The 131,461-nt window shown below is 61.8% G+C and overlaps 12 protein-coding genes and 1 long non-coding RNA gene across 21 annotated transcripts in view; 10 read left to right on the forward strand and 3 right to left on the reverse strand.

Annotated features, from left to right (window-relative positions):
- The first annotated feature begins 6,433 nt into the window (after positions 1-6,433).
- CADM3 (cell adhesion molecule 3) lies at positions 6,434-26,752 on the forward strand. 5 transcript variants are annotated; one of them, XM_048288544.1, is made up of 11 exons: positions 6,434-6,604; positions 17,959-18,099; positions 18,238-18,390; positions 18,536-18,673; positions 18,858-19,028; positions 19,734-19,824; positions 20,208-20,377; positions 21,726-21,848; positions 22,550-22,675; positions 23,056-23,118; positions 23,417-26,752. In XM_048288544.1, the coding sequence occupies exons 1-11, from the start codon at positions 6,529-6,531 to the stop codon at positions 23,533-23,535; spliced, it is 1,371 nt and encodes a 456-aa protein (XP_048144501.1). In that variant the 5' UTR covers positions 6,434-6,528; the 3' UTR covers positions 23,536-26,752. The 5 variants fall into 5 exon arrangements, with proteins under 5 accessions (XP_048144501.1, XP_048144503.1, XP_048144502.1 ...); XM_048288546.1 differs by having other exon boundaries at positions 23,056-23,111; positions 23,417-23,528; XM_048288545.1 differs by lacking the exon at positions 23,056-23,118 and having other exon boundaries at positions 6,435-6,604.
- A 908-nt stretch (positions 26,753-27,660) lies between these two features.
- On the forward strand, positions 27,661-29,853 carry ACKR1 (atypical chemokine receptor 1 (Duffy blood group)). The gene is made up of 2 exons (XM_048288409.1): positions 27,661-28,113; positions 28,921-29,853. Exons 1-2 carry the CDS (start codon positions 28,093-28,095, stop codon positions 29,851-29,853), a joined length of 954 nt encoding a protein of 317 aa, XP_048144366.1. The 5' UTR covers positions 27,661-28,092.
- Positions 29,854-31,570: 1,717 nt separating this feature from the next.
- Positions 31,571-32,515, forward strand: LOC125318137 (serum amyloid P-component-like). The gene is made up of 2 exons (XM_048288609.1): positions 31,571-31,681; positions 31,896-32,515. The coding sequence occupies exons 1-2, from the start codon at positions 31,618-31,620 to the stop codon at positions 32,513-32,515; spliced, it is 684 nt and encodes a 227-aa protein (XP_048144566.1). The 5' UTR covers positions 31,571-31,617.
- A 464-nt stretch (positions 32,516-32,979) lies between these two features.
- Positions 32,980-34,815, forward strand: LOC125318131 (mucosal pentraxin-like). Its single transcript, XM_048288601.1, has 4 exons — positions 32,980-33,062; positions 33,574-33,664; positions 33,806-33,975; positions 34,137-34,815. The coding sequence occupies exons 1-4, from the start codon at positions 32,999-33,001 to the stop codon at positions 34,730-34,732; spliced, it is 921 nt and encodes a 306-aa protein (XP_048144558.1). The 5' UTR covers positions 32,980-32,998; the 3' UTR covers positions 34,733-34,815.
- Positions 34,816-37,243: 2,428 nt separating this feature from the next.
- On the forward strand, positions 37,244-38,844 carry DUSP23 (dual specificity phosphatase 23). 2 transcript variants are annotated; one of them, XM_048288614.1, is made up of 3 exons: positions 37,244-37,719; positions 38,441-38,622; positions 38,724-38,844. In XM_048288614.1, the coding sequence occupies exons 1-3, from the start codon at positions 37,408-37,410 to the stop codon at positions 38,749-38,751; spliced, it is 522 nt and encodes a 173-aa protein (XP_048144571.1). In that variant the 5' UTR covers positions 37,244-37,407; the 3' UTR covers positions 38,752-38,844. The 2 variants fall into 2 exon arrangements, with proteins under 2 accessions (XP_048144571.1, XP_048144572.1); XM_048288615.1 differs by having other exon boundaries at positions 37,245-37,719; positions 38,441-38,844.
- A 2,319-nt stretch (positions 38,845-41,163) lies between these two features.
- On the forward strand, positions 41,164-52,331 carry IGSF9 (immunoglobulin superfamily member 9). Its single transcript, XM_048288443.1, has 20 exons — positions 41,164-41,488; positions 41,882-42,073; positions 45,521-45,673; positions 45,802-45,953; positions 46,121-46,238; positions 46,366-46,507; positions 46,632-46,777; positions 46,884-47,026; positions 47,102-47,242; positions 47,320-47,436; positions 47,852-48,002; positions 48,116-48,239; positions 48,313-48,488; positions 48,580-48,830; positions 48,912-48,996; positions 49,359-49,529; positions 49,706-49,751; positions 50,131-51,318; positions 51,807-51,952; positions 52,055-52,331. The coding sequence occupies exons 1-20, from the start codon at positions 41,437-41,439 to the stop codon at positions 52,246-52,248; spliced, it is 3,888 nt and encodes a 1,295-aa protein (XP_048144400.1). The 5' UTR covers positions 41,164-41,436; the 3' UTR covers positions 52,249-52,331.
- Positions 52,332-56,239: 3,908 nt separating this feature from the next.
- TAGLN2 (transgelin 2) lies at positions 56,240-59,379 on the forward strand. The gene is made up of 5 exons (XM_048288611.1): positions 56,240-56,346; positions 58,241-58,449; positions 58,521-58,695; positions 58,777-58,879; positions 58,958-59,379. The coding sequence occupies exons 2-5, from the start codon at positions 58,258-58,260 to the stop codon at positions 59,097-59,099; spliced, it is 612 nt and encodes a 203-aa protein (XP_048144568.1). The 5' UTR covers positions 56,240-56,346; positions 58,241-58,257; the 3' UTR covers positions 59,100-59,379.
- Positions 59,380-59,928: 549 nt separating this feature from the next.
- LOC125318094 (cilia- and flagella-associated protein 45-like) lies at positions 59,929-64,658 on the forward strand. Of its 3 annotated transcripts, XM_048288517.1 has the most exons (11): positions 59,929-60,200; positions 60,432-60,559; positions 60,889-61,030; positions 61,388-61,561; positions 61,710-61,888; positions 62,022-62,151; positions 62,374-62,520; positions 62,828-62,941; positions 63,159-63,352; positions 63,505-63,729; positions 63,891-64,658. In XM_048288517.1, exons 1-11 carry the CDS (start codon positions 60,090-60,092, stop codon positions 63,967-63,969), a joined length of 1,623 nt encoding a protein of 540 aa, XP_048144474.1. In that variant the 5' UTR covers positions 59,929-60,089; the 3' UTR covers positions 63,970-64,658. The 3 variants fall into 3 exon arrangements, with proteins under 3 accessions (XP_048144474.1, XP_048144472.1, XP_048144473.1); XM_048288515.1 differs by having other exon boundaries at positions 59,929-60,559; XM_048288516.1 differs by lacking the exon at positions 61,388-61,561 and having other exon boundaries at positions 59,929-60,559.
- Positions 64,659-73,676: 9,018 nt separating this feature from the next.
- Positions 73,677-79,914, reverse strand: LOC125318053 (cilia- and flagella-associated protein 45-like). The gene is made up of 14 exons (XM_048288410.1): positions 79,876-79,914; positions 79,002-79,119; positions 78,887-78,904; positions 77,645-77,958; positions 77,362-77,489; positions 76,913-77,054; positions 76,385-76,555; positions 76,058-76,236; positions 75,796-75,925; positions 75,427-75,573; positions 75,041-75,154; positions 74,630-74,823; positions 74,253-74,477; positions 73,677-74,091 (listed from the first exon to the last, which is right to left on the reverse strand). The coding sequence occupies exons 1-14, from the start codon at positions 79,912-79,914 to the stop codon at positions 74,013-74,015; spliced, it is 1,998 nt and encodes a 665-aa protein (XP_048144367.1). The 3' UTR covers positions 73,677-74,012.
- Positions 79,915-80,911: 997 nt separating this feature from the next.
- LOC125318095 (Fc receptor-like protein 3) lies at positions 80,912-91,630 on the forward strand. Of its 2 annotated transcripts, none has more exons than XM_048288518.1 (11): positions 80,912-81,003; positions 81,592-81,612; positions 81,701-81,931; positions 88,901-89,164; positions 89,280-89,558; positions 89,905-90,174; positions 90,301-90,603; positions 90,683-90,769; positions 91,175-91,196; positions 91,285-91,364; positions 91,447-91,630. In XM_048288518.1, exons 1-11 carry the CDS (start codon positions 80,973-80,975, stop codon positions 91,560-91,562), a joined length of 1,704 nt encoding a protein of 567 aa, XP_048144475.1. In that variant the 5' UTR covers positions 80,912-80,972; the 3' UTR covers positions 91,563-91,630. The 2 variants fall into 2 exon arrangements, with proteins under 2 accessions (XP_048144475.1, XP_048144476.1); XM_048288519.1 differs by having other exon boundaries at positions 90,683-90,729; positions 91,447-91,535.
- A 4,651-nt stretch (positions 91,631-96,281) lies between these two features.
- Positions 96,282-107,419, forward strand: LOC125318054 (Fc receptor-like protein 4). Its single transcript, XM_048288411.1, has 10 exons — positions 96,282-96,346; positions 96,950-96,970; positions 97,059-97,289; positions 104,264-104,527; positions 104,643-105,536; positions 105,660-105,962; positions 106,042-106,128; positions 106,534-106,555; positions 106,643-106,722; positions 106,805-107,419. Exons 1-10 carry the CDS (start codon positions 96,316-96,318, stop codon positions 106,918-106,920), a joined length of 2,049 nt encoding a protein of 682 aa, XP_048144368.1. The 5' UTR covers positions 96,282-96,315; the 3' UTR covers positions 106,921-107,419.
- Positions 107,420-128,758: 21,339 nt separating this feature from the next.
- LOC125318055 (Fc receptor-like A) overlaps positions 128,759-131,461 on the reverse strand; it is a 2,796-nt gene continuing 93 nt past the window's right edge. Inside the window, exons 1-6 of the mRNA XM_048288413.1 lie at positions 131,278-131,461; positions 130,827-131,097; positions 130,553-130,672; positions 130,022-130,040; positions 129,865-129,944; positions 128,759-129,780 (exon numbers count right to left, since the gene is read on the reverse strand). The exon at positions 131,278-131,461 is cut by the window's right edge and continues 93 nt beyond it. Of these exons, the coding sequence (XP_048144370.1) occupies positions 129,693-129,780; positions 129,865-129,944; positions 130,022-130,040; positions 130,553-130,672; positions 130,827-131,097; positions 131,278-131,461 (762 nt within the window). The 3' untranslated portion in view covers positions 128,759-129,692. The remainder of the gene's footprint in view (positions 129,781-129,864; positions 129,945-130,021; positions 130,041-130,552; positions 130,673-130,826; positions 131,098-131,277) is intronic.
- Positions 131,061-131,461, reverse strand: part of LOC125318168 — an 873-nt gene continuing 472 nt past the window's right edge. Inside the window, exons 2-3 of the long non-coding RNA XR_007200287.1 lie at positions 131,278-131,362; positions 131,061-131,097 (exon numbers count right to left, since the gene is read on the reverse strand). This is a non-coding gene — a long non-coding RNA (uncharacterized LOC125318168). The remainder of the gene's footprint in view (positions 131,098-131,277; positions 131,363-131,461) is intronic.

The following is a 131,461-nucleotide window of genomic DNA, read 5'->3' on the forward strand; positions in this document are numbered from 1 at the left end:
GCAGTGCAGGATTTGAAAAATATGAAAGTTAAAACCCAAGGCATCAGGATAATCAATAAAACCCCACATAAATCTCTTCCCCCCCCCCCCCAGCTCTTTGTTCAAGGTCTCCCACACCGCTGTTCCCAGCAGCTGGGGACTGTTTGAGCACCAGCTCTGCCTCCTAAACCAGGCTGGGACCCCTCTCACCCCCTGACATCCCATCCCTGTGTCCCACAAGGGTTGGTTTGGGAAAGCACCGATCTGCTGGTGGATAAAGAGCTTCACCCTCGGGTGCTTCCCTCAGGCCATGGGGTGATTGTCCCAACCCTGGGAGGTTTAAATGCCACCTAATTGTGGCACTTGGGGACACGGGTCAGTGGTGGCCTTGGCAGCACTGGGGTGGATTTGATGACCTTAGAGGGCTTTTCCAAACTCAGGGATTCCAGGATTGCTCTGAAAGCTCCTCAGCACTTGGGTTTGAGGGTCCCTCAGCCCATGTCCCCCTGCACAGGGACACTGGGATGGCCCCGGGAGCAGCAGCCACACCGGGAACCTGGCTGGGCTCTGTCCTCTCCCTGCCCCTGATCCTCACACCTCAGGATGGAGCCGCCTGGATTCTCCCTGAAAATTGTCCTCATCGAAGGACTTTTAACCTCTAAACACAGCGACAGGAAGGGAACGAGAACAAAACCTTGCTGGCAGCTGGGGAGGCTCAGCCCGGTGTCCCTGCGGGGTCTCTCCGTCCTTCAGCCTCCATCCAGCAGCAATTCCCGCTCCCAGAGCCCCTCCTGTAGCTCCACGGGCTCTTCCCTGGCTGCCAACCCCTGGCAAGGCGCCAGCCCCTCCATCCCCCCGGGATCTCCTGCTCCATCCCCACCCCCTGCCCACCTCACTGCTCCCCCAGCCCCACCAGCTGCTCCAGATGTTCCTCCTGGAGCCCCTGCAGCACATCGTGGCTCCAGATCTTCCCTGGGTGCCTTTAAATGCTCTCCATGGCAGAGCCGAGGATTTCACTCATTTAGCTGCTCCCTTTAATTTCCTTTTAACCAGCTTCCTCTTTTTATGTCATTTCAAGACGTTTGCAAATTCCTGCTGCTGCTGCAGCCGACTTTTCTTGGCTCCTTCCCCTCCCAAGGATGTTGGATTTGAGTACATTAGACTCAGTGTATAAATATAAAAAAAAAAAAAAAAGGCATCTCTTTGATAGTGAAATATTGATCCAGGCCCTGTTTATTACTTGGAATAAATCAAAAGTTACTTCTCCCTGTAAGGACTTTCCCCGGCTGCCTCACCAGTTGTCATTTACAGTGTTTAAAACTCATTTTCTGCCCCCATAGAAGCTTCTCCAGCCTCGAATTTTGCCCAGTTGTTCAAGGCATTTTCCCCGGAACAACAAAAAATCTCATTTTTGGAGCTGAGGATGGCAAACCTGGACCTATAAAACATTGATGTTTCATGGATTAAACCAGTTTAACCAAGAATTTCACTTAGGACAAACTCAGGGAATAACCAGGAGTTCCTGGGCCTGGAGTTACCTCTAAACAAGATTCTGAATTGTGCTCTGAAGTGTGAGAGTTACCAAGGAGAAAGTTCTGCTGCATTTATCTCTTTTTTTTTCCTGTTAATTTTCCTGCCAGCTTTTCAAAGCCCATTTTCTGTTGGCCTGGGTTGTTTTTTTTTTTTTTCTCAGTTTGTTTGTAGCTATTTCCATGCTCTGTTTTGACATCACATGTGCTCCTATCAAATCCACCACTAATTGGGATGGATTTCACTCCTTCGCTCAAACAAGATGCTCCAGGATCAATTCCTGCCTTATTTGCAGCATTTTTTACACCAAATCTCTGCAAACCCGGTGCTCATTTTGGGGTGGGACCACACGGGAGGCTCTTGGAGCCATGGAAGTTCTGCGGTTTTTGTCCCATCAGGGAAAACTCTGCCTGACCCTCACAGGGAGAATTTCCAGCCAGGATTTGGAGTCAGCTCCAAGCTGCGAGCCAGGAGCTGACAAATGTCACCGAGCCTGCCCAGAGTGGATTAGAAATGTCCATTTGGATCTTGGCCGTCAGCCCCGACACCGCTCCCAGCTCCCGCTGAACGTGGATGGACTCGGGGAAAAGTTCCTTTGGGAATTTGAAATTTACCTGAGTGGGTTCAGCTGCCTCAGGGAGTTGCTCCAATGGTCAGGACTTTCTTCCAAGCCCCAGGGGTTCTCTGCCACTGGATGCTGCTCCTCCAGGCTCCGGAGCTGTTCCTGGAGTGGGATTTTTTGTTGAGGCACTTGGGTGCCATGGCTGAGTAAGCCCTTAATGCTCTTAGAAATTCAGCAGTCAAAGGAGATAAAGGTTATCTGATACTCCAGTGACCTCCAAGCCCTCGCTGGTCACTGTGTCTGCGAGCAGCACCATCCATCGCTGGTTCCTCAGTGCCACGTTCGGCCTCCTTAAAGCATCACCCTAAAGCACCAGCACCCCCTCCCACCACGCTGTCCCCTGCCCCGGGGCTGGCTGCTTTGAGGACAATCGTTGGCTGCAGCCAGGTTATTCCTGTACCCGCACAAGGCACCGCAGTGCTGAGTGTGAGGTCTGGGAGTCACAGAAATAAACGTGCTGGGAAGCTGAGAGGGAGGTGAGGGAGGCAGGGAGGGAGGTGAGGAGGGTTTGTCGTTTGTTGAATTTGGGGCTCTGCACTCCCCCCTGCCCCTGCCAGCTCTGTGCTGCCAGCCAGGAGTGAAGCCTGCAGGGTGGAAATGGGTTCAAGGGAGATGAAAACCCCAAAATGAGAGCCCCGCTCGGGGAGGAATCCCCAAGCACAAGCATCAGGTTCTGGCTCCTGACTCACAGCAACGTGACTCAGGAGGAGCGACCAAACCTCAACAGAAGTAAAATCAAGGACAAGATATTTCTGTACAGAATAATTCTGTCAAATCAGCCTGGCTGCAAGTTCAGGAGTTCGATAAGAGCCTGCACTGGTCTGGAACCAGCTCCACAAGCAGCCAGGCATGGTGCAGAGTGGACTTGAGAGGAAAGGAGGCACAAGAGTGGAGTAAACACCAAAACATCTCGCTGGCAGCTCCAGTGAGCTGTGGAGAGCAGCCAAAAGCCCAGATGGAATCGCACCCCCTGCCCCCCAGGGCTGTGGGAAGTTCAGGCTCCCCTGCTCAGATGAGAGGGATCAAAATGCCACGAGGCTGCAGCAATGAGGTGACAACAACGATGGGAATTGGGGACAGGAATCGCCCCCACGCCAGCACTGTGGGACACAGCTCGGAGCAGCTCACGTCCCACACACTCCTCGGAGCAAGGAGAGGAGCAGGGAGAAGCGGGGAGGCCGCTCTTGGCTCGGTTTTAGGTGGAATCTGGGAATTAAAGTCGCTGGGTGCTGCTGAAGAGCAGCCCCTGCTCAGCTCAGCGCGGAGCGGGGAATCCGCAACCGAGGAGTGACACCAGACAGGAGCAAACACTCCAACCCAGCGTGGGGCTAATGAAGGGCTTTCTGAAGAGCAAAATCAGCCAAGGTATCAAAACAAACAGGGCTGAGCGTGTCAGAGAGGCAGCGGGAACACACGAGGCCCTCGGAGCGCCAGAGGTTAAAGGAAGCGATTCTGGGTGCCGAGGATCTCACAGGGATGCTGGAAGCCTCTGTTCCTTCCGTCTGCCACAGCTTCCCTGGAGATTTCTGTGCCTTTGCAGAGCCTCCAGGGAGATGCCATCCATGCCTGGGGTGGCAGCAAACATGGTTGTTTAAAGGGGAATATGTTATGGAGCCCGATTGATGACTTGGAAGGATTCGTTCCATCTTCCAGCCTCAACTCCAGAGACAGCAGCCACTGGAGGGACTGCAAAGGGAAGGCAGGAGCTCGTGGCCCGATCCTAAAAATCAGGAGATGGGTGGCAAGACAACAGATAATTAAATTCAGATCATCAGAGAGGAAATTCTCTGGACCTGTGACCAAAGAATGGTCAAACAAATGCAGTTTTTGAGATCCGGGGGAGTGGGGGAGATCCGGGGGAAGATCACACCTAGCGTTGCCCAGGGATTTTGGGAAGTGTTTTAGCTCCACTTTCCAGCTGGGCTCGGGTGGAAAACTAACCCCAGGGTGGTTAATCCTTCCCCTGTGGCATTAATGTCAGCTGCAGCCAGCACAGCGGGCTGGGACGCTGTCACAGGTGCCCAGAGCTGGCAGCTGTCATACCAATGGTGGCAGGAGGCCACTGAGACTTGGTGGCTTCTGCCCAGGGGTGCTGTCCCTCCATGAAAACACAGCCAGGTGTGTCCCCACAGCGGGCACAGCCCTTCCCACCTGGCCGAGGGACGCCCCAGACGCGTGTGGGAGGCTCTGGAGCGCTGGGACAGCGCAGTTCCAGGGAGCTCCCAGAGAGCAGAGAGGTGACACGGCCGGGACTCCAGCTGTCACACCACGGGAGAACCAGGGACACTGAGGCCAGCGGAGGCTCGGGAAATGGGAGCTGAGGAGCTCCATCCTCCCCGGGCACGGGAGAGCGGATCCGTGCAGGGCAGCTCCCGTTACCGGGGGCTCCGGGACGCCTCGGCAGAGCGGCTGCGTGACACCGGCTCCCCCGGCTCGTTACCGCTCGCTGCCAGATGCTCCGGGGCTGAATCACAGCGATTTGTTGTGGCGAGCGTCGCCTCGGCACCTGCTGCACGCTGAACACCTCCTCTCCCTCCTCTTCCTCCTCTCCCTCTGCCTCCACTGCCCTGCCCGAGTGATGGGGAGTGGGTGCTGCACCCACAGGGGTCGGGGACGGCCGCCCGCGGGCTCCTGCAGGAGACAGGGAAAGGGTTAAAAGCCCTGCCTGGAGCCCCCGAGGTGTGGTAGGGACAGGGGACAGGCTGGGGGGGCTCAGAGCTCAGGCACAGCCCGCAGGGACGCGACTCCCACGCACTCTCCTCCAGCACAGACAGCCCAGGGCGGGTGGGGGACCACAGAAAGCCCCAAATCCCCCCTTTCCCAGAGGAATCTTCCCCCCCCAGTGCTGCGTGCGGTGCCAGGAGCCACCCACACCCGCCCAGGCCTGACCCAGCCCGGCCCGCAGCCCACGGGACCCTCTCCAGCCTCCGTGCCCTACTCGTGCCCCAAGGAGCCGAGCCTGGATTCCCTCTGCTGCTCGGGGGACACCTCACGCTGCTCTCACATCCCGATGCTTCCCGAGCCCTTCTCCTACGGGACCAGGAGCGAAAACCTGGGAAGAGCCTCGCGCGGCCTCAGCTGGCCCGTTCTGCCCCCAGATTTGCCCCACGGCGCCGTGGACAGCGGCACCGTCACCTCCAGGGCCACGTCCAGACAGCCGGGATGGAGCTGGAGGCAGCGCAGGGATCGGCTGTGACCGGCACCAAGCTGTTCCTCCCACGGGCGCTTCCCACGGGAATTGTGACTAAGGGAGCCGTCCCCGTCGCGCAGCTCTGGTGCAGGAGCCTCGGAGCAGCTCCTCCGAAACGCACGTGAGGGGCTGGTGCTGACGCCGGGAAGGGCTGCACATGAGCTCTCCGGCAAAAGGGGTTAATTCCCCTCTGGGAACGAGCTGGGAATGCTTCCCCAGAGCCCTGAAATCCTCCAGAGCTGGAAATGCCTGGGCTGGCAAGAGCCAGAGCTCGGGGGAATCATCTGATGGATGACAGCATGGATGGGTGAGGGTGGATAAAGGAGTTGCCTGGGAGATGCCAGGGGACAGCCAGTACTGGACATTGACTTTTAGGGACTGGGACAGAACAGGCTCCACCCCAAGTGTGATCCAGCTGCAAGGACCAGTCGGGGGTCTGGGTGGTACAAGCTGCAGGAACTGGGACGGGCTGGGCCACGCTGGTGAGCACAGGTGACAGCCCAGCACAGGTGACATCCCAGCACGGGTGACATCCCAGTGAGAGTGACACCCCAGCACGGGAGGCACCCCAGCATCTCTGCTCCGGCCCCTCTCACCCTGCCAAGGGGACCGCGCTCCATCCACCCAGCCGGGCGCTGCCTGGGGGCGGCCCCGCGGAGTGACCCGGCCCGGGGACGCCGCGACCCGAGAGGGGACCCGACCTGGCGGAGTCCTGCGGGGCCGGACGATGCCTCAGACCGGCGACACCCCCTTCCATGGCGGGACTGCCCAGCCGGTGATCCACTCTGAGGACGACACCCTGAGGCATCGCCGTTCCGCTCGGACCGGGCTCACTCAGTGAGGGGGCGGGATGGGGACCGAGGGGGGACCGAGGGGGGACCGAGGGGACCCCCGTCCCCCCCCGCCGCCGCCGCCCCGCGCGCACCTGCCTCCCGCCGGGAGCCGCGCATGCGGCGCGCACCACCGCGTCTCAGGGCGCGGGGGGGGCCGGCGGCCGGAGCGGGCGTGTTTACACGGGGGCCGAGGGGGGCGGCATCGGCGCGGCCCCCCCGCCCCCCCCCCGGCACGAATGGTCTCTTCCTCGCGCTCTATTTAATCCCCGCCGCTGCCGCACCGCCGGCTCCGGAGCGGAGAGAGCAGCGCCCGCCGCCCGCGCTGCGGCTCGGTCGCGCCGGCCCCGCGGGCTCCCGCCGCCACCGCCGCTACCATGCAGCCCCCAACCCTCGGCATCCTACTGCTCATCGCCTGCTTCGGCAGCGCCCGGGGAAACCTCTCCCGCGACGGTGAGTGGCGGCACCGCGAGCGGGCTAACCTCTCCCCCGTCCTCGCCGCTATGGCCGGGGATGCGGGGAACCGAGCGACAGGTGCAGGGGGCGGCGGCGCGAACGGGGCCGTTATGTGGGTCAGGAAGGTGCCGCCCGCCCCGCCCCGCCCCGCCCGGCCCTCGGGGCCCGCCCTGCCGCCGGCTGCGGGTGCGGCTCCCGCGGTCCCGGGCGGCCGGCGGGGCTCAAGGTCACGGCGGCGCCGGTGCTGCCCGTCGTGTCCCGCCATGGCCGCGGACCGCCCGGGGCGGGGCCGGGGCCGGGGCGGCGGAAGGTTCCAGACAGGCCCCGGCGGGCGGCGGCGGCGGCGCGCGGCCCCTCCCGGCGCTGCCCGCGGAGCGGGGGGGGGGGGCGGATGGAGAGTCCCCGGTGCGGCGGAGCCGCCCCGCCGCGAGGGTGCCGGGGCTCGGTGGTGACACGCGGAGGGGGGGACAGACAGCGCTGAGGGGCGGATGGAGCCCCCCGGGAGCGGCGGTGACATCCCCGCCGTGGCTGGGGCGGGTCCCCGGTCCCTCCGGTGGGAGCCGCCTCCCCGAGATGGGCGGGGGGCTCGGCAGCGGCGGCCGCTCCCCGTCCCGCCGGGATGCTGCCGGGATGTGCGGGGCATCCAGAGCCGCGGGGCGCGGCGGAGCCCCGGCTCGCCAGACAAAGGGGGTTCACCGCCGGCGACAGTCGCGGAGCGGATGTGATTTTGGTCGAGGCTCGCCGGTGGCAGCGCCGTGTCCCCCGTCGCTGTGGGGCTGCGGGTCCCTGCGGGTGGTCGGCGGTGGCTCGGACCCGCCATCCCTGCCTGGCTGCTGGCGGCTGCGTTTGCCGTGTCGGGAGTCGTCTGTCGTGACAGAATCGGTGCTGCTGCGTGTTTGGGTGCGGAGGTGCAGCAGCTGGCTAGGGGCTGGGCTGGACCCGCTGTGTTGTGGTCTGGGGGGGCTGACGGTGGGTCCGGTCTCCATCCACATCCCTGCGGCCCATCAGGAGCAGGGAGGCGATTCTGGAACGGGATCGGGGGTCCCGAGGGCTGTGCAGGTGGGAGCGTGGCACGGTGGGGACAAGGGCTGAGCCCGCAGCCCCCACAGCTCCCCCGCACCCATCTCTGTTGCTGTCACAGGCTCTGGGGGCTGGTGGCTGTGTTCCCATCCACAAATCCCGGGATTTGTTCTGGTTTTGGCCACGGTCCTCCCACGGGCACCCGAAAGAGTCACTTTGGTGTGGGTGACGCTCAGCCCCACAGCGTGGGGACATCCTGGCAGCCCCATGTGGGGATTCTCAGCCTGTGGGGCTGGGGGTGGCTGAGCATCCCGGGGAGCGCTCCCAGGAGGGGCGGTGGCCGTGACTCGGAGCTGTCCTGGGACAGGACACAGCCCAGATGATGACACTGCAAGATTTCCTCCTGGGCTGGCCTCTGCTGTGGCCCAGCCCTGGCCACCAGTGCCAGGCTCCCCACAGTCCAGCACAGCTGGACAAACAGACCCCTAAAAAACCTTTGAGAGCAGAGGACACGGATGGCTGGGAGATGCTTGGAAATAAGTTGTTGTTGTGTCTTCGTGGTTGATGCCTCATCCTGGAGCCCCTGAACCATCCCAGCGTAGCTCAGGGGACATCCCTTCCCTGGCACCTGTCCTGGGGTGGGGTGGAGTCTCCTCCTTGGAGAACATTCCTCCACCGCCACAAGCATGGCAGGGTCTGGAGGAACCCCTGGAAGCCACCCAGGCACTGGGAGCACTGGTCCTGCACAAGAGGGCCCTGTCTGAGCTCTTGGCTGGCGTTGTGCTGCTGTCGGCACATTCGGCTGTTTGGGCTGGTGCGTGGTTGTCCTTGTGTGAGGATCATTCTCTCTCTGCAGGGTTATTCCACTCGGGAGTTGTGTAACCCTTTTGTTTGGACAATGCCCTGGGAGGCCACCACGGGCCAAAACCAGATGACTTGGGGCTGTTTTTTCCCACTGGGGCACTGGAGGTGTCCTCAGCCCGGCGAGATCAGGGCTTTGCAGAGAGGCAGGTTCAGGATGCTGTCCCTTGTCCTGCGAGGTGGCTTCATCTCTCTGGAGCTGCTGGAGGTGTCTGCTTGGCCAGGCCACGCAGAGAAGCTCCCTCTGTCCTGGGGAGATGCCCTGTGCTTCCTGCTGCTGTCCTGGCTGGCAGCAGCCTCCCAGGCTGCCCTGCCTGTGTGGGATGGGGTCTGGTCAGGCTGGGAGAGGGGCTGGGCTCCCACAGGGCTTCTGCCATCCCCAGCCTCCGAGCAGGTGACATCTGCAGGTCCTGCTCCCTCTGCACTGGAATGTGGGAGGTTGGAGCAGGGAGAGCCCAGGGGCACAGTGGGGTGGTGGGAGCTCGGCGTTGTCTGGAGCAACAGAATCCTTTGATTGCTGCTTTCCGCGGTGCTTTTCCCCACGGAATGTGAGCAAGAGCCCCTTTCCCAGTGCCATTAGGGCTCACCATATGCTCCCGGTGCCTGTGCCAGCACCAGCCCTTGGCTCCCGAGCCGAGGAAAGCAGTGACAGCCCTGGTGAGGCACGAAAGGGAGGGAGGGCGACCTCTCTGCATCACTCACTACCTGCTTGGCCTGATTTCGGATGACTCGGATCAGCTGCCTGGGGGAAACGAGCTGTTCCAGGGCCGGGATCAGCACTCAGCCGGAGGAGAGGGGAGGGAGCAGAGCATCCCTGTGCAGGCAGCTGGCTGGAGAGCATGGAATCCACTGCTCAGCTGGCACAATGCGTTAGGCTCAACAGGCAAGGCTGGATTTTAGGACAAAGCCTGGGATCAGGCACTGCAGAGGTGCCTGCTGCATGCCCAGACAGTGAGGGATGTGCTGGCACCACTGCCGGGGACAGGAATTCTGCCGCTGTCCTGACAATGCCGTGGGTTTTGGCATGGCCTGTGCTGTCTACTGGGAGCGTGGTGGCCTGGCCTGCGGGCGGGAGGAGAAATCCCAACGGAATGGGGCGATGCTGCCGGAGTATGAGCTGAGCATCCCGAGGTGTGGGTACCCGTCCTCCTCTGGATGGAGAAGCGCCCTGTTCGCCCAGGATTCCCTGCCTGGGAGGTCTCCTGCCTGCGAGACGCTGCCTCTTCTCCCTCTGCCTGACGTTCCCGCCTCTCCAGGGGTGTTGGAATCGCCGGAGGAACCGGAGGCGGCTACATCTGGGGAGTCACCCTGGCGCTGGCACGGCGGCCGCGCAGCCAGATGGAGGGAGCTACAGCAGAGCTGCTCCTGTTTGTTTTCCCTGCGTTGGTTCCTAACCTCGTTTTACCCCAATCCAGGGTGTCTCGTGCCCGTCCAGATCCCTGCAGGAGAAGAGCGGTGGGAGGGAGGGAGTGGGGCAGGATGTGGGCACGCATCCAAGGCGGTTTTGGTGGTGGTGCCAGCTTGGAGTTTGGTGGGCTCTGCTTGTGTTGCTGGGCTTGTTGTCCTGGGCACGGCTGTGCCAGTGTCTGGCCTGGCACGCCCTGCCCAGCCTGGTGTCCACCTGAGCTGCTCTCCAGGCTGCTTTTCCAGCCCTAGTGATGCCTCAGCCTTGCAGGTCCCCCAGTGCTGGTTGTGCACAGATTGAGCAGAGTCCTTGTTGCTTTGGCTCTTCGGTGGCTCCACGGGCCCTGGAAGGTGCTGCCAGTGCTGTAACACCCCCACAGTCAGATGCATCTGCTCCTCCTCCTCCTCCCAGTTACTGGGTCAGCTCAGCTTGAACCATCTGGTCCAGTTCTGGCCCCTCTGCTCCTGGCCGGGCACCGGCAGCTGAGAGCAGCAGAGCCTTCATTGCGTGGCGACGGTGGGGTGGGAATGACCTCTCTGGTGCCCCGGCTCCTCACCCACCTGTGGGGGTGAGATTCTCCATCCCCCTCCCAGAGAGCTCCTCTTCCACCCGGGGCTGTCCTGGGGGGAGGATGAGGAGCCAGGCGGAGTCAGAGGCAGGAATGCTCCGTGCTGCGTTTGGGCAGCCCCGGTGCCAACAGCACCAACCCAGACAAGCCAAAGGCAGCCGGTGACAGCGGAGGGAGGCGGGGAAGCCAAGGCTGCGAGCAGGGCTGGGCAGGAACGTGTTTAACCATTCCAGTCACCTGCCCAGCGTCACGCTCCGCCTGCGCCGGGATGCGGCCGAGGGCGCAGGGACCGCGGGCAGGTGTTGGATGCTGCGGCTCCCGCGGAGGCTCTGCGGTGTCTGGACGTGCTGGAGGGTAGCAGGGCTGGTGCAGACCCGGCAGCAGCAGCGTTTGCCGGGAGTTTGGCCGGGGAGCAGCAGAGCTGAGAGCTCCCAGTGTCCCTGCAGCATCCCGGGAGCTGCCCCGTCCTCGGGTGATGCTCCAGGCGCTGCTTCAGCTGCAGATGCTTTTGCTCGCCTACAACACCTCAAACGGCGTTTGCTGGCAAGCTCGGCTTTTCCAGACTGCTGCTTTCAGGCTGTGATTTCCGGGGAAATGAGTTCTGATGCTGCTGGTCCGAGTGGCCACTGGCAGGACCACAGCAGGTCCCTGGGCCAGGTGCTGCTCAGAGGACAGGACCTGCTGGGACCCCTACACACCCCAGGGAGCTGTTTCCAGGGCTGGGATGCACTTTGGGGTGTCTGCGCTGGTGTCCAGGGCTGCAGCTCCTAGTTCTCCCTCCTGCTGCAATCAGGATCCTGCTCTGCTGCTCCCAGTCATGGGGAGATGGATCCAGGAGTGCTCCTGAGGTGCTCCAGCCTGGGCTGCTGCTGCTCTGAGCTTCTCTGAACACCTTCACCCTCGTGGCACTCCTGGAAGCTCCATTTTGCTTCTCCAAGTCTCACCAACTTTGGGTTCTGGCTTTTTTTTTTTGTCTCCCTGTGGTTTTGGGGACTCCAAAAGGGCCAGAACACTCTGCAGCAGCAGAGGTGACATGCTAGGACGCAGCTGATGCTGAGCACATTCCTGGGCATCCATTGGGATGTGGGAAGTCTCCACTGTACCAGGACCTGTGGGAATGGCTGGAGCTGGGCCAGGGTAGGTTTGGGTTGGAGATCAGGGAAAGGTTCTTCCCCCAGAGGGTGCTGGGCACTGCCCAGGCTCCCCAGGGAATTGTCACATTCCCGAGGCTGCCAGAGCTCCAGGAGCATTTGGACAACACTCCCAGGGATGCCCAGAGTGGCATCATTGGGATGTCTGTGCAGGGCCGGGAGTTGGACTCTGTGATCCCTGTGGGTCCCTTCCCACTCCGGCCATTCCCTGATTCTATTTGTGGGAGGTTGGGAGGAGGCGTTGGCTGTGCTGTCCCCCAGGAGAGCAGCAGAGCTGCCACGGCTTCCCCATTGCTCAGTTCTGTTATAAATATCCTCTTACAGCACCCGGGGTGTTTAATCCTGGGGCACTGGTGAGTGACAATTCCTCAGGACACGGCTCTGCTGCCAGCGTCGAGGTGGCTGCAGAGCCACCAAACCCCGTGCCAGGGCATCCAACTGGGCTGAGACACCTCGCTGGGCAGGGAGATCCTTAAAACAGAACTGTCAAAGCACAGAGCTCGTTCCCTTGGCAACAGTCATGTTGGAGATTGGCCTTAGGGTAGGAGCTAAAAAACCCACTCAAAAAATGGAGTTTCAGCTGTTGGCTGTCACACTGGGGGAGGGCGCTGGCACAGGGGTCACCCTGCCCTGTGCCCCAGGGTCTACGGGGAATTCTCTCCTTTTCAGGGTCCCCAGGGAGCTGTGACACCGGCAAAGGCTGTCAAGGTGCTTGGGGGATTTGGGGTGGCCCAGAACTGGGGGGGTTTTCCCTCTGCTCTGCTCCCTCCCAGCACTCTGGGTGTGACCAGCCAGCTCTGGGCTCTCCTGCTGCAGCTTGGTGGGGGTGGCAGGAGACCCTCTGAGCCGTGGGATGGCCTTGGAAGGAGGTGATCCTGGTGTCCTGGGATTTCCCGAGGATGCCACTGCCTTTTCCTGAGCGAAGGCGGCACCAGCCTGGTGTGAATGTGGAAATGGGGCCAAGCGGAGCCATCCGAGGGGTTCCCCAGCTCCCTGATCCCATCCCAGCTCTCCTCTGGCCCTGCAGGGGCTGTTTGGGGGGCCCAGGGGGCGTGTGGGGTTTAGGGAGAAGGAAGAGGAGAGGAGAAGCTGCTTCCCAGCCCTGCACAGTGAGGATGGAGCTGGAGTCACACCGGGAAGGTCGGCTCTGAGAGCATCCAGCCAGGGCTGGGGGAGGAGGAGGAGGAGGAGAGGAGCATCCCATGGTCCCAGAGCACTTGGAATCATCCTCTCTGGAGCTGATTGATGCTGATTGCTGGCTGTGTCTCAGCTGTTGAACCCTGGTCAGGTGTCACCAGCGGCTCTTGGTTGTCCCCCGGGCAGGTCTGGCAGGAGGTGACAGTGTCCCTCTGGTCACAGATGCAGCCTCAGAGGTGCCCAAGGTCATGCCAGTGCCCCTTGGACCAGCACCCTGCCCCTGGGGGCTGCTGGGGACCATCCCAAGGCCTTGGGACACCCCAGGGTTCAGAGAGGGAGGTGATGAGGAGCTGCATCTTCTTGCTGTCCCTCAGGGAATGCTCATTTACAGAGAAATCCTGTGGAATTTGGTGTTTGGGGTGAGCGGGTTTCATGTGGGAAGCTGTGAAGGCCCTGGAGCCGCCACTTCCCTCACAAGCAGTGAGATCCCAATCCAGTGGCATCCAGGCGTCCCTCGTGGCTGCGGGGTCCATCCAGGCTGTCCCCAAGAGGCAGATCCAGGCAGGGAGCAGATGGAGGCCAGGCTGGAGCGAAAGGTGGAGGTGGGAGGGATCCAGGTGAGGGCTCCACGTGGGAACACCCCTGTGTGGTGTCACCTGGCTCTGGGTACAGCCAGGACGAAGGAGCTGCGGGGTCCAGGGAGTTCCTGTTGGACATTGGGATCCCCCGTTAACCTCTGGATCTCACACCCCGCAGGGAGCCCTGGAGCAGTGACTGGTCCCACATCCCTGTCCCTGGCACAGCCGAGCTGGGAGCACACTCAGGGCTCTGTTTCCCACATTTAGGGAATGTTTGCATTCCCCTGACAGTCCCTGTCCCCCTGGGATCGAACCCTTCCCCCTGGGGGAGGGACAGCTCGGAGGGAGCGGCTGTGGGGGCTGCCAGAAGGCGCTTCAGGCACCTGTGGAATTCCTGGATGGATTTATCCCTGTGAGGAAAACAGGAGCACCCTGGATTCCACAGCTACCCAGAGCAGAGCCAGGTGACACCACACGGGGATGTCCCCATGTGGAGCCTTCTCCTGGATCAGCCTGGATCCCTCCCACCTCCACCTTTCGCTCCAGCCTGGCCTCCATCTGCTCCCTGCCCGGATCTGCCTCTTGGGGACAGCCTGGATGGACCTTGGATGTCACTGGATTGGGAAAGGAGCCGGCCCTGGACTTGCAGGAGGCTCCTGGAGGGATGGGATGTCTCCTGTCACTGTCACAGCACCGGTGACGCCGCATCCGAGGTGGAACGCAGCAGATGCACCCAAACGGGAGCAGGTTTCCCTCTCCTGGGAAATCTGCAGCGGTTCAGCTGCCTGGAATTCGGGCTCTGGGTATTCCAGACTGTGGATTCACACCCTGCTAAAATCAGCCTGTGCAAGGGATGTGCACAGCAGATGTCTGAGCCTTCCCCATCCACGAGTTCAAAATTCCCGCCCTGCCAGGATTCCCGCACGGATCCCCCGAAGGGAAAGGTGCCCCGGGGCTGGGAACGGAGCTGGGGAGGGAATGGCTGGAACACAAAGTCCTTGGAGAGGAGAAGAAGGCGCCTTGGAAAACATCTGTGCCCACGGGGATGAATTGGATCTTTGTGATGCCGAACCCAGAGTAAACAGGGAAGAAGGAGGGAAATGAGAAGGGGTTTTTTGAGAAAGAAAGAGAGAAATGAGAAGGGTTTTTTTTGGGAAAGAAGGAGGGAAATGAGAAGCATTTTTGGGAAAGAAGGAGGGAAACGAGAAGGGGTTTTTTGGGAAAGAAGGAGGGAAACGAGAAGCATTTTTGGGACACGGCTGCGAGCTGAAGGCGTTGGAGGGCTCGGAGCAGTGGGTGGTTTTCCCTGGGGTTATTTCTGCCACGGAGATGTTTTCACAGCCTGGCAAAGAGCTGGGATGGGGTGGACATTCCCTGGAGAGGATCCTGCAGCTCCAGCCTCGCTCGCACGGCTGCTGGGCTCTTCCCAGGCCTCTCTCCCTGCTTGCCTGCTCCAGGTGAAGCTGCTCCAGGCAGGCAGCACTGTGGCTGCGTTGCAGAATTCCTGGGATGCAGAAGATCAATTTTTTCCTTGTTGGGAGCATCCTGGGTCTGGAGGCCCAGAGCTGCAGAGCTTTGGGGACAGTCCTTGCTGGATGGGGACACTCATGCCGGGCTCCAGGAGCAGCAGAGGTGTCCACATCATCATTTTTCCACATCATTTTTCCACATCATTTTCCCACATCATTTTCCCCCTCATAAATATGAATGCAGCCCCTCTGCAAAAGTGCACGGCTCTAATTAATGAAATATTGATTTTTCTGGAGCGCGGCGCTTCCCCGGCTCCGCTGCACCAACGGGGAGCACAAACAAACACGGGCAGCGGCTCTGGGCCCCACACGGGCCTTGGCACAGCTTTCCTGGGGTGGTTTTGGGGAGCCCAAGGCTGCTCTGCCTGTCCCTGGAGCTGGATCTGAGCCCTCCTGTGCCAGGTCTGGCCCCTCTGGATGGTTCCAGGGTGTCCCCAGCCTGCCAGGAGCCCTCACTGCTGGCTTGGCCCTCTCTTAGGGGATGATAACAGAGGCTTGAAGGGTCCCTGCAGCCCCCAGGCCGTGCTTTGGCCGTGGCAGTGGCACAGAGGGAGGCGAGGGGACAGTGCCAGCCCTGGCGGGTGGCAGCAGCCCTGCGCTGGCAGCACTCGCTGGCACGGGGCAGCGTGGATGCTCCTGGAGTGTCCAGCACCTGTCCCAGGCTCTCTGTGCCAGGACAGCCCGGAGCTTGGCTGGAGCTGGGTTTCCAGAGGGGTGGCACCCCTGGAGGGGACAGTCCCTGCTCTGAGTACCCCTGGGTCTTCTAGGACACCCCTGGCTGTGCCAGGGTTGGATTTAGTTGGGATATTGGGAAGGAATTCCTCCCTGTGAGGGTGGTGAGGCCCTGGCACAGGGTGCCCAGGGAAGCTGTGGCTGCCCCTGGATCCCTGGCAGTGTCCAAGGCCAGGCTGGACATTGGGGCTTGGAGCAGCCTGGGACAGTGGGAGGTGTCCCTGCCCATGGCAGGGCTGGCACTGATGTCCTTTTCCAGCCCAAACCGTTCTGGAATTCTGTGGTTCCACGATGCCTTAGTGAGCCTCCATCCCCAGCCCGAGCAGCCGTGGCTGTAGAGAGACCCCGTGGGAGGAGGGGGAGACCTCCGGGGTGGGTCCTGCTGCTCCGGGGGTGCTGAGCCCCCTCCTCTCCCGGCTCTGCCCCTATTCTGTCACTTCCAGCTGCGGGGATTTGATGAAATCCCGGCCCTTCCCATCTGTTCCGGCGGGCACGGAGCCCCCCTGGGGATCTGGGTCGTGCCAGGGGCTGTGCCCCCCACCCAGGACAGCCGGACACGGCCCTGGCACAGCCTGGGATCGGGGGGGATGGGGGGTCGGAGTCCTAGCGCGGGGTCCCGCGGACGAGAGGAGGGGAATGTCCCCTCTGGGGTGTCCCCGTGGTGTCCCCCAGGGTGGCGGTGGCATCCTTGATGCGTTTAACCTCGTCCCACGCTAATTCCTTAACGAGGCCAGGCTCGGGGCAGGGTGGTAATTGCGTTAATTGTGTGGGTGTCGGACCCTTGTCCTCAGCTGTGTCCGAGCTGCAGTTTGGACAGGAGCGGCTTGGAGCGTTCTAATCCCCTAATTACGGTGTGGCAGGACAAAGGCTCGTTAACTAAATTAAAACAAGCCGAGGGATGGATTCCCAGGGCGGATTCCCAGGGCGGAGCAGAGCTGTGGCGTCGCTGCAAGGATGTGACAGGGTGACAGTGCCCTGGCACTGGTGGGGTCCTGCTCAGCTCCCACCGTGCCAGGGTCTGGAGAGAGCAGGGAATGAGTCAGGGAAGAGCAAAGAGCAGGAAAAACTTGGCCAGTGAAGACGGGGAGGTTCGTGGGGATGAAGGGTCTTTACACTGGGAATGGTTTTAATCCAGTTTGATGTTTCTCTGGAAATCCTGGGACTCAGGGAATCCCAGAATGGTTTGGATTGAAGGGATCCTAAAGGATCCATTCCCACCCCTGCCATGGCAGGGACACCTCCCACTGTCCCAGGCTGCTCCAAGCCCCAATGTCCAGCCTGGCCTTGGACACTGCCAGGGATCCAGGGGCAGCCACAGCTTCCCTGGGCACCCTGTGCCAGGGCCTGCCCACCCTCCCAGGGAGGAATTCCTTCCTAAAAAATTCCTTCCTCGGGTGCTTCCAGCCCAGCCTTTCCTGGAGTTTAACAGGAAAGCCCAGCCTCGTCCTGCCCTCCTCCAAAACCTTCCTGTGACAGCTTCGGGGAGCTCGTGATGGGAGCAAAAGGATGAATTTCCCTTCACCTTGTACACGGAAAATTAGGAAATTCAGGTGCTTCCAGCGCTCTCCGTGTTCCTCTCTCTCCACTGGCCGGGCCCGGGGGTTGTGCCGTGTTCTCCTTGTCCCTCTGCAGCTCCGCTCCTTGGCACGGCAGCTTCCCAAAAATAGCTGTCCTTGGGCCGGTGGGGGCTATCTGATCCTCGAGCTGCTCTTCCCTGCCCTTGGGCTGCTCCGCTGCTCCAGGAGCCCGAGGGAAGGGGAAGGACGAGGAGGAGCTGAGGGAACAGCCTGGGGAGGGACGCGGAGCGAGCCCTTCCCCTTAGGGATGACACCGGGAGCGGGGCACTGACACCCCGCAGGTGGCACTGCATGGCCTGGGGGTGCCTTTGCCGGGATGGAGGTGGCGAATGGAGCGTCCCAGTGCCAGGAGTGCCTGGCACGGAGCCCCCGGGGCGTGGGCCCGGCTCGCTGGCACTGCCAGGGCTGTGGGGTAGGGCTCGGTGCCTCCCTGGGTGTCTCCAGCCGGGGCCAGGCTCTGCTGCTGCTCCTGGATCCCCCTGCTCTGCCGGGATTTTCTCGTGTCAGGATCCTCCGGCAGCCCTGGGGCCGTGCCAGTGTCCCCGTGAGCTGCCGTGGGGACAGCGGTGTCCCCTGTCCCCGTGGGCGCTGCAGGAGGGGCGGCAGCGCCGATCCCAGCCTGATTCCCTGCTGGGGAACGGGACCACAGGGAGAACACCCATGTCCCTGCAGAGGCACGGGGGGACGCACACAGCTGTGCTCAGGTGGCTTTTGGGGACACCGCTGCTCCTGGGCTGCTCGGGGACGCTCTGCAGGGAGGTGACACCCCCCAATTGTCCCTCTCCGTGCGCAGAGAGCCAGCCCACGACGTCGGACGAGACTGTGGTGGCCGGGGGCACGGTGGTGCTCAAGTGCCAGGTGGAGGACCCCGATGACTCCTCGCTGCAGTGGTCCAACCCTGCCCAGCAGACCCTGTACTTCGGGGAAAAACGAGGTAAAACCCCGCAGCCGGAGCGCTGAGGGGACAGCGGGGAGCTGCTCACGGGGTGACATCCCCTCCCGCTGCCACCCCTGGCAGAGCAGCGCAGGGGGGTGGGTGGTGGCACCGAGCCCGTTGTCCTTTTTCCCTCAGCCCTGCGGGATAACAGGATCCAGCTGGAGAGATCCACCCCCAACGAGCTGACCATCAGCATCAGCGACGTGGTGCTGGCCGATGAGGGCGAGTACACCTGCTCCATCTTCACCATGCCCGTGAGGACGGCCAAGGCCCTGGTCACTGTGCTGGGTAGGACACGGGGGCAGTCCCCCTGCTCCCCATCCCCTCCCGGATCCCGTTACCTCACCCTCGCTGTGTTCCCTGTGTGTCTCACACTCTGCAGTGCTCACCCAGCTCACAGATTTGTGGGTTTTGCCTCCTCCTCCTCCTGCAGGAATCCCCCAGAAGCCCCAAATCTTCGGCCACGAGCAGCCCATCGATGAGGAGAAGGTGGCCCGGCTCATCTGCCGCTCGTCCGGCAGCAAACCCGCGGCAAAGCTGCGCTGGAGGAAGGGCAACAGGGAGATCAAGGGTGGGTGGCCTTGTCCTGGGGGTTGGCACCGCTGGAGGACACCGTGGGGGGACTGCAGGGTGCCCTGGACCACACTGGCATCCCGTGGGACGGGGACAGCGTGTCCCCTGCGCAGTGTGCCGTCACCTCGTGCCTCTGCTGGGGTCCCGTGTCCCTGAGCTCTGACTGTCCCCTGTCCCCACAGACTCGGGCACCGAGGTGGTGGAGGACCCCAACGGCAAGACCTTCACGGTGACCAGCAGGGTGGAGTTCCGTGTCACCAAGGAAGACAACGAGGTGGAGATCACCTGCACCGTGGACCACGAATCCCTGCAGAACTCGGAGAGGTCGACCACGCAGAGGCTGCAGGTCCACTGTACGTGGGGGGGACATTTTGGGGGGGATGGGGGTTCAGGAGACCCCACACAGGTGGCCTGGTGTGACCATCGTGGTCCTGTCACACACAGGGCAAGGTGACACTGCCCCTGCACGGTGACACTTCCCTCAGCTTCCTGCTCCTGTCCTTGTGTCCTGCTTGTCCCCATGTCCCACACCCTTGTCCCTGCTCCCTGCCTGCGCCACCTCTCTCGTCCTGTCCCTGTTCCCCTTTCCCTGCCTGTTCCCTGCGGTGGTGACAGGGTGAGGGACATGGGAGCACCCCCTGAGTGCTGTCCCCACCCCTGGGTGCTGTCACCCTACAGCCCTGCATGCCCAGAACCAGCCCAGGGGTGGGATTTGGGGTGCCAGGGGCAAGTTTTAGGGTGCTGGGGCAGGATTTGAGGTGCCAGGGTGGGACCTGGAGTGCCAGGGACAGGATTTGGAGCGCTAGGGCAGAGATTTTGTGGTGCTAGGGGCAGAGATTTTATGGTGCCAGGGGCAGGATTTGGGGTGCCAGGGGCAGGATTTTGTGGTGCCAGGGGCAGGGATTTTGTGGTGCCAGGGGCAGGATTTTGTGGTGCCAGGGGCAGAGATTTTGTGGTGCCAGGGGCAGGATTCGGGGTTCCAGGGGCAGGATTTGGGGTTCCAGGGCAGGATTTGGGGTACCAGGTGCTCACCCCGCTGTTCCTCTCCCCTTCTCCAGACAAGCCGACAGCGAAGATCGAGCCGCACCCGCAGTACCCGCGGGAGGGGGAGAAGCTGCAGCTGCAGTGCGACGGGCAGGGCAACCCCATGTAAGGCCTTCCTCACCTCCCTCCTCCTCCTCAGGGCCCGGCCAACCTCCCCTCCCGCTGCCGGGCTCCCAAATCCCACAGCGAGCCCCGCCCGGAGCTGGGCAGATGCTGTGGGGTGGGTTTGGGGTCGGGTATTCCGTGGAGAGCAGTCAGAGCTTCCAGTCCCCTCCTGGAGCAGCAGATCCGTCCTGGCTTGTCCCTAAATGGGACGTTGTCCCCTCTGCCTCCCAGGAGATCCTGGGGTGCCCATCCCGGGGTGCTGACCCCCATCCCGGTGGCCTGACCCCCATCCCGAGGTGCCTGACCCCGATCCCGGTGTCCTGACCCCGATCCCAGTGTCCTGACCCCCATCCCGGTGTCCTGACCCCCGTGCCGTCCCTCAGCCCACAGGAATTCCTCTGGGAGAAGGAGGGCAGCGACGCGCCCCTGCAGCTCAGCTCCGACAGCGTCCTCATCTTCCCCTTCCTCAACAAGAGTGACAGTGGCACCTACGTGTGCACGGCCACCAGCTCCATGGGCAGCGTGGTGGCCAAGTACAACCTGGACGTCAGCGGTGAGTGCGGCGTGGCCGGAGTGGCCGGAGCGTCCTGGTGAAGGGGTCACTGCATCCCCTGTGCCCGGAAAGTGTCACCGTGTCACCGCTGGCTCCCATCCTTGGGTGGGTGGGGGCAGCTCCTGCCGTTCCCCGCATGGTGCTGTCCTCTGGGCCGCCCTGGCTCTGCTCTGCTTGTCCCCGTGTCCCTGTGCCATGTGTCACACGTGGGGCAGGGCTGTGTGTGTGTCCCTGTGTCCCCACGTCCCTTGTGTCACACGTAGGACAGGGCTGTGTGTGTGTCCCTGTGTCCCCATGCCCCGTGTGTCACACGTAGGACAGGGCTGTGTGTGTGTCCCTGTGTCCCCATGCCCCTTGTGTCACATGTGGGGCAGGGCTGTGTGTGTGTGTCCCCATGTCCCTTGTGTCACACGTGGGGCAGGGCTGTGTGTGTTTGTCCCTGTGTCCTCATGTCCCCGTGTGTCACATGTGGGGCAGGGCTGTGTGTGCTGTGTGGTGCTGCCCGTGCCCACCCTCAGCTGCCACCCCAGCTCCCGGTGCCCTCCCCAGCCCTTTCCCACGCTCTGTGATCCCGTTTCCCTGTGATTTTCCCTGGATTTAGGCTGGTCCTGCTCTCCTCCCACCCTCCCTCCATCTCTCCCTCCCAGCCCTGTCCCGGCTCCTTTCCCTCCCTCCTGGGCACTCAGTGCCCTTCCCCTGCAGTGCATGGCAGCGGTGGCACCTCAGGTGCTTTGTCCCCTGTGTCCCCTCCCTGAGCCTGCTCCTGCAGTCACCCCCGTGTCACCCCTTGTGTGTCCCCCCCGTTCCCCGTGTGGTGTCCTGTGAGCACCCAGAGCTCTCTGCACCCACCCAGGAGCTCACCCCAGGTGCTGGCCATGAGAGGTGGCACCCACTGTCCCTCACCCGCCTGGTGTCACCGCCACTGTCACAGCACACGAGCTCCATGTCCAGGCTTGGTTCCCTGTGTGGAATCCCCACTTTTGTCCCTAAAGCCACTCACGTCTCAGGCACCGAGAGCCACCTCTGTGCCCAGCTGAGCCCTCCAGCCTGCCCACCTTGGTGCCACCCTGCCCAGCACCGTGGTCCCCAAGGGTGTGCGCAGGAGCGTGCAGGTGGCACCTCGTGGTGGGTGACACTTCCCCAGGGTCCCTCAGGGGTCACCAGGGTCTGGCAGGACAGGACATGGGGGAAGATGGTCACGGTGTCCCAAAGGCTGGTGGCAGGAGCAGAGCAGCAGGACCCGTGGGGTCACGGACGGCCCTGCCGAGGGTCCCCCCTCTGGGCTCTGTCACCTCGCTGGCCCCTCCCGGCGTTGATTGGTGTCCTGTGTTTTTGTTGTCCTCCCCAGATGTTCCCCAGCTCCCCACCCCACACGTTCACTCCACTCCAGCCCCTCCGCCGGGCCCTTCCCAGCCCATCTCTCATGCTTCCATGGCCTCCGCTCCATCCTTCACTCCAGCTCCCATCCAAGGTACCGTAAGCTCCTTTTCTGTCTCTTTGCGGACCCGCTGCTCCCCAGCCTGGCCCGAGGAGCTCCACAGGAGGACGGTGGCCCAGGCCTGGCCTGGGGACAGCCCTGCTGGGTGCCCAGCCCGGCTCCGGTCCCTCGGCGTGCGTGGATTTTGGCGTTTCCCAGGAGGAGGCCCTGGCTGTTCCCGGAGGGTCGTGGCAGCAGCAGCTCCCCGAGCTGCCCCTTGTCCTGTGTGTCCGTGTCACGTGTTGTCCCTCTGTCCTGCTGCCTCCCCTGTGTGTCCCTCACCTTGTCCTGTCCCGATGTGGCTCTGTGTCCCCCCCCCCGAGCTGATGGGGCACAGCGGGAGGAGGATCTGTCGCTGTGCCCCAGGGCTGACGCAGGATCCCAGCACGGATCCTGGACTTGGGACCAGCTTTGGGCTCCTGCTGTCCTTGGGGTGCCATCACCTCTCGGGGTGCCAGCCTGCATGTCACCTTCCACCCAAGCCTGCTCGTCCTCCCTTTTTGAGGTCAAAATCCCACTGTGGAGGATGGGATTTCCCCTTTGCTTCCCCCGCTGCCTTCCTCGTTCTCGCTGCTAGGATCCGGAGCAGGATGGAGCTGCTGGCCCAGGATGGAGCCCCCGGGGGGAGCAGCAGCCTCTGCCCCACCCTGCAGGGTCTCAGCCCCTTCTCTCTTTTCTCCCCCCTGCCTGGGCAGACGCCAGCCCGGTGCCCTCGACCTCCAGCACGTACCACGCGATGATCGGCGGCGTGGTGGCTGTCATCGTCTTCCTGCTGCTCAGCCTGCTCATCGTGCTGGGACATTACCTGATCAGGCACAAAGGTACGGCCTGGGGGCTGCAGTGGGGGCACGGGGAGCCCCTCGGGGGTCCCGGGGCCGTGTCCCCGCAGCGAGGGGGCAGTGGGGGGTGGAGGGAGGCAGCTCCTGGTCCTGCAGCCCTTCCCGAGTCCTGAGAGGAACCAGCGGAGCCTCCCTGGGTCTGGGGGACCTGCCCGGCGTGGGAATGTCAGGAATGTCCCAGTGAGTGGCAGCGCTAGGGGGAGGCAGCTCCCACCCCGTTCTCCACCCCTGCTCCGCACCCATTGTCCCGGGATCATCCCTGTCCCCATCTCCCCGACACCTCCTCCCTCTTCCTGTTGCTCCCTGTGCCTTCCTCCTCCTCCTCCTCCTTTCCCTCCACCTGCCCTTTTCATGCCCGGCAGGTTTGTGCCCAAGCCCTGGGGACACGGTGCCACCCCGCCATCGGCCACCCCCTGAGGTGATGTGTGAGTAGAGCCCCCCACCCTGCTCCGGGGGCAGCTGGGACCCCCTGCTTTGCCAGGAGGGCTGGGTGGGAGGGCAGGAGCCTGACGGGCAGTGGTCACTCCACAAGTGGACACTGCTACAAATGCCTGGAGCACCCCCAGGGAGTCTCCATCCCATCCCATCCCATCCTATCCCAGTGACTTTTCCATTGCAGCCAAGCCCAACGGAGCCCTCCAGGCAGCCCAACCTCCCCCGGTTTGTGTGGGAGGGGGCGCTGGCAGAGCCCCCCGTGACCCCCAGCCCTGTCCCCACCTCCAGGCACGTACCTGACCCACGAGGCCAAGGGCTCGGATGATGCTCCGGACGCCGACACCGCCATCATCAACGCCGAGGGCGGCCAGGCCGGCGGCGACGACAAGAAGGAATATTTCATCTAAAGGGGTCAGAAAGAGAGAGAGAGCGAGAGAGCGAAAAATGGAGCCAAGAGAACCCCGATGGCAACAGCAACCAGACCACAAACCCCACAAAACCCAACAGATTTTCTCTGGCGCCCGGCACGGGCGGACGGACGGACAGAGGGATGGCGGGACAGAGAGCAGGGAGAGCCACCGGCCACGAGGCGCTGCTGACGCCTCTTGAACTTGTACAAATCGTTCACTCCGACAGCGAGAGCCCCGGCCCCGTTTGCTTGCTTGCACCTCCATCCCCACGCCCCGAACCCACAGACCAACCCGTGAGTGAGCGACATCTTCCTTCTTCCTTTGGACCTTTTCGCTTTGGTTTTGTGGCTGCTCTTTGCTTCGGGCCCTTGGTTGGGGTGTTGGGCTGGGGTCGATGTAGCTCTTCCCTTTGTTTCTCTCCGTTTTGGTTTCTTTGACATCCAAGGATAAAATCAGCTCCGGGCTCCCTGGGGCAAGCTTGGGACCCTGGGTGTCCCCGTTGTCCCCTCCCCAGCCCCGGGGGGGTGACTCCAGCTGGGAGCTGAGCGAGACCCTGCCCCGGTTTTATCCTTGGTGGTTCTTGTGGAGCAGTGTCCATGCGGGAGCAGAGCTGTCCTCGTGCAGTCAGTGTGTGAAAGGGGGTGACAGTCCAGGGTGGGACCCCCGGAGACACCGGGAGCCCCCACAGCTCCCCGGGCCCACCCCAGCGGGAGGGGGGGAGGGCTGAGGTTTATTTTGGGGGGGGGTGGGGGCAAATCCAGAGGAAAAGGCCCCGAATTTTTTTTTCCCCTAAATTCTCGGATTGGAAATGCCGATTTGAACCATCTATTGAGATGTTCAGTGCAGGGGTGTGACCCCTGGGGCTGGGGCTGCTTCCCTGGGACCCCCAGAGCAGGGCTGGGGCTCTGCCAGGGTCTCTCTGCCTCCCTTCCCTCCTTAGCCCCTTCCCAGGGCAGGGACGAGCTTGGAAAGGGCTGATTTTCTTCTTGGCTCCGAGAGCCCAAACCAACAGCGGCCAAAACAACCGGATTTGGGGTCTGGGGACTTCGGGGGTCCCCACAGAGGCTCGGGGGGGGGGGGGGGGGGGGGGGCTCATCCTTCCTCCTTGCCCTTCCTCCTGCCTCTTTCACCATCACTTCCAAGACAAAACCAAACACCTTTCCCAACCTCTCCAGCACAGCCCCAGCCCGGCCCCCCCAGTCATGCACCCCCGGGATGGGGCTGCTCCCCCCAGCATCGTTGGGACACCCTGCACCCTTGGGATGAGGTTTCCCAGGATCCCACATCCCGGTCTGGACACCGGGGGCTTGCAGGAGCCACCCTTGGGCTGGGCACCGCATGGATTTGGGGTTGTCTGGAGGAGGGGAGCCCTTTGGGAGGGGGTGATCTCACCTGGGAGGTCACCCCATGGATTTGGGGGTGCTCTGGGGGACGAGGGGGCCCTTCAGGAAGGAGTGAAAGTCCTCGGGGCGGGATGGGAAACCTCAGCTGGGAGGTTGAGGGAGAACGGGGCTGCAAATGTCACCCCACCCAAACCCTGCCAGCACCGGGTCACCTGTGGGGGACTGAGTGGGGCTGGAGGGGGCTGAGGTGAGGCAGGGGAGGCCCAGCTCGGTGACAGGCACAGGTGGGAGTGAGGGCTGGGTGCGACACTGGGGACGCTGCGGATGTGACCAGGCTCGGCCGCGCGTCAGGAGCGGCGGTGGCACTGGGAGGGAGCAGCACACGGAGCCTCTGAGGGTCCCTTTGCTGGGCACAACCATTTTTGGGGTGTTTTTCCTCCCTTCCCACCTCTTGGAGTGGGGGACGTGGGCCTGGAGCCCCCAGGGCAGCTCCGAGCTGGGGTTGGGGGATGAACCCTGGGGCTGCCGACGCCGTCACCGAGGTCCCCATGACCGAGTCCTTCCTGCAGATAAAAACACCCGGGCGTTGTTCTCAGTACAATTCCATCTCCTCGGGGGCCGCAGGGATCCCAGGCAGAGCCCCAGCGCTGGGAACTGGGAGGGGAGAGGGGTAAGGGGTCCCTGGGGCAGGGAGGTGACAGGGACAGGGAGGGTTTTCCCTCTTGGAATTCAGTTTCTCGTCGCTTCCACTGCTCCAGAGCTGCTCCAGGGGCCGGGGAGAACAGCCTGGATTTGGTGGTTTTGAGGTGCCACAGTGTTTTTGGTGTTTTTGAGGTGTGGGGTGTGGCTGGGCAGCTCGGGGAGCAGCGGTCACGGGGAGCTGTGGCAGTGGAGGACAGGCCCGGTGTCACCTGGGGGGGCCTGGGGACCTGCAGAGGTGACAGAGAGAGGCCGAGCCACGGCCCTGGCTGTGACAGGGGGCTGAGAGGGATCGGAGAATCCACCTGAGGCCTCTTCTGCCAGCGAGAGCCAAAGGGTTTGGTGGAGGTGGGAGCAGTGGAGGGGGTTTGTGTCACACCTGGGGGTGACAGGAGCACCAGGTGCCACCAGTGTGAGCGGGGAGAGGCTGTGGGGTGATGGGGACCCTCCCGACTTGGGAGGACTCCAGGTGGAAGCTGTGACTGGGACGCTCCACGTCATGATGGAGAAGCCACCTGGCGAGAGGCAGGGGTGGGGTGCGGTGGCAAAGACCCTTTTGGGGTCACCGTGTGGAGTCCTGCGGGTGACGGTCACCCCGTGTCACAGGTGGGCGGAGGAGCGGGTGCTGGGTGGCTTGGGGGCATCCAGGTGATGTGGAGGGTGACAGGGTGGGGTCTGGCCCCTGTCCTTGTCCCCTCGGGGGTTGGTGACACCGTGTTGTAGCTCCAGGAGGTGCCACGGGTGGTGTGACAGCGGAGCGGGGCCGGGGCGTGACACCGAGAGCGACACGGGGGGCGGGGGGAGGTGACAGCGGCGGTGTCACCGTGTCTGGGAGAGCCCGGGGCACCACCCCGTCCTGGGGGGGGTCCTCGGTGGTGGCCCCACGCCCACCCAGCACGGGGTTGGGCCGGGAGGATCCCGGGAGGATCCGGGACCCCCTGGGAGGCCGCGGCCGCTTCCCGGCCGGCACTGAACTCTCAATAGACACGAAAGCCATATTTTGGGGAGCTCTGGAGAGGCCGGGGGGCAGAGGCTGGGCTGTGTTGTTGTGCTGTGTTTTTGTCTGTACATAAAGGGAGCCAACGACCGTCGATGTGACTTTATAACCTTTCTAATATCCTGTGCTAATCTCGGAAAATAATCCTATAAATATATCTGGATTACACACGTTACCCGCCTGGCTCTCTGCCTCTGGGGCTGGGGGGTCAGGGGGAGCTGGGGGGGGGGGGGGGGTGGGTCAGGGGACAGGCTGAGATCAGCCCCCCTCAAACCTCTCCTGAGCCCCCAAACTGCAGCTGCCTTCGACTGCCCTCCCTCCCACACCCCAAACCTCCCACCCGGCCCCCAGACCCACCACAGTCACCCCAATCCCGACCCTCAGCACCTCCCCCCAAACAACAACAGCAGCAACCCCAATCCCAACCCCTGGAGACCCCCAGCCCTCTCACCCCCAAATCTGCCCCTCAGCCCTTCTCAAATTGCCAATTCCCAGATTGCCCCCCAGCCCTTTCACCTCCAAATGTCCTCCCAGCCCCTCAGAGCCACCAGAGCCCCCCACCCCTGACCTTCAGCCCCTCCCAAATTACCAGTTCCCCTCAAAGAGCAGTAACCCCCCAATCCCAAGACCTGAAGCCCCCCAGCCCTTTCACCCCCAAATCTGCTCCTCAGCTCCTCCCAAATTGCCAATTCCCAGACCCCCACCCCAGTCCTTTTACTCCCAAATGTCCTCCCAGCCCCTCCCAAATTACCACCGGCAACCCTAATTCCCAACCCCGGAGCCCCCCCAGCCCCGCTCCTCTCCAGGGATGTTCCCACAGGGCCCGAAGGCCACCAAGGCCACCAGCCCTGTCACCAAGCTGGGCCAATGCCACAGGATGACCCCAGGAGCCCTTCCTTCCCGGCCCTCCTTCCTCCCGGGGCAAAGCCGGGGAATTCCATGCTCCAGGGGTGCAGGAAGGCGCCGCGGGGTCCCCTCAGTGCCCACCCCCCTCCTGCCCCCCAAAGCCCTCCCCGTGCCTGGCGCCGGGCTCACGCCCCACCGGCACCGCCGGGATGCAGCTCCGCACTGCCGGCCCCGGAGCCAGCCCCGGGAGCATCCCCGGAGCGCCTGGAAAGACAATTCCTAATGAATTTAACTTGTTCTGCCAAGAACTGATCGTTTCCTGCTCGAGAAATTGTGGCGGCTCCGCAGCTTTCCCGGCAGCCGCATTCCCTGCCTTCCGCCGGGTCCTGGCAGGGCACAAAGTGCCAGGCAGGGCAGGAGGGCGGCTCTGGGGGCAGCTCTTATCTCCTGCCCGCAGTCCTCGGCTCCCTTTGGAGCGGGAGGAGCGGAGCCGAGGGAGGGAGAGCGGAGAAGTCACCCCCGGACACCCCCGGGCGAGTGGGCGCCGCTGTGGGGGTGCCTGTCCGAGTGGCCACCCCCGAGTGACCACCCCTGAGCCCCGGGTGCCACCCCCAGCGCCCAGCGGAGCCCCCAGACTCGGAGGAGCCGCTGCCATCGTGGGAAACCGTCATGGGCAACTGTGTCCCCGTGGTGAGTGACCCCCCCAGTTCCTGTCCCTGGGGCGTCACAGCCCCACGGAGGGGAGGGCGGCGGGCACGGGGGGCCCTGGGGCTGAGCGGGGTCGTGGGGTCCTCGGTGCTGAGGAGGAGTATGAGGGTCCCCAGGGCTGAGGAGGATCACGGGGGTCCCTGGGGCTGAGTGGGGTCATGGATGTCCCCCAGCCCTGAGTGGGGCCACGGGGGTCCCCAGTGCTGAGTGAGCTTTAGGGGATCCCCGGTACTGTGCAGGATCATGGGGTCCCCGGTTCTGAGCAGGATAAGGGGGGTCCCCAGTGCAGAGTGGGCTTTAGGGGGTCCTCGGTACAGCGCAGGATCAGGGGGTCCCCGGTTCTGAGCAGGATCAGGGGGGTCCCTGGTGCTGAGTGGGGTCACGGGGGTCCCCAGCACTGAGCAGAGCTGTGAGGGTCCCAGTTCAGAGCAGGATCATGAGGATCCCCAGACCTGAGCAGGATCAGGGGGGTCCCAGGACCGCGGCTCGCAGCAGGTGCTGCCGGCAAGGGCTCCCTCACAGGAGGCTCTGCGGGGTCTGTGCCCACCTCCGGGGTCTGTGCCCACCCTCTGGGCTCTGTGTCCCTCCTGCGGCCCCATCCTGCACCCCCGGCTGGCAGCCCCCACGGCCCCCCCGTGCCCGCAGCGTGTCCCTCCCTGATAACCCGCCCTGCCCAGCCCAGCCCGGGGATCCCCGCACCTGCACCGGCGGGGGGCGGCCCCATGGCCGGGATCAGGGGGATGCTGTGGGATGTAGCACCCGCCTGATGCCCATCCCCGTTACCCGCAGACCCCCGGCATCCTGGAGACCCGGGACTCGCTGGACCTGGCGGAAATCATGGACTTCTCCTCCTTCTACGACGACAGTGACAGCAACGACACCTTCGTGGACTACGACGCCGCGCCCTGCCACAACCACTTCTGTCCCCTCTTCCAGCGCGTCGCCCCCCCTTTCCTGGCCGCCACCTGCGCCGCGGCCGCGCTGGGCACCGGTGCCCTGCTGGTGGCCCTGGCCAAGCGTCCCCAGGCGTGGCGGTGGCCGCAGAGCCGCGCGCTGGTGGCGCAGCTGGCGCTGGGCACGGCACTGTTCGCGGCGCTGCTGCCGGCGCTGGCCGCGGGCATCGGGTGGGGCTGGCACTTGGGGACGGGCCCGTGTCGCCTCACGCACCTCCTGTGGCACTGGAGCCTCTTCGCCCAGGCGCTGCTGGTGGCCAGCGGCTCCTGCGGCACCGCCTGGGCTCGCTGGGACCCCCGCAGCCGCCGCCTGGCCGTGGCCCTGTGGGCAGTGGCGCTGCTCTTGGCCACGCCGGCAGCTCTGGTCAGCGGCGTGGCGGCGGGCACCAGCTGTGTCCGGCGCAGCGTGGACATCCTGGCCCCGGTGTACCTGCTGCACCTGACCCTGTGCCTCTGCCTGCTGCTGCTGTTGCCCGCGGGGCTACTGCTGGCCGCGCTGGCCGTGCCGCGCCTCAGGGCGAACTGGACGGCCGGAGCCGGGCTCAGCTGGCTCTTCCTGGGGCTCTGGGTGCCCTACGGAGCGGGGCTGGCCGGCGAGTTCCTGCTGCAGGCCCGGCTGCTGGAGCCCACCTGCGGCTCCTTCGAGCGCTTCGACTTCGCGCTGGGGCTGAGCGAGGGGCTGGGGGTGCTGCACTGCGGCCTCGGACCCCTGGCGCTGCTGCTCGCCTGGCGCTGCCGCCGCGGGGCCGGCGGGGCCGGGGGCTGCTGAGCTCCGGGGGCTGCGGAGCTCCGGGGGCCGCCGAGCTCCGGGGGCTGCAGCCGGAGCCAAACGGACCCACGGCAGCGGACTTGGTACCCCGGCACCGGACTTGGACCCCTGGCACCAGACTTGGCTCCCTGAAACCGGACCCTGGCCCCCGGGCACCAACCTTGGCTACCCAGCACTGACCCCTGGCCCCACCGCACCAGCCTCAGATGCCCCAGCACCAGTCCCTGCGCCCCCACCACGGACCCCCGGCCATTCCCGCACCAGCCTGGGCCACCCAGCACTGACCCCTGGGCACCAGCCCTAGCCCCCAGCACAGACCCCTGGCCACCGGGCACAAGCCTTGGTCCCCTGGCACTGACCCCTGGCTGCCCAGCACCACCTCCTGCCCCTGGGCACTGACCCGTGGCCACCCAACACAGACCCCTCCCCTGCAGTACCCCCCCAGCCCCACAGCCTCTGTCCCACTCCCAACGCTCCCCCAGGACCCCCCGTTCTGTGCCCGGTTCGGTGCCCTCCACCCTCTATCCCCTCCCTTGGGGTCTCAGCCCCCTCTTTGGGGCCGGGCCCCCCCAACTTCCCAACGCAGAAAGCCCTGGGGTGCCTCACGCTGCCCGGGGGGTCACCCCAGGTTCCCGGGGGATCCCCGAGGCTCAGCCCTGCCCCCGCCCCCCAGCTCCAGGGGGAGATTTCGGAAGCGAGGGGATTTTTTCCATCTCTCCCGACAAGCCAAGAGGATCCAGTGGGAATTACACACAACAAATAAACTGCCAGAGGCACTCGCCCAGCCCGGTGAATGGACTGGCCGGGACTGGGCGGTGGTGGGGGGCACGGGGGCGGGGGGGGGCGGGAAATGGGGGGCGTGTGCTCCTCGTGCCTCCAAATTGGCAGGAAAAGCTCCTAAGGAAGCTGTGACGGGGGCACGGGGGCACTCACACCCAGAGCCCACGAGGGACGCGCGCGTGCGGTCACGGGGTGTGACATGGGCACAGGAGCGGGGCGACAACGGGGCCGCTCTGCCCGAGCCAAGCCCTGCAGGACCGGCGGGCTCATCCCTGCTCAACTGCGGGGACGGACCGGGGCGGAATGAGCCCACATCGGCCACAAACCTGGCGATCCATCAAAGCCCTTCAGGGACTCCCCCACCCTCAGCCCGGCACCATCATTTGGGGCAGGCAAAACCTTCCCCCGTTCCCGTCCTCTTGGGACCCCCAGACCATGGTCAGCCCAGGACACTGGACACTCGGCCACCTGGTGCCACGGCTCCATCTCGGTCCCCTCGGGCAGGACGGGGAGAGCAGAGCCCGGGATGTGCCCTCGAGCTGTGGGTCAGGGCAGGGGGGCCGGGGGCTTTCCCTGCACCCCTCGGATGATCCCAAATCAAACCAGGTCCCTCCCACGGGGCTTTGCCCAGAGCAGGGGGAAGGAGTGTCCGGGATGTCCCCACCCCATCACCCAGGTGGACACACGGCTGGGGTGTCCCTGTCACCGGGGGGAGGGGGGGGGGGGACACACGCCCAGGGAGCCCCGCGCAGGCGGGTGACCCGAGGTCTTGTGGCATGGCCGCGTGATGCCATGAAATCACCCACCCTGGGCATGAAATCACCCACCCTGGGCATGAAATCGTCCCTTCAGGGCATGAAATCGCCCCTCCCAGGCACACCAGGCTGGGACTGGGGGGACACAACCCCCCCCACCAGTCCCCTCCCACCCTCGGGCACATAAAGCCGGCGGCAGCGCTGCCCCCGCCCGGCTCCAGCACCGACCATGGGTCACCTGCAGCTCTGGCTGGCCGTCCTGGCCGGGTTCACGGGGATCGCGGCCCAAGAAGGTAGGGGGACACCGGGCTGGGGGGACAGGAGCCAGCACGGGGCAGGGCAGGTCCCGGGGGATGCGGCAGCAGCTCTCGGATCACTCTCGGTCAGTGGGGCTGCAGGATGCTGGAGCAGGGAGTCACCCCGGGGGGACAGCGGAAGGCTCCGGGATAGTCAGAGTGGGCTGTGGGACGCTCCGACCTGCCAGCACGTCCCCTGTGTTGTCCCCAGACCTGTACCGAAAGGTGTTCGTGTTCCGAAAGGATCCCAGCGATGCCTACGTGGTGCTGCGGGCGCGGCTGGAGCAGCCCCTGCACAACTTCACCGTGTGCCTGCGCTCCTACACCGACCTCAGCCGGCCCCACAGCCTCTTCTCCTACGCCACCAAAGTCCAGGACAACGAGATCCTGCTCTTCAAGCCCAAACCCGAGGAGTACCGCTTCTACGTAGGGGGCAAGTTCGTCACCTTCCGCGTCCCCGAGGGCCGCGGGGACTGGGAGCACGTCTGCGCCAGCTGGGAATCCGCCACCGGCATCGCCGAGTTCTGGCTCAACGGGAAGCCCTGGCCGAGGAAGGGGCTGCAGAGGGGCTACACCGTGGGGGCCACGGCCGCCATCCTGCTGGGGCAGGAGCAGGACAGCTTCGGTGGAGGCTTCGACTTCTACAACTCCTTCTCGGGGGAGCTGACCGATGTCTACCTGTGGGACGTGACGCTGTCCCCGGACAAGATGCGCGCAGCCTTCCTGTCCCTGCGCCTGCCGCCCGCCCTGCTGGCCTGGAACAGCCTCAGCTACGAGGTGAAGGGAGACGTGGTGGTGAAACCGCGGCTCCGGGAGGCGCTGAGGGCCTGAGGGCTGCGGGGTCTGCGGTGGGGGTGGCCTCGGTCCCCCCGTCCCCTCCTCATCCCCATCGCTCACACCACTCTCCCCGTCACCCAGCACCCCTTCACCTCTACAACCCACCACGAGGAAGGTTCTCCAGCTGGGGACAGGCTGCCCCCGAGTGCCACCAACACCCGGGGCACCCACTCCCCTCCCCACGCCCCCTGAGCTGCCCCACGGCCGTCCCTGCACGAGCAGGACACGGATCCAGCACTGCCCAGCCCCATATAGAGTCAGGAACCAGAAGGCTGCAATCTTGGGGACAGGGGAAGTGTCCCCAAAGCCTGTCCCCACGCCCACACACCAGCCCCTTGCTGATTGCCCAACAGCCCTGGGGCCTGGGGACGAAGGTCAGGGTTGCCACCAAAGTTCCTGTCAGCCCCTGAGCAGTCCCGGGTGGCTCCGAGTTCCCCCCTTCCCACGGCGGTGACAGTGGCCGGGTTTGGCGGTGCCATGGCACGGTGGCGGCTCTGCCTCCTCATCCTCGCTGTGCTCTTCAGCCCCGCAGCCCCACGAGGTAGGGGTGGGGGGGACACCGGGACCCCCCCCCCCCGGGGACATGAGGAAAGGGGGTGCAGAGGAGGGCACGGGGACATGCGGGGGGGGGGGTGTTATGGGGCCAGTGGGGCACCCTGAGTGCTCCAAAAGGGTGTGGGGGGGGCAAAAGGGGGTACGGGGGACCCCACAGTAACCGTGCAGTGAAAGGGCACCCCGAGCTCTGCAAGGGAGGGATGGGGGGCACAAAGGGGCGCAGGGGGACCCACAGTGGCTGTGCCATAAAAGGGGCACCCAGAGCTCATCACGGGGGTGCTGTGCAGGGCACAGGGGTCTTGGGAAGGCTGGGAGGAGGGGACACGATGGCAGCACAGCGAGAGCCCAGAGGGGCACCCTGAGCACCGAAATGGGGGGACAGCAGTGGGGGGTGGCAGCGACTCGATGCTGGGGTGTTGCAGGGACACGGGGGTGCCACAGGCAGGGACAGCAGGACAGGGTGACCCCCAGCCCAGGTTGAGCTCTGGGTGCCGCAGAAACGCTGAGGGCCCAGATCTGGGCGCAGCCGCCGGTGCCCACCCTGTACCACCAGCTGATGCTGATCTGTGAGGTCACCGGGGAGATCGGGTAAGGCCCCCCACCCTCCCTCCCTCCCTCCCACTGCCCCACGGCACGGACCTGGGTGTGGGCAGGGAGCACCCCCGTGTTCCCCACCCCACGGCACAGCCATGCCAGGTGTCCCCCCTGAGTGACCCCGGGCCGGTGCAGCCCCCAGGAGTACCTGTGGGAGAAGCAAGGGAGTCCAGGCCCCCTGCAGAAACACCCCAACAGCATCCTGCTCTTCCGCCCCTTCAACAAGACCCACCTGGGCACCTACACCTGCACGGCCAGCGGCCCCCAAGGCACGGCTGTGGCCACCTACAGCCTGTGGATAAACGGTAGGGATGGCACCGAGGGGACACGGGCTCTCCCCTGCTCCCCACAGCTTGTCCTCACCACCCCATGCCACCCTGTGATGGTGGCACCCGTACTGGGGGCTGATGCTGGAGGTCACCTCCAGCCATGGCAGGAGCAGCCACCTCTGTCTCGCCTCTCGCAGACATGGTGGGCTCGGTGTTCGTGTTCCCCCAAAAGTCCCAAAGCGCCTATGTGCAGGTGAAGGCGAAGCTGGAGCAGCCCCTGAACAACTTCACCGTGTGCCTGAGGTCCTTCACCGACCTCACACGGCCCTGCAGCCTCTTCTCCTACGCCACCAAAAACCAGAGCAAAGAGATCCGGCTCTTCAAGCCTGGACCCGGCCGGTATGAGCTCTATGTAGGGGGCAAGTTCTTGCTCTTCAGGGTGCCCAAAAGCCTTGAGGAGAGCGAGCACGTCTGCGCCAGCTGGGAATCCTCCACCGGCATCGTGCGGTTCTGGTTCAACGGGAAGCCCTGGCCGAGGAAGGGGCTGCAGAGGGGCTACACCGTGGGAGTGCCAGCGTCCATCCTGCTGGGGCAGGACCAGGACAGCTTTGGGGGCAGATTCAATGACCAGCAGTCCTTCATGGGGGAGATTTCGTCCGTGTACATGTGGGACATGGGGATCTCCACCTCGGAGGTGAAAGCAGCCATGTATAACCGCCCCAATGAAACCCCCATCTTTGGCTGGAGGAACTTCCCCTACAAGATTGTGGGCGAGGTGTACCTGAAGCCCTGAGGCTGTGGGGGGCTCTCCCTGATCCCTGCTGTGTAACCCCCTCCCCCAAAGCCACCCAACATCACATAAATGCAGAAACAGGTTTTTAGGGTGCTGGTGGTCTTTGGGGCCCACCAAGGCACTGCAGGGCTCAGAAGCTCCTTAGGGTGAGGGGTAAAGGGAGGGAAGAGGCTGCTCCCAGATCAGGGCCTTGCTCTGGTTTGGGGACATGGGGCTGAGCTGGGGACAGGGACAAGGTAGTGCCATGGGGGACATGCACCCCTGGCAGCCCCCAGGCACGGCGGGGTCTGGGGTTGGGGCAGAACCTTGGAGGGCCAGGACTGTCGGGTGTCCCCAAGCTTGGGGGTTCAGCCCCATGTCCCAGAGCCCTGGGGGTGCAGTCCTGGAGCCCTTGGGGGGCACAGCCCTGTGTCCCTGCGGGTTCAGTCCCAGAGCCCCATGTCCTGGTGGGGCACAGTCCCATGTCCGCGGGGGTTCAGACCCAGAGCCCTGGGGGTGCAGTCCTGGAGCCATTGGGGAGTTCAGCCCCGGAGCCCCAGCGTTTCCTGTCCTGTATCCCCATGATTCAGCCCTATAGCCCCATGGCCCACAGCCCCATATCCGGAGGGTCCAGCCCTGTGTCCCGCGGGCACAGTCCTGGAGTCCCGAGGTGTTCAGCCCCATGTCCTGGAGCCCCTGGGGGTGCAGTCCTGCAGTCCGTGTCCCCGAGGGGTCAGTCCCATGTCCTGCAGTCCGTGTCCCCGAGGGGTCAGTCCCACAGCCCCGGGGTGGCAATCCAGTGTCCCGGGGGCCTCAGTCCCACAGCCCCGGGGGGCTCAGCCCCCTGTCCTGGGGGATTCAGCCCCCCAGTCCTGCAGCCCCCTGTCCCGGGGGGTCCAGCCCGCTGTCCCGGAGGTTCAGCCCCGTGTCCCGGCGCGGCCCCGCAGCCGGGGGCGGCCCGTCCCCCCTTGTCCCCCCGCGCCAGCCCTCACCCCCCGACCTCCTCCGTGTCCCCCTCCTCCCTCCTGTCCCCCCTTCTCCCCTGTGTCACCCCCGGAGCCGCCCGCGCCGCCTCCGTCGCTCGCTGCGGCCTCTCCCGGCTCGGCCCGGCCCCGGCTCGGCCCCGCTCCGCCCCGGCCCGGCCCCGCTCCGCCCCTGCGGCCTGCCCGGTACGGCGGGGCCGGGGGGACACCGGGGTCCCGCAGGGGGCGGCGGGGCCGGGGCGGAGGGAGCGGAGCGAGGCCGGGGCCCAGCGGGGCCCAGCGGGGCCCGGGCCCGGAGCTGCGGCCCGCGGGGACGGGAGGGGCCGGGGCTGGGCGGCCACAGGGGCCCGGGGGGCTGAACGGGGGTCCCGGGGGGCTGATGAGGTTGGAGGGTCTGAATTGGGGGACCCGGTTACATTCTTCCGGGGGGTGGGTTTGGGGGGGGTCCTGACTTGGGGGTTTGAATTTGGGGTCTGGGGGCTTTATTTGGGAGTCCCAGGAGTCCTGGCCAGGGGGTGCAGGGGGGTTTGGGGTACCCTGGCCGCGTTCTCCAAGGCGTGGTTTTGGGGAGCCTGGGGGTCCCGGGGGTCCTGACATGGGGGGTCTGAAATGGGGAGTCTGGGGGTCTTGACTTGGGGGTCCTGGGGATCTGGCCAGGTTCTCCAGGGGGGTGGTTTTGGGGGGCCAAGGGGGTCCTGGGGTCCTGATGTGTGGGGTCTGAGCTGGGGGGTCTGGGGGCTTTATTTAGGGGTTCCAGGGGTCCTGGCCAGGGGGCTTTGGGGGTGGTACTGGGGGTCCTGGAGGCGTTCTGGGTTCTCCAGGGCGATGGTGTTGGGGGGGTCTGGGGGTCTGAGCTGGGGTCCCAGGGGCCTGGATGGGGGCTTGGCCATGTTCTCCAGGGGTTGGTGTTTGGGGGGCCTTAACTGGGGTCTCAGGGGTCCTGGCTGGCTGTCCTGGGGAGGTGGTAATAAGGTCTGGGGTCCTGAGCTGGGGGTTCCAGGGAGGCTGATCTGTGGGTCCTGGGGATCTGGTCAGGGGGTCCCAGGGCACTGAACTGGGGGTCCTGAGGGCCTGGCAAAATTCTTCATGAGGGTGGTACTGGGGGTCCCAGGGACGGAACTGGGGGTCCCAGGGGGCCTGGCCACTTTCTCTGGTGGGGGGGGAGGGTTGTATTGGGGATCCTGGAGATCCTGGAGGCTTGGCCTAATTTACTGGGGAGGGGGTGCTGGGGGTCCTGGGGCCTGAACTAGGGGGCCTGGCCAGGGGTTCCTGGGGGACCTGAACTGGGAGGTCTCCATGGACTTGATTTGGCGGCCTGGCCATGTTCTCCTGGGGGTGATATTGGGGATCCTGGAGGTCCTGACCTGGGGGGCTCTGATGTGGGGGGTCCTGGCCAGGGGATCCCAGGGAACCTGAACTGTGAGTCCCAGGAGTTGGGTCGTGGCCAGAGGGTCCTGGGGGTCCTGACCTGGGGGGCATGGCCGTGTTCTGTGGTGGGTGGTACTGGGGGGCCTGGGGGCCTGACCTGGGGGGTCCTGGGGGTGTGAAATGGGGGCCCCAAGGGTTTTGACCTGGGGGTTCTGACGTGGATGGGAGCTGGCCAGGGGATCTGCCCTGGGGGTCCCAGCAATCCTGACCTGGGGGCTCTGACCTGGGGCTCCTGTGGGTCCTGCCCTGGGGGATCCGAGGGGGTCTGCCCTGGGGGTCCTGGCAATGGTGTCCCCCGAGCAGCCGTGTCCCCTGTCCCCACAGGCGATGGGGGCATCCGAGCCCCCCAACTTCTCGTGGGTGGCCGAGGGCCGGCTGGCGGGGCTGGCGATGCCGCGGGAGCCGGGCCACTACCGGTACCTGCGGGAGCGCGGGGTCCGGCACCTCGTGTCCCTGAGCGAGCGGGCCCCGCCCCACCACGGCTGCTGTCCCCAAATCCAGCTCCACCGGCTCCGCGTGCCCGACTTCACCCCCCCGAGCCCCGAGCAGATCCAGAGCTTCCTGCAGATCGTGGAGGAGGCCAATGGCCGCGGGGAGGTACGGCCGGGGACACCGGGGGACACCGGGGGGGGCAGTTAAGGGGACACCTCAGAGGTGACACCTCGGGGGAGACGATCCGGGGAGGATTCCTGGGGGAGCAACTCGGGGGGACACCGTGGGGGGACAGCTGGAGGGGACAGCTGGGAGCGTGGGTGACACTGGGGGGAATACCAGGGGGGGAACATTAGGGGAGCACCTGCGGGAGACACATGGGGAGGTACCTGAGGGGACACCACGGGGAGAACACGAGGGGGACACCGGGGAGTGGCATCTCAGGGTGGGGGACACCTCGAGGGTGTGACATCTTGGTGGGGGGAGACCTCAGCAGGGTGACACCTTGAGGGGGCAATACCTCGGGGGGGTGACACTGCAGGGAGGGAGATACTTGGGGAGGGACACTTGAGGGGGGGACATTTGGAAGGATAGCTCCTTGGTGGGGGGGGGGGGGGACACTTTGGAGGGGGTGACATCTTGGCAAGGTGACACCTCGGGGGAATGACACCTTGGGGGGGTGACAGCTGGGGGTGGACACACACCTGTGGTAGGGCTGTGACACCTCAGGGGGTGACACTTTGAGAGGGGAAGATGAAGAGAGGGGGTGAGAGAAGATGAGAGATGAAGGCAGTGCCAAGGTGGGCATTGCCTGTCACCCAGGGGGTGAATGGGGAGCACGGGGGGGCCCGGCAGTGCCACCCACCCGCCGTGTCCCTGTGTCCAGGCCGTGGCAGTCCACTGCATGCTGGGCTACGGCCGGACGGGCACGCTGCTGGCCTGTTACCTGTGCAAGGAGCGGCACCTGGCTGGCGGCGACGCCATCCGCGAGATCCGGCGGCTCCGGCCCGGCTCCATCGAGACTCCGGAGCAGGAGCAGGCCGTGATCCGCTTCTGCCAGTGCCTGCGGTAGGTGCCACCCCCCCTGTCACCGTGGAGGTCCCCTTCCCCAGCTGTGGCTCCCAAGTGTCCCCAATCCCGGCTCACTGGTGGCATCTGCCCCTCCGCAGCACTGGGGAGGATGGCAAGGAGGCCTGAGCACGTGGATGGGATCCATGGAATCGGGCACCCCGAAGTGCCAGGGGTTCCCAGCCCCATCTGTCCCCTCCTGCATTAAAGGACTGGCCTGTGGCTTCTCTCTAGGTCTGGTTTTGGGATGCATGTGGCAGGGATGCCTGGCCGTGGCTCTGCTGGGCACCCCCAGACCCGGCTTGGTTGGCAGCTGCATCCCGGGATTTGGGGTCCTGGCTCTGGGGTTGCTTGGAGTGATGGCTCTGAGGTCCTGGGTTTGGGGCTCCTCAGGGTCCTGGCTCTGGGGTCATTTAGGGTCCTGGTTCTAGGGTTCCTTGGGGTCCTGGCTCTGGGTTCTGGATTTGGAGTCCTGGCTTTGGGGTCGTGGCTCTGGGGGCCTGGGTTTGGGGTTCCTCAGGGTTCTGGTTCTGGATCCTGGCTTTGAGCTTCCTCAGGGCCCTGGGTCTGGGGTCACTGGGGATCCCAGTTCTGGGGTTGTTCGGGATCCTGGCTCTGGGGTCCCTCGGGTTCCCAGCTCTTGGCTCCTGGCTCTGAATCCTGGCTTTGGAGTCCTGGCTTTAGGATCCCAGCTCTGCGTCCCAGCTCACGGGTCCCTCAGGGTCCTGGTTCCAGGATCCTGGGGTCTCTCAGGGTCGTGCTTCTGGGTCCCTTGGTGTCCCAGCTCTGAGTTCCAGCTCTGGGGTCTCTCTGGGTCCTGGCTTTGGGGTCCCAACTCTGGGTTCTGGCTCTGGCGTCCTTTGGGATACTCGTTTTGGGGTCTCTTGGGGTCCTGGTTCTGGGGTTGTTCAGGGCCCCAGCTCTGGCCACGGCCGGTTTGGGGTTCCCAGCCCTGTGTGGGGGCTGACATGGGGACAGTGGGGACACAGTGGGGACGATGTGGCCACAGTGGCAGTGCCGGACAGCGGTGTCCAGCCTAAGCTCACGGGAGCACATGGGCCGGAGCGGCCGAAAGCTGCTTACGGCAGAATTATTGCCCTTAACCCTGCTGACTTCACACTGTCCTCAGAGTCCCCTGGGCTCAGGGGGCCAGGCCGGGCCGGGGGGGCTCCATGGACCCCCCACCCCATTCAAGGGGGGCCGGGCTAGGGGGGCATCACCCCAGCACCTCTGCCAGGGCTCCAGTGTGGCTGGTTTGGTGTCACACATCTGGGGTTTGCTCGTCCCTCCATCCCGGCTCCACGCTGGGGACGCCACAGGGATGTCCCCCCTGTCCCCTCCTGTCCCCTCTTGTCCCCTCCTGTCCCCTCCTGTCCCCCCAGCCTGGCGGGCGGCCCAGCTCCGGCTCAGCCCGGGGAATGGGGACATGGCACCAGTGGCTGTCCCCGTGTGGGGACACATTTAGGATGGGATTAGAGAGCGGGAGCTGGGATGGGGAAGGGCGAGCGGGGAGCGCTGGCACAGAGGGCCTGGGACACGCAGAGGGGACAGAGGGGACATGGGGCTGGGCTTGCTTGTCACAGCCCCCAGTGCCACCCACCCGTCCTGTGTCCCGCGGGGGCATCACGTGCCCAAACCCCACCGCAACAGCCACGCACGTGTCCTGTCCATGTCCCATCCATGTGTCCCATCCATGTCCCACCTGTGTGTCCCCTCTTTGACCTGCCACAGTCCCACCCCTGAGTCCCATCTGTGTCCCCCCTCAAACCCGCCTGTGTCCCAGGAGTGTTTTCTCCCCTTGTCCCACCTGCGTGTCCTGCCTGCGTGTCCCATGCATGTCCCTTCTGTGTCCCCTCCATGGTCCCACCCATGTCCCATCTGTGTCCCCTCCATGGTCCCACCCGTGTCCCACCCATGGTCCCACCTGTGTGTCCCACTCGTATGTCCTCCAGCAGTCTCCCCCGTGTGTCCCACTCGTGTGTCCCACCCATGTGTCACCCCTGTGTCCTATTCATGACCCCACGTGTCCCCCCGTCCCCCCCCAGTCCCACCCACGTGTCCCCACCTCTGCTTTGCTCAGTCCCACCAGTGTGTCCCCATATCCCCCCGCCCATGTGTCCCTTTCGTGTGTCCCACATGTGTGCTTCATTCGCGTGTCCTCTCCAACCCCCCCGTGCCCCCCCGTGTCCCCCCCTTTTCTCCCCCCGTGTCCCACCCTATGTCCCACGTGTGTCTCACGCATGTGTCCCACTTGTGTCCTCCCCCTAGGTGCCCCTCCCGAAGCCCCCCGGGCCTCCCCCGGTTCCACCCGTGATCCCCAATGTGTCCCCCCATGTCCCCCTCGCTTTGCCCCCCCATATCCCTCCGTGTCACCCCGTATCCCCCCCGCCCCCCGTCCCCCCGCCGGGTACTACAAATCCCAGCATCCCTCGCTCTCCGATGCCCCGCTCCGCATTGGCCGCCTCTGGAAAAGCCCAGCGGCGGCTTCTGATTGGCTGTCGCCGCGGCAACGGGCGGTGGGGGGCGTGGCCGGGGCGGCCCCTCCCGGCGTCGCGGGTTTGTTTGCGGCCGCCCGGCGGCGGCGGCCGGAGCCGAGCGGACCCGAACGGACCCGAACCGAGCCGGAAAGAGCCGGAAGCGGCCGGAAAGAGCCGAGCGCAGCCGAGCGCGGCCGGCCGGGCATGAGGAGCGGTGGGACGCGGAGCCCCCCGCACCCCCCGCCCGGGGCTGGTGCCCCCGGGGCTGCCCGGCCGAGCCCGCCGGTCCGCCGGCCCCGGTGACGCCGCGGGAGCCGCCGCAGGGGGGGCCTGGGCTATGCGGTGGTGGCTGCGCGCCGCCGTCCTCAGCCTGCTCGCCGGAGCCGGGGGTGAGGGGCCGCCCCGGGGAGCGGGGGGGGGGCGGCGGGGCCGGTCTGGCCGGTGCCGGGGCGGGGGGCTCGGGGGCGGGGAAAAGGTCCCGGTGCGTTCCGGTGTGTCCCGGCGGGACCGGTCTAGCCGGTGCCGGGTCCCAGGGAGGCGGGAGCAGGCTGGGGACAGCGGGGGCGGGGGGCTCCGGGGGCGGGAGGAAGGTCCCGGTGTGTCCCGGTGTGTCGCGGTGGGATCGGTCTGGCCAGCGCCGGGTCCTGGGGAGGCGGGAGCGGGGGGTTCCGGGGGCAGGGGAAGGGTCCCGCTGTGTCCCGGTGTGTCCCGTGCCGTCCCGCCCCCGTCCCGGTTCATGCCGGTGTGTCCCGTCTCACCCGTGCCCGGGGCCGGTCCCGCAGGCAGCGGCCGGAGCGAGCCCCGGGCCGTGGTGGGGCGCGTCGGGGGCAGCGCGCTGCTGGGCTGCGGGCTCCTGGGCGCACACGAGGCGCGCCCGCCGCTCTACGTGATCGAGTGGGTCCGCTTCGGCTTCGTCCTCCCCATCTTCATCAAGTTCGGGCTCTACTCGCCACGCGTGGACCCCGAGTACGCGGGTGAGTCGCAGGGACCGGGCGGGCAGGGGGTCCCGGGGGTCCCCGTGGGGTGTCCCGTGTCCCCACTCACTGTAGATGGGTCCCACCGGGTGCTGCTGCTGTTGGACCACCTTAATCCGACTCTCGGGGAAGTGGGGGGCTCTCCCAGGGGTCTCGGGGGGCGGGAAGGGATGGTGAGGAGCCAGGGAGGTCCCTGCAGCAGGTGAATCCCCATCCCCATCCCCAGGGATGGCAGGAGAGATGGGAGTCCCCAGCTGGCAGAGGGGACGCAGATCCCTGCCCAGCCTGGCAGCAGGAACGATCCCCACAGGGCAAAATGTGGGAGAATCCCCCCAGCCCACCCCCGTGGCCTCTGGCTGCTGGGGCATCTCCCGCAGGGCGGGACGGCCGAGTGCCCGGCACTGCTCTGGCCGTGTCACCCTGGGCCGGTGCCACCGGGGTGCCCCGTGCCGGGGGCTGTGGGCGCTGCCTCGGCCCGTGCGGGTCGCCTGAAGGTTGAGGCTGGGGAGGGGATTTCGGGGGAGCTGCTAATTGGAGCAAAGCTGGGCCGGGGACTGGCTGAGCGTGGGAGGGGGATATTCGCTGCTTTACCGGGTATTTAAAGTGAGTGGTGGCAGAGCCAGAGGAATCGCAGCGCGAGGATCCCTGCGAGCAGGGAGGAGAAGGCCACAGGAGTGTCCCCTGGGCATGGGGAGGGCTGGCAGCCCGTGGGGGATTTGGGCTGAGCCCAACCCCGACGTTCTGTGCCAGCCACACACCAAAATCCCTGATCCGACCCTTCCTCGGGGGACAGGATCATTCCCGGATCAGGACCCAATCCCTGTTGCCACAATTGTCCCGTGCCTAAAAATCCCCTGGGTAGGGACAGCCACTCTCCTGCTGCCCCTTCCCTGGCCAAACGGGAGGGCACGGATTTTGGGAGACGCCTGGGGACGCTTTCAGCAGCTCCGACTTGGCTCTGAGGAACCAGCGGTGACAACGAAGCCCCGGGCCAGGACAAGGCACCTGCTCTGCCGGGAGGCCTGGGCTGGGCTCCTGTTACCTGAGCGCCGAGGGGCCCCGGGGCTGCCGCAGCTCCGGTTACCCGGGAAGGAGCTGGCAGCGTCCCGCCCGCAGCCCCCCCTCCCCGTGTCCCCTCGTCCCCGCCGCCAGCGCGGCCCCGGGGGCTGCGGGAGCAGATTGGGATCAGGGCTGGGGGAAGGGGCTGGTGGCTGGAATGAGGGCGAGGTGGGTGGGCAGGGGGGCTGGCGGCCGTCGCCATGGCAGCGGGGCGGCTTGTTTTCCATCCGCCGGGAAGGGATGGGTGCAGGGAAGGGCAGGGCCGGTGGGCGCAGGGCGTCGCCAGCCCCCTCTCTCCAGGTGGATCAGATCAGGTGTCACCCAGAGGGGCCACGGCTGTCACCAGTGTCCCTCCTGGGGGGATCTGGGGCGTCCTGGGAATAGGGTGGGCTGCAGCTGCCTCTGTGACAGCGCTTGGGGGATGGGGTCGGCTCTCCCCTGGGTGCCACCGCCACCCACGGTGCCATGGGCCGCTATCGCCTGCCCTGCAGCAGGGTCGGTGGTCTCTGGCCTGGCTCAGACCCCCCCCCTCCCCGGCTCTGGCCGCGTGGCGGGGGCTGCAGACCCCTTTGTGTCCCCCGCACCCCTTTGTGTCCCGCTGAATGTCGGTTGCCAGGCGCGGGGGGATGCTGGGCCACAGGGTTTTGTTTTTGCAGGGCGGTGGAGGAGGAGGAGGGGGCTGGGGCCGGCACGGGGGGGATTAGGGGGAGGCTGAGGGGCGTCCCCAGGCCACTCTGATCCCTTCCAAAGGGACCTTTGTTCGGGAGCCGGCTGCTCCCGCCGTGCCTGGGGCTGGGGGCTGGCAGCTGCTGGCAGGGCCGGGCTTCCCAGAGCTTCCCAGAGCTTCCCAAAGCTGTCCCACTTCCCAGGGCCCGGCGTGGGAGCCGGGTCTGGGGTGAAGGCCGGCGGACCCCTCGTCCCACAGCTGTGAGGTGAAGGCAGAGGGGTGGGAGACAGCTCTGGGCGCTGTGGGAAGGGTTTGCACGTTTGTGTGCGGGCTTCGCACAGCTCGCGGTGGATCCTGTCCCTCAGCCTCGGTGCCCAAACCCGCCTGCCCAGCTCCTGCCACTCCTCCTCATCCTTGTCGGGCTCGTCTGGTGGGACACAGAATCTGGTGGGACACGGAATCCCAATCCCGCTGCCAGCAGTGCCAGCCGGGACTCCTCGGGCAGTGCGTGGGGACTGTCTGTGACACCGGGCAGAGCTGGCAGCGGGGTTCCCCAAAACTTCCTGTGTTGGGAACCCGTTGGGAACTGCCGGTCCTGGGATGCTGATGGAGCATCGTGGGCTGTTCTGGCGCTTCCAGTGCCGGGGCTGTGTCCCTACCGTGGTGTCCCGGGAGCAAGGTCACCTGGCATGGGCCGGGGGTGCCCGGGGGGGGAGTGCCGGGGCAGAGGGTGCTGGGGTGATGGATGCCCGGGGAAGGGGGTGCTCCAGGCAGGGGGTGCCTGGGGAAGGGGGTGCTCAGGACAGTGGACGCCCAGGGAAGGCGGTGCCCGGGACAGGGGGTGCCCGGGATGGTGGGTGCCCAGGCTGGGAGTGTCCGGGACAGGGGGTGCTCGGGCCGGTGGGTGCCGCTGGCCGCACACCCCGGCCTGGGCTGAGCCAATTGCCCGCTGCACCCTGAGCCGATTATGGCTCTGATAATAGCCCGGGGGATTAACGGGCTGCGCCCGCTCTCGCTTCGGCTCTTATCCCTCTCCTCATCAAAGAGGCCGCGGGGCGTGGGGCTGGCGCGGGGCGAGGACCCCACGGCCTGGGGGATCCCCGGTCACCGTGTGCCCCCGGGGGGCTGCAGAGCTCGTCCCTGCGAGGCGAGCAGGGGCTCACCGTGACCCCCCCGTGCCGCGGGGAGCGGGGCCGGTGCGGAGGTGCCGGGGCTTAGCAGGGCTCCTAAGGGTGAGAACGCCGGGGGGGGCTCCCGGGGGGACGCAGCCTTGGGGGAAGGGTCCTTGGGAAGGGGGAAGAGGGGTCGGGGGAGGGCTGTGCAGCTGGAGGGGTGGTGGGACCCGTCCGGCCGGCCGCCGGGAGCGATGCTCGAAGTGCGTGGACCCGCCGTGCTGGGGGACCCCGCCGAGGCCACCCTCCACGGGGGCGGGTGACAGAGCCACTGTCGCCTCCTCTCCGTGGCACCGATGTGTGTAGTGCTGGATGTCGCTGTGCCCAACCTCTGGCACCGCCGTTCCCAGCCCCCCGTGGTGCCAGCGTGGGCGGGCACCCTGGGGAGGGGATGGCCCCAGGGAGGGGGTGACTCGGGAGAGGGTGGCCCCGGGGAGGGGGTGGCCCGAGGAGGGCGTGACCCGGGGAGGGGATGGCCCCGGGGGAGGGTGGCCCGGGCGAGGGGGTGGCCGGGGACTTGGCTGTCCCTGAGCCGCTGCTGTCGCGCAGGTCGAGTGCGGCTGGAGGAAGGTGCCTCGCTCCGCCTGGACCTGCTCCGCGCCGAGGACCAGGGCTGGTACGAGTGCCGGGTGCTCTTCCTCGACCAGCACAGCACCGACGCCGACTTCCAGAACGGCACCTGGATCCACCTTACTGTCAACGGTACCGGCCCGTCCCAGCCCCACCTGCTCTGCCCACATCTCCCAGGGCTGGCACTGGATCCGCTGGGCTTCCACAACCACTTGAGCCAGCTCTGGGGGTGAGGGTTTGGATGTGGATTTGCCTTCCAGCACCCCCCACCTTCCTGGAGACCCCCCCCGCATTCGTGGAGGTGCGGGACCAGGCCGCGCTGAGCCTCACCTGCAGGGCTGTCGGCAACCCCCAGCCTGTTGTCACCTGGAAGAGGAGTGACCTGCCTGTCCAGAGCGGGGACACGGTGCAGGTGAGGACGACAAACCACCAATCACCCCTGTGTGGGGTGTGGGCAGAGTCTTGTGCATGGCTGGAGTGCCCATCCCTGCTGCGGTGGCACCTGCCTGCCGCCACCACCCTGCTCACAGGGCACGTCCCTGTCACTGGGTGGCTGTGCCACAGCTGGTGCTGTTGCAGGTGAGGAACGGGACGCTGAGCATCGCTGCCGTGGAACGTGCCAGCGCGGGCACCTACACGTGCCACGCATCCAGCAAGGAGGGCACTGTCACCCACACCACCCGCGTGCTCGTGCAGGGTAAGGACGGGTGGTCCCCCAGCCCTGCCCCATGGGCTGTGGGCATGGAGGGAGCCACGGCGTGGTTGGTTTTGGGAGCAGCTGGGGCTGTCCCCTGCCCTCACTGCCCCTCTGCCCTGTACCCCAGGGCCTCCCATCATCGTGGTGCCACCCCAGAATGTCACAGTCAACATCTCCCAAGATGCCTTTCTGGCGTGCCAGGCTGAGGCGTACCCAGGGAACCTAACCTACACCTGGTTCCAGGGCAGCAGCAACGTCTTCCACCTCAGGTATGGAAAACCTGGCCCTGAGTGCCTGGGATGGGCTGGATGTGTGGTGGGGGCAAATCCATCACGCCAGGGCAGCAGGGACAGTCCCAACTCAGGCACTCACCGCTGTCCCCTCCCCTCCCAGCCACCTCCAGGCTCGTGTCCGTGTCCTGGTGGACGGGAGCCTCCTGCTGCAGCGAACGACCCCGGACGATGCTGGGAAATACACCTGCACCCCCAGCAACGGGCTCTGGAAGCCGCCTTCCGCCTCAGCCTTCATCACAGTGCTCTGTAAGACCCCCCCCCTGCACCCCGGGCCGTGGGGGTCCCTGCTGTGGGGGCTGTGGTGGGAAGGGGGGGTGCCCCAGGGGGACCCCAGCCCTGTGTGTCCCCGCAGACCCAGCGCAGGTGACCACCATGCTCCCTGAGACCCACCTACCCAAGGGCATGCGGGGCGTGATCCGCTGCCCCTCCCGCGCCAACCCCCCCCTGCTCTCCGTCACCTGGACGAGGGATGGGCGCCCGCTGGAGCTGGACAAGGTACGGCTGCTCCCACCCCCCACCACCCTTCCCACCTTCCCAAATCCCTTCTCCTCAGCCGTTCCCCTCTCCCAGCTCCCCGGCTGGTCCGTGCGGCCCGACGGCTCCATCGTCATCGCGACGGGGAACGACGACGCGCTGGGGCTGTACCGCTGCACGCCCTACAACAGCTACGGCACCGCCGGCGAGTCCCGGCCCACGCGCGTCCTGCTGAAGGTGAGGAGCCCCCCGGGGTCCCCTCCCTAGCTCTGCACACACTGCCAAGCCCCCCACGCTGCCCCTCTGCCTTGCAGGACCCTCCCGCCTTCACGGTGCGGCCCAAGGAGGAATATTTCCAGGAGGTGGGCCGGGAGCTGGTGATCCCCTGTGCAGCTCACGGGGATCCCCCCCCCACCATCACCTGGCTGAAGGTAGGGGCTGCTGCTTTGGGGGGTCAGCTGAACCCCTCGGGGATAGAGATTGCTTTTGGTCTCCAGGGCACTGTTCCTGGGGCAGTGTCCTTGTCCCTGCATCACTCCTGGGGCCATGTCCCTGTCCCCACGTCACTCCCAAGGTAGTGTCCCCATCCCATCACTCCTGGGGCAATGTCCCTGTTCCTACGAATGCTGTGGGGTCCCATCACATGGTTCCTGAAGGGCCTCAGGTCACTGCTTGGTGGGCCTCTAAAAAAACAGCAAAACCCTGCCCCTTGGTTTCCAAACCAGCCCCAGGGTGGGGGGTCCTCCTTTTCAAGTGCCCTTGTCCCCGGTGTGGTGGTGTCACCGTCCCAGCCCTGCACGGGGGTGGGCTAGTGGTGGCCCCCATTAGCATGTCCGTGTCCCACAGGTGGGCAGCGTGGGGAAGAGCAGTGCCCAGGTGGACAGGAACAGCAGCCTCGTCCTCCGCCCCCTCATCAAGGAGCAGCACGGAGTCTGGGAGTGCACGGCCACCAACCAGGTGGCCAGTGTCACTGCTGCCACCTCTGTCCACGTGCTGGGTGAGCTGCCCATCACTGGTGGGCTGGGATGGTGCTGGGGTGGGCAATGCAAACCCCACCCTGTGCTGGAAGGGGTGGTCCAAGCCCCCCAGTGTGACTCTGCTGCCCGCCAGGTACCAGCCCCCACGCTGTCACCAACGTCTCTGTGCTCCCGCTGCTGCTGGCAGCCAACATCTCCTGGGAGCCGGGATTTGATGGAGGCTACTTCCAGAGGTTCAGTGTCTGGTACACCCCGCTGTGAGTGCCCACCCACCCTGTGTCCCCCCAAAGGGCCCTCAGCTCTGGGCTCACGGGTCCCCGCTGTCCCCAGGGCGAGGTACCCGCCGCGGGCGCACCACGACTGGGTGTCGCTGTCGGTGCCGGCGGGGGCTCAGCACCTTCTGGTGGAGAACCTGCAGCCGGACACCAGTTACCAGTTCAGCGTCCTGGCCCAGAACAAGCTGGGCAGTGGCCCCTTCAGCCAGATCGTCACCTCCATGCCCAGGGGTAAGGGGAACTCCCCAGAACACCCCTGGTGCCCCCAGACACTCGGGAGGCTCCCATTCCCACCTTGTGCCGGCCTCCGCTTCCTCCCCAGGCTTCCCAGTGACCACAGTGCCTCCGGAGCCGCCGGCCATGACCGTGCACGTCTTCCTGTCCCCACCGCGGGCTCTGACAGCCAACGAGACCGTGCGGGGGGTGCTGCTGCGCTGGGACCCCCCTGCCCACGCCTCGGTGGCCCTGAGCGGGTACGCGCTGGAGCTGCGGCAGGACAAGGGTGGCTGGGAGGTGCTGGAGCGCTCCATCCCCGGCACCAACACCCAGGTGCTGGTGCCAGGGCTCATCAAGGTGAGATCTGGCTGGCTGCTGGGGTGGGTTAGGGCATGGTGGCCACCGTGGCCACGTGGCTCACAGCCCCATGTCATGCAGGACGCCTTCTACGAGTTCCGACTGGTGGCCTTTGCTGGCAGCTACATCAGCGACCCCAGCAACACGGTGAACGTCTCCACGGCAGGTGAGGCTGGGCTGCCACCCTGGGGCAGAAGCTGGAGGTGCAAAGCACCCAAATTCCCAAAGGAGAACCCCCTTCATGCTGCTCCCACCCCCATGTCCCTGCTGGTAAACTGGGGTCAGGGACAGAGCAGGACCCCCAAGGCTAAAGCTGTGGGAACAGCCACGGATCTGCCTTGGCTTCAGCCTCACAAACCAGAGCATCCCTTGTCCTGGTGCCCATGACGGGGGGCACAGGTCCCCCCAGGGGCAGAGCAGCCCTGGTGGGACAAGGGCTGAGGCTTCGCTGTGTCCCTGTGGTGCTGGTGACACGCGGTGACACGAGGGGGGCTGTGCCCGCCTGATGGGGTGCCCTGTGTGTGGCAGGGATGGAGGTGTACCCGTCCCGCACGCAGCTGCCGGAGCTGCTGCCGCAGCCGGTGCTGGCGGGGGTCATCGGGGGGATCTGCTTCCTCAGCGTGGCCGTCATCTTCAGCACTATGGCCGCCTGCATCATGAACCGGCGCCGCGCCGCGCGCGTCCGCAAGCGCCGCCAAGGTATGAGCCGGGGAGCAGGAGGGGACAGGGGACAGGGGATAGGGGACAGGGGACAGGGGACAGGGGACAGGGGACAGGCCAGCCTGGGTGGGGCCCGAGTGGGTGCCGCTGTCTCCTCCTCATCACGTTTTGAGTTGCTCGCTGTGTGATCCCCCTGTGTTCTCATGGCCTTCCAGATCCACCACTCGTCTTCTCCCCCAGCAAGAAGCTTCCACCTCCACAGTAAGTCACACCACGCCATTGCCACGCTCCCTCCCTGTCCTGCCACAGCATTGCCACGCTCCCCTCCCTTCCTGTCCCACTCCTGGCTGTGCCATGTTCCCATCCCTGTCCCTCTCCCTCCATGCCACGCTCCGCCCATCCCACTGCACTCCTCATCATCCCCCTGCCACCGGCTGGGGGCACGGGGACAGCCTGGGGACGGCCACCCCGTGCTGCCACTGACCAAGGGCATTAGGAGCAGGGCGCTGGGGGCAGGGCTCCCCCACGTGCTCCCTCCCGGCAGTTTTGGCTGGAAAAAGGATCGGGAAGCACAGGAGCAGGGCAGTGAGGGCCCGGGAGCACGGCTGGGGGTGCTGCAGCTGCTGCCTCTCCCTTGCAGCAGTGCTCATGGCCCTGGTAGCCCCGACAGCACGGTGAAGCTGAAGCTGCAGCCGTCGCCGTACCGGAGCCTGCACCGGACGCTGCTGTGGGGTGAGAAGGCCGGCACCAGCCTGGGGCTGAGCATCGCCGGTGAGCGCTACCCTGGCTACGAGAGCCACGGCCGGGAGCACGTCCCGCTGGAGCGCATCTGCCGCGGCCCCGACGGGCGCTTCGTGGTGGAGACCGACTCGCAGCCAGAGCCGGACCCTCTGCGGGACCTCCCAGAGCCCTACCACCAGCTGCCCACCGAGGAGGACGAGGAAGAGGAGGAAGAGGATGAGCCCGTGTGGCACAGGGGGGTCTCGCTACGCCCCCAGCCTGCGGGGCAGTCCCGCCGGGGTGCCCGGGCCTCCAGCCACCGCCACGGCCGCTACTTCGGCTACGGCAGCAGCAGCCCCGTGGACGAGGCCGTGGCGTTGAGCATCACCGACGTCAGCCCCGTGGCCTCCGCTGCCGCCACCCTGCCTTACAGCACCGCCCAGGAGCCCCCCGGGCCCCGCCACGGCCCCCCCTGGGACTCGCCGCCCCGCCAGGGCTCCCCCCAGCCGGCCACCGGCCCCTTGGTGTCCCCCGGTCCCCCGGCCGTCAGCGGGATCCTCCAGTACCTCAGCCTGCCCTTCTTCAAGGAGATGTGTGTGGACGGTGACTGGCCCCCCTCAGAGGAGCCGGCGGAGCCCCCCAGTGCCGGCACCGGGCCGGAGCCCCCCGCCAGCCCCCCGCGCGTGGGGCGGACGCTGTGCCCGGACTGCATTGACACAAGTGCCAACGCCACCTCCCTCCCCGCCACCGCCGCGTTCCTCGAGCCCCCCCGGCTGCCCGTGGGCCCCCCCAAGGCCTCTCTGCCCGGCTCCCCCGCCTGGCCCTGCTCCCCCAGCCCCGGGCCTCCCCCCCAGCCCCCCTCCCATCTCCGGACTGAGGCCCCGGGGCGGCCGCCGGACGCTGCGCCCCCGGAGAAGCTCCCGCGGGGCAGCCTGACCAGCCAGAGCAGCGGCCGGGGCAGCGGCTCCTTCCTGCGGCCCCCCTCGCTGGCACCGTCCCTGGGGGGCACCTTCCTGGGCACCCCCCTCGGGGACGGGGGCAGCTGGCACAGCGGGGGCTCGGCAGCGGAGGAGGGACGGGGCAGGACGGATCCTGGCGCCGGGAAGAGGTGAGCCGTGGGCAGGGCGCCGGGATGAGCTCCCGGAGCGTGCGGGGGCAGCTCCGGGCCTGTCCTGGGATGGGGTGTCCTGGCACGGAGCCACCTCCCTGCCTCCCAGCCCTGCAATGCTCTGGGGACACCGCCCCACTGTCCTTGTCCCGAGGGACCACTCCGGTTCTCCCCCAGCATCCCTGCCCGCTCCCCGCTGTGTCCCCACATCCCTCGGGGTGGTGCCCCTGACGCTCATCCCTGGGATCTGACGCCTTGGGATCTGCCCCTGACACCCATCCCTGGGGACCTGTGGCTTGGGGTCTCTCCTGACATTCATCCTTGGGGTCTCGTGCCCATCCCTGCGATCTGGCACCTCGGGGTCTGCCCTGACCTCCATCCCCGGGCTCTCACACCCATCCCCGGGGTCTCACTTTTTGGGGTCTCCCCTGGAGCCCATCCTCGGGGTCTCACGCCCTCGGGCCGTGCCCCTCGCCCCTTCCCCGCAGGAGGAACACCTCCGTGGACGAGAACTACGAGTGGGACGCGGAGTTCGCGCTGGAGTCGGAGCTCCTGGAGGCGCTGCAGCTTTACCGGGGTGCGGCCCCGACCCGGCCCGGCTCCTCCATCGCGCTGCGGGACCTGCAGCGGCACAGTGAGTGCGGCCCCCCCCGCGCCCCCCACCCCCGTGCCCAGGGCCCCGTGGCCGCCCCGGCGGGTGCCGCGGCGGGGCCGGACGCTGCCTGTCTCCCCGCAGAGCTCGGCTCGGCCCCGGTGAGCTCGGTGTCGGCGGAGGCGCTGGGGACGGGGGGTCCCCCGGAGCGCGGCCAAACCCCCCGCCCCGAGGGGCCAGGGGCGCGGCGCCGCAGGGAGGGGGCCCAGCAGCGGCGGCAGCGGGTGGGCGCCCGCGGGTGCTGCTCCGAGCGCTTCGAACTGGCCACGCTGCTCTAGGGACCTCCGGGACCCCCCTGGGACCACCCGGGTCAGGGCTGGAAGGATGGGGCAGGGGGGGTGAATAAAGAGGCGTGAGAGCAGCTCTGGCTCTTGTTGGTGGGGGGCACCCGGCATCCCCAAGGCACGCAGGGTTCTGCCATCTCCCCACTCCTCCTAAACGCCCCCTCCTCGTGCTCCCCGCAGGGCCCGTGACGCCCTTCATCCACCCCCCACCCATCACCACCCACCCCCACCACCACCCCATCTCCCTGCATGCCCCTATATCCCATCTCCACTCCATCCTACACCCCCTCCCCCTCCATCTTCTCGGTGTCCCCCTCCCACCTCGTCCCCGTCCCCGTGCCTTGTGCAGGCTCCCCTCCTATTCTCCCCCCATTCTCCTCTGTCCCCATCTTCCCCTTTCCCTGGCCGCAGCTTCCCATTTCCCCCTCGCATCTTCCCAGCCTCCTCCTATCAATTCCGCCCCCCCCGCCATCGCAGTCTCCCCCACCTTCCTGGTACCCCCCATCTTCCTACTGACCCTCCCTTAGGGACCTAGTGACCCTCCCCCCATGTTCTGGTACCCCCCATCTTCTCAGTGTCCCCCCTATTGGGGTGTCCCCTTATCTTCCTGGCACCCCCCCATCTTATCGGTATCCTCCCCACTGGTGTCCTCCCCATCTTATCCGGGTGCCCGCCATTCCTGTCCCCTCTCCGATGTCCCTGTCCCCTCCCGCTCTCCGCAGCCCCCCCCTCCCCCGTTCCGGTGTCCCTCCCCCGGTTCTCCCCCCGCTCGTCCTCCCCCCACCCTCGGGGGGGCGGGGCCTGGCGGCGGCTCCGCACGCGCGGGAGGGGCGGGGCCCGCGCGCCTCGTGCCCTTATATGGGCATTGCTCGGGAGCGCGTCACGGGGGCGGGGCGGGCCATGACGTCACCGGGGGTCGCGCGTGGGCTCCGGCGCGGGTCACGTCGGGTCGCGGACCGCGGGGTCCCGCCGTGGGTCACCCCCCCTGTCCCCCCATCGCGTCCCCCTTTGTCCCCCTGCCACTCCCACCCCATGTCCCGCCACCACGTGCCCTTGTGTCCCCCTGCCGCGTCCGCCCGTCATGTCTCCCCTGTGTCCCCATCATGTCCCCCTGCCACGTCCACCCCTGTCTCCCCTGTGTCCCCCATCGCTTCCTCCTGTGTCCCCCTGCCACGCCCATCCCATGTTCCCCTGTGTCCCCCATCGCTTCCTCCCGTGTCCCCCTGCCACGCCCATCCCATGTTCCCCTGTGTCCCCATTACTTCCTCCTGTGCCCCCTTGCCATGCCCACTTCATGTCCACCCGTATTCCCCCATGTCCCGCTGCCACGCCCACCCGGTCCCCCTGTGTTCCCATCACGTTCCCCACCACGTCCACCCATGTCCCCGTATCACGTCCCCCTGCCACACCCACCCCATGTCACCCACGTCTCCCATTATGTCCCTCTGTCACGTCCGCCCCGTCCCTTGGTGTCCCCCATCATGTCCCCCTGTGTCCCCCCTACCACTCCCACTTCATGCCCACCCCATGTCCCCATCACATCCTCCTGCCATGCCCACCCCATATCCCCCCATCGGGCCCCCTTTGTTCCTCTGCCACACCCACTCCTGTGCCCCCATGTCCCCCCATCGTGTCCCCCTGTGATGTCCACCCCGTGTCCCCGTGCCTGTCACCCATTGTCTCCTGGCCCTGCCCCACATCACACCATGCCCCCTGCTCTGCCCTTGTGTCCCTCATCCTGCCCTATATCCCTGTCTGAGTTTGTCCCCAAGGTCCCCTCCCCACTGTGTCTGCTGTATCAGCCCCCCCCGTGTCCTTTGGGGGTCCTGCCTGGGACCCCCACATTGTCCCCACCTGTGTCCCCCCACAACAGTGCCTTGTGACACCCCCTCACCTCCATATGGTCGCCAGCCTTGTCCCCCTGACTCCTGCCCTGTGCTACCCCTGGGGGTCCTGTCCCCAGATCACCCCCTGTGTCCCCTGGCTGAGTCCTTCCAGGATCCTGCCCCAGCGTCGCTATTCCTGTCACCCGGGTCCCTTGGGACCTTCCCCCTCCTGCTCCCCCCCTCTGTGGGTCCTGTCCCCTGTGTCACCTCTGAATCTCCTGCGTTGTCACCCCAGGTCCTGCCACTGTGCCACCCCATTCCTGGCACCCCGAACCCTGTCCCTGTTCCTGCACCTCTCTGTCACCCCCTGACCTTGTTCCCCCCATGTCACCCCTGTCCCATTGGTCACCCCAACGTGCCACTCCCTGCCCTGGTCCCCTCCTCCATGTGTCCCCCACCCATGTCACCAAAGCCACAGGAAACACCACCCAAAATCCCCAGGGGACACCCACAACCCTTGAAGGGTTAAAGTGACAACACACACTCCACCCTGTGGCACCCATAGGTGCGGGAGGGGTTCAGGGAGGGTAAGGGGACACTTCTGGGCTGGTCCGCAGCAGGATGGTGCCATCACATCTGAGCTCTGGTGGCACCACAGCCGAGCTCCGGTGGCACCTCGGCTGGGCTGGGGCCGGCGGGTGCCAATTTGGGTGCTGAGGGGTGGGTGGGGTGACGGGGACACTGCAGCAGTGGCCCTGCCACCGGTTCTGGAGGCGGCCGGTGGCCTTGAGCCGAGGTTTTGTTTGTTGTTTTGGTCGTGCTTCCCATGGAGACGGGACTTGTGCAAACGCCATCAACTCTCCCGGCGCCACCAGGGACACTGCGGGTGCTGGGGAGGCCACGTCCTCCCCCCGACCCTGAGCTGTCCCCCTGCCATCAGAGTCAGGCCCTGGTTGTCCCCATCATCGTCACAACAGGGCCCTGGCACTCACCACGTGCCAATGTGGGCATTCTGTCCCCTGGGCATTGTCCCCATCACAGCCTGGTGCCTTACTGCCACCATGCCAGGTTTTGTCACCACAACCACTGTCCCCACCAAAATCCTCAGGGGGGTTATGGCCAGCCTGTTCCCATCATGGTCACTCTGTCCCTGCTACTGCAGGGACACTGTCCCTACCAAAGCCACTCTGTCCCCATGTGGCTCCCGTGTCCCCCTGCTACCATGGCCCCCCTGTCCCCACGGCCCCCCTGTCCCCACTGCAGCCATTCATGCCCCACCCCAACCATCCCACCACAGCCATGCTCTCCCCACACAGCCCCGTGTCTGCCTGTCACCATGGCCACTGTGACCCCACAACAGCCACCCCATCCTCACCTCAGCCACCACAGCCACCCTGTGTGACACTGTCACCACAGTCACCCTGTGCTCGCCTCAGCCACCACAGCCACCCTGTCCCCACACAGTCCCCGTGTCCCCCTGCCACCACAGTCACTCTGTCCTTTCCACAATCCCTGCCACTATGGTCAGCCTGTCCCCACCACAGCCACCCCATCCTTACCTTGGCCACCAGAGCCACCTTGTCCCCATGCAGCCCCTGTGCCCCCCTGCCACCACAGCTGCCTTGTCCTCACACAGCTGCTGTCCCTCTGCCATCACAGCCCCCGTGTACCCACCACAGCCACACTGTCCCTCCCACAACCCCTGTATCCCCCCTGTGGCCACCCTGTCCCCACCGTGGCCATTCTGTCCCCACCATGACTACCCTGTCCCCAGCACGGCCACCGCAGCCAGTCTGTCCCCACACAGCCACTGTATCCCGCTGCCACCATGGACACCCTGTTCCCACCATAACTGCTGTGTCCCCACCATGACCACCTCATCTTCACCTCAGCAACGGTGTCCCCACACAATCCCTTTGTCCACTTGCCACCATGGCTACCCTGTCTTCATCTTGAGCACCACAGCTACTCTGTCCCTACCATGACCGCCTTGTCCCCACCACAGCCACTCTGTCCCCACGCAAGCCCCCATGTTCCCCTGCCCCCCCCGTGTCCACCTCCTGGGGCGGGGCTGCCCCGGGGCGCGGTGGCGGCTCGGTCCCAGCCCTGGCCGCGGCCCCGGCGGATCCCGCCCTGGGGGCGGGCGGTGCCGGGCGGTCCCGGGCGGTCCCGGGCCGCCCCCGGCCGCGGTGACATCAGCCGTGAAAAGGGCGCGGGCGGCGGCATCCGGCACTGCCGCCCCGGGAGCGCGGGACCGGCGCCGCAGGTAGGGAGGGGCTGGCACCGGGCACCGGGCGCAGGTGGGCACATGATGAACCGGGATGGCACCGGGCACCGGGAGCGACACGGGCACCGGGACGGAGATGCGGACAGGGACAGCGACAGGGGCGGAGATGGGGACCGGCTCGGGACCGGTCACTCAGCCCCCGGGGCACGCTCGGTGTCCCCCGGGGTGTCCCCCCGCCTGCCCCGGTAGCGGTTGCGGCCGGACCGCGCCCGCGGAGCCGCCGGGACACGCGGCCGCGCCCGGGAAACGGGACCGGGGTGCGGCTTCCGGCCCCGCCGCGGAGGGAGCCCCGGGGCGCGCCCGCAGGGCTGGCTCCGGTCCCCTCCCCGGCGGCCCCGAGGTGGCCGTGTCCCTGCCGGGTCCTCTTCCCGCTGGGTCCGGGGAGCTCTGGGGACCCCAGGGTGGTCGTGCCCTGGGCGTAGCCCCTCCCTGCTGTTCCCGGGGTGTGTCGCGAGTCCCCAGGGTGGCCCTGTGCTGGCTGAGGTCCCCTGCCTGATGGCACTAGGGGGTCTCGGGGGTCTCCAGGGTGGCTCGGTCCCAGCGCGGCTGGGTACAGTCCCCTCCCTGCCAGCCGTAGGAGAGAGCTCAGGGGTGCTCGGGCTGTCTCTGGGAACCCCCGGGTGGCTGCCCCGGAACTGGGACCCCCGCTGCCCCCACGATAGCCGGAGGGTCCCTAGGCCCGGCCGGGCTGGGCGCAGTCCCCTCCCGCGGGGTCCGGAGGTCGCCGGGGCAGCAGGGCTGGGTCCGAGTGTGTCACCCTCCCGGCTGGGCAAGCCCCGGCTGGGTCGGGAAATGATCCCAGTTCCAGCTGCTCTTTGTTTCCCAAGCGTTGGCCCCCGGCCGGGCGCTCCCCACGCCACTCCTCGAAGGGTCCTCATGCCCCAGGCCTCGCCCCGGAGACCCCCACTGTGCCCAAGGCTTTGGATCTGGGGGGCACCCGGGCGGGGTTGTTTTTCCTCCTGTCCCTAAGAGTGGCTGCTCCTGGTGACAGGACCCCTGAGCCTGAAGCCAGGTGTGTGACAGGGGCGAGCTCTGCCCCGAGCTGAGCCTGGCACTCCCGGCTGTGGGCTGGGCAGACCCCGGGCAGCAGCTGCCACATGATCCCAGCTGGGATAGGGACACCGGGGCAGGCAGGGCCACCAGCACATGCTCCGGGTTCTGAGTGCCCCCAAATGCCAGGGGCACAGGACGAAGCATGGGGGAGACGCACGAGTGGGCAGCCCCATGTGCCCACCACACGACACTGGTGGGCAGAGGGGACACAGAGACTCCGGGAGCTTGGGACACCCCAGCTGTATGGGCAGGGCTGCTCTGCGCACAACCACGTTGGCACAACCTCCATTATCTTCACCATGTGTGGCACCGCTCCAGTGGCACCTTGGTACAGGCAGAACCTGGCCAGGGGTGAGGTCCGGCTGCCCCGCCGGGGTGGGGACACTGCCGCCATCGGCCCTGGCCCCCGCGCTCCTACGCCAGTCCCGGATCTGGCTCCAGGCCCGAGCAAACGGGCGAGCTCTGCAAACAAGCTCCGACCGGCCCCCGGTGCCTGCCAAGTCCGTGCACGGCGGCGGGGCCGAGCCGCAGGATGGAGATGCTCGGAGCGGAGTCCGGTCGGACACAGGGGGGCTGCAGTGCTGCCCACCCTGCCTGGGGAACAGTTACCCCTTGGGTGGGCATAGACCCGGTGCCCGCTCCCGGCCAGCTGGGCAGGAAGAGGGCAGAGCCTGGGCAGCGCCTGGCACGGGTGATAAGGCTCTGCACCGGACATCCAGGCAGGATGGGGCTCTGCCACACCGAGGTCACGGGGCCCGCTCTGTCCCATTTTGGGTGCCCCAGTGGCACCAGAGCCACTGACAGGGTCCTGTCTCTGCAGACCCCCCTGCTGTCAGCATGGCAAACCGGGGCCCGTCGTACGGGCTGAGCCGGGAGGTGCAGCAGAAGATTGACCGGCAGTATGACCCCGAGCTGGAGCAGGTGCTGGTGCGCTGGATCCTGGCACAGTGTGGTGGCGATGGCGGCAGTGCAGTGGCACAGCCAGCACCTGGCAGGGACGGCTTCCAGCAGTGGCTGAAGGATGGCACAGTGAGTACCCCTGGGGCCAGCTGGGATAGGGGTGACCGCGCTGCACATCTGACCCCTGTCCCTGCGTGCAGGTGCTGTGCCGGCTCATCAACAGCCTCCACCCGCGGGGACAAGCGCCTGTGGCGAAAATCCAGGCATCGGCCATGGCCTTCAAGCAGATGGAGCAGATCTCGCAGTTCCTGCAGGCGGCCGAGCGCTACGGCATCGCGGCCACCGACATCTTCCAGACTGTGGATCTCTGGGAAGGTGAGTGACCTGGTGGCCGTGGGTGGGGACACAGCAGGGACAGGGACTGGGACAAAGCTGAGCCTGCTTTGGGTCTTCCAGGGAAGAACATGGCGTGTGTGCAGAGGACCCTGATGAACCTGGGCAGCCTGGCCGTGGCCAAGGGCGATGGGCTCTTCGTGGGAGACCCCAACTGGTTCCCCAAGTAGGTGGGGGGTGCTGGAGGGGGAGGAGGCTGGGCTGTGGAGTGCTGTGGGGATGCTGACACCCCCTGTGCCCGCAGGAAGTCACAGGAGAACCGGCGTGTCTTCTCCGAGGACAAGCTGAAGGAGGGGCAGAGCGTCATCGGGCTGCAGATGGGCACCAACCGGGGCGCCTCGCAGGCCGGCATGACGGGCTACGGGATGCCCCGCCAGATCCTCTGAGTCCTCCCGGGCCCCCCAGGCCTCTGCCTGCCAGAGGCCCCCCCCAGACTGCCTTAACCCCCGCCGTGGACCAGCCGGGTGCCCCCCGGCCCGGGCAGATGCCCCCCCGCCAGTTTTGTCAGGACCAAAGTCATTTTTTATTATTATTATTTGGCTGGGTGGGGGCGGCGCTGCTGCGCCCACCCCCCCTTCCCGCAGTGCCTTTGGGGGCTGCTGCAGGGCCCCCCCAGTGTGTTGGGGACCAATCCCTGTGCCCAATAAATGGCTCCTCTTCTTTCCAGGCCTGGATGGTCGTGATTTGGGGTTGGGGGAGGGCGGGGGGGCTCCTGCCGGGATACAAGGGGGGATCCTGGGGTGGATGGGCGGGACTTCGGTCTGGGGTCGCAGGGTCCCCACGCCCTCGGCGGCAACAGCCACGTGGAGGGGCGGGGCCACAGCCCAGGGGCGTGGCTTGGGGCGTGGTCAGGAGGGACCGGGCAGGGCAAGCGCAAAGGCGGCTGAGAGGGGCGGGGCAATGAGAAGGGCGGGGCAATGAGGGGGCGGGGTTAAGAGGCAGAGGGGTGTGGCTTGAAAGGGCGGGGCAATGAGGGGGGCAGGGCTGGGAGGGGAGGGGTGGGGGCGTCACTGGTGACTCTCCGACGACCCCCAGGGAGGGAGGGGTCGCGTGTGTCGTGTTCATGTAGGGGCACTTTAAAGAGGTCTGTGCAAGGGGGACACCACAGGGGACAAGGGTGAACACACCGGGTGACACAGCTCCGCCAAGCCCCGCCTCTTTCAGCCTAAGCCCCGCCCCTCGCCCCTGAGGCACCACCCCCAATTCACCACCCCGCCCCGGCCCCTTCCAGGACGCCCTGCGAGCTGTTGGGGGCGTTGCCATGGCAACAATCGGTCCTCCCCCACGTCGCGACAGGGCGTTCAGACGCTGTCACAGTCGGTAACACCACTTTGGGACGGACGGCTCCAGGACGACAGGACAGCACCGACAGCGCGATGGCAGCCGCGACTGCCGGCACAGGATCCCGGTCCCTCCGTGCCGGCGGCTCCTCCCGGCGGTCCCTCCTCGCCCGCCGTCTGCAGCTTTCCCCGCCGGGATTCCAGTCCGTCCGTCCCGATGTCTCCCCCCTGGGCGCCCGGGCTCCCCAGCTCCCCCACACCCCGCAGAATGTCCATCTCCTCCCTCTGACCCCCGGCCGCTCTGTCCCCTCCGGGCGTGCCCCCCCGACAGCGCCGCGGCCGATCCCGGCAGAATTCCCAGAGCTCCCACCGGGATCAGTCGGTGTCCGGGGAAGGCCGGATGGGGGTTCGGGTTCCTCAGACTTTTCTTTTCTGCAGGTCACGGGCTCCAGCAACCCCATCGTGATCTCTCAGGATGTGCCAAAACATCCTCGAGACCTGCCCTCCCTCAAGCCCAAGCTCAAGACCATCCGAATCATCACCAAGGACCTAATCCGGGACCTCATGTAAGGATTTGATCAAGCCCTGAGAGGTTCTTGGCGCCCGGTGGGTGTCACTGCACCATCCCAAAATCTCGGGGGAGCAGGATTGGCAGTGTGCCCTGGCCACCCCCGGGGATCCTGCCCCCCTGCATCCCAGCCTGGTGCCACTTGCACCACACTTTCCCTTCCTGCCTCCCCCCACACCGGGACAGCCGGGTCCCCACAGATTCCCCAGCGCTTCCCGCATTGCTCTGGGCTGATTTGGTGGCCGAGTGGGCAGCTCAGGCAGCTCAGGGAACACAGGGAGCTGTTGGGGTCTCCGTGCCACTGACTGCTCTCCCTGTGCCCCCCAGCATTCCCCAGGAAAAGCCCCAACCGTGTCTCATCATTGGGAAAAAGGAATATGAGAAGATCAAGGAATCAGCTCGATCCCCAACAGAGGAGGAGCGTTGGGACAGGCTGAAGACCCTGAAAGCCAGACAGGACGCTGCTTTCGTAGGCATCTCCCCTCCTGCTCCCCCTTTTCCTGCTCCCCAGCTGACCTCGAGGGGTGGTGGCTTCACCAAGGAGATCCCCCCTCTGTCCCTCATGTTTTGGGGCACAGGGGAAGCTGCAGGGCTTGGGGCTCCACTGAGAGCTGGGCAGCATCCCAGGAATTGTCCCCAGTGCTCCCAGCCTTTCAAGGGCACAGGCTGTCTGCCCAGAGGTGTGGGAAGGGGTGCCCATGGCCGTGCCAGGGTCCCAGGAGCTCGTTGTGTCCCCGCTCCGTGCCGGGAATGTGGCACCTGAAGTGTGGCCCCAGGAGCCCTCGGGAAGGTGCCTGGGACTGGGCAGTGCTCCCTGTGCCCGCAGGAAGCCCTGGAAAAGGCCCAGAGCGAGGAGCTGAGAAAGGCAGAACTGCAGAATGAGAGGGAGGATCTGAGTGACCTGGAGGAGGAGAAGGAGCAGTGGGAAAGGCAGAAGCTGCTGCAGCGGGCAATGAGGATGAGGCTGGAGCAGGAGGAAGAGATGCGGGAACTGACCTCGGTAGGGCCAGCGCTCCCCGCTGTCACCGGGCACTGCCTGAGCCTCCCCTGCTCCTCGCGCTCCCGGGCTCCTGTTCTGCTTCCCTTGCCCTCCCTGCTCCCTGTGTCCCAGGGCGGCGCAGAGCCACAGACACCTCTTGTCCCTACAGCTCTTCCTCAATTCCAAGTGCAACATGATCAGGGACAAGCAAATCCTGGAGAAGCGGATGATCCGCAAGGAACTGGCGGAGGAGGAGAAGCGCCTGGACAAGATGATGGAAATGGAGTGGGAGAAGGGTGTGGCGGTCCAGGAGGAGCTGGAGCGCCAGAGGAAACAGGAGATGATGAGGTGGGCAGAAGCTGCCTCTTCCCCATGGAGGCATCCGGCCCATTCCCACCACACCAGCCCTGTCCATGCCAGCATTCCCACCATGGGGAGCAGGACGCAGCCAGAGGGAACCCTTTCGCTCTCATGTTCCCAGAGCCCGGCAGGACCTTGTGAAGCAGATGGAGCAGAACGCAGAGAAGCGGGCGCTGAGAGATGAGGAGAAATACCAGGAGGGCCAGAAGTTGCTGGAGTGCCTAGAGCATATGAAGAAGGAGGATCGGAAGGTGGGAGCAGGGAATGGGGTGCAGGGAGGTTTCCACCTGGCTGGAAAGGGATTGGCAGTGCTGGGTCAGCCACGCTCGGGGAGTGGGGACAGCAGCCAGCAGGATCAGAGCTCTGGTCCCTTGGGGACATTGTGGCATCCTCGGGAGGGGACCCAAAGCCTCCCTGCCCTGAGTGAGGAGGGGGAGGGAGCAGTGGCTTCCAACCCTGCATGGTGTTTCCAGGCTTGGGAGCAGAAACAGGAGCGACATAGGCAAATCCATGCCGAAATTCAGTATTTCAACACGGAGAGCCAGCGGCTGAAGGATGAGCAGCGGGAGCGGGAGAGGCTGGAGGATGAGCGGGTGCTGGAGCAGCAGCGGCAGAAGGCTGTAAGAGCAGTGGGTGGGGGGCTCCTGGTGGGCTGGGCAGGGGCTGTGGGAGCTGCACTGAGGCTCTGTCCCACCCTGGGGCTCTGTCCCCCACCCTGGGGCTCTGTCCCACACCTTGGGAATCTGTCCCACCCCGGGGTTCTGTCCTGACCCCGGGGCTCTGTCCCCTACCCCGGGGCTCTGTCCCACCCTGGAGCTCTGTCCTGACCCTGGGGCTCTGCCCCCATCCCGGGGCTCTGTCCCACACCCTGGGAATCTGTCCCATCCCGAGGCTCTGTCCCACACCCCGGGGCTCTGTCCCCCCCAGGAGCGCGAGGCCGCCTTGGAGGCGGAGCAGGAACAACTGCGCCTGGAGAAGGAGAAGGAGCTGGCCCGGCTCAGGGCCGCGCAGGAGCGGGCCCGGGACTGGCAGGCAGAGCGGGTGAGTGGCCCGGGCACAGGTGACACGCTCCCCTGCCACCGTCCTTGTCCCCAGCCCGGCAAAGGGGCAGCGCCCCTGCATGTCCAGAGGGGTCTGCAGGACCAGCCCCTGGAGCCAGGGCATGTCCTGGAGCGGTGCCAGCAGAGCCAAAGCCACGGCCAAGGGCTTCCATAGCTGCCCCCAGAGGGAAGCCCAGCACTGTCCCCTATGTGGGCAGGATGCTCTGATGGCCAAGAGGAACCAAGAAGCCGCAGACCGGGAATGGCGGCGGCAGGAGCTGGAGAATGCGCGGAAGAAGGTGGAGCTGGAGCAGCAGCTGAGGCGGGACCGGCTGGAGCAGGTGGCCCAGAAGGAGCAGTACCTGGCCATGCAGGTGGAGCAGGACCGCCAGGAGTTCCAGAGGGTGCTCAGGTGAGGCACACGGGGCCGAGGGATGGCTGAGGTGGTGGCCAGGGGGCTCCTAGTGCCATCTGGTGGCTCTGGGGACTCCAGTGCCCGCCCAGGTGCTGTGCCAGGTGTGGGGGTTGTGGCGGGGTCCCTGAGCCAGCCCGGCTCTCCCGCAGGGCCCATCAGGAGCAGCTGGAGCGGGAGAAGCTGCAGCGGGAACAGAGGGAGCTCCAGCAGCGCGCCCATGCCGAAGATCTGCGGCGGCAGATCCAGGAGCTCCGGCAGCAGCGGGAGCGGGAGCGGGCGGCCTTCATTGAGGAGGGCCGGCAGCAGGAGCAGGAGGTCCGGCAGCGCAACCGGCGCCTCGCCCAGCTCGGGCAGCAGAAGCTGCAGGAGTTCAGGTCAGGGGCTGCCCGTGCTGCTTCCCTGGGCTCCCCGAGTCCTTCCTGGTGTCCCAGCCTGGGCCACCTCCCAGCTCCCTCTGCATCCTCAGCAAACGGCACCTGCTGCGGGGCCACGGTCCCAGAGCCATCGGGAGCCTGATGGATTCTTTCCTCTGCAGAGCCACTGGAATGCCCGACAAGTACTGTGCCCAGGTGGAGCGCAAAGCCCAGAGACGAGCCAACGCAGCCCTCTCCTAGGCCCAGCCCCAACAGGGACCAGCTGGGATTCCCCACGGATTTGAGGCTCAGTTTCCATTGTCCTGGATTATGAGGTGGGCTGTAACCAAACCATGTATTCTACTCCCATTGACATCGTTCTGATGAACTGTTAATGGTCACTCCCAGCTGCCCAGCGCACACTCGACCCGTCAGGCTGCAAGCTGGGTGTCAGGTAAGGGACAGAGGCAAAGCCAGTGTTCGTTTGTCTTCCCAAACTGACTTGGCTGTGATAACCACACCCAGCCTAAGCGGTCACCTCTGCCTGTGGGCCATCGTGGCTCTCGGGTCCCAGTGGGCAGCCTGTGGACACCCAGGTCTTCAAGGACTCCCCAAAATATCCTATGAGTCATAGAAATACATAATTCCATTGTGGAATTCCCCACCCTGGGGGAGGTATTGAACATTCCTGCCTGAATCTGGCTATATATCTGAGCACCTTGGGGACTTGGGACACCACCACTGCTCAATGGACCCAGAGGAGGACCAGACCTTCCCCAGGACCACTGCTTTCGACAAGGCTGCTGCCATCACTTCAACAGGACTGCGCCCACCACCCTGACCCATAGGATGTAAGGTTGTACTCTGTATTTGTGGTTTTAAGCCAGTTTTGTGTATCATTGCATTTGTTGTAATCTTTCTATTAAATTGTAATTCCAACCTGAAATCTCTCTCAAGGTATCTGTGTGGGGTTCATTCCTCCTGCTGGTTTGCTTTCAAACCAGCACATCCATTGAGTGAGTTTTCCGATAAATTACATTTTCTGAGCAGACAGTGTTTTCCACAGGGCTCTTGCTCTGCTCTCCTGCTCCTCCCAATGCTCCCAAACCTGCGGGACCACGGAGAGGAAGTGGGATGGAAACCCCACCTGTGTCCTAGCAGCACAGGGATGGGAGTTGAGAAGAACAACAACCACCACAGGAAATTCTTCAATTTCCTATCAACCGGTGGAGTTGGCTGATAGCTCTGGCACACCAACAAAATGGTCTGGGGAGGGGAATAAGGGTTTGGGAGTTTTGGCTGGGGGTGGGTTCTTTCCACTCAGGATTTTTCAGGAGCTGCCTCACGGTGCCGCGAGAGGCTGTGGGCTCAGACCCAGGACTTTTGCTGGGCTGCAAGTCAGCCCCACAGTTGAGTTCTGCCTACCTTCCCCACCTGTGCCCGCTGCCGTGAGAGGATTCCAGCTGCCACCTCCTCCTCTGCTGCTGGCACCGAGACCTGGTGCCACCCGTGTGAGTGTGCAGGGGTAGCACCCTCACCTTCCTCCTTGTGGTGCCAATGCCGCCATCGCCCCCTGAGGGCTTGGAGCCCGCATCGCAGCGCCCCCTGCTGGCCGCGATGGCGCCACCGCAGCGCCCCCTGCTGGCTGTGAGTGATCCCTGCAGCGCCCCCTGCTGGCTGTGAGTGGTCCCTGCAGCGCCCCCTGCTGGCCGCTAGTGCTCCCTGCAGCGCCCCCTGCTGGCCGTGGCCATAATTACACCAAAGAGGGAAAATCCAGCCCTGAGCAGGGCGGAAACTTCTGGGTTTGTGTTGTTGTGTGCTCTGCTCTGTTCTCTTTGTTTTCCAGTAAAGAGCTTCTATTCCTTCTCCTGCATTTTTGCCTGAAAGCCCTGTATTTTTGAAGTTATAATAATTTGGAGGGACGGCTCTTCTTTCTATTCCAGGAAGGTTCCCGCCCTCCATGGCAGACGTTTGTCTTTCAAACCAAGATACACGGGAAGGAAAATGTTCCACTCCAATCTCTCGGGGGGAGTTGCGAGGTGGCCCCCAGGAGTCCAAGAGCAGCCAGAGCTGTTGTTGCTGGCAGCTTTTGTCTGGGAGCAATCCTCGGACATTTGCTATTTTAGGAGGTGGAATCCCAATTTCGGCTGCAGGCGCCTGGTGGAGAATAGCGTCTCTTTTCCATAGGTTCCCCAGTGTCTCAGGGGCATCCTAGAGGCAGCTCCTGAGAGCCCAAGGCCAGCCAGAATCATCACTCCTGGCAGCTTTCATCTGGGAGCAATCCTTGGTTGGATATATTGAATTTTGGAGGTGGAATCCAAATTTCAGCCGTGGACTCCTGGATGACAGATCTTTTCCTTAGGAAGGAAAGCACCGACCACCCACGGTGTCCCACGTACATAAAATGGGCTGTCCGGGGGAGGGAATGACCAGCAGGACCTTTGTCCACCTCCCCGCCCCACTCCAAGGTGCAGTAGCCCCACATGTGACCACTGAGGATGAGAAAGGGGTGATTTTGGGAGGTTACCTGGGCACACCTGCGCTGGGACTTGGCTGAGAACAGGGGCTGAGGGGACGGTCCCTGGGTGTCCTTCTAGGAAGGATGGTTGGAGCATCTCACAGGGCCTGGGGGAGCACCTGGATGCAGCTGGATGGGGAACATTGCTCCAGGAAAATGCTGAGGGACCAACCCGTGTGCCCAGCGGCAGCACCTGAGCAGGTGGGGCAGCACTTGGGGTCATGGGGCGGGGGGGGGGGGGGGGGGGAATCTTTCCCTTTTCCCCTTTTGATTTCATCTTGACAGTCCCTTCCCAGTGCTCCCAGTCCTTCCCAGTGCCCCCAGTAAAAAGGAAGGTTATGAGGAGAAAAGGGATTTAAATTGAAGGGAAAAAAAACTCCTTTCCTGTCATCACCTGTGTTTAAATTGGGGAGGATCCCCCTTCACCTGAGATTTTAAGGGTGTCAATCAAAGGACAACCTGCCTTTTCCCTGATGTAAGGTGTATCAGTCGACAGGGAGTCCCAGTTTTCCATTTTTTCCCAGTTTTAATAGAAGGGCAAAGCATTGGTGATGACATTTTAGGGGTTTGAATTGGGGGTAACCCCCTATTTTCATCATCTTCAGGTTTAAATTGAGGAGGAAACCCTGTTGCCTTTCCTTATTAAGGGTTTAAATGGAGGGAAAAGCCGCCTTTCCCCATCATTTGAGAGATTTAAATTAAGGGATATCCCCTTTTCCCCATATTTTACGGGATTAAATTGATAAGGAGAACCCATTTATTTGTCATTTTATTGGTTTGAGGTAAATACGCTCTGTTCCATCATTTTAAGGACTTAAATCGAAGGAAACTCCTTTTGCAGCATTTTATGGGTTTGCATTGAGGGATTCCCCTCCATTCCAGGCCATTTCTACCAGTGCCCCAACACCAAATTCCTTGCATGGGAGCAATCCATGTGCATCTGGAATTTTGTAGGTGGAATCCCACTTTCAGGAAAATACCTCTGGACCCCCCTGAGAACCCCTGAACCCCCCAGACTCCTGGACCCCTGATCCCTGGGAATACCCTGGCCCTGGAAGTGGTGCCATGGACCCCTGAGACCCCTGGGAATGACCATGAGGCCCATGGACCCCCAAGACCCCTGGACCCCTTGGGCCTGGCAGTAGGATCTTGTGGTCTCTGGACCCCCAAGGCCCCTGGACCCCTGGTCGCTGTGAACCCCCTGGCTCTGGCAGTGGCACCCCTGGACCCTGCAAGACCCCTGGACTGCCTGGGAATGGTCATGAGGCTCATGATCCCCCAAGACCCCTGAAACCTACAGACCCCCTGGCCCTGGCACTGACATCTGTGGACTCCTGAGACCCCCGAGACCCCTGGACCTCTGGGAATGACCATGAAGCCCAAGGCAGCAACACCCCCCCGCCCATCCCGCGACAACAGCCCCGTTCCCATGGCAACACAGTTTCCCACGCCCACAGCGCATGTGCTGAGCCTCTCCCGGACTACGTTTCCCATCACCCCACGCGGCGCGGAAGGGGAGCGCGTCCCTACAGTGGCCGGCGCGGGCCCGGACTCTCTGAGGGGTGGGAGGTGCTGAGGGGGCGCTGAGGGTTCCGTGGTGAGGGTGTTGTGAGGGGGATGAAAGGAGCCAAACATGTATTTTTGCCTGGTTTAGTACTTTCTTTTTGCCTAAACTTTGTAACTTTCATTTTATAGTTCAGTTTCACTTACTTGACTTTGCTTGAACTTTGTATTTTCAACGTATAATTTAGTTTTACCATGTAACCGACATTCGTGGCTTTGTTTTAGTTGCTGTTTAGATCGCTAGCTTGTAGTAGAGCATTGTCAACGATGGACTGAGAAAATGAGCAAAACTCGCCAGCTGTGGCTTGATTACAATGACCTGAGACCTTCAGAACATTAAATAAATCTGAAAGATGAAAGAGGCCTGGTTCTGGCCAGCGTGAAGGTTCAATCAAAGGACGTGATGAGGATGATGATGGAATCCTATGAAATCGAAGTAAGTGCCCCGAAAACACCCAGAATAAGCACTTTAGTTCAGAATGTCGAGCAGCAGATGGCAATCTTACTCCACGGAAAGCAGAAAGAACAAAAATCCCAAGAAATCACAAAAAAAAAAAAATTCCCATGCAAAGTGGGAAAGACTTTTGAGAGGGATTCGGGAAGTCTTTTGAGTATCACAATGTCTCAAACCCGAGGGAACAATGCCTAATGGGACGTGTTTATGGAGGGACACCCTGATACAACCCCGATATCGGAATAAAGGGATGCTTTAACAGCTCAGTGAATTTATTTGACTCAGGAAGATGAACCCTTGGTGGGGTTTAGGGGGTCCCTTGCTGAGAGTGTCATGAGTGGGAGCTGAGACCCCCGGCCCTTGCTGGGAATTCGGGGGTCTTGAGGGGGCTGAGGGTTTCCTTCTCTCAGTGCAGTTTGCAGGAAATTGTTCTTCTCTCAGCCCTTTGGGATCTTTGCCTTTTGTGCCTCCACTGGGACGGCGAGGGAGCAGCAGCCCCTGGTTTTCAGTGGCAGCCCAGAACTGGAGAATCCCATTCCTAAAGCCCAACAGAGCTGAACAAACAAACACCAATTCTGCCAGTTTAACCAAAAAGCTGCATTTTGGTGTCAATGACAGGGAAAGGGGTCCTGTGTCCCCCTGGCACTGGGAGGAGAGGTGGGGAGGCATGGGTGTACTGGGAGCACTTTCACTTTCTTCCTCCAGGAGTCCAAGGCCAGCCAGATCCATCGGCAGTTTTCATCTGGGAGCAATCCTCAGACATTTGCAATTTGAGGAGGTGGAATCCCAATTTCTGCCCCAGGCACCTGACCTCGAAGGATGGCTCTTTTCCACGGGAAGGAAACATTTCTAGGCCGGTGTCTTGGGGACAGCTGAGACGCGGCCCCTGGGAGTCCGAGGGGAGCCGGAGCTGTTGGTCCTGGCAGTTTTTGTCTGAGAGCAATCCTCAGCTGTTCATAATTTTAGGAGGGGGAATCCCACTTCCGACCTCCGATTCCTGGCCATGAAGGATGGCTATTTTGCGGAGAAATGAAAGCCTTCAAGCTCAGTGTCTCAAGGTGTCTTGGTTTAAAAGACAAATGTCTTCCAAGGAGGACGGGAACCTTCTTGGAAACAAAAGAAGACTCATCTCTCCAAATTATTACGACTTTGAAGACACGGGACTTTCAGGCAAAAATGTTGAAAAAGAAATAACAGCTCTTGACTAGAAAAGAAATAGAACAGAACAAACAACAACACAAGAACAGAAGTTTTCCCACCTTCTCAGTGCTGTTTTTTCCCCTTCGGTGCAGTTAAGACCACAGCTGGCAAAGGGCGCTGGCGGCTCCGGCCGGGCGGAGGCTGCAGCGGGCAGGGAGGGTCCAGAGCAAGCTGAGAACTTCCCCGGGTGGTCTGGGCTGCTGCCGGCACGAGAGGGGAAAAGAGGGGTGCTCCCCCTGCAAACCCACGCAGCCGATGTCCACTCTCCGCACTGGCAAGCTCAGAGCCTGCTGGGGTGTCAGGGGGTGTCGCACCGGAGGGAAAGAAGGGGGTGCTCCCCCTGCAAACCCAAGTGGGCGGTGTCCGGTCTCAGCACTGGAAGTTGCCCGAGTCTGGGTCAGCGGGGGTGACCGGGATCCTCTCGCCAGCAGCGGGCACAGGCAGCGGGGGCGGGCAGGACTCGGTCGCGGTGCTGAGTGCGGCACAGAGAGCCCAGGGCGAGACCGCCGGCGGCACCTCGGACAGCTCCCGGTTCCCGAGCGGGAGAGAGCCCCAAGGCGAAGCTGCTGAAACCCTTTATTGCCCACCCCTGCAAGAGATTCCGTTGGAATGCCGGGGCTATCAGCCACTCTTTTCGTGTGGCTTGGTGGCTCGCTGTCCATCTAGGAGTGACCCCGTCCCCCTCCAGCACCTTCCCCATGGCAATGGGAAAAAATTCACTGAGAAGCCTAAACCCATAAAATAATCCGCCCTGAATTTTTTCCCATGCCAACATCGAATTTAAGGCTTTTCAACTATATACACACATGCGTTATTCTAATTCTGTACTTATTTACAAATATATGTATATATATATATATATCCTGTTACTCAGGCCTGGGCCCTAGGGTATATCACCGTGTCCCACAGCCGTAGGGAGGAGGAGGAGAGAATATCCAGCAGGCAGGAATTGTGCAGCAAGATTGATTTATTTAATTATTTTACAAACTCTTTTATAGACTGTTTTCTTCATAGTCTATTTGGACAAAGGATCAGCCACCCCTTGGGGGTGATTGGCTAAAATCCTAAAGCATCCATTGTCAAAATATTTTTTTACTGTACCATAAACAAGACTTTTCAAGGTTGCAGGTGACTTGGTTGTTTACATACTCTGCTGCCTCCTCTGTGAGAGAGAAAAGTCTCTCACGGACTTAGAAAATAGCAAGAAAATCCTTGCTAGCAGCATTTTTGTGTCTACAATATGCAGATACAGGTGCAGTGTCACAGACAGCTCACCCAAAGATAAGGTCCCCCTGAGGGATCCGTCGTGTTTCTCCATCTTTCTGCATCACCCACCAGGTGCAACCTGGTCCTTGAGCAAAAACAATCCCACGAGTGGGTTTGCCTTTCCCTGAGGCGGGGTTAATCCAGTTTTCCCTAGCAGACCTCTCAGGTGTACCACAGGGACCTTACCTCCATCTACAGTGGGAAGGGACTCTGGGTGGGGCCAGCTTGATTGATGGAGCTTCTGGTGTTGACTGGCCACGTAGCCTTTGCTAGATGCTGACCGCAGTGCTTGAAGGTCCCCCCACACAAGGTCTTCAGAGTGGTTTTCAGCAGTCCATGACACCGTTCAACCCGGTGCATGGTAGGGGATGTGATGCACCCACTCAATGCCATGCTCCTTTGCCCAGGTGGTAACTAAGCTGTTCTTGAAATGAGTTCCACGATCAACTCAGTTCTCTAAGCGGTGCCATGCGTCCAACAGGTCTTGTTTTGCCAGGCCCAGGATGGTGTTCTGGGCAGTGCTGTGAGGCACCGGCTGCATCTCCAACCAGCCGGTGGTTCCTTCCACCATGGTGAGCACACAGCGCTTGCCTTGTGTGGCAGGACTCCCTCCCCGCCCCTCTCTCTGCCAGAGATGGCTGGTGCAGATGGGAGAGATGACCCAGGTCGGTCAAAGACCCAGCAAGGGGTCATCTCCTGGTGCCAAAAGGTCTGCAGCCCGACCAAGAATCAACATCTTGGTATGGAGAGCAGATGCGAGAAGAGATAAAAGAAGAATAAATATCATTGACCAAAGACACTGGTCTTTACGACTATAAAAGTCACACAGATTATCATGGAGGTAGAAGCCTCTTACACACAGCCTGGGAACGTGTCAGACAGCTACTCCCCAAAGCGTGGACGCATCGTCATGGTAACTTTTCCAGAAACTGAGGGAAAGGATTTCGATGTGTGCCCCATCAGCAACTGGATATTAAGATACATTGAATCTTAATCTCTACTATTTCTTTGCTAGCTATAAATAGGTACCTTTAATCGTGCACTGTATGTTATCTACTAGTAGTTCTTTTTGTTTTAGTCCTGTGTAGTAAATAGTCTGTTTAAAGCCTTATGTCTGTTAATTTTGTGTCTATTAAATAAATAATTCATTCTGTAATAGACCTAATCGGCCATTATTGAAGAACTTGTGAACAAGAGTGGGTTTTGGGGTGCTGGCCGCTGCCAGAGGCCTGGACAAAAGGCAAGGATTTATCTAAACTTTCATCTCTATCCATAACACCTTGGCAGGTTTGTGGCAGTGTGATGTAATCAACCTGCCAGACTTCTCCATACCCGTACTTATTCCACCGTTCCACAGAGGCTTCACGCTCTCAGCCTGCTTAATGGCTTGAGAGATGTCTCACACTCGTGGATAGCCTGGGAGATGGTGTCCATGGTTAAATCCACTCCTCGGTCTTGTGCCCGCTTAGAGGTGGAATCTCTGCCCTGATGACCTGAGGCATCACGGGCCCATCGAGGCAGGAACAACTCTCCCTTGTGCTGCCAGCCCAGATCTACCTGTGACACTTTGACTCGGGGAGCCTGGTCTGCCTGTTCATTGGGAGGGGGGTTTGGTCACTAGAGATCTTTTTCTGTTCTCTTAGGGAGAGGAGTCTTTCCTCTGCTGTGCTGTGGGGTCCTTCCCACAGGAGACAGTTCTCCGTGAACTTCTCCAGCGTGGTTCTAATTTCACGAGCAGCAGTTCTGCCAAAACTGCTGTAATGTGAGTCGTTCCCATGGGCAAAGACTCTTCCCAAAACTGCTGTGGTGTGGGTCACTAGTCCATGGGGTGCAGTCTTTTAAGGATGGGCTGCTCTAGTTTGGAAGCAAGGGCCTTCTCTCTTTATCTCTGGAAGCAGGAGCCCTCTCTCTCTATTTGGGTCTCCCACTGCATTACAGGATTTTTTGGCTTCTACTCGCTCCAGCATAGGCACCTTTCTCATGGGCTGTGAGTGGATTTCTACACTCCCCGTGGACTTCATGGATTACAGGGGGACAGTTTGTTTTACCATAGTCCTCACCATGGCTTGCAGAGAAATTTTAACTCCGATGCTTGGAGCACCTCCTCTCCCTCCTTCTTTCCACTGACCTTGGTGCTGCCACGTTGTCTTTCCTCACATGTTCTCACTTCCTCCTCTTTCTCCGACTAGAAGAAAAATTGCTGCTCATGAGTACTTTTGCCAACAAATTCCACCAATTCAAAGGTTCTTGCAGAATCCTGCAGTGCTGAGAGGTTGACTCTGTCTAGGTTCCGCGCTGGGGAATCACTCGCCGTGTTTTCGCCACTGGCTCGGCTGCTATTTAACGCCTTTCTTCATGCGGGGCGCCGGGAAGGAGAAGTCACCCTCGCTGCCCCTGCCTTTGTGCCCACACTTGTGGCATGGCTAGGGGCAGCCAGGCAGGCCAGGTGCCTTGCCACCCCGTTGAGAAAAACTGCACGTGCCCTGTTTTGATTTCCTTCTTAAATACGTCATCACAGAGGCGTTACTGGGCCAGCAGCGTGTCCGTCTTCAGAGTCATCAGGGATTGACTCTGTTGGACATGGTGGAAGCTTCCAGCAGCTTCTCACAAAAGCCACCTCTGGGCTCCCTCCTGCTATCAAAAACCAGGCTGTGCAAAACTAACACAGGTGCTTAATGAAGTTGTATCCAATACACAAATGGATTACCCAAGAACTGCTATTCTATTTTCACCCTTTCCTCACGAGCCCCAAATCAGGCACCTATAAATGTCTTGGTTTAAAAGACGAATGTCTGCCAAGGAAGGCGGGAATGGAAAGAAGACCCCTCCCTCCAAATTATTATAACTTCGAAAATTGCGGGGCTTCCAGGCAAAACTGTAGGAAAAGGAATAACAGCTCTTTGCTAGAAAATAAATAGAACAGAACAGAACACACAACAACAAAGTAACAAAAGCTTCCAACCCACTCAGTGCTATTTGTTCTGCTTTGCTGTAGTTATGACCACGGCTGGCAAAGGGTGCTGGTGGCTCTAGTGGGGCAGAGGCTGCAGTGACTCACTCGCAGTGGGTGGGGGTGTCCTATGTGAGCTCAGAACTTCCCCGGGTGGTAACGGCGGCATTGGCACAACAAGGAGCCTCAGGGCTCCTCCAGCCCCGTGGGCAGCTGCTCCCCAATGGCCCTGAGGTCAGGGAAGGATGGAAAACACCACCTGCTCAAAAACATTGTTCATTGGATAATTTAGTCAATGCAAATGGAACCCCAAATCTGTGGAGAATTGGAGCTGGTTCCTTGTGGGGCTGGGCCTAGGAGAGGGCTGCGTTGGCTCGTCTCTGGGCTTTGCGCTCCACCTGGGCACAGTACTTGTCGGGCATTCCAGTGGCTCTGCAGAGGAAAGAATCCATCAGGCTCCCGATGGCTCTGGGACCGTGGCCCCGCAGCAGGTGCCGTTTGCTGAGGATGCAGAGGGAGCTGGGAGGTGGCCCAGGCTGGGACACCAGGAAGGACTCGGGGAGCCCAGGGAAGCAGCACGGGCAGCCCCTGACCTGAACTCCTGCAGCTTCTGCTGCCCGAGCTGGGCGAGGCGCCGGTTGCGCTGCCGGACCTCCTGCTCCTGCTGCCGGCCCTCCTCAATGAAGGCCGCCCGCTCCCGCTCCCGCTGCTGCCGGAGCTCCTGGATCTGCCGCCGCAGATCTTCGGCATGGGCGCGCTGCTGGAGCTCCCTCTGTTCCCGCTGCAGCTTCTCCCGCTCCAGCTGCTCCTGATGGGCCCTGCGGGAGAGCCGGGCTGGCTCAGGGACCCCGCCACAACCCCCACACCTGGCACAGCACCTGGGCGGGCACTGGAGTCCCCAGAGCCACCAGATGGCACTAGGAGCCCCCTGGCCACCACCTCAGCCATCCCTCGGCCCCGTGTGCCTCACCTGAGCACCCTCTGGAACTCCTGGCGGTCCTGCTCCACCTGCATGGCCAGGTACTGCTCCTTCTGGGCCACCTGCTCCAGCCGGTCCCGCCTCAGCTGCTGCTCCAGCTCCACCTTCTTCCGCGCATTCTCCAGCTCCTGCCGCCGCCATTCCCGGTCTGCGGCTTCTTGGTTCCTCTTGGCCATCAGAGCATCCTGCCCACATAGGGGACAGTGCTGGGCTTCCCTCTGGGGGCAGCTATGGAAGCCCTTGGCCGTGGCTTTGGCTCTGCTGGCACCGCTCCAGGACATGCCCTGGCTCCAGGGGCTGGTCCTGCAGACCCCTCTGGACATGCAGGGGCGCTGCCCCTTTGCCGGGCTGGGGACAAGGACGGTGGCAGGGGAGCGTGTCACCTGTGCCCGGGCCACTCACCCGCTCTGCCTGCCAGTCCCGGGCCCGCTCCTGCGCGGCCCTGAGCCGGGCCAGCTCCTTCTCCTTCTCCAGGCGCAGTTGTTCCTGCTCCGCCTCCAAGGCGGCCTCGCGCTCCTTGGGGGGGACAGAGCCCCAGAGTGGGGCAGAGCTTCGGGGTGTGGGACAGAGCCCCGGGATGGGGGACAGAGCCCTGGGATGGGGGACAGAGCCCTGGGATGTGGGGCAGAGCCCCGGGATGGAGGACAGAGCCCCAGGGTCAGGACAGAGCCCCGGGGTGGGACAGATTCCCAAGGGGTGGGACAGAGCCCCAGGGTGGGACAGAGCCTCAGTGCAGCTCCCACAGCCCCTGCCCAGCCCACCAGGAGCCCCCCACCCACTGCTCTTACAGCCTTCTGCCGCTGCTGCTCCAGCACCCGCTCATCCTCCAGCCTCTCCCGCTCCCGCTGCTCATCCTTCAGCCGCTGGCTCTCCACGTTGGAACGTTTAATATCAGCATGGATTTGCTTTAGTTGCTCCTGTTTCTGCTCCCAAGCCTGGAAACACCATGCAGGGTTGGAAGCCACTGCTCCCTCCCCCTCCTCACTCAGGGCAGGGAGGCTTTGGGTCCCCTCCCGGGGATGCCACAATGTCCCCAAGGGACCAGAGCTCTGATCCTGCTGGCTGCTGTCCCCACTCCCCGAGCGTGGCTGACCCAGCACTGCCAATCCCTTTCCAGCCAGGTGGAAACCTCCCTGCACCCCATTCCCTGCTCCCACCTTCCGATCCTCCCTCTTCATCTCCTTTAGGCGCTCCAGCTGCCTCAGGCTCTCCTGGTATTTCTCCTCATCTCTCAGCGCCCGCTTCTCTGCGTTCTGCTCCATCTGCTTCACAAGGTCCTGCCTGGCTCTGGGAACACGAGAGCGGAAGGGTTCCCTCTGGCTGCGTCCTGCTCCCCATGGTGGGAATGCTGGCATGGACAGGGCTGGTGTGGTGGAATGGGCCGAATGCCTTCATGGGGAAGAGGCAGCTTCTGCCCACCTCATCATCTCCTGTTTCCTCTGGCGCTCCAGCTCCTCCTGGACCGCCACACCCTTCTCCCACTCCATTTCCATCATCTTGTCCAGGCGCTTCTCCTCCTCCGCCAGTTCCTTGCGGATCATCCGCTTCTCCAGGATTTGCTTGTCCCTGATCATGTTGCACTTGGAATTGAGGAAGAGCTGTAGGGACAAGAGGTGTCTGTGGCTCTGCGCCGCCCTGGGACACAGGGAGCAGGGAGGGCAAGGGAAGCAGAACAGGAGCCCGGGAGCGCGAGGAGCAGGGGAGGCTCAGGCAGTGCCCGGTGACAGCGGGGAGCGCTGGCCCTACCGAGGTCAGTTCCCGCATCTCTTCCTCCTGCTCCAGCCTCATCCTCGTCGCCCACTGCAGCCGCTTCTGCTCCTCCTGCTGCAGCCACTCCTCCACATCTTTCTGACGCTCCCTCTCATTCTGCAGTTCTGCCTTTCTCAGCTCCTCGCTCTGGGCCTTTTCCAGGGCTTCCTGCGGGCACAGGGAGCACTGCCCAGTCCCAGGCACCTTCCCGAGGGCTCCTGGGGCCACACTTCAGGTGCCACATTCCCGGCACGGAGCGGGGACACAACGAGCTCCTGGGACCCTGGCATGGCCATGGGCACCCCTTCCCACACCTCTGGGCAGACAGCCTGTGCCCTTGAAAGGCTGGGAGCACTGGGGACAATTCCTGGGATGCTGCCCAGCTCTCAGTGGAGCCCCAAGCCCTGCAGCTTCCCCTGTGCCCCAAAACATGAGGGAAAGAGGGGGGATCTCCTTGGTGAAGCCACCACCCCTCGAGGTCAGCTGGGGAGCAGGAAAAGGGGGAGCAGGAGGGGAGATGCCTACGAAAGCAGCGTCCTGTCTGGCTTTCAGGGTCTTCAGCCTGTCCCAACGCTCCTCCTCTGTTGGGGATCGAGCTGATTCCTTGATCTTCTCATATTCCTTTTTCCCAATGATGAGACACGGTTGGGGCTTTTCCTGGGGAATGCTGGGGGGCACAGGGAGAGCAGTCAGTGGCACGGAGACCCCAACAGCTCCCTGTGTTCCCTGAGCTGCCTGAGCTGCCCACTCGGCCACCAAATCAGCCCAGAGCAATGCGGGAAGCGCTGGGGAATCTGTGGGGACCCGGCTGTCCCGGTGTGGGGGGAGGCAGGAAGGGAAAGTGTGGTGCAAGTGGCACCAGGCTGGGATGCAGGGGGGCAGGACACACTGCCAGTCCCGCTCCCCCGAGATTTTGGGATGGTGCAGTGACACCCATTCCCGCAAAACCCCTCAGGGCTCAGGCACGGCCTTACACGAGGTTCCGGATCAGGTCCCCGGTGATGATTCTGGTGGTTTTCGGTTTGTAACTGATGGAGGGCAGAGCTCCAGGATGTTTTGACACATCCCGAAGGATCACGATGGGGCTGCTGGAGTCGGTGCCCTGCGGGAAAGGATGATGTGAGGAACCTGAACCCCCCCACACTCGGTGCTTCCCAGACACCGACTGATCCCGGGAGGAGCTCTGGACCCTCTGACTGGATCGGCTGCGGGGCTGTCAGGGGACACGGCTGGAGGGGCTGGGGGTCAGGAGGAGACCGGGATCCTGGCTGGGAAGTCCCGGGGGAAGACCTTGGGACGGACGGACTGGAATCCCGGCGGGGAAAGCCGGGGACGGCGGGCGAGGAGGGATCCCCGGGTGGGGCCCCCGGCACGGAGGGTCCGGGATCCTGTGCCGGCAGTCGCGGCTGCCATCGCGCTGCGAGTGCCGGCGCCGTCACGGGGTGTCGGAGGTGTGACAATGTCCTGGAGCCGACTGTCACAATGCGATGGAACCGACTGTGACAGCGTGCCCGAAGCCACTGTCGCGATGTGTGGGAACCGGCTGTTGCCACTGCCAACAGCTCCTGACACTGGCGGGACAGGGGATGAGAGGGTGGTGCGGAAGCTCCCAGAGTTGGGAAGGTGAAATCCAAGGGATGGCAGAGATGGAATTGCGGCAGCCAAGAGCAGCCAGAGGCTGCGAGAGACACAGCCTCGCAGGCAGCGAGCGCAGGGAGGAAAGAGGGGCACGGGAGGCTCCGGAGATTCCCCTGCAGCTCGTGGGGGTCCCCGGGGAGCAGAGACCACCCTGGAGGAGCCCCCGGTGGAGCAGGGGATGCCTGAAGAGGACTGTGAGCCCCCCATGCTGGAACAGCAGCAGAAACAACCAGTGCTGAACTGCCCCGGACCCCCCAGTCCCGTCTCCCTGCGCCACTGGAAGGAGGAGGGAGAGCCCCGGAAGGAGGGAGGGGTGGTGGGAACGTGTTTTGAAGGGTTTGTTTTACTTCTCCTTAGCCTGCTCGGATTTTGTCAGCAATAAATTCAATTAATATCTTTTATTCCAAGCCTGGTTTGCTCGTGACTGGATTTGATGAGCAATCTCTCCTGGTCCTTATGTCAGCCCAGGAACCCTTCCCTCCATTTTCTCTCCCCGTCCGGCTGCGGAGGGCAGTGAGAGAGCGGCTTTGGTGGGTGCGGGGCATCCGGGCAGCGTCAGCCCACGGCAAGGCAGGAAGGAGGAGGGTCCCGCTCAGGGTGTTGAGCAGATCCTTGTGGGATTTGCCTGAGTTTTGGGGCTCCCTCAGTGCCTTGGGCAGAGGGACAAAATGATCCATTGCTGCATTTCCGGGCTGCTTCCCTCGCAGCTGCCCCTGCAGGGGCGCTTTCCAGCCAGCCCTGCTCTGCAAACCATCAAAGGCCCTCGCTCGCAGAGCCACTGCTTGGGCTCCCCTTGGCTTTTGTGCTTCTCGCAGGCCTGAGCAAACCACAGCCACGCCTTTTCCCCCACACAATTCTCACCTTGCAGCAGCTCTAAAGCTGCGAGAGTCAAAGCCCAGGGGGTGGGGGGGACCCTCAGGTCCTGGCTGCCCCTGGGGCTGGCCAGAGCAGGGCTGGCCAATGCCCATCCCTGCACAGTGGGGCTGTGGCGTGGCCTGGCCCCACACTTGGATGGCCACTGGCTGCACGGAGGAGTTTGGGAGCTGCTTCCTGCCTGGGGCTCCATTCCCAAGCTGCTCTTGCCGCCTCAGATCCTGCAGGGGATGAGTGAGAATGGAGAAGTCTGAAATAGGTTTTCTCCCAAAACCAATAAACCCAAAGTATCCCAACCCCCCAGAGACGGAAACCACGTGGGGGGGGCAGTGGGATCAGGAGAGGGGGGGCAGCCCCACAACAGCTTCAGCCCCCCCCCCCCCACGTTTACGGGGTGGTGTGGTATCAATGTGGTATCTCAGTGGTGTGGTATCAATTTTTGGCCAAATCAGCCATTTGCAGAAGGAAAAAAGCTCCATTTTTCCATGCAGGTGTTGAGGCAGAGGGGGCAGGTTGGTGCTCAGGTGTTGTGGGCAGAGCGGGGCACAGCCAGGAGTGTCCCGAGCGTTTCATCTGCAGGGTCTCATCCATTTCCTGGTTGCCAGCGCTGAGACCCTGCCAGGGCTGGGGGCTTGGGGTGGCTGTGGGAGGTTGTGGTGGGGTCTGTGCCCTCCGCGACTGACACCCAGCCCCTGTCACCCCCACTGGCACCCCGTGGGGCTTCTCACTCACAGAAGGGTGATAGGGGGCTGCAGGATGGGGAAGAGGGGCTGCACCTTGGGGGATCCCAAAGGGGGATTGGGGGCTCCCAGAGTGGAGGGGAGCGTCAAGGGGAAGGGACATAGAAGGGACAGGGCAGCCCCAAATTTGTGCCCTGCAGAGGTCACAGTGCCCAAGAAGGGACAGTGGGAGCCGGCAGGGCCCTTCCAGGCCAGGGGTCCCCAGGATGTGCCACCACTGGGACAGGGACCCCCTACCCCCAGGAATGTGTCCAGAGACTCCCCCAGCACCGCCATCCCCCAGGACAGGACCCCCCTGGCCGGGATGGGGCAGCCCTGGGACAGGATCCCCCCAGGATGTGTCACCCCCAGAACAGGGACACAACCCAGGACAGGACCCCTCTGGATGTGCCCCCCCAGGTCAGAACCCGCCCCCCGTCTGACTCTCAGCACAAACGGCCTCTTCCTTCTGCTGCCCGAGAGAGAAAGTGAAAGTGTTGGGGGGCACAGCCCGACACCCCCATCCCCCACTGCCCCCCCACCCCTCTCTGCGTCCCCGCACCCCCTATTCCCCCTGCACAGGGTCCCCCAACCCGTTCCCTGCTCAGGAGCTCCCCAGGATCACTGAGCCGCACACTGGGGGGTGAGGCAGCGTGGCACAAATGTGAGGAAATGAAGGACAAAAGAGAAATAAAGAGGAAAAAGTGCCAAAGGGTGGGAGGGACACAGAACCAGAGCTACCCAGGACCCCCCTGTGATGCCGCCCCAGGTAATGAGCGCCCCGGGGGGTCCGTGCTGGGCCCTGAGTCACCCCAAAATCTGAGGCACCCGGTGAAGGAGCTGCAACCCACGAGCCCCCCCAGCCACTGCCCATCCCTGTGGCCCCCATTCCCCTGGGAATCCCACCGTGGCAGCCCCATTTCCTGTGTCCCCCTTTTCTTGAAGCCCCATCCTGGGTCTCCTGTTGCCCAGCATCTCCATCCCCTTCCCCCCACCCACTTTGCCCCCCATTCCCTCAGGACCCCCATCCTGAGGACCCCCTGACACATGGGGACCCCCATTCCCCAGACAGCCACTCCCTGTCACTTCCCCACTCTCCCCATTCCCCTGGGACACCCATCCGGAGATGCCCACATGCCCTGAGCCCCCCACTCCTGGGAACACCATGTCCCACCATGTCCCCAGCCTGTCCCCTGCTGTGTCTCCACCCTGCCCCCACCCTGCCACCACCCTGCCCCCACGAAGAGCCACCAACACGTGGGGACGAGACGTGACATCGCTTCCTGCCCGCCACCCAGGGGACAGGTGGCTCCGGCAGCGTGTGACAGCCAGCCCGGGTGGCCGGGGACACCGGGATGGCCGGGAAGTTGGCGCTGCTCCTGTGGGGTGAGTGCCCTGGGCACGGGCCTGACGCCCCGGGGATGGGCCCTGGTGAGGCAGAGAGTGGTGGGGAGGAGGCACAGGGGGGCTGTGGGGTGTTCTGAGGTCCCCAAGGCCCGCAGAGCCCGAGCATGAGGTGACCGGGATCGTCGGGTGGCCATGGGGACAGGAACAGGGGGACGTGAATGGAGGGAGTGGGATGTAGCAAAAGGAACCTTGGGGCTGGGCCAGGTGTGAGGACAGGGCCAGGGGGACAGGGATGCAGGGACAGGGACAAGGGCCAAGCACCATCAGGATGGGCCACGGGGCCAGGTGCCATTGGGATGGGATCATGGGCAGAGGGCCGTGGGGATGTGGCCGTGGGGACAGGTGCTGTGGGGTGGGTGGAGGGGACTTGTCCAAGCATGGGGTGTCCACAGTGTCCCCATGTCCTGCCTCAGCCCAGGGTGACAGAGGTGTCCCTGTCCTCAAGACCTCTGTGCTAAACCGGTGACCCCATGGGGACAGTATAGGGACAGCCCCACACTCTGTGCCCCGGGTGCCGCTGTCCCTGCGGTGCCATCCCCACCCAGCCCTGTCCCTTCTCCCTTCCAGCCCAGACCCTTGGCCTCGCTGGTGAGTCCTCGGGGGGATGCCACGTCCCCGCCCTGCTGTCCCCATCCTGTGCTGGCCCTGGCAGGCTGGTGTCCCCTGTCACCCACAGGCGCCCAGACCACCCAGCTCCTCGTGGAGCCCCCGTGGACGAAGCCGGTGCTGTGGGACCGGGTGACACTGACCTGCCAGGGCTCGGGCACTGCCGCTGCCACCACCTGGTACAAGGACGGGCAGTGCTGGCGGCTGCAGGGACCCGACCGATTCATTGTCACCGAGAGTGGCACCTACCAGTGTGACAGACCCGGCACTGGGCTGAGCCCCCCCGTGAGCATCTCCAATGGTGAGGGGGAATCTTAAATGATCAGGCTGGTCCCCAGTGGGTCTGGGTGGGCTCCACTCCGTGGGTGGCCTCACCTCCTCGGGTGTCGAAAGTCTGTCCCCTGCATACAGGGACGTCCCAGAGCATCCCAGTGCACCCCAGTGCATCCCTGTTTAATGGGATCCTCATGGCGACAACAGTGCCATGGGGTTACCCCTGGTGTTCCTGGGATCATCCCGGGCAATGGAGACGCCCCCCCTGAGGTCCTCGGTGCCATGGGGACCCACCTCAGACCTGTCTCGAGCCCCTCAGTGCGATGGGACCCCCCTGTCCCACAGACCGACTGGTGCTGCAGGTGCCAGCACAGGCGCTGCTGGAGGGGGACAAGGTGACTCTGCGCTGCCGGAACAGGAAGGATACGTCAGTCACTAGGGTGCGATTTTACCAGGACGAGAAGGATCTGGGGAGGACACTCAAGGGGGCAGAGCTGTCCCTGTTGCCCCTGCAGCTGCACCACAGCGGCCGCTACAGCTGCGAGGGCTTGGAGAGCTTCGGGCTGTCACGGTCAGTGCCCGTGACAGTGACAGTGCACGGTGAGCACCCCACAGTGGGAACTCCAATATCCCGACAGCCCCAAACCACTTCCCAGGGACTCGGGGTCACCGCCCCCACCCCGTCTCCTTCCCAGAGCTGTTCCCGGTGCCGGTGCTGGAGGGTCTCCCCGAGCCCACTGAGTGGTCCCCCCTGAATCTCAGCTGCCTCAGCACCCCCAGCCCCCTGCGGCCCCGAGCCCCCCTCCTGCACCTCTTCTACCGGGACGGGCGGTTGGTGGGGGGCCCGCAGGGGTCCCCGCAGCTCCTGCTGCCCGCCGTGGGGGTCTCCCACTCGGGGAATTACAGCTGCCAGGTGCGCTCCGAGCGGGGGCCGTGCGGAAGAGCAGCGCCTGGCTCCGCGTCACGGTGCGCAGTGAGTGCGGGGATGGGCGCGGGGAGCCCCGACAGCCGCCACGGGTCCCCCAGTCCTGCTCAACCCTCTGCGTGCCTCTCTGCCTTCCCAGGTCCTTTCCTGGACCCTCCCTTCACATTCCCTGATCCCTGCATCCCTCACTGTGTCCCCTCACCCCTCCCTAAGAACACCTCTCCCTCATTTAGGTCCCTCCATGGTCCCCAGATCCCATCCATGTCTGGGTCACAAAAATCTTCCCTGTGGTTCTCTGCAATCCTCTCCAGGTCTCCCCTCCCTTAATCACCCATCTCTCCCTGGGGTCGCTTCCAGCCCTTACAAGCCTCCCCCCCCATATCTTGTCCCCCTTCTTCCCCACTGGGATCCCCCCACCCCTCCCTGTTCCTCCCCTGCCCTGAGTCCTTCACTGGTCCCTGGTGTCTCCAATCCCTCCCGGGTGTCCCATTCCCTTTCTGCCTCTCCCGCAGGGGTCCTGCTCTCGGGGGTGTCCGTGTCGGCGCAGCCCCCCGGGGCACAGGTGGCACTGGGGGACCGCCTGGTGCTGAACTGCACGGTGGCCGCGGGGGCAGGTCCCCTGTCCTTCTCCTGGCACCGGGGAGACTCGTGGGCACTTCTGGGCACTGGCCCCCGCCTGGAGCTGCGGCACATTGGGGACAATGACAGCGGCCACTACCAGTGCCGGGCCAGCAACGGGGACAGCGTGGCTGAGAGTGTTCCCCTGAATGTCACCGTCCTGGGTGAGCAGGACCCTCAGGAATGGAGTGACCCCACCCATGACATCCCCATCCCCCCTGGCCAGGTGCCAGCCCCGTCTGTGTCCCCGCAGTGCCCGTGGCCAATGCCACCATCAGCCCCGGTGCCCTGGCACACCCGGTGAGCGCAGGTGACCTCGTGACCCTGCGCTGCTCGGTGCAGGTGGGCTCAGCCCCTGTCACCTTCACCTGGCTGCGCAACGGCCGCGAGGTGGCCCAGGGTCCCCTCCTGGAGCTCGGGGACGTCCATGTGGGACATTCCGGCACCTACCAGTGCGTGGCCACCAACCAGCTGGGACAGGACGGGCACCGCGTGTTCCGGGTGCTCAGCCCCGAGCTGGCACTGACGGTGACACCGCGGGCACACTGGGACACAGGTGGGGTCACTCGGGGTTACTGGAGGGTGCAGAAGCCCCGGCATGGCAGCTGACCCTGATGTGTCCCCCTCTGTCCCCAGCCGTGGCTGTGAACATCGGCAGGAGCCTCCTGTTCCTGGCCCTGCTCCTGGGTGTCATCGGGGGCTGTCACTGGTGGCAGTGCCTGGGTGGGTGACAATGGGGCCAACGGGGCTGCTGGAGTGAGGGGAAGCCCCCAGAGTGGGGGGGCGATGGGGCAGCAGCCACAGCCCCTGAGCTGGAGGAAACGGAGCCCACAGTGACCTCGGCTGGGAGTCCTGGGGGCTTTAGGAGGATTCTGGAGGGTCTTGGTTGGGCTCCAGGGGCAGCCCTGGGTGGCCTTTGAGGAACCTTGGGCTGGTAGTGGGGGCTCCTGGAGGGTTTGGGGAGTTGATGGAGGGCTGTGCAGGGATGTTGAGGGTACATTGTGGGGTCCTGGGGGAGTTTAGGGGTGTCCATTCCTGTTAGGCTTGGGCTTGTGGGGGCTCAGGGGGTCGGGGACACCGGGGGGCTCAGGGGCACTGCAGTGGTGCAGAAGTTATGAGGGATCAGGAGTGCTTGGAGTGTCCAGGGGGGAATCAGGGGTGCGGTGGGAATTGGGGCTCCAGTGGGGATTTGGGGGTCCCATGGGTGGTCGGAGCTGCCGTGATTCCAGGAAGGTCCAGGGGTCTCAGTGTCCCCAAGGTCACCCCCTCCCCTTTTCCTTGCAGCTGCCAGGAAGCCCCAGGACAGGCGAGTGGGGGGACTCCGGCCGTGACTCCCCTTTCCCCCTTCCCCAGACACCCCCTCAAGGCAACTCCTTATCCCCGCAGGGCCCCCCCGGAGGAGGGGGAGCTGCTGGAGCTCCACGGCGTGGGCAGCGAGCGGGCGGGGGGTGAGTACGGGGCTGGGGACAGGGACACGTCCCCCACGGGTGTCACCCCCTCCCAGGTCCCCACAACCGCTGTCTCTGTCAGCGCCCCCACGGGTGTCCCCCAGCCCTGCCCCCCCTCGGCATCCACAAGTGACCAACGCGCAGCTGCCGGGACCCTACGAGGGACAGCAGGACCCCGGTGCCACCTACGAGAGTGTGATGTGACCCTGGGGGGAAATTGGGGATCACTGGGAGGCATCGAGTCCCCCCAGGGGTCCCTCACTGCCCTTCACAGCACCCCAGGGCCTCCCCATTCCCCCTCCCAGTGCCGGGGGTGGGGCACAGGACCCTTTTGCCTCTTCTTGGACCCAAAAGGCAGCGTTTGGATTAAAGCGGGAGAAATGGGGTTGGTTTGTTCAGCTCAGCCTGCTCAGCTCGGGAAGGAGGAGGGTCCCTCTCAGGGTGCTGAGCAGATCCTTGTGGGATTTGCCTGAGTTTTGGGGCTCCCTCAGTGCCTTGGTGCAGAGGGACAAAATGATCCATTGCTGCATTTCCGGGCTGCTTCCCTCGCAGCTGCCCCTGCAGGGGCGCTTTCCAGCCAGCCCTGCTCTGCAAACCATCAAAGGCCCTCGCAGAGCCACTGCTTGGGCTCCCCTTGGCTTTTGTGCTTCTCGCAGCCCTGAGCAAACCACAGCCACGCCTTTTCCCCCACACAATTCTCACCTTGCAGCAGCTCTAAAGCTGCGAGAGTCAAAGCCCAGGGGGCAGGGGGGACCCTGAGGTCCTGGCTGCCCCTGGGGCTGGCCAGAGCAGGGCTGACCAATGCCCATCCCTGCGCAGTGGGGCTGTGGTGTGGCCTGAACCCACACTTGGATGGCCACTGGCTGCACGGAGGAGTTTGGGAGCTGCTTCCTGCCTGGGGCTCCATTCCCAAGCTGCTCTTGCTGGCTCAGATCCTGCAGGGAATGAGTGTGAATGGAGAAGTCTGAAATAGGTTTTCTCCCAAAACCAACAAACCCAAAGTGTCCCAAGCCCCCAGGATGGAAACCACACGAGGGGGCAGTGGGATCAGGAGGGGGGGGGCAGCCCCACAACAGCTTCAGCCCACCCACATTTGCGGTGTCTCAGTTGTGTGGTATCAATTTTTGGCCAAATCAGCCATTTCCAGAAAGAAAAAAGCTCCATCTTTCCATGCGGGTGTTGAGGCAGAGGGGGCAGGTTGGTCCTCAGGTGTTGTGGGCAGAGCGGGGCACAGCCAGGAGTGTCCCGAGCATTTCATCTGCAGGGTCTCATCCATTTCCTGGTTGCCAGCGCTGAGACCCTGCCAGGGCTGGGGGCTTGGGGTGGCTGTGGGAGGTTGTGGCGGGGTCTGTGCCCTCCCCGACTGACACCCACACCCTGTCACCCCCACTGGCACCCCGTGGGGCTTCTCACCCACAGGAGGGTGATAGGGGGCTGCAGGATGGGGAAGAGGGGCTGCACCTTGGGGGATCCCAAAGGGGGACTGGGGGCTCCCAGAGTGGAGGGGAGCGTCAAGGGGAAGGGACATAGAAGGGACAGGGCAGCCCCAAATTTGTGCCCTGCAGAGGTCACAGTGCCAAGCAGGGACAGTGGGAGCCGGCAGGGCCCTTCCAGGCCAGGGGTCCCCAGGATGTGCCACCACTGGGACAGGGACCCCCCCCGCCAGGAATGTGTCCAGAGACTCCCCCAGCACCGCCATCCCCCAGGACAGGACCCCCCTGGCCGGGATGGGGCAGCCCTGGGACAGGATCCCCCCAGGATGTGTCACCCCCACAACAGGGAACCCCCCCCAGACCAGGACCCCTCTGGATGTGCCCCCCCAGGTCAGAACCCACCCCCCCCGTCTGACTCTCAGCACAAACGGCCTCTTCCTTCTGCTGCCCGAGAGAGAAAGTGAAAGTCACCGGACTTTCAGCCGGACACCCCCATCCCCCACTGCCCCTTACCCCTCTCTGTGACCCCGCACCCCTCTTTCCTCCTGCACAGGGTCCCCCCAACCCATTCCCTGCTCAGGAGCTCCCCAGGATCACTGAGCCGCACACTGGGGGGTGAGGCAGCGTGGCACAAACGTGAGGAAATGAAGGACAAAAGAGAAATAAAGAGGAAAAAGCCAAAGGGTGGGGGGGACACAGAACCAGAGCTACCCAGGACCCCCCTGTGATGCCGCCCCAGGTAATGAGCGCCCCGGGGGGTCCGTGCTGGGCCCTGAGTCACCCCAAAATCTGAGGCACCCGGTGAAGGAGCTGCGACCCACGAGCCCCCCCAGGAACTGCCCATCCCTGGGACCCCCATTCCCCTGGGAACCCGACCGTGGCAGCCCCATTCCCTGTGTCCCCCTTTTCTCAGAACCCGATCCTGGGTCTCCTGTTGCCCAGCATCTCCATCCCCTTCCCCCCACCCCCTTTGCCCCCATTCCCTCAGTACACCCATCCTGGGGACCCCCCGACACATAGGGACCCCTATTCCCCAGACAGACACTCCCTGTCACTTCCCCTCTCTCCCCATTCCCCTGGGACACCCATCCTGAGATCTCCACATTCCCTGAGCCCCCCAATCCTGGGAACACCATGTCCCACCATGTCCCCAGCCTGTCCCCTACTCTGTCTACACCCTTCCCCCACCCTGCAACACCCTGCCCCCACGAAGAGCCACCAACACGTGGGGATGAAACGTGACATCGCTTCCTTCCATTTGGTCCCAAGAGACACAACCCAGGGGACAGGTGGCCGCAGCAGCGTGTGACAGCCAGCCCAGGTGGCTGGGGACACCGGGATGGCCAGGAAGGTGGTGCTGCTCCTGTGGGGTGAGTGCCCCGGGCACGGGCCTGACGCCCCGGGGATGGGCCCTGGTGAGGCAGAGAGTGGTGGGGAGGGGGCACAGGAGGGCTGCCTGGTCCCCTGAGGTCCCCAAGGGCAGCAGAGCCCGAGCATGGGCATGGACCCCTTAAATGTGACCGGAGTCGTGGGGTGGCTGTGGGGACAGGGCCAGGGGGACAGGGATAGAGGGAGTGGGATGTAGCAAAAGGAACCTTGGGGCTGGGGCAGCTGTGGGGACAGGGCCAGGGGGACAGGGATGCTGGGACAGGGACAAGGGCCAAGCACCATCAGGATGGGCCACGGGGCCAGGTGCCATTGGGATGGGATCATGGGCAGAGGGCCATGGGGATGTGGCCGTGGGGACAGGTGCAGTGGGGTGGGTGGAGGGGACTTGTCCAAGCATGGGGTGTCCACAGTGTCCCCATGTCCTGCCTCAGCCCCGGGTGACAGAGGTGTCCCTGTCCTCAAGACCTCCGTGCTAAACCGGTGACCCCGTGGGGACAGTTTGGGGACAGCCCCACACTCCGTGCCCCGGGTGCCGCTGTCCCTGTGGTGCCACCCCCACCCAGCCCTGTCCCTTCTCCCTTCCAGCCCAGACCCTCGGCCTCGCTGGTGAGTCCTCGGGGGGATGCCACGTCCCCGCTCCGATGTCCCCATCCCGCGCTGGCCCTGGCAGGCTGGTGTCCCCTGTCACTCGCAGGTGCCCAGACCACCCAGCTCCTCGTGGAGCCCCCCTGGACGCCGCCGGTGCTGTGGGACCGGGTGACACTGACCTGCCAGGGCTTGGGCACCCCTGGTGCCACCACCTGGTACAAGGACGGGCAGCGCTGGCGGCAGAAGGGACCCGACCGATTCCGTGTCACCGACAGTGGCACCTACAAATGTTACAGACCCGGCACCGGGATAAGCCCCCCCGTGAGCGTCTTAAATGGTGAGGGGGGTTGGGTGTCCACAGCCTGGGCCCGCGGAATCCCCGAGGGCTCTCGGTGGGCTCTGCTCCATGGGTCACCCCCCCTTCGTGTGACAAGAGGCCCTCGGTGTCCTGCACACTGGGACATCCCAGAGTATCCCAGTGCAAGCAGACCCTTGTGTTGGCATTGAGGACCCCTGGTGTGACCCAAACGGGGCGTCCCGGTGCCATCGGGACCCCAAGGAGCCCCACGGTGTGACGGGACCCCCCTGTCTCCCAGACTGGCTGGTTCTGCAGGTGCCGGCACGGGCGCTGCTGGAGGGAGACACGGTGACACTGCGCTGCCGGGGCTGGCAGAACAAACCGGTGGCCTCGGTGTCCTTCTACCGGGAGGAGAAACAACTGCAGAGGTTCCGTGATGGGACCGAGCTGTCCCTGTCCCCTCTGCGGCTGCAGGACAGTGGCCGCTACCGCTGCAGGGGCTGGGTGGACTCTGTGCTGTCACGGTGGAAGGAGTCAGCGCCGGTGACAGTGACAGTGCACGGTGAGCACCCCACAGCCGCCACCCTGACACCCCGACACCCCCACACCTCAGCACCCTCACAGACCCTTCACAGCAATCTCGGGGTCACGCTCCCCCTGCTCCATCTCCTTCCCAGAGCTCTTCCCGGTGCCGGTGCTGGAGGGTCCCCCCGAGCCCACTGAGGGGTCCCCCTTGAATCTCAGCTGCCTCAGCCCCCCCAGCCCCCTGCGGCCCCGAGCCCCCCTCCTGCACCTCTTCTACCGGGACGGGCGGTTGGTGGGGGGCCCGCAGGGGTCCCCGCAGCTCCTGCTGCCCGCCGTGGGGGTCTCCCACTCGGGGAATTACAGCTGCCAGGTGCGCTCCGAGCGGGGGGCCGTGCGGAAGAGCAGCGCCCGGCTCTGCGTCACGGTGCGCAGTGAGTGCGGGGATGAGTGCGGGGAGTCCCGACAGCCGCCACGGGTCCCCCAGTCCTGCCTGGGAACACCCAGCTCTTCCTGACCCCTGCCCAGTGTCCTCCCATCCCTTCCCACTTCCTTCCTTAGGTCCCACCATCCCCTTCTGGGTCCCCACCCGGCCCTGGAGTCCCCCCCATCCCTCTCCAGGTGTCCCCTCCCTAAACCCCCCATCCTTCCTTGGGGTCCCTTCCCACCCTTTCCAAGCTGTTCCCAGGCTCCCTGCCCCGTCTTCCTCAGAGGGGTCCCCTCGTCCCTCCCCCACCCTCCCCGTGTCCTTCACTGTCCCCTGGTGTCCCCCTCCCGCAGGGGTCCCGCTCTCGGGGGTGTCCGTGTCGGCGCAGGCCCCCGGGGGACAGGTGGCACTGGGGGACCGCCTGGTGCTGAGCTGCGCGGTGGCCGCGGGGACAGGTGTCCTGTCCTTCTCCTGGCACCGGGGGGACTCGTGGGCACTTCTGGGCACTGGCCCCCGCCTGGAGCTGCGCCATGTTGGAGACAATGACAGCGGCCTCTACCAGTGCAGGGCCAGCAATGGGGACAGCGTGGCCGAGAGTGCCCCCCTGAATGTCACAGTCCTGGGTGAGCAGGACCCTCAGAAATGGGGTGACCCCATCCATGATAAACCCCATCATGCCCATCCCACTTTGATCCCGCCGTTCCCATCCCCCCATGCCAGGTGCCAGCCCCATCTGTGTCCCCCCACAGTGCCCGTGGCCAATGCCACCATCAGCCCCAGTGCCCTGGCACAGCCGGTGCGCGCAGGTGACCCCGTGACCCTGTGCTGCTCAGTGCAGGTGGGCTCAGCCCCTGTCACCTTCACCTGGCTGCGCAACGGCCGCGAGGTGGCCCGGGGTCCCCTCCTGGAGCTCGGGGACGTCCATGTGGGACATTCCGGCACCTACCAGTGCGTGGCCACCAACCAGCTGGGACAGGACGGGCACCGCGTGTTCCGGGCGCTCAGCCCTGAGCTGGAACTGATGGTGACACCGCGGGGACACTGGGACACAGGTGGGGTCATCGGGAGTCAATGAGATTGCAGCATCCCCAGAGTGACAGGTGACCCTGATGTGTCCCCCTCTGTCCCCAGCAGTGGCCGCAGCAGTTGCTGGGTCCCTCCTGTTCCTGCTCCTGCTTGTGGGTGTCATTGTTGGCTGTCACCGGTGGCACCGCCTGGGTGGGTGACAGTGGGGCCGATGGGGGCCTTGGGGAGCTGGGAGGCCACCGAGAATGTGGGGGTGATGGGGCAGCACCCACAGCCCCTTATTTGGGCAGTGCTGAGCCCCCAGTGACCTTTGCTCGAGGTCCTCGAGGATTAGGGGTGGTGTTGGAGGGTGGTGCAGGGATGCTGGGGGTTCTTTCAGGAATCCTGGGGCAGTTTGGAGGGTGCCCATCCCTGCCAGCCTTGGGGCTCTGTGGGCATCAGGACATGGGGCTCTGGTGTGGTTCAGGGGGTTCTGGGGGTCTCCAGGAATGCTGGGGGTTCCTGGGGGAAGGTGAGAGCCCTGTGGGAGTTGAGCATTCCCGAGGGTGGTCAGGGCCTTGGAGACCCCACAGTCACCCCCACCCTTTTCCTTTGCAGCCTCCAGGAAGCACCAGGAAAGGTGAGTGGGGGGCTCCAGCCATGACCCCCCCTTTTACCCAGTCCCCAAGACCTTCCATCCCCTCTCACACATCCCCCCATCCCTGCAGGGCTCCCCAGGAGCCCCCGGAACCCCCGGAGGAGGGGGAGGTGCTGTACACCCACGTCACAATGACAAAGCGGACGCAGGGTGAGTCCGGGGTGGGACACACACAGAGACACGTCACCCACGGGGGGTGTCACACAGATGCCACAGCCAGGGTCTCCTGCAGGGCCCACCCGCACCGCTCCACCCCAGGATACCCAAGTGACCTACGCGGAGCTGCCGGGACCCCACGGGCGCCCGCGGACACCCAGTGACATCTATGGGAATGTGCTGGGACACTGAGGGCGCTGGGGGACACTGGAGGATCGGACTGACTTCTGTTGGGCCCAAAATGCAGCTTTTTGCTGAAACTGGGAGAAATGGTGTTTCTTTGTTCAGCTCTATCTGGCTTTAGGAATGGGATTCTCCAATTCTTTGCTTCTACTAAAAACTTTCTCTCCCCGTCTGGCTGTGGAGGGCAGTGAGAGAGCGGCTTTGGTGGGTGCGGGGCATGCGGGCAGCGTCAGCCCATGGCAAGGCAGGAAGGAGGAGGGTCCCGCTCAGGGTGCTGAGCAGATCCTTGTGGGATTTGCCTGAGTTTTGGGGCTCCCTCAGTGCCTTGGGCAGAGGGACAAAATGATCCATTGCTGCATTTCCGGGCTGCTTCCCTCGCAGCTGCCCCTGCAGGGGCGCTTTCCAGCCAGCCCTGCTCTGCAAACCATCAAAGGCCCTCGCAGAGCCACTGCTTGGGCTCCCCTTGGCTTTTGTGCTTCTCGCAGCCCTGAGCAAACCACAGCCACTCCTATTCCCCCACACAATTCTCACCTTGCAGCAGCTCTAAAGCTGTGAGAGTCAAAGCCCAGGGGGCAGGGGGGACCCTGAGGTCGTGGCTGAGGCAGCTGGCGGCAGAGCAGAGCTGCACCTAGCTGAAAAACGTCCTGGAGCAGGGCGTGGGGGTGTTGTTGCTCGGGGGCCCAGCCAAGACTTTGGTGCAAGGCCAGGCAGAAGCAACGCAGCTGAGAGCAGAGGCGGCAGCGTGCGGGGAGCTGAGTGGTGCAGCACGGCCCGGCCCGCGTGGCCCAAACTGCAGTCCCTGGGAAGAGCGCGCAGGCACGAGCAGCCCTGATGGCTCCAACACAGGAGCGAGTGAAAACGAAAGTGAAACCAGGAACGTAGCGAGACAGGAAACAGCAGCCACTCGGAAAAAGGAAAAAATCACCATAGCTAAGGTTTTAGGAACAGTAAAATGGTATCATGTTAAACAAAATTATGGTTTTATAACAAGATGTGACAACCAAGATGACATATTTGTTCATAGAACTGCTATTAAAAAGAATAACCCTGAAAAACACATCGCAAGCTTGGGAGATGGAGAGGTGGTGGAATTCAAAATTGTGCAAGGTAGAAAAGGGTTAGAAGCATCGCAGGTCACTGGGCCTGATGGTGTTTCTGTAAAAGGCAGTAGATATGCTAAAAATCGTAGTCGTGTTAGACAATATCTCCATTGTAGGCCCCCCTACAGTGTCACTTTTCTAATCCCACCTTTCCCCTTTACCCTATATCCTATTACCCCCAGTGTATTCCCAATCCGTTTTTTCACCCATAGTTTCCCTCACAAAACCATACCTTTGCCAATTGTTTCCCCAAAAATCCCTTTCCAATGCCGAGTGGGGGATGAAAAGGGAGAGGGAAGAAATTAACTAGTGTTGTTTAGAGTTCCAACAGGAACTCAAATGGAAGAAACCCTCTCCTGCCTCAATTTCCCCACAAAGCATGCCTGGAGAGTCCTATCTCCCTTCTGTCAGCCTTAAGATGTTCCAGAGAATCTGTTTGGACATTTGAACACTCAGGAGGGTGGCTTGTTTGGTTTTGAAAAGGTTCTTGTTCTGTTTATCCAGTTGTTTTCAATGTTAAGTTTTAAATCTCTTTTTATTAAAAATAAACGCGTGAAATGTTGGGGTCCTTCCCCCCTGCCATGTGGTCCTGGGAGAGGGGCCCTGGGTGGGAGGCAGGGGGTTTCTCTGTCCCTGGTCAGCCTCATTCCCCATTGGTTGTTTTGTGTTCCCCTGCGTGGGCAAGGACCCTCGGGTCCCGTGACTGTAACAGTTCCTCGGCAGAGCCCGGCCATGAGGCTGGAGTAATGGACATCTCTCTGAAACATCTATCAAGAATCGGTCCATAGATATTTTTTTTCCACAGGCCTCGTTGTCTGATACACGTGTTGCAGTATCCGCACTGTAACACACCCCCACACCTCCTTCAGGGTCTCAGTGCTGGGAACCAGGCTGGAACGCTCGTGACCGTCCCCTCCTCTGCCCACAACACCCGAGGACCATTCTGCCCTCTTTGTTGAAGCACTGTGAAACCTGCAGGTATTTTCCCCTGGAAATGGCTGATTTAGCCCCAGTTTGATACCGCAGGGCTGGGACCCTGTAAATCCGGAGGGACTGAAGCTGTTGTGGGGCTGCGCCCCCCCTCTCCTGATCCCCACATTCCCCCCCCCCCCCCCCCCGCCATGGGGTTTCTGTCCTGGGGGATTGGGACACTTTGGGTTTATTGGTTTTGGGAGAAAACCTATTCCAGACTTCTCCATTCTCATTCATCCCCTGCAGGATCTGAGCCAGTAAGAGCAGCTTGGGAATGGAGCCCCAGGCAGGAAGCAGCTCCCAAACTCCTCCGTGCAGCCAGTGGCCATCCAAGTGTGGGGCCAGGCCACGCCACAGCCCCACTGTGCAGGGATGGGCATTGGCCAGCCCTGCTCTGGCCAGCCCCAGGGGCAACTAGGACCTGAGGGTCCCCCCTGCCCCCTGGGCTTTGACTCTGGCAGCTTTAGAGCTGCTGCAAGGTGAGAATTGTGTGGGGGAAAAGGCGTGGCTGTGGTTTGCTCAGGCCTTCGAGAAGCACAAAAGCCAAGGGGAGCCCAAGCAGTGGCTCTGCGAGGGCCTTTGATGGTTTGCAGAGCAGGGCTGGCTGGAAAGCGCCCCTGCAGGGGCAGCTGTGAGGGAAGCAGCCCGAAAATGCAGCAATGGATCATTTTGTCCCTCTGCCCAAGGCACTGAGGGAGCCCCAAAACTCAGGCAAATCCCACAAGGATCTGCTCAGCACCCTGAGAGGGACCCTCCTCCTTCCTGGCTCAAACCTGCTGCCCTTTGGAAGCTCCTGGAAAGAATGTTTGGATTCTGGCTGCAGCCGACAGACATGAGGGAGAAGTGTGGAAATATCGAGCCGTGGCTCCACACGTGGATCTGGGGAACGGGGGGTGGGAGCAGGAGCAGGGAGTTCCCAGGCAGGGGAATTCAGAGGAGGATGGAGTGGATTTACCAGGGAATCTGACCGTGAGGGACACACGGGCATTTCCACAGCTTCCTGTGCAGTGCTCCCAGGATGGACAGAGTTGTTCCCTTTTGGCAGCAGAACCCATGGGAAGAAAATCAAGTCTCAGGGTGGCAATGAGAAAAATGGGAAGAGTTCCTAAATATGGCCCCAGAAAAGCCATCCTTGTGGGTTGGGTTGTTGCCCAGCAGACAGAGAACAATCCCATGCACCTGTTGGACACTCAGGGAGATTTCCCACTCCGTGTTATCCACAGGCAAACACGGCTGTGGGATGCACCAATGGGCTCCTAAAAGAAACCAAAAAGTCTCATTTCTTTGTGATTTGTTTGGGTTTTTATTGTGAGAGACCTGTTGGGAGACTAACGATTAAAAGGATTCTGTAAACCAGAGCATTTTGTAAGAGTGTCGGTTTGATTTTGGCTGAGTTGATTTTTGTTTATTGGGAAAAAACTGGTGTGGGAAAAGCTTTGTGCCTTTATCCTATGGATGTAGGATTTTGTCTCAACGCATTGGGAATGAGGGGAATTCAACCAAATTTAGCCTGGGAGTTATCATTGTCAGGGGCAGGTTGTGACAGGGAATGTTTGAATTTGGGGCACCCGGGAGGTCACAGTGCCCCAGCGGGACTGCTCAGGGCCCCCCGGGAGAGGGGTCCCCAGGATGTGCCACCTCTGGGGCAGGAATCCCCAGGACGTGGCACCCCAAGAACGAGGACCTGCCTGGGACAAGACCCAGGTGTCACCACAGCAGAGGAGCCCTTTTCCCCCCAGGACAGGACCCCTCTGGATGTGCCCCCCCAGGTCAGAACCCGCCCCCCGTCTGGCTCTCAGCACAAACGGCCTCTTCCTTCTGCTGCCCGAGAGAGAAAGTGAAAGTGTTGGGGGGCACAGCCGGACACCCCCATCCCCTACTGCCCCCCCACCCCTCTCTGCACCCCCGCATCCCCTATTCCCCCTGCACAGGGTCCCCCAACCCATTCCCTTCTCAGGAGCTCCCCAGGATCACTGAGCCGCACACTGGGGGGTGAGGTAGCGTGGCACAAACGTGAGGAAATGAAGGACAAAAGAGAAATAAAGAGGAAAAAGCCAAAGGGTGGGGGGGACACAGAACCAGAGCTACCCAGGACCCCCCTGTGATGCTGCCCCAGGTAATGAGCGCCCCGGGGTGGCCATGCTGGGCCCTGAGTCACCCCAAAATCTGAGGCACCCGGTGAAGGAGCTGCAACCCACGAGCCCCCCCAGCCACTGCTCATCCTTGGGACCCCCATTCCCCTGAGAACCCGACCGTGGGAGCCTCATTCCCTGTGTCCCCCTTTTCTAGGAACCCCATCCTGGGTCTCCTGTTGCCCAGCATCTCCATCCCCTTCCCCTCAACCCCTTTGCCCCCCATTCCCTCAGGACCCCCATCCTGAGGACCCCCCGACACATGGGGACCCCCATTCCCCAGACAGACACTCCCTGTCACTTCCCCTCTCTCCCCATTCCCCTGGGACACCCATCCTGACATCCCCACATCCCCTGAGCCCCGCACTCCTGGGAACACCATGTCCCACCATGTCCCCAGCCTGTCCCCTGCTGCGTCTCCACCCTGCAACACCCTGCCCCCACCAAGGGCCACCAACATGTGGGGACAAGACGTGACCTCGCTTCCTGCCCGCCACCCAGGGGACAGGTGGCCCCGGCAGCATGTGACAGCCAGACCGGGTGGCCAGGGACACCGGCATGGCCGGGAAGGTGGCGCTGCTCCTGTGGGGTGAGTGCCCCGGGCATGGGCCTGACGCCCCGGGGATGGGCCCTGGTGAGGCAGAGAGCAGTGGGGAGGGGGCACAGGAGGGCTGCCTGGTCCCCTGAGGTCCCCAAGGGCAGCAGAGCCCGAGCATGGGCATGGACCCCTTAATGTGACCGGAGTCGTGGGGTGGCTGTGGGGACAGGGCCAGGGGGACAGGGATGGAGGGAGTGGGATGTAGCAAAAGGAACCTTGGGGCTGGGGCAGCTGTGGGGACAGGGCCAGGGGGACAGGGATGCTGGGACAGGGACAAGGGCCAAGCACCATCAGGATGGGCCACAGGGCCAGGTGCCATTGGGATGGGATCATGGGCAGAGGGCCGTGGGGATGTGGCCGTGGGGACAGGTGCTGTGGGGTGGGTGGAGGTGACTTGTCCAAGCATGGGGTGTCCACAGTGTCCCCATGTCCTGCCTCAGCCCCGGGTGACAGAGGTGTCCCTGTCCTCAAGACCTCCATGCTAAACCGGTGACCCCGTGGGGACAGTCTGGGGACAGCCCCACACTCTGTGCCCCGGGTGCCGCTGTCCTTGCGGTGCCACCCCCACCCAGCCCTGTTCCTTCTCCCTTCCAGCCCAGACCCTCGGCCTCGCTGGTGAGTCCTCAGGGGGATGCCCCATCTCCGCTCTGCTGTCCCCATCCCGCGCTGGCCCTGGCAGGCTGGTGTCCCCTGTCACCCGCAGGCGCCCAGACCACCCAGCTCCTCGTGCAGCCCCCCTGGACACCGCCGGTGCTGTGGGACCGGGTGACACTGACCTGCCAGGGCTCGGGCACTGCCGCTGCCACCACCTGGTACAAGGACGGGCAGCACTGGCAGCTGCAGGGACCCGACCGATTCCGTGTCACCGAGAGTGGCACCTACCAGTGTGACAGACCCAGCACCGGGCGCAGTCCCCCCATGAGCGTCTCCAATGGTGAGGGGGAATCTTAAATGATCAGGGTGGTCCCCAGTGGGTCTGGGTGGGCTCCACTCTGTGGGTGGCCTCACCTCCTCGAGTGTCGAAAGTCTGTCCCCTGCATACCGGGACGTCCCAGTGCCTCCCAGTGCGTCCCAGTGCACCCCACTGCATCCCAGTGTAATGGGATCCTCATGGCAACAACAGTACCATGAGGTTACCCCTGCTGTTCCTGGGATCATCCCGGGCAATGGAGACGCCCCCCCTGAGGTCCCCGCTGCTGTGGGGACTCACCTCGGACCTGTCTCGAGCCCCTCAGTGTGATGGGACCCTCCTGTCCCACAGACCGGCTGGTGCTTCAGGTGCCGGCGCAGGCACTGCTGGAGGGGGACACGGTGACACTGCGCTGCCGGAACAGGAAGGATACGTCAGTCACCGGGGTGCGATTTTACCAGGACGAGAAGGATTTGGAAGGGCCACTCAAGGGGGCAGAGCTGTCCCTGTCTCCCCTGCAGCTGCACCACAGCGGCTGCTACCGCTGCGAGGGCTTGGAGGGCTTCAGGCTGTCACGGTCAGTGCCGGTGACAGTGACAGTGCACGGTGAGCACCCCACAGCGGGAACTCCAATATCCCGACAGCCCCAAACCACTTCCCAGGGACTCGGGGTCACTGTCCCCCCTCCCATCTGCTTCCCAGAGCTCTTCTCGGTGCCGGTGCTGGAGGGTCCCCCCGAGCCCGCCGAGGGGTCCCCCCTGAATCTCAGCTGCCTCAGCACCCCCAGCCCCCTGCGGCCCCGAGTCCCCCTCCTGCACCTCTTCTACCGGGACGGGCGGTTGGTGGGGGGCCCGCAGGGGTCCCCGCAGCTCCTGCTGCCCGCCGTGGGGGTCTCCCACTCGGAGAATTACAGCTGCCAGGTGCGCTCCGAGCGGGGGGCCGTGCGGAAGAGCAGCGCCTGGCTCTGCGTCACGGTGCGCAGTGAGTGCGGGGATGGGCGCGGGGAGCCCCGACAGCCGCCACGGGTCCCCCAGTCCTGCTCAACCCTCTGCGTGCCTCTCTGCCTTCCCAGGTCCTTTCCTGGACCCTCCCTTCACATTCCCTGATCCCTGCATCCCTCACTGAGTCCCCTCACCCCTCCCTAAGAACACCTCTCCCTCTCTTAGGTCCCTCCATGGTCCACAGGTCCCATCCATGTCTGGCTCCACAAAACCTTCCCTGTGGTTCCCTGCAATCTTCTCCAGGTCTCCCCTCCCTTAATCACCCATCTCTCCCTGGGGTCGCTTCCAGCCCTTACAAGCCTCCCTCCCATATCTTGTCCTCCTTCTTCATCACTGGGATCCCCCCACCCCTCCCTGATACTCCCCTTCCCTGAGTCCTTCACTGGTCCCTGATGTCTCCAATCCCTCCCAGGTGCCCCATTCCCTTTCTGCCCTTCCTGCAGGGGTCCCGCTCTCGGGGGTGTCCGTGTCGGCGCAGCCCCCCGGGGCACAGGTGGCACTGGGGGACCGCCTGGTGCTGAGCTGCGCAGTGGCCTCGGGGACAGGTCCCCTGTCCTTCTCCTGGCACCGGGGGGACTCGTGGGCACTGCTGGGCACTGGCCCCCACCTGGAGCTGCGCCACGTTGGGGACGATGACAGCGGCCACTACCAGTGCAGGGCCAGCAACGGGCACAGTGTGGCTGAGAGTGTCCCCCTGAATGTCACCGTCCTGGGTGAGCGGGATTCTCAGGAATGGGGAGACCCCACCCATGACATCCCCATCCCCCCATGCCAGATGCCAGCCCCGTCTGTGTCTCCGCAGTGCCCGTGGCCAATGCCACCATCAGCCCCGGTGCCCTGGCACAGCCGGTGCGCGCAGGTGACCCCGTGACCCTGCGCTGCTCGGTGCAGGTGGGCTCAGCCCCTGTCACCTTCACCTGGCTGCGCAACGGCCGCGAGGTGGCCCAGGGTCCCCTCCTGGAGCTCGGGGACGTCCATGTGGGACATTCCGGCACCTACCAGTGCGTGGCCACCAACCAGCTGGGACAGGATGGGTACCGCGTGTTCCGGGTGCTCAGCCCTGAGCTGGCACTGACGGTGACACGGCGGGGACACTGGGACACAGGTGGGCTCACTCGGGGTTGCTGGAGGGTGCAGAAGCCCCGGCATGGCAGCTGCCCCTGATGTGGCCCCCTCTGTCCCCAGCAGTGGCTGTGAACATCGGCAGGAGCCTCCTGTTCCTGGCCCTGCTCCTGGGTGTCATCGGGGGCTGTCACTGGTGGCACCGCCTGGGTGGGTGACAATGGGGCCAACGGGGGTGCTGGAGTGAGGGGAAGCCCCCAGAGTGGGGGGGCGATGGGGCAGCAGCCACAGCCCCTGAGCTGGGGGAAACGGAGCCCACAGTGACCTCGGCTGGGGGTCCTGGGGGCTTGAGGAGGATTCTGGAGGGTCTTGGTTGGGCTCCAGGGGCAGCCCTGGGTGGGCTTTGAGGAACATTGAGCTGGCAGAGGGAGCTCCTGGAGGGTTTGGGGAGTTGATGGAGGGCTGTGCAGGGATGTTGAGGGTACATTGTGGGGTCCTGGGGGAGTTTAGGGGTGCCCATCCCTGTTGGGCTTGGGGTTGTGGGGGCTCAGGGGGTCCGGGGCACCGGGGGGCTCAGGGGCACTGCAGTGGTGCAGAAGTTCTGAGGGATCAGGAGTGCTTGGAGTGTCCAGGGGGGAATCAGTGGTGCAATGGGAATCGGGGCTCCAGTGGGGTTTTGGGGGTCCCATGGGTGGTCGGAGCTGCCGCGATTCCAGGAAGGTCCAGGGGTCTCGGGGTCCCCAAGGTCACCCCCTCCCCTTTTCCTTGCAGCTGCCAGGAAGCCCCAGGACAGGCGAGTGGGGGGGCTCCGGCCGTGACTCCCCTTTCCCCCTTCCCCAGACACCCCCTCAGGCCCCCCCTTATCCCAGCAGGGCCCCCCGGAGGAGGGGGAGCTGCTGGAGCCCCACGACGTGGGCAGCGAGAGGGCGGGGGGTGAGTACGGGGCTGGGGACAGGGACACGTCCCCCACGGGTGTCACCCCCTCCCGGGTCCCCACAACCGCTCTCTCTGTCAGTGCCCCCACGGGTGCCCCCCGGCCCTGCCCCCCCTCGGCATCCACAAGTGACCAACGCGGAGCTGCCGGGACCCTACGAGGGACAGCAGGACCCCGGTGCCACCTACGAGAGTGTGATGTGACCCTGGGGGGAAATTGGGGATCACTGGGAGGCATCGAGTCCCCCCAGGGGTCCCTCACTGCCCTTCACAGCACCCCAGGGCCTCCCCATTCCCCCTCCCAGTGCCGGGGGTGGGGCACAGGACCCTTTTGCCTCTTCTTGGACCCAAAAGGCAGCGTTTGGATTAAAGCGGGAGAAATGGGGTTGGTTTGTTCAGCTCTGCCTGCTCAGCTCGGGAAGGAGGAGGGTCCCGCTCAGGGTGCTGAGCAGATCCTTGTGGGATTTGCCTGAGTTTTGGGGCTCCCTCAGTGCCTTGGGCAGAGGGACAAAATGATCCATTGCTGCATTTCCGGGCTGCTTCCCTCGCAGCTGCCCCTGCAGGGGCACTTTCCAGCCAGCCCTGCTCTGCAAACCATCAAAGGCCCTCGCAGAGCCACTGCTTGGGCTCCCCTTGGCTTTTGTGCTTCTCACAGGCCTGAGCAAACCACAGCCACGCCTTTTCCCCCACACAATTCTCACCTTGCAGCAGCTCTAAAGCTGCAAGAGTCAAAGCCCAGGGGGCAGGGAGGACCCTCAGGTCGTGGCTGCCCCTGGGGCTGGCCAGAGCAGGGCTGGCCAATGCCCATCCCTGCGCAGTGGGGCTGTGGCGTGGCCTGGCCCCACCCTTGGATGGCCACTGGCTGCACGGAGGAGTTTGGGAGCTGCTTCCTGCCTGGGGCTCCATTCCCAAGCTGCTCTTGCCAGCTCAGATCCTGCAGGGGATGAGTGAGAATGGTGAAGTCTGGAATAGGTTTTCTCCCAAAACCAATAAACCCAAAGTGTCCCAACCCCCCAGGACGGAAACCTCGTGTGGGGGTAGTGGGATCAGGAGGGGGGGGGGGGGCAGCCCCACAACAGCTTCAGCCCCCCCCCATTTGTGGTGTCTCAGTGGTGTGGTATCAATTTTTGGCCAAATCAGCCATTTGCAGAAGGAAAAAAGCTCCATTTTTCCATGCGGGTGTTGAGGCAGAGGGGGCAGGTTGGTGCTCAGGCGTTGTGGGCAGAGCGGGGCACAGCCAGGAGTGTCCCGAGCGTTTCATCTGCAGGGTCTCATCCATTTCCTGGTTGCCAGCGCTGAGACCCTGCCAGGGCTGGGGGCTTGGGGTGGCTGTGGGAGGTTGTGGCGGGATCTGTGCCCTCCCCGACTGACACCCACACCCTGTCACCCCCACTGGCACCCCGTGGGGCTTCTCTCCCACAGAAGGGTCACAGGGGGCTGCAGGATGGGGAAGAGGGGCTGCACCTTGGGGGATCCCAAAGGGGGACTGGGGGCTCCCAGAGTGGAGGGGAGCGTCAAGGGGAAGGGACATAGAAGGGACAGGGCACCCTCAAATTTGTGCCCTGCAGAGGTCACAGTGCCCAAGAAGGGACAGTGGGAGCCAGCAGGGCCCTTCCAGGACAGGGGTCCCCAGGATGTGCCACCACTGGGTAAGAGACCCCCCCCCCCCAGGAATGTGTCCAGACACCCCCCCCAGCACCGCCATCCCCTAGGACAGGACCCCACGGCCGGCCAGGATGGGGCAGCCCTGGGAGCAGGATCCCCCCTGGACGTGTCAACCCCAGAACAGGGACCCCCCAGGACAGGACCCCTCTGGATGTGCCCCCCCAGGTCAGAACCCATCCCCTGTCTGACTCTCAGCACAAACGGCCTCTTCCTTCTGCTGCCCGAGAGAGAAAGTGAAAGTGTTGGGGGGCACAGCCCAACACCCCCATCCCCCACTGCCCCCCACCCCTCTCTGTGCCCCCGCACCCCCTATTCCCCCTGCACAGGGTCCCCCCAACCTGTTCCCTGCTCAGGAGCTCCCCAGGATCACTGAGCCGCACACTGGGGGGTGAGGCAGCGTGGCACAAACGTGAGGAAATGAAGGACAAAAGAGAAATCAAGAGGAAAAAGCCAAAGGGTGGGGGGGACACAGAACCGGAGCTACCCAGGACCCCCCTGTGATGCCGCCCCAGGTAATGAGCGCCCCGGGGTGGCTGTGCTGGGCCCTGAGTCACCCCAAAATCTGAGGCACCCGGTGAAGGAGCTGCGACCCACGAGCCCCCCCAGCCACTGCTCATCCCTGGGACCCCCATTCCCCTGGGAACCCGACCGTGGCAGCCCCATTCCCTGTGTCCCCCTTTTCTTGAAGCCCCATCCTGGGTCTCCTGTTGCCCAGCATCTCTGTCCCCTACCCCCCACCCCCTTTGCCCCCCATTCCCTCAGTACACCCATCCTGGGGACCCGCCGACACATGGGGACCCCCATTCCCCCAGACAGACACTCCCTGTCACTTCCCCACTCTCCCCATTCCCCTGGGACACCCATCCTGAGATCCCCACATGCCCTGAGCCCCCCAATCCTGGGAACACCATGTCCCACCATGTCCCCAGCCTGTCCCCTGCTGTGTCTCCACCCTGCCCCCACCCTGCAACACCCTGCCCCCACGAAGAGCCACCAGCACCGTGACATCGCTTCCTTCCATTTGGTCCCAAGAGCCACAACGCAGGGGACAGGTGGCCCCGGCAGCGTGTGACAGCCAGCCCGGGTGACCGAGGACACTGGGATGGCCAGGAAGGTGGCACTGCTCCTGTGGGGTGAGTGCCCCGGGCACGGGCCTGACGCCCCGGGGATGGGCCCTGGTGAGGCAGAGAGCGGTGGGGAGGGGGCAGAGGGGGCTGCAGGGTGCCCTGAGGTCCCCAGGGTCAGCAGAGCCCGAGCATGGGCATGGAGCCCTTAAATGTGACCGGAGTAATGAGGGAGCTGTGGGGACTGGAATAGGGGGGGACAGGAATGGAGGGAGTGGGATGTAGCAAAAGGAACCTTGGGGCTGGGCCAGGTGTGAGGACAGGGCCAGGGGGACAGGGATGCAGGTACAGGGACAAGGGCCAGGCACCATCAGGATGGGCCACAGGGCCAGGTGCCATTGGGATGGGATCATGGGCAGAGGGCCGTGGGGATGTGGCCATGGGGACAGGTGCTGTGGGGTGGGTGGAGGTGACTTGTCCAAGCATGGGGTGTCCACAGTGTCCCCATGTCCTGCCTCAGCCCAGGGTGACAGAGATGTCCCTGTCCTCAAGACCTCCGTGCTAAACCGGTGACCCCGTGGGGACAGTTTGGGGACAGCCCCACACTCCGTGCCCCGGGTGCCGCTGTCCCCGCGGTGCCACCCCCACCCAGCCCTGTCCCTTCTCCCTTCCAGCCCAGACCCTCGGCCTCGCTGGTGAGTCCTCGGGGGGATGCCACATCCCTGCCCTGCTGTCCCCATCCTGCACTGGCCCTGGCAGGCTGGTGTCCCCTGTCACCCGCAGGCACCCAGACCACCCAGCTCCTCGTGGAGCCCCCCTGGACGCTGCCGGTGCTGTGGGACCGGGTGACACTGACCTGCCAGGGCTCGGGCACCGCCGCTGCCATCACCTGGTACAAGGACGGGCAGCGCTGGTGGCTGCAGGGACCCGACCGATTCCGTGTCACCGACAGTGGCACCTACAAATGTTACAGACCCGGCACCGGGATGAGCCCCCCCGTCAGCGTCTTAAATGGTGAGGGGGGTTTGGTGTCCACAGCCTGGGCCCGCGGAATCCCCGAGGGCTCTGGGTGGGCTCTGCTCCATGGGTCACCCCCCCTTCGTGTGACGAGAGGCCCTCGGTGTCCTGCACACGGGGACATCCCAGAGTATCCCAGTGCAAGCAGACCCTCGTGTTGGCACTGAGGACCCCTGGTGTGATGCAAACGGGGCGTCCCGGTGCCATCGGGACCCCACGGATCCCCACGGTGTGACGGGACCCCCCTGTCTCCCAGACTGGCTGGTGCTGCAGGTGCCGGTGCAGGCGCTGCTGGAGGGGGACACGGTGACACTGCGCTGCCAGGGGTGGCAGAACAAACCGGTGGCCTCGGTGTCCTTCTACCGTGAGGAGAAACAACTGCAGAGGTTCCGCGATGGGACTGAGCTGTCCCTGTCCCCTCTGCGGCTGCACCACAGCGGCCGCTACCGCTGCAGGGGCTGGGTGGACTCTGTGCTGTCACGGTGGAAGGAGTCAGCACCGGTGACAGTGAAGGTGCATGGTGAGCACCCCACAGCCGCCACCCTGACACCCCCACACCCCCACACCTCAGCACCCCCACAGCCCCTTCACAGCAGGCTCGGAGTCACATTTCCCCCACCCTGTCTCCTTCCCAGAGCTGTTCCCGGTGCCGGTGCTGGAGGGTCCTCCTGAGCCTACCGAGGGGTCCTCCTTGAATCTCAGCTGCCTCAGCCCCCCCAGCCCCCTGCGGCCCCGAGCCCCCCTCCTGCACCTCTTCTACCGGCACGGGCAGTTGGTGGGGGGCCCGCAGGGGTCCCCGCAGCTCCTGCTGCCCGCCGTGGGGGTCTCCCACTCGGGGAATTACAGCTGCCAGGTGCGCTCCGAGCGGGGGCCGTGGGGAAGAGCAGCACCCGGCTCCGCGTCACGGTGCGCAGTGAGTGCAGGGATGGGCGCGGGGAGCCCCGACAGCCGCCACGGGTCCCCCAGTCCTGTCTGGGAACACCCAGCTCTCCCTGACCCCTGCCCAGTGTCCTCCCATCCCTTCCCACTTCCTTCCTTAGGTCCCACCATCCCCTTCTGGGTCCCCACCCGGCCCTGGAGTCCCCCCCATCCCTCTCCAGGTGTCCCCTCCCTAAACCCCCCATCCTTCCTTGGGGTCCCTTCCCACCCTTTCCAAGCTGTTCCCAGGCTCCCTGCCCCATCTTCTTCACAGGGGTCCCCTCGTCCCTCCCCCACCCTCCCCGGGTCCTTCACTGTCCTCTGGTGTCCCCCTCCCACAGGGGTCCCGCTCTCGGGGGTGTCCGTGTCGGTGCAGCCCCCCGGGGGACAGGTGGCACTGGGGGACCGCCTGGTGCTGAGCTGCACGGTGGCCGCGGGTACAGGTCTCCTGTCCTTCTCCTGGCACCGGGGGGACTCGTGGGCACTTCTGGGCACTGGCCTCCGCCTGGAGCTGCACCACGTTGGGGACAATGACAGCGGCCACTACCAGTGCAGGGCCAGCAACGGGGACAGCGTGGCCGAGAGTGTCCCCCTGAATGTCACCGTCCTGGGTGAGCAGGACACCAGAAATGGGGTGACCCCATCCACGGTAAACCCTATCATGCCCATCCCATTTTGATCCCGCCGTTCCCATCCCCCCAAGCCAGGTGCCAGCCCCGTCTGTGTCTCCGCAGTGCCCGTGGCCAATGCCACCATCAGCCCCGGTGCCCTGGCACAGCCGGTGCGCGCAGGTGACCCCGTGACCCTGCGCTGCTCGGTGCAGGTGGGCTCAGCCCCTGTCACCTTCACCTGGCTGCGCAACGGGAGCGAGGTGGCCCAGGGTCCCCTCCTGGAGCTCGGCGACGTCCATGTGGGACATTCCGGCACCTACCAGTGCGTGGCCACCAACCAGCTGGGACAGGACGGGCACCACGTGTTCCGGGCTCTCACCCCCGAGCTGGCACTGACGGTGACACCGCGGGCACACTGGGACACAGGTGGGCTCACCGGGAGTCAATGGGATTGCAGCATCCCCGGAGTGACTGGTGATCCTGATGTGTCCCCCTCTGTCCCCAGCAGTGGCCGCAGGGGTTGCCGGGTCCCTCCTGTTCCTGCTCCTGCTCGTGGGTGTCATTGTGGGCTGTCACCGGTGGCAGCGCCTGGGTGGGTGACAGTGGGGCCGACGGGGACCCTGGGGAGCTGGGAGGCCACCGAGAATGTGGGGATGATGGGGCAGCACCCACAGCCCCTGACTTGGGCAGTGCTGAGTTCCCAGTCACCTTTGCTCGAGGTCCTCAAGGATTAGGGTTGGTGTTGGAGGGTGGTGCAGGGATGCAGGGGGTTCTTTCAGGAATCCTGGGGCAGTTTGGAGGGTGCCCATCCCTGCCAGCCTTGAGGCTCTGGGGGCATCAGGACATGGGGCACTGGTGTGGGTCAGGGTTTCTGGGGGGCTCCAGGAATGCTGGGGGTGTCCTGGGGGAAAGTGAGAGCCCTGTCGGGGTTGAGGATTCCCGAGGGTGGTCAGGGCCTTGGGGACCCCATAGTCACCCCCACCCTTTTCCTTTGCAGCCTCCAGGAAGCACCAGGAAAGGTGAGTGGGGGGCTCCAGCCATGACCCCCCCTTTTACCCCAACCCCAAGACCTCCCATTCCCTCTCACACATCCCCCATCCCTGCAGGGCTCCCCCGGAGCCCCCGGCCTCTCTGGAGGAGGGGGAGGTGCTGTACACCCACGTCACGAGGACGAAGCGGACGCAGGGTGAGTCCGGGGTGGGACACACACAGGGACACGTCACCCACGGGGAGTGTCACAGAGATGCCACAGCCAGGGTCTCCTGCAGGGCCCACCCGCACCGCTCCGCCCCAGGATACCCAAGTGACCTACGCGGAGCTGCCGGGACCCCACGGGCGACCGCGGGCACCCAGTGACATCTACGGGAACGTGCTGGGGCACTGAGGGCGCTGGGGGACACTGGAGGACCCGACTGACTTCTGTTGGGACCAAAATGCAGCTTTTTGCTGAAACTGGGAGAAATGGTGTTTCTTTATTCAGCTTTCTCCTGCTTTAGGAACGGGATTCTCCAATTTCCTGCTTCTACTAAAAACTTTCTCTCCCCATCCGGCTGCGGAGGGCAGTGAGAGAGCGGCTTTGGTGGGTGCGGGGCATGCGGGCAGCGTCAGCCCACGGCAAGGCAGGAAGGAGGAGGGTCCCGCTCAGGGTGCTGAGCAGATCCTTGTGGCATTTGCCTGAGTTTTGGGGCTCCCTCAGTGCCTTGGGCAGAGGGACAAAATGATGCATTGCTGCATTTCCGGGCTGCTTCCCTCGCAGCTGCCCCTGCAGGGGCGCTTTCCAGCCAGCCCTGCTCTGCAAACCATCAAAGGCCCTCGCTCGCAGAGCCACTGCTTGGGCTCCCCTTGGCTTTTGTGCTTCTCGCAGGCTTGAGCAAAACACAGCCACGCCTTTTCCCCCACACAATTCTCACCTTGCAGCAGCTCTAAAACAGTGAGAGTCAAAGCCCAGGGGGCGGGGGGGACCCTCAGGTCCTGGCTGAGGCAGCTGGTGGCAGAGCAGAGCTGCGCCTAGCTGAAACACGCGCTGGAGCAGGGCGTGGGGGGGTTGTTGCTCGGGGTCCCTGACAAGACTTTGGCACGATGCCAGGCAGCAGCAATGCAGCTGAGAGCAGAGGCGGCAGCGCACGGGGAGCTGTGCAGTGCAGCATCCTGCAGCAAGCTCAACAGGTCGGCATGGCTGCCCTGTTGAAAACCATAGAGTTGTCAGCACCCAGAAAGCGATATACTGAAATAGTTCAAGGGAAATCAGAGTCATTCCTCTCTTTTGTAGAGAAAGTTGCTGCTTCTCTCGAGAAGCAGGTTGAGGATGACGGGTTAAGACAGTTGTTGTTAAGGCAGTTAGTGAGAGATAATGCAAATGAGGAGTACAGAAAAATCATAGATGCTTTACCAGGGGATCCTGAGGTAATAGACATGGTCAAAGCCTGCGCTAAGGTGGGATCTGGGAACCAGAGAAGGTCTGCTTTGGCTGCGTTCCTGCAGCCTGTTCACGCATCTTCTGGTCGTGAACCAAAGCAACCAAAACAGGTGAAAAAACGGAAGCGGCCTAAGCCGAGTCAAAAAGAGAACACACCGATCCCCCAGTGCAAGAGGTGTGGCAGGCCAGGGCATTGTACGGGCTACTGTAGATCCCGGACTCATGCCGATGGTCGGCCGTTGCCGGGAAACTTCTGCCGGGGTACAAGGACGAGGAATTGCCCTCCGATGCAGTTGCTCCCCCAGAGAGTGGCACAGGTACAGGCACAGGCCTACCCAGCCACCCTAGAGACGGCACCCAAGGATCAGATGGCACCCACGGATCAGACGGGTTTGACGTCCACACCGCAGCCGCAGTCGTCTTAGACTCTAGCGGTATCTATAAGGTTCCCTTGGACGCATATGGACCCTTAGCCCAGGGATCCAGTGCGATGCTGGTGGAAAAACCTGCTGTTGCCCATCAAGGAATCTTAGTGCACTCCGGAGTTATTGATGCTGACTTTAAAGGTCAGATTTGCGCTATGGTCTCCATGCAAAAACCCCCTGTAACTATTCCTGAAAAGACGTGCCTTGCTAAATTAGTGCCTTTTAAGTCTTGTGTCCCCAGGATAGAACAACAAACTCATGAAGATAACGGCAATGGATCTACGGGACTTCTGCAGGCCTTCTGGACTGCAGACATCTCTGACCAAAGGCCACAGATGACATGTACCCTGATCCTGCCGAACTCCCATCCACCCCGGACTCAGCTTCGAGGTTTGATTGATATGGGTGCTGATGTAACTATCATCTCCTTCTCTGCATGGCCTCCCTCATGGCCTTTAGCCCCGGTGGGATTGGCCATCGCAGGATTAGGAGGAATCGCACAGAGCTATTTAAGCGAACGGCCTGTAGTGGTGAAGGATTCAGAGGGGCACCCAGCTACGATTAGGCCTTATGTTGCTACCACTTCCCTTAACCTTTGGGGGCGGGATGTGTTGGCAGCTTGGGGCGTACGGATTGGGACAAATTTTTAGCAGGGGTCACTGTGTGTAAGGGCGCACAGCATCCTACACTGCCTTTGAGGTGGCTGACTAACACACCAGTCTTTGAGCCGCAGTAGCCTCTACCAAAAGAGAAGTTAGACGCCCTTCATCAGCTAGTTCAGGAACAGTTACAACAGGGGCACCTTGAACCTTCTACTAGCCCCTGGAACACTCCTGTTTTCGTAAGTAAGAAGAAATCAGGGAAATGGAGATTATTGCAGGACCTCTGGAAAGTTAATACAGTAATGGAAGGTATGGGGGCATTGCAGCCTGGCATGCCCTCTCCCACCATGATTCCTACGGGGTGGGACATCCTGATCATTGTTTTAAAGGATTGTTTTTTCACAATTCCTTTGCATCCTGATGACAAACCAAATTTTGCCTTTACTGTGCCTGCCGTTAACAATGCTGAACCTGCTAAGAGATACCAATGGAAGGTCCTCCCTCAAGGGATGAGGAACAGCCCAATTATCTGTCAGTGGTATGTCGCCCAAGCTTTAGCCGGAGTTCGCAAGCAGTTTCCTGATGCACGCTGCTACCACTACATGGATGATATCCTGGTGGCAGCGTCCACTGAGGATGAGCTGCTGAGAATACAGCCTCAGCTGCTAGCTGCTCTGCATGCCTATGGATTAGAGGTAGCTCCGGAGAAAGTTCAACAGCATCCTCCTTGGAAATATTTAGGAGTGAAAATTTTGGACCAAACTATCCAACGCCAAGAGGTGCAATTCCTGGATTCAATTAAAACCTTGAATGATGCTCAGAAGCTGTTGGGTGTCATCAATTGGTTACGACCTTATTTAGGTCTAACTGCAAAGCAACTTTCCCCTCTTTTTAATACATTAAAAGGGGATCCTGATCTGAATTCACCTCGGGTGTTGACTCTAGAAGCGTGACAAGTGCTGCAGGAGGTCCAACGGCCTGTTTCCGCTTGTCAGGTTTATCGAGTGGATCCCTCCATTGTTATCACTGTTTTCATTACTATTCCAGACCTCCATCCTACAGGTATCATTGGCCAGTGGAATGCACAATGGCCTGATGCTTTGCATATCCTAGAATGGGTCTTTTTGCCTCACCAGCCAAAAAGGACTGTGACCAGAGTGTTTGAATTGGTCGCTTCTCTGATAATCAAATGCCGTCAATGGTGTTTGCAACTGATGGCTAGGATCCTGCAGTAATTGTCATTCCGATCTCAAAGGAATATTTTGAGTGGAGTCTCATCCATAGAGCTCCTTTGCAAAGCGCGCTGCAAAACTTTTCAGGGCAGATCACTTACCATCTGCCCAGCCATAAATTACTGCAGTTGGCAAAATTGACCGTACTTTCCTTGCGGCCGAGAAATAGTCGAGTACTGGTGCAAAGACCCACCGTCTTTACGGATGGTTCAGGGAAAACTGGGAAAGCCATTGTTACCTGGAAGGAGGGATTGGAATGGCAGGTGCTGAAGGAACACGAGTCAGGCTCTGCTCAGTTAGTTGAATTAAGGGCTGTTACCATGGCTTTTCAGCGATTCTCACAGGAACCTTTGAATTTGGTTACTGACTCTGCTTATGTAGCAGATATAACCCAATGCTTAGATTGTTCACTTTTGAAGGAGGTGAACAATGCGGCTCTGTTTTCGCTGTTGCAAACCTTGTGGTCTGCAATTCAGACTCGAGTGCATCCGTATTACATTCTGCACATTCGAAGCCACACCAATTTACCAGGGTTTCTAACAGAAGGCAATGCCAGGGCTGACACGCTGGCCAACCCTGCGTGGGTAGAACCTCAGCCTGACAAAATTGCACAAGCCAAGGCATCGCACGGTTTCTTCCATCAAAGTGCACATACCCTGCAGAAGCAGTTTCATTTAACGTCAACCGAGGCGCGCGACATTGTCAGTGCTTGTGTTGACTGTCATGGACTTGCTGCGCCGTTGCCAGCGGGGGTAAACCCCAGAGGGCTAAAAGCCTTGCAGATCTGGCAAACGGATGTAACTCACATCCCAGAATTTGGTCGGCTGAAATATGTGCACGTGTCTATTGACACTTTCTCCTCGGCTATGTGGGCTACTGCTCACACTGGAGAGAAGGGCCGTGATGTCATTGCCCATTGGAAATTGGCTTTCTCAGTCCTGGGCGTGCCAGCTTCTGTGAAAACCGATAATGGTCCTGCCTACGCCTCGGAGAAGACGCGACAGTTTTTACACCTATGGGGTGTAGACCATACCTTTGGTATCCCACATTCTCCTACTGGCCAAGCCATTGTCGAACGCGCTCATGGTACCTTGAAGCGTGTTTTGGACAAACAGAAAAGGGGAATGCATGGAGAAACCCCACAGAGCCGACTAGCAAAAGCTTTGTATACAATTAATCACCTTACAGTACCACAAAATTCAAAGAATCCTGTTATTCTGAATCATTTTCTCTCATTGCAGTCTGCAGACGAGACACAGCTGCCCTGGGCAAAAGTCTGGGTACGGAATTTACTCACTAACCAGTGGGAAGGCCCTCATGAACTTATCATTTGGGGTTCTGGGGATGCTTGTGTTTCCACAGATACTGGGGTACGGTGGCTACCTTCAAAATGCGTTTGCCCTGACCTACGGCACCAGAGGCAGAACAGGCAACCTCCAAATGATGACCAGAATGCCAACCACCCAAATGGCCACCAGAATGTAGATCATCAGCCTAATGACTCTTCTGATGATAACCAGGATGTCAACCATCAGGCAGATGGTCCTTCTACAAGCAGAGACTGGGATGGTCCTTCCACAAGCAGAGACTGGGATGGTCCTTCTACAGGCAGAGACTGGGATGGTCCTTCCACAAGCAGAGACTGAATTTTAAATTTCTTGTTATGGAGTCAGATAGTTAAAGCCTTAAGGACATATTTAGAATTAATAACTGATGTAGATTTCTATTTAGGATTAATAGTAGGGTTGTTATCTTATAAAACAAAAAGAGGGAATTGTAGGTACAAAAATGCTGTTAGCGAGTATTTTCTTGTTATTTTCTAAGTCCGTGAGAGACTTTTCTCTCTCACAGAAGAGGTAGCAGGGAATGTAAACAACCAAGCCACCTGCAACCTTGGAAAGTCTTGTTTATGGTATAGTAGAAAATATTTTGATAATGGATGTTTTAGGATTTTGGCCAATCACCCCCAAGGGGTGGCTGGTCCTTTGTCCAATTAGACTATGAAGAAAAAAGTCTATAAAGAGTTTGTAAAAGAATTAAATAAATCAATCTTGCTGCACAATTCCTGCCTGCTGGATCTTCTCCAGCATATCTGTGGGATACGGTGATACACCGTAGGAACCAGGCCATCGGTAATAGCTGGCCAATGCCCATCCCTGCGCAGTGGGGCTGTGGCGTGGCCTGGCCCCACACTTGGATGGCCACTGGCTGCACAGAGGAGTTTGGGAGCTGCTTCCTGCCTGGGGCTCCATTCCCAAGCTGCTCTTGCCGCCTCAGATCCTGCAGGGGATGAGTGAGAATGGAGAAGTCCGGAATAGGTTTTCTCCCAAAACCAACAAACTCAAAGTGTCCCAACTCCCCAGGACAGAAAACCCCATAGTGGGAGGGAGGGGAATGTGGGGATCAGGAGAGGGGGGGGCAGCCCTCAAACAGCTTTAGCCCTCCCCCAATTTACAGGGTCTCAGTGCTGCGGCATCAAATTGGGGCTAAATCAGCCATTTACAGGGGAAAATACCTGCAGTTTTCACAGTCCTGCAGGGGAGGGGGCAGAATGGTCCTCGGGTGTTGTGGGCAGAGGAGGGGACGGTCACGAGCGTTCCTGCCTGGTTCCCAGCACTGAGACCCTGAAGGAGGTGTGGGGGTGGGCTTTGGGAGTTTTTAGGGTTTCCTCCCCTAATGACACGCAGCCCCTCTCACCCCCCGCTGTCACCCTCATCAGGGCTTCTTACTCGTGGAAGAGTCTTGGAGGGGTTTGGGATTGGAGGGTCAGGCTGCACCTTAGGGACTCCCAAAGGGGAATTTGGGCTTCCCAAATGGGGGGGACTGTCAAATGGGGGAGTAGAGGGGACAGAGTACCCCCCCCAGATTGGGGCACCCCAGAGGTCACAGTGCCCCAAGGAGGTCCAGAGAATGGGGATCCTGAGGAGGGGGAGTCACAATGGATGGGTCTTCTGGGGAATGGGGGTCCCTCTGGTGGGGGAACAAAGGGATGAGGCTCCCAGGAGAATGTGGGCTCCAGGGATTTGGGGTCATGGGATGCTGGTCCCAGGGATGGGGCTGGCTGGGGAATGCGGGGCCCTGTGGGACTCTGGATCCTGGGGCAATGGGGAACAATAGGATGGGATCAAGGGTAGGGGAGTGGTGGGGAATGGAGATCCGAGGAAATGGGAGTCCTGGCATGGTGGTGAATCAAGGGGATGGGAAGCAGGAGAATTAGTTTGTCAGGAACAATGCATCCAGCTTGGTCAGCATACCAGGGCAGGAAGAAAAGATAAGAGACCTCTGATAAAACCAGGGGGAGTCTCAGACAGATATCCTGCGAACTAGCTCAAACCAGTCTCAAAGGCCAGGGGTACAAAAGAGCATGCGCGAGGGAGAAAGGTGAAAAGTTCAGGACGAGGAAGACCTCCTGCCTTCATCAAAAAGACCCTCGGAGACCCCTACCAAAAAACACCAAGCAACACTGCGCAAGCGCAACGCGGATGTAAATGACTTTTGGGTTCATTACAATACGAAGCGAGGCTGGGCGGGGCTAGGTGATGAATATGTATATGCGTGTTGTGAAACTTAATGAATATGGAACTTGTAACCCGATAAATACCAAGCTGAATGCAGCTGTCGGCACACATGATTTTGGAGGAGCGATCCCCTGTGCGTCCCAGCTGGAATTAAACATACCTACTTTACTACTTCCTTAGTAGTGGAGTTCTTTCCGCTCATCATTTGGCGAGCCAGCCAGGAGAACCCCTGTCCGGCTGCAGGATCGGCTCAGGAGCAGACATCCTAGGCGTGCCCCAGGGCTTTCCTGGAGGATCTCCGCCTTTTGGCTCGCTCACTGTGGCGGACAGACAACAACCTGCTGGAACTGCGGATAAACGGTACATTTTGCATTTAGGGTGCCTATAAGTCGTACGCGTGGCCAGGGCTGCTGGTAAGCCGCAAGGAGACATTCCGCGTTCAGCGCAGTCCCTGTGAGGGTAAAGGTGGGGCTTGCAAGCAACCGGCTACCGGAGCCGGCAAGGGGAAATCGCCGACCGATAGAGCGGCCGCTAGCGATCCTGGGAGCGGATCGGGTGATTCCAAGGGGGGTCCCACCGAAACTTGTTACCGTGTTGGGAAAATATAAGCGGGACCCTGGAACTATTACAAGCGAGTGTTACAAACATTTTTGCTACTAGTAGCTGGTTTGAATGTTGTTGTGTTGCTTATATGTCTGTGTGGATATTGGTTGTTGTCGGACTGCTTTTATGTGTGTAGATGTGTATTAGGTCGCCTGTTCGTTTGTAAATCGGGAGCGTGCGTGTTGCCGTGTGTCGTTTGAGAGTGTGATATTGAGACATTTGTTTGGGGGAGTGCTTGCTTGTTGAATTTGGAATCGTGGCTGGGAGAACCTCTGCAGAAAGATTAGTGGCTCTTGATTGGAAACAACCAGCAGCAGAGAATTTAGAGTTTGAAAGAGTATGTGGAATAACTTGTTTTTGTGGATGTATCAGAACCTTTTATTCAACGGGAGGATGGCAGGTTGCATGGGTATTAATACAGTGTAAAGTTTGTACCAGGAGGTGATACTGCTCTTCTGCCAGACGGCAGAGCCTGTGTTCTCAGTGCTATTAGGGGTGTGATTTTGAGCCTGAGATTTTAAAGATTGTGTGTGGGAAGTCGCATTTGGTACCTGAGATTTGGGAGGTTCAGGAAGAAATTGGGAAAGAACTGTGAGAGAGTGTGAAGAAAAAAAAGAAAAAAAAAAGAAAAATAAAAGGGGGATTTCAAGCAGCAGCAAAGCAGGCTTGGCAGAAGGCACAAGAGAATTTATAAAGAGTGACTTATACACTATACAGGTGACCCAAAGGGGGTGGCACAGTATGGGAACCAGACAAAGTAAGGAAATCCCCAGAGCAAGCCCGCTCGGCTGTATTTTGGCACATTGGAAGGAGATCATAGGAGCTGGAGGCACAGAAAATAAAAGAACCCTTATAAAATATTGTACCCAGTGGTGGCCATGGTATAAATTAGAAAATGAAGCCAAATGGCCATCTAATGAAACTTTAGATTATAATACCTTGCTTCAGTTAATGCTGTTTCTGAGAGGGGAAGGTAAATGGGAAGAAGTTTCCTACGCTGACGCATTTTTTTCTCTCCGAAAACACCATGAATGGCAGAGAGATTGTGGAATCAAACCCCCCAGTGATCCTATGGTGTTAGCTCTGGAAAAAGAAAATAAAAAGGGCCGAAGAAGAATTTAACAATGCTGTTCGTCATGCAGTATAGGTCAGAGATGTACAAGGTCAGACAAAGTCTATCAAGCAGCAGCTCAGGGACAAGATGATGATGAATTAACCGATTTGCTTAAGCCTCCCCTTAGGAGACAGGAAGAGGATGCGGACTCGGAAGGAACACCAACGCCAACCTCCTCTCCCTCGGGCAGTCCTGTCTCATCCCGAACCAGGAAACAGGTACTGATGGCACCTCTGAGAGAGGCAGTGGCACCTGATGGGGATACAATGTTGATTAGAGTACCCTTCTCTACTGCTGACCTAGATGTATAGTATAACATTGCCAAAAATTACCGAAGTGATCCAGCAGGTACTGCTGAGCGCTTGCGACTTATAATTAAACAGCATAATCCAGATTGGGCTGATATACAATTATGATTGGGTGGACTAACAGAGACAGAAAGACAGCTAGTTTTGAAAACAGCTCGAGACTTGGCAGAGGACTATTACAAAACACAACAATTAGATGTAAAAGATTACTTCCCACTCCAGGAACCCCACTGGAATCCGAATAGAACAGCTGAATTAAAGAAATTAAAAGGTTATCAAGAATGGATAGCAAAAGGGGTGGAAAGGGCTATTCCCAAGACCCTAAACTGGTCAGCTTTGTACGCAATAAGACAGGGTCCTTCCGAGTCACCATCCGAATTCCTGGATCGTCTGAGGGATGCAATGTGCCGTAACACATTGCTGGATCCTGAGACCGAGGTAGGGGTACAACAGCTGGTATCTTTGTTTCTAGGACAATCCACAGGAGATATCAGACGTAAATTGCAGAAACTTCAGGGGCCAGAAGGGAGGAACCTGGAAACTCTATTAGATGCAGCTTGGAGGGTATTCAGTAATCGAGAAGAAGGTTACAAGCAAGGGATGAGGAAATTAGTAGCAGTAGTAAAAGAAGGGAATAGAGAAAAACTTAGACAAGGACCCCCCAGACGAGGACCTCCCAGACAAGGCCCACCCCGGCTAGGTAGAGACCAATGAGCGATTTGTGGGAGGTTTGGTCATTGGAAAAACGAGGGCCCAGAAAGAAGACAAGAAGACCACCAGAACAAGGGAAACCGAGGAAGGGGGAGGGTGGTTGCACATGTGAAAGAAGATTGAAGAGGACCGGGGGATTCCACCTTAGCAGATCCACTGGTTATAATGAAGCTAGGGGACAAGGAAAAAGAAATAGAATTTTTGGTGGATACAGGGGCAATATATTCCGTTTTAAATAAAGTTTTAATGCCTGTGGGGGATGACTATATTGTGGTACATGGAGCAACTGGCCAATCTGAAAAAGCTTATTTTTGTAAGCCATTGAAATATAAAATCGGGAAACAAGGGGGTATTCACAAGTTTTTATATTTACCCAATTCTCCAAAAGCACTCTTGGGAAGAGATTTATTAGAACAATTACAAGCAACCATTATTTTTAGCAATGGGGAAGTTATTCTGGAGGTAAATGACCAACAGTATGTAGAAATACTGAGCCTAATATTAACAACCAAAGACCCTGTAGAGGAAATTAGGGAAGAGATAATGAGCCAAGTGTTCCCAGGAGTCTGGGCCACAGATGTACCTGGAAGAGCCAAAAATGCAACCCCAATACAGATCAAACTCAAAGAAGGGAGACAACCAGTTAGAATTAAACAGTATCCCTTTAAAAGGGAAGACAGGGAAGGAATTGGCCCAATAATTGAAAAATTCTTACAGTTGGGATTACTAAAAGAGTGCCAGTCTGATTTCAATACTCCTATCCTGCCTGTCCGTAAACCTGATGGGTCTTACCACGTGGTACAGGATTTATGGGCAGTTAACAAGATAACTGAGGACCTCTATCCTGTGGTGGCAAACCCTTACACTCTGTTAACATGTTTAACACCAGAGCTAACTTGGTTTACCGTTTTAGATCTAAAAGATGCCTTCTTTTGCCTCCCTCTCCATGAAGCCAGCCAGAAAATTTTTGCATTTGAATGGGAAAGCCCTAAGAGTGGGCGCAAAACCCAGCTCACATGGACGGTGCTGCCTCAGGGATTTAAGAACAGTCCCACCCTGTTTGGAGAACAGCTTGCAAAAGACATAGAGTCCTGGGAAGCCCCACCAGGACAAGGGAAGCTATTGCAGTACGTGGATGATCTCCTAATAGCTACCCGAACAGAGGAAGCTTGCACAGCCTGGACGGTAAGCCTCTTAAACTTCCTGGGACTCCAAGGGTACAGGGTATCCAAGAAAAAGGCTCAGGTGGTGAAACAAAAAGTGATCTATATGGGTTATGAAGTCAGTGCTGGGCAACGAACTTTGGGGCAAGATTGCAAAGAAGCAATATGCCAAACCCTGAAACCCCAGACAGTGAAAGAGTTACGGACTTTTCTGGGGATGACAGGATGGTGCAGACTGTGGATTTACAATTACGGGCTGCTCGTGAAACCACTATATGAACTCATTACAAAGGAAAGCAGAGATCTCCAGTGGACAAAGGAGGCCACGCGGGCCTTCAGCCAGCTGAAGAATGCCCTCATGTCAGCTCCAGCTCTAGGACTTCCAGACGTGAGTAAGCCATTCTTTCTATTTTCCCATGAGAAGCAAGGGATCGCCCTGGGAATACTAGCACAGGACTTGGGCCCATACTGACGGGCAGTTGCCTATTTCTCTAAGCAGCTAGATGCAGCAGCCAAAGGATGGCCTGGGTGCCTCAGAGCTGTTGCAGCAGTCGTACTAAACATCCAGGAAGCACGCAAATTCACCTTGGGCCAGAGAATGACTGTGCTGGGGTCCCACACGGTGTCCGCGGTGCTGGAAGTGAAAGGTGGGCATTGGCTCTCCCCACAACGGTTCCTGAAATATCAAGCCATCATGGTAGAACAAGATGATGTAGAAATAGTGGTAACTAACATTGTCAACCCAGATTCCTTTCTCAGTGGAAATCAAGGGGAACCGGTACGCCATGATTGCCTGGAGACTATCGAAGCCACCTACTCCAGCCGCCCGGATCTAAAGGATATGCCTTTAAGCAACACAGAGACCTGGTTTACTGACGGAAGCAGCTACGTCATCAGTGGAAAGCGGCATGCTGGGTACGCAGTTACCACCTGCCGCGAGGTGATAGAATCTGGACCCCTGAAAACAAACACCTCTGCGCAGAAGCCTGAAATAATCGCCCTAACCCATGCCTTAGAGATGGCAAAAGGAAAGAAAATAAACATCTATACAGACTCAAGGTATGCCTTTGGAGTTGTGCACGCACACGGGGCCATTTGGAAAGAAAGAGGACTGTTAAATTCTCATGGAAAAACATCAAACATGCACAAGAAATAATGCGGCTGTTAGAAGCAGTCCAGCTACCTGAGAAGGTAGCAATCATGCACATAAGGGCGCATCAAAAGGTGAGCTCAGAATTGGAAGAAGGAAATGAACTGGTGGACAGAGAGGCAAAAGAAGCAGCAAAAGGTGAGGTAACAATAACTGGAGTCTTGATCCCAGATGGACAACTTTCCCTAGAGGGTAAGCCAACATATAATAAAAAAGACAAGAAATTGATTAAAGATGAAAGGGGTACATTTAACCAAGAGGGATGGGCTATTGATGCAGAAGGAAAAGTAGTTCTTCCCTCTCATTTGCTATGGGCCGTAGTTAGAGAGGAGCACCAGAAAACACACTGGAGAGCAAATGCCTTATATAACTACTTAATTGGGAAAATTATCGCCAGAAACTTATATGAAACTGTTGTGCAAGTAACTCGACAGTGTAATCTTTGCTTCCAGACTAACCCCAGAAACACCCCCAAACCAAAAATGGGCCAGATTGGGAGAGGTCATGGGCCTGGACAGCAGTGGCAAATTGATTTCACAGAACTTCCAAGAAAAGGGGGGTACCGATATTTATTAGTGCTAACAGATACTTTTTCAGGATGGCCAGAAGCTTTTCCTACTAGGACCGCTAAGGCTTGAGAAGTAACCAAAGGTGTTACTACAAGAAATAATACTGCGCTTCAGAGTTCCAGCCACAATGTCCTCAGATAGGGGACCACATTTTATTTCAAGGGTGGTACAACAAACTAGCCGACATTTAGGCATAGACTGGGAACTCCACACTCCATACCATCCCCAGTCAAGTGGCCAAGTAGAGAAAATGAACCATTTGATTAAACAGCAAATTGTGAGATTAGGGCAAGAAGCTAACCTACCCTGGCCCCAGTCTCTTCCACTTGCATTGTTACGAATTCGGACCAAGCCCAGAATTAAGGAAAAGTTAAGTCCCTTTGAAATACTCTATGGGAGACCAGATGGGGTACAGAAAGGCATATCTACCCAAATGGGGGAAGAGACGCTATCCACCTACATGATTGCCTTAGATAAACAGCTTAGAGAAATTGGAAAACATGTGGCTGGAACTCGAAGTCAAGGCTTGGACGGTCCTGTACATGACATTCAGCCTGGAGATTATGTATATGTTAAGTGTCTTACAGAAAAGACTCTGGAACCACAGTGGGAAGGACCATTCCAGGTGCTCCTCACCACTTACACCGCAATTAAGATCAGAGAACAGAGTGCCTGGATTTACCACACCCGAGTAAAGAAGGCTCCAGAGACCCCTTGGAAAGTGACCCCTGGGGATGATGAACCGAAATTGAAGTTTACCCAAACAAAATGAAAATGTTAGGGTGGCACGCAAGTATAACCCAGAAAATTGTTTTTCTCACAGTTATAATTGTAACCTTCAGCTGGGAAGTTATTCATAAGAGAGAAGACGTATGGTCCCAAGCCTTTATGCGGGTTACTGGACTCATGGGGAAATATTCTGACATAAAAAATTTAAACCTGTTGACTGTAGTCATGCACGGAAACCAAGTGTATACAAAGCAAGAATGGGAAAAACAAAGAACTTGGCAGCTCCAGGCGACTGCAGGAGAAAAAATCAAGATAGGATGCCTAATGATTAACGGGACTACTCATAGAAAAGCAACCCAAATCAGTATCTCAACTACTCCTACAGACAGACACCGTGAAATCTGTAGTTATTCAAGTGAAGCAGATTGTTGGTATAATTTTACATTAGTACAGACTGTGGAAGTGGTTTGTCTTTGGGGCCAAGACAGCAATGGACTCTCATTCAAATTCCAGATAAATGCCATGGCTAGGCCTACTACCTACTCTGACAATCAGATCCAAACCCAGGTCACATTACTTAAATCTGAACCAAAGGTTTATGAGATTGGCCCTTATGTAGTGAGGAACACAGGCCAGCAATTACTGCTGTTTAATCCAGAATGGTCTCTTAAGCGTGTAGAACTACTAATGCAAATTAACATCTCTGAAATCCAACCAGCCTGCTCCCCTTTAATTCAAACATCCCTTGAAGGGTGGACAGCCTGGCTGCAGAAGCAAACACCCCTCAAAGGCAGAATGCGGAGAGACCTGACTGGCATGCTGGGAACAGGACTGGGAGTCATAAATGGGATTGATTCAGGGATACTGATGAACAAACTGGCCACAGCGACCAGTGACCTGACCAAATTAAAACAGCCCCTACAATCCTCCCTCTTAGCATTAGGAAACAGCCAGTGGCAAGTCTCAAAAATACTCCCAGACCTAGCAAAACTCAGCAACCTGGACCACGAACTGATATTAAACACACTTGGCACAGCTCAAGACAACGTCTCATTAGCCCTTAGCTGCATACAAGCTCAATTGTGGATGCGGTCCACAGCTTCCTTAATCATAAGAGAAGGTAATGAAGGTGTATTTCCTATTGAAATCCGAGAGGCTGTTTGGAACAATGCTACTAAATTAGAAAGAAAGCTCCAATCCTGGTGGACCTTGGTAAATTTCACCTATGATCCCATGACTAACATAGCTACTGCCTTTGTGCTTACGATACGGAATGCCACAGTTTATGTAATTCATCCTATTGTTGCATTGGGATTAAACCATAAAGGGACAGTTTTTTACCCCTCTGAACATAGAGTATGGGCTCTGATGGTAGGAGAAGAATGGCAAACGGTGAATTTAGAATCTTGCATCACACGGGAACAACAAGGATTCATCTGTGAAAGTAATACACTTGATGCCAGAGACATATGTCTTGATGCAGAACAAGGCATGTGTCACTTTGAGATCCACCCAGACACTTCACCAAAAACTGTACTTGTATATATTGGTCAAGGCTGTGTATGCTTAAGAACTACCTGCACTTCTATGATGATAGATGACAATGTTATTAATGTAACTGCCAGGAATCACTCTAATTTTTGTATTTGTAATTTTGCCAAGATTGTTGGGTGTGACTTTTCGTATTTAGCACCAGTTGTATCTCATCAATTAATAAGGTCTAACTACACCATTTACCATAAATTGCTACCCACACCTATTGGGATGGACCCAATAGGTCCCCCTGGCTTCAAAGGAAGAGGCAGCTTTAGGATAAACATTATTAGTCATGTTAATTAAAATTATTATTAAAATTATTATTATTAAAATTATTATTAAAATTATTATTAAAATTATTATTAATTAGTAAAGCAATTAGTGAGACATCAGGACCTAATGGAGATTTTGAGAGAAATCCAAAGAAACGGGGAAAAGACCTTAATCACCGTCCATTATGACACACAAGAAATCAGCAGAATCTTGCAAAGAGTAAAACAAGACGCAAGCCATAACTGGTGAGACTCGCTTTTCGGGTGGTCACCTACCGCAACTGATATCCTAAATACGTTATGTCACCCCATCATTGTCTTATTAACCTTGGTTAGTACCTGCCTTGTGCTCTCTATCACGTTACTTATTTGGAACTAGAGAGTACTCAAAAGGTTATCAGTTCTAACTACTTTGTGAAACGCACAAGAAAAAACATTAAGGGATGCCTACCAAAAAAATTCATTAGAAAAAGAATTTAAGTATTAGTAAAAGAATTTACTAACTCTTTAGAAAAGGGGGGACTGAATCAGGGGGATGGGAAGCAGGAGAATTAGTTTGTCAGGAACAATGCATCCAGCTTGGTCAGCATACCAGGGCAGGAAGAAAAGATAAGAGACCTCTGATAAAACCAGGGGGAGTCTCAGACAGATATCCTGCGAACTAGCTCAAACCAGTCTCAAAGGCCAGGGGTACAAAAGAGCATGCGCGAGGGAGAAAGGTGAAAAGTTCAGGACGAGGAAGACCTCCTGCCTTCATCAAAAAGACCCTCGGAGACCCCTACCAAAAAACACCAAGCAACACTGCGCAAGCGCAACGCGGATGTAAATGACTTTTGGGTTCATTATAATACGAAGCGAGGCTGGGCGGGGCTAGGTGATGAATATGTATATGCGTGTTGTGAAACTTAATGAATATGGAACTTGTAACCCGATAAATACCAAGCTGAATGCAGCTGTCGGCACACATGATTTTGGAGGAGCGATCCCCTGTGCGTCCCAGCTGGAATGAAATATACCTACTTTACTACTTCCTTAGTAGTGGAGTTCTTTCCGCTCATCAGTGGTCCCAAGGAAGGGAGACATAAAGAATGGTGGTCCCATGGTTTGGTTCTATGGTGAATGGGGGTCCAAAGGACAGGGAGCGGTTGGGTGGCATTTGGGTCACAGCTCCTACACTGGATGCCTCAAATTTTGGGGTGACCCAGGGCCCAGCACAGCCCCCCCAAAAGGGTCACAACAGGGCGTCCCCATGGTGCTCCAAGTCTGCGACACTGCCCTCGCCCAGGGCTTTTTCCTCTCTTTATTCAATGTTTTCCCTTATTTTCCTCACTATTGCACCTCTCCCTCCTCCCCAGTTTCTGGCTTGGCGATCCTGGAGGTGCGGGAGCTGCAGAGGGGGGTGGGTGGCCTGTGGGGAATGGGGGTGTCCGGCTGTGCCCCCAACACTTTCACTTTCTCTCTCCGGCAGTAGAAGGAAGAGGCCGTTTGTGCTGAGAGTCAGTCGGGGGGCGGGTTCTGACCTGGAGGGGCACATCCAGAGGGGTCCTGTCCTGGGGGAGGTCCCTGTTCTGAGGTGACACATCCTGAGGGGATCCTGTCCCAGGGCTGCCCCATCCCGGCCAGGGGGGTCCTCTCCTGGGGGATGGCGGTGCTGGGGGGGGGTCTCTGGACACATTCCTGAGGGGGGGCCCTCTCCCTGTGGTGGCACATCCTGGGGAGCCCTGTGCAGGGGGAGTCCTGCCTGCTCCCACTGTCCCCAGCCGCCCCTGCTTTTTAGGGTGTTGGAGGTGAGGATTTTTCCTTTTGTTTTCTTTCTCCCCGAGAATTTTCTCCCATTTGCTGTTAAGAGACAATAACGACCATACTTTAGAGAGACAAAATAAGTGGCCAAGATGTGGGGAAGAGTTGATGCTGGCTGAAGCCTCTTAGCCAGTGGAGCTTTTCTCTTTGGAAGGGCAGAGATACCGAGAGATTTTGGCTTGGGGGTGAGGGGTGGGCTTAGCTCCAGCTCTTCCTTGGTCTGGGGATCAGAGGGAACAGTCGAGCTGCTGCTCAGTGCAGGGAGAATTCGGAGTCCAGCCCTGTCCTGCTTCTCCCTTCCTGTGGGTGAGCCTTTGCTCGGAAGAGCAGCTGTTGAACTGCGACCTTATTAACAGCGGACCCCACTGGAAAAAGACCCTCACCATCTGCTCGGGTGCCTCAGGGGAAAACCTGGGGTCCCAAGCCCCTCCCTCTCTGAGGGAGCCTCTCCCGGCTGCGTTTGGGAGCCAGGCTGCCACTGCCCAGCCCCGCCGTTTTTCTGCCACTGCTCTGGTTTTTTTCACTACACTCTAACCCAGCACCGCCTGCCTGCCGGGACACCCCGCGGCTCCTGCTACAGCTGCGGAGCTTCTGTTGCATTTTGTTTTGCCACTTCAGGCTTCACTGGCCTATGCTGTCCCAGCTGCTGCTCCCAGGTTCCTGCTGCAGCCCCTTTCGCCATCCCGAGGGGTACCGGGCCTGGCTGCCCTTGGGGGTTTGTAAAGGAAGCCGCTTTTCCATCCCTCCCGCCGGCTGCGCCGCCATCGCCGCGTGAGGGAGAGACAGGGCCGAGCTCGCGCCACAGCGCCCCCTGCTGGCGGGGGGAATACTGCACCCACCCCGCCAGGCCGGGAGCCACCAGCGCCCCTGGCGGCCGTGAGTGGAACTGCAGGGAGGGGAACGGGCCCGTGGTGAGAGAGGCACCAGCACCGGGTCTGGTGCCAGCACCGGGTCTGGTACAGGGTCTGGCACCGGCACTTTGTCTGGTCCTGGCACCAGGGTCCGGTACTGGCACTGGGTCTGGTCCTGGCACTGGGTCTGGCACCGGGTCTAGCACCGGCATCAGGTCTGGTACTGGCACCAGGTCTGGTACCAGGTCTGGTTCCAGCACTGGGTCTGGTCCTGGCACTGTGTCTGGTGCTGGCACCGGGTCTGGTTCTGGCATCGGGTCTGGTACTGGCACCGAGGTCTGGTTCTGCCACCTGGTTCTGGTTCTGGTTCTGGCACGGGGGTCTGCCTCTGGCAAGAGGGTCTGCTTCTTGCACCAGGTTCTTGTCCTGGCACTGAGTTCTGGTCCTGTCACTGGGTTGTGGTCCTGGATCCGGGTTCTGGTTCTGGCACCAGGTTTGTGATCCTGGCACTGGGTTCCGGTTCTTTCACTGGGTTCTGGTTCTTTCACCGGGTTCTGGTCCTGGCACCAGGGTCTGGTTCTGGCCCTGGGTTCTGGTCCTGGCCCTGGGTTCTGGTTCTGTTTGTTGTTGCTGCCATTGTCGTCTGTTTGCCCTGTTGTACATATGTACACTCACTAGTCAAGAACTGTTATTCCTGTTCCCATATCTTGGCCTGAAAGCCCCATAATTTCACATAATAATTCTCCATCCCAAGGGAGGTTCCCACCTTCCTGGGCAGACATGTGTCTTTCAAACCAAGACATAGTGGCAGCCCAAAATTGGAGAATCCCATTCCTAAAGCCCGTCAGAGCTGAACAAGCAAACAGCATTTCTGCCAGTTTAACCAAAAAGCTTCATTTTTTGTCCCAGGAGGAGGGAACCAGGTCCTGTGCCCCCTTGGAACTGGGAGGGGGGACGGTAAGCCACTTGCTGTACTGGGAGCACTGGGAGGGGGATTGCAGAACCACTGGGAGCATGGGGGTTGAGAGGAACCAATCTGATTTTCATTTATGCCTCAAGATATGTTACACATGAGGTGGAAAATTACTCTAGGGGCTCTACACGTCATGGGAAGCCTGTCCAGGGGAGGCTTCAGCTGGCAGCCGATCAGGGGTGAGAAAGCTTCCATGATGAGGCCGTGAGTGACCCTGCACTGGCCAGTGGGACAGATGCCTGGAGGCCTGGAAAAATGCCCAGTACAAAAAATGCCCAGGAAATGGGGCTGTGGGAGGAACCTTAGCACATAAAAGCAGTTAATTCACACAGGAGCCATTTTACTTTGGGTTTCTTGGAGGGATCAGGGGCTTGCTCGGAGGGTCATCTTGGCCTTCCTCCCCTGTGCCAGTTTGTCCAAATTTAGAACTACATCCTCTGAGAGAAGGCAGGTTCCAAACCATCCCTCCCCCACCACGATCGGAAAAAACCACTTTTTCCTCAAAGAAAAGTGAAAGAGATAAAAACTATTTATTTAACAAAGACACAGGAAAAAAAAGAGACTAATGCTAAATAATGAAACCTCTTGCTGTAGAGGGAAAACCTGGGAAAATTTCAGAGTCCTTCCATAGTCTCTCTCTCTCCCCATCCTTGGAGCTGGGACGGGGTGGTGGGCCCACCTCCAGGGCCAAGGCTTCGGTGGAAATTCCTCCTGATGTATTCTGATGTGGAAACAGTCCAGCAGAAAAAAGGAAAAAGACCGAAGTCCCAGGAAAACAAAAGTTCAACTCTCCGTCTCTCTCCGGAGAAGAAGAAAACCGAAAGCTGGCTGAACAAGCAAGCAGGGCGCTTCTCCTCTCCCCTCCCACAGCAGCAGAACACAGAAGAAAAAAAATGCAGACAACAAGAGTGTGTTATCTCTCTCTGTGTCCTTGAAAAGCACTGCTTGGAGAAGTTTGCTCAGTTTTCTCTCTCTATGCTTAGGCTCAGTTTAAAAGCATAGAAAGGCATCCAACTAATTCCTGGGCATAGAGCAGCGATAGGGAATACAACATCAAGTCACCCCAAGACATCCCCCCTTGCCTTTTCCTCCTGCGGCCTGGCTTCCCTGTCCGCACCTGTTCTGCCCTGCTTCGCCGCTCCCGCGAGGCAGCTCATGGCTGCGATGGCCCGGTGCGCGGCCGCTTCCCCGACAGAGCGGGCACGGCCTGCACCAGCCTCAGCCGCCGCCGTGTTTCCCGCGTTGCCCGCGTTGCAACCAGCGTGCCGCACCAGCCCACGGCGGTACCAACCCGCAGTACCAGCCCATGGCAGCCGGCCCGCAGCAGCCGGACCGCAGCCGTTCTTAGCCAGCACCGGAGACGCGCTGCCACAGCTGCTTGGGAATCGCGCCCAGCCCCTCACAAAAGCCACGCGGGCTCGCTGAGGACGCGCAGGATGTGCTGCATCTGCCGAGCCGACAGAGCGTCCGGTGTTCTTGCAGTAACGCTGTGCCTGTCTTCTGTTTCTGATTCTGTCTTTTCCCCTCTCTACTCTCTTTGCTATCCCCCTTCGCTGAGAACACTTACCCTCCTTCATCAAGAAACAGTTCTCAGATACAACATTGCCGTGTTTGTGCTTCATTTTTGTCCAAGAAATGTAACAAAAAAGATTCTCCCCGACTCCCCCTTTTGCAGCAGGATGGGATAGGGGTAGTGGGAGGGGGAATGGGGAAGCCCTGGGTGTACTGGGAGCACTGTGGGGAGAGAATGGGGAAGTCACTGGGGGTACTCGGAGCACTCCAATGGGGGTTGGGGAGCCCCTGCAGGTACTGAAAAGGGGATGGGGGAGCCCCTGGGGGTACTGGGAGAGGGAATGGGGAGCTCTGGGTGGCCTGTGCAGCCACCCCCGACTCACGACCATGTCCCTTGGAAGGATGGGCAACCACAGGAGCCATGGAGGGGGCACCCCCAGTGCCCCCCAGTGCCCCCCACTTGCCAGAGTGTCACAGCTTTTGTTGTAGATTGTCATAGATGTTGCTGGGTTCCCACGGTTGCCTGTGCGGCCCCAGCAGCTCCATGTAGGTCGCCTGAGGCTCCTCCACCAGGGGTGCCAGGGGCTGCGGGGTGGCCCTGTGGGAATAAGGGGTTGTGTGGAAGGGAATGGGAGGTCCTGGGGGTTTGGGTAAAAGGGGGGTCATGGCTGAAGCCCCCCACTCACCTTTCCTGGTGCTTCCTGGTGGCTGCAAAGGAAAACTGGAGGGGTGACTTTGGGGTCCCAGGGGCCCTCATCCATCCTCAGGAATCCTGAAACCCCACTGGACCCTCAATTCCCCACAGGACTCCTGAGTATCCCTAATGCGTTTGTGTATTTTTGTCCTCTTGAGAATATCTGGCAGATATTTCTCCCATGTGCGCACCCAGAGAAAAGGAACGTCTTGGTTTAAAAGGCAGCTGCAGCACAGGGACAGCGCGGGCCGGGAGCAGTGGCTTGGGAGGTCAAAGCGGGGCTGAATTGGAGCTGCTTGGGCCAATGCCCGAGTTGTGCTCTGGGTGCTGCAGACCCTTAATGAGGTGCTGCAATTAGAGCTGGGCTTCCTAAAGGTCAGCCGTGCTCCTAAAGCATCCCTGTGCACAAACACACGGCTCTGCTGCCTCTCGCGGGCGTTTTGGGATCCTGAGGCAGCACTGGACACATTTTGAGGGACAGGTGCCCTCAGCTGTGGCCAGAAGGAGCTGTTTTGGCTGCCGGGAAGGTTGTGTGGTGCTCACTGCTGGTGTTGGGGATGATTGAGCGCCTCTGCCATGTGGCCGGTGCTTGGCGCTGGGCGGCCGGGAAGGCCGAGCTGGAGCAGCAGCTGAGGCGGGAGCGGCTGGAGCAGGCGGCCCATGGGAGCAGCAGCTGGCCACACAGGTGGAGCAGGAGCGCCGGGAATTCCGCAGGGTGCTCAGGTGAGGCACAGGGGGCCGGGGGGCACTGGCTGGGAGGGGCCGGGATGGAGGGACCGGGAGCCCACAGGGGAGCCCCGAGGGGGGAGGGACCGAAATGGCCGAGGGGAGACCCCAGGACGGCGGGGGAGCAGAGACCCCGGCGTGGAGCCCGCGGAAAGGAGGGACCGCAATGGTGGTCCCAGAGCACTGGGAAGGGGCCCGGCTGCCATCGAGCTGCGGGTGCCGGGACTGTCACGGGGTGTCCGAAGTGACTGTGACAGCGCCTCCGAAGCTGCTGTTGCGATGTGTGGGGACCGACTGTTGCCATGGCAATGTCTCCCACAGATCCTGGAACTAGAGGCGTGTGCTGGAACAGGCCAGAGTAGTGGGCCTGGAGCTGCCCTGAGCTGGGAAGGGCAAATCCAAGGCATGGCAGAAATACAACTGCAGCAGCCAAGAGGAGCCAGAGGGCTGGGAGAGGAACAGCCCTGCAGGCAGCGAGCACAGGAGGAGGGAGTGGCACGAGGGGCTGCAGGTGCTGGAGCGGGTATTTCAGGGAGCCCAAAGGGCATTGTTGGGCTTTGGCAGAGCTGCTATGGAGACAGAGGCAATTCCACAGCTCAATCCCTGGCCTGGGCTCTCCCAGGACCCTTCTGCTGTGGGGCTGCTGAGGGTGCACGAACAACAGGGACCTACGGCCACCACAACAGGGCCCCGTCGGCAAGACGGCACCGAGCAGGACTGCAGGACGCCATGCCTGGGATGAGCCATGACCTGGAGAGCTGGGAGTGCTCAGGCAGACCTGCTGAGCCTTCAAGAGCCCCACATGGCCAGAGCATGAGTCCAGTGGAGAGTGGCCACTGACAGGGACTGTGGGGGCCTGAACCAAGTGCCAGCCCCACTGAGAGCGGCTGTGCCAGACATGCCGGAACTCCAGGGCGAGCTGGAGTCCGAGACAGCCAAGTGGTGCCAGCATGGATGTTGCCAATGCCTTTGTCCCCATTCCTGTGGCAGCAGAGGGCAGGCCACAGTTTGCCCTGACCTGGAGGGGCGTCCAGAGCCCCTGGAACTGACTGGAAACACAGCCCACCCTGTGCCATGGACTGATCCCGACTGCCCTGGGAAAGGGGGAGGCTCTGGAACACCCCCAGGGCCTTGGTGACATCATGGTGTGGGGCAGCACGGCGGAGGAGGGTTTGGGAAAGGGGCCAAGAGAATCCAGAACCTCCCAGTGCCCCTTTAGTGGCCCCAGAATCACATCTTGTTGTCCCTGATGTCACTGGGTTCCCACGGCCTTGTGTGGGCTCCTGGCAGCTCTGCATAGGTCACCTGGCGGTCCTGGGGTTGGGTAGTGCAGGGGGATCCTGTGAGAGATCCTGGTTGTGGGTACCTGGGTGGGGGGGGTGACACCCATGGGGGACGTGTCCCCATCCCTCCCCTGTACTCACCCCCTGCCCACCCAGTGCCTACAATGTGGGTGTACAGCACCTCCCCCTCTTGCCAGGGGCCTGAAGGCTCCGGGGGGGCCCTGCAGGACAAAAGGGGGTGTGAAGGGTATCTGCAGAGGAGGGAAAAGGCGGTCCATGGCCACAGCCCCCCACTCACCTGTCCTGGGGCTTCCTGGCTGCTGCAAGGAAAGGTGGGGGGATGACTGTGGGGTCCCCAGGGCTCCTGAACCCTCCTTGGACCCTGGGTCATCCAACCCCCCCTAGGACTCCTGATTGCCTCCAGGACCTCCAAACACCCCCAAAGCCCCCAGAACCCTGAACCACCCTGGTACCGCTGACTTCCCTGTGACCTCTGAGCTCCCAGAAGCCCAAGCCTGGCGGGTGAGATGCACCCCCCCGCCCAAACTCCCCCCAAATCCCTGAAGAGCCCTCAACATCCCTGTAAAACCCTCCAAGACCACCTCAAAGACCCCAGCAGCTCCCAGTGCCACCCCAGTAATCCTCAAGGTTCCCCCCGGGATGATCCAGGAGTCCCTGAAGACCCCTCCAAAGATCCCAGCAGTCAGAGCCAAGGTCACTGGGGCTCAGTCCCCACCATGTCAGGGGCTGTGGGTGCCACCCCATGGCCCCCCAGTCTTGGGGTCTCTCTCTAAACCAAGGAGCCCCATCCACCCCCATTGTCACCCACCCTTGTGTTGCCACCACTGACAGCTCATGGTGACTCCCAGGAGCAGGAGCAGGAACAACAGGGACCCAGCAACTCCTGCAGCCACTGCTGGGGAATGAGGGGTTCTGTGCGTGCTTCCACCTGGAGACAGAAGGTCCTCATCACCCAGGACTGTGACCCACGGTGGAAGCGGCTGTCACGCAGAGTGGGTTGGGATGGAGATGTGATGGATGGGATGGGTGAGATGGGGGCTGCTGTGACTGGTAGGCCCCCCATCCCTGCACTCACTGCTCACCGTGACGCGGAGCCGGGCGCTGCTCTTCCGCACGGCCCCCGCTCGGACCGCACCTGGCAGCTGTAATTCCCCGAGTGGGAGACCCCCAGGGTGGGCAGCAGGAGCTGCGGGGACCCCTGCGGGCCCCCCGCCAACCGCCCGTGCCGGTAGAAGAGGTGCAGGAGGGGGGCTCGGGGCCGCAGGGGGCTGGGGGTGCTGAGGCAGCTGAGATTGAGGGGGGACCCCTCGGTAGGCTCGGGAGAACCCTCCAGCACTGGCACCGGGAAGAGCTCTGGGAAGGAGATGGGGTGGGGGCGATCACTCCAAGCCAGCAGGGGAGGGGATGCTGAGGTGAGGGATTGTGGGGAGCTCACTGTGCAGCGTCAGCAGGAGGATGGGGTGATGCACAACCTGCTGGGGATGAGAGTGGAGGTATCAGGGTATTTGGGGTGGTGGCCGTGGGGGTGCTCACCGTGCACTGTCACAGTCACTGGCACTGACTCCAGCCGGTTGGTTCCCATCTGGCAATTGCAGCGGTAGCGGCCACTGTGGTGCAGCTGCAGGGGAGACAGGGACAACTCTGTCCCGTTGAGGGCCTCCCTCAGATCCTTCTCCTGGTGGTAAAATTGCATCCCGGTGACTGACGTATCCTTCTT

The sequence above is a fragment of the Corvus hawaiiensis genome, chromosome 29, assembly GCF_020740725.1.
Source record: "Corvus hawaiiensis isolate bCorHaw1 chromosome 29, bCorHaw1.pri.cur, whole genome shotgun sequence".
Classification (NCBI taxonomy): Eukaryota; Metazoa; Chordata; class Aves; order Passeriformes; family Corvidae; genus Corvus; species Corvus hawaiiensis.

Bases quoted from the DNA above. Each gene is read 5' to 3' on its own strand.
- CADM3 (XM_048288544.1), top strand. From the start codon at position 6,529: ATGCAGCCCCCAACCCTCGGCATCCTACTGCTCATCGCCTGCTTCGGC. The intron at 19,029-19,733 runs GTACGTGGGGGG...CCCCTTCTCCAG, and splicing joins GCAGAGGCTGCAGGTCCACT to ACAAGCCGACAGCGAAGATC. The intron at 22,676-23,055 runs GTACGGCCTGGG...CATGCCCGGCAG, and splicing joins TTACCTGATCAGGCACAAAG to GTTTGTGCCCAAGCCCTGGG.
- ACKR1 (XM_048288409.1), top strand. From the start codon at position 28,093: ATGGGCAACTGTGTCCCCGTG. The intron at 28,114-28,920 runs GTGAGTGACCCC...CGTTACCCGCAG, and splicing joins TGGGCAACTGTGTCCCCGTG to ACCCCCGGCATCCTGGAGAC.
- LOC125318137 (XM_048288609.1), top strand. From the start codon at position 31,618: ATGGGTCACCTGCAGCTCTGGCTGGCCGTCCTGGCCGGGTTCACGGGG. The intron at 31,682-31,895 runs GTAGGGGGACAC...TGTTGTCCCCAG, and splicing joins GGGGATCGCGGCCCAAGAAG to ACCTGTACCGAAAGGTGTTC.
- LOC125318131 (XM_048288601.1), top strand. From the start codon at position 32,999: ATGGCACGGTGGCGGCTCTGCCTCCTCATCCTCGCTGTGCTCTTCAGC. The intron at 33,063-33,573 runs GTAGGGGTGGGG...TGGGTGCCGCAG, and splicing joins CAGCCCCGCAGCCCCACGAG to AAACGCTGAGGGCCCAGATC. The intron at 33,976-34,136 runs GTAGGGATGGCA...CGCCTCTCGCAG, and splicing joins CTACAGCCTGTGGATAAACG to ACATGGTGGGCTCGGTGTTC.
- DUSP23 (XM_048288614.1), top strand. From the start codon at position 37,408: ATGGTGTCCCCCGAGCAGCCGTGTCCCCTGTCCCCACAGGCGATGGGG. The intron at 37,720-38,440 runs GTACGGCCGGGG...CCCTGTGTCCAG, and splicing joins AGGCCAATGGCCGCGGGGAG to GCCGTGGCAGTCCACTGCAT. The intron at 38,623-38,723 runs GTAGGTGCCACC...GCCCCTCCGCAG, and splicing joins CGCTTCTGCCAGTGCCTGCG to CACTGGGGAGGATGGCAAGG.
- IGSF9 (XM_048288443.1), top strand. From the start codon at position 41,437: ATGCGGTGGTGGCTGCGCGCCGCCGTCCTCAGCCTGCTCGCCGGAGCC. The intron at 51,319-51,806 runs GTGAGCCGTGGG...CCTTCCCCGCAG, and splicing joins GATCCTGGCGCCGGGAAGAG to GAGGAACACCTCCGTGGACG. The intron at 51,953-52,054 runs GTGAGTGCGGCC...GTCTCCCCGCAG, and splicing joins GCGGGACCTGCAGCGGCACA to AGCTCGGCTCGGCCCCGGTG.
- TAGLN2 (XM_048288611.1), top strand. From the start codon at position 58,258: ATGGCAAACCGGGGCCCGTCGTACGGGCTGAGCCGGGAGGTGCAGCAG. The intron at 58,696-58,776 runs GTGAGTGACCTG...TGGGTCTTCCAG, and splicing joins GACTGTGGATCTCTGGGAAG to GGAAGAACATGGCGTGTGTG. The intron at 58,880-58,957 runs GTAGGTGGGGGG...CTGTGCCCGCAG, and splicing joins GACCCCAACTGGTTCCCCAA to GAAGTCACAGGAGAACCGGC.
- LOC125318094 (XM_048288515.1), top strand. From the start codon at position 60,090: ATGGCAGCCGCGACTGCCGGCACAGGATCCCGGTCCCTCCGTGCCGGC. The intron at 61,562-61,709 runs GTAGGGCCAGCG...TTGTCCCTACAG, and splicing joins AGATGCGGGAACTGACCTCG to CTCTTCCTCAATTCCAAGTG. The intron at 61,889-62,021 runs GTGGGCAGAAGC...TCATGTTCCCAG, and splicing joins AGGAAACAGGAGATGATGAG to AGCCCGGCAGGACCTTGTGA.
- LOC125318053 (XM_048288410.1), bottom strand. From the start codon at position 79,914: ATGGCGGTGCTGGGGGAGTCTCTGGACACATTCCTGGGG. The intron at 75,155-75,426 runs GTAAGAGCAGTG...GTCCCCCCCAAG, and splicing joins AGCAGCAGCGGCAGAAGGCT to GAGCGCGAGGCCGCCTTGGA. The intron at 74,824-75,040 runs GTGAGTGGCCCG...CTATGTGGGCAG, and splicing joins GGGACTGGCAGGCAGAGCGG to GATGCTCTGATGGCCAAGAG.
- LOC125318095 (XM_048288518.1), top strand. From the start codon at position 80,973: ATGGCCGGGAAGTTGGCGCTGCTCCTGTGGG. The intron at 81,004-81,591 runs GTGAGTGCCCTG...TCTCCCTTCCAG, and splicing joins GTTGGCGCTGCTCCTGTGGG to CCCAGACCCTTGGCCTCGCT. The intron at 90,175-90,300 runs GTGAGCAGGACC...GTCCCCCCACAG, and splicing joins CCTGAATGTCACAGTCCTGG to TGCCCGTGGCCAATGCCACC.
- LOC125318054 (XM_048288411.1), top strand. From the start codon at position 96,316: ATGGCCGGGAAGGTGGCGCTGCTCCTGTGGG. The intron at 106,556-106,642 runs GTGAGTGGGGGG...CCATCCCTGCAG, and splicing joins TCCAGGAAGCACCAGGAAAG to GGCTCCCCCGGAGCCCCCGG. The intron at 106,723-106,804 runs GTGAGTCCGGGG...GGTCTCCTGCAG, and splicing joins GAGGACGAAGCGGACGCAGG to GGCCCACCCGCACCGCTCCG.